Source organism: Anopheles gambiae, chromosome 2 (assembly GCF_943734735.2).
Source record: "Anopheles gambiae chromosome 2, idAnoGambNW_F1_1, whole genome shotgun sequence".
Lineage (NCBI taxonomy): Eukaryota > Metazoa > Arthropoda > Insecta > Diptera > Culicidae > Anopheles > Anopheles gambiae.
Window position 1 is genome coordinate 41630229 of NC_064601.1, and position 141590 is coordinate 41771818.

General features: G+C 43.9%; 11 protein-coding genes across 19 annotated transcripts; 5 read left to right on the forward strand and 6 right to left on the reverse strand.

Moving 5' to 3' along the window:
* Positions 1-15861: 15861 nt before the first annotated feature.
* Positions 15862-23539, reverse strand: LOC1271448 (cyclin-G-associated kinase). Its single transcript, XM_310244.8, has 5 exons — positions 23084-23539; positions 22267-22640; positions 19081-22164; positions 18833-18994; positions 15862-18736 (listed from the first exon to the last, which is right to left on the reverse strand). Exons 1-5 carry the CDS (start codon positions 23214-23216, stop codon positions 18626-18628), a joined length of 3864 nt encoding a protein of 1287 aa, XP_310244.8. The 5' UTR covers positions 23217-23539; the 3' UTR covers positions 15862-18625.
* Positions 23540-26104: 2565 nt separating this feature from the next.
* LOC1271450 (twinfilin) lies at positions 26105-28595 on the forward strand. The gene is made up of 4 exons (XM_310245.8): positions 26105-26351; positions 26503-26580; positions 26676-26787; positions 26855-28595. The coding sequence occupies exons 1-4, from the start codon at positions 26327-26329 to the stop codon at positions 27669-27671; spliced, it is 1032 nt and encodes a 343-aa protein (XP_310245.6). The 5' UTR covers positions 26105-26326; the 3' UTR covers positions 27672-28595.
* A 2966-nt stretch (positions 28596-31561) lies between these two features.
* Positions 31562-33107, forward strand: LOC11175888 (DNA repair protein XRCC3). The gene is made up of 3 exons (XM_061647339.1): positions 31562-31657; positions 31716-32056; positions 32137-33107. The coding sequence occupies exons 1-3, from the start codon at positions 31627-31629 to the stop codon at positions 32575-32577; spliced, it is 813 nt and encodes a 270-aa protein (XP_061503323.1). The 5' UTR covers positions 31562-31626; the 3' UTR covers positions 32578-33107.
* Positions 33108-33894: 787 nt separating this feature from the next.
* On the reverse strand, positions 33895-38629 carry LOC1271449 (regulator of G-protein signaling 7). Its single transcript, XM_310248.8, has 6 exons — positions 37655-38629; positions 36378-37492; positions 36193-36306; positions 35973-36098; positions 35606-35897; positions 33895-34284 (listed from the first exon to the last, which is right to left on the reverse strand). Exons 2-6 carry the CDS (start codon positions 37358-37360, stop codon positions 34225-34227), a joined length of 1575 nt encoding a protein of 524 aa, XP_310248.8. The 5' UTR covers positions 37361-37492; positions 37655-38629; the 3' UTR covers positions 33895-34224.
* A 131-nt stretch (positions 38630-38760) lies between these two features.
* LOC1271452 (ferrochelatase, mitochondrial) lies at positions 38761-40475 on the reverse strand. Its single transcript, XM_310249.5, has 3 exons — positions 40248-40475; positions 40005-40152; positions 38761-39892 (listed from the first exon to the last, which is right to left on the reverse strand). The coding sequence occupies exons 1-3, from the start codon at positions 40291-40293 to the stop codon at positions 38929-38931; spliced, it is 1158 nt and encodes a 385-aa protein (XP_310249.3). The 5' UTR covers positions 40294-40475; the 3' UTR covers positions 38761-38928.
* A 695-nt stretch (positions 40476-41170) lies between these two features.
* On the reverse strand, positions 41171-43724 carry LOC3290887 (annexin B10). The gene is made up of 3 exons (XM_559486.6): positions 43390-43724; positions 42154-43047; positions 41171-42078 (listed from the first exon to the last, which is right to left on the reverse strand). The coding sequence occupies exons 1-3, from the start codon at positions 43405-43407 to the stop codon at positions 42022-42024; spliced, it is 969 nt and encodes a 322-aa protein (XP_559486.5). The 5' UTR covers positions 43408-43724; the 3' UTR covers positions 41171-42021.
* An 888-nt stretch (positions 43725-44612) lies between these two features.
* On the reverse strand, positions 44613-46581 carry LOC1271453 (annexin B10). Its single transcript, XM_310251.7, has 4 exons — positions 46059-46581; positions 45740-45916; positions 44962-45675; positions 44613-44863 (listed from the first exon to the last, which is right to left on the reverse strand). The coding sequence occupies exons 1-4, from the start codon at positions 46074-46076 to the stop codon at positions 44807-44809; spliced, it is 966 nt and encodes a 321-aa protein (XP_310251.2). The 5' UTR covers positions 46077-46581; the 3' UTR covers positions 44613-44806.
* Positions 46582-47107: 526 nt separating this feature from the next.
* LOC1271454 (annexin B10) lies at positions 47108-49237 on the forward strand. The gene is made up of 4 exons (XM_310252.8): positions 47108-47245; positions 47416-47592; positions 47701-48414; positions 48837-49237. The coding sequence occupies exons 1-4, from the start codon at positions 47228-47230 to the stop codon at positions 48891-48893; spliced, it is 966 nt and encodes a 321-aa protein (XP_310252.7). The 5' UTR covers positions 47108-47227; the 3' UTR covers positions 48894-49237.
* LOC1271455 (WD repeat-containing protein 91) lies at positions 49184-50628 on the reverse strand. Its single transcript, XM_310253.8, has 3 exons — positions 50295-50628; positions 50058-50198; positions 49184-49990 (listed from the first exon to the last, which is right to left on the reverse strand). The coding sequence occupies exons 1-3, from the start codon at positions 50536-50538 to the stop codon at positions 49377-49379; spliced, it is 999 nt and encodes a 332-aa protein (XP_310253.6). The 5' UTR covers positions 50539-50628; the 3' UTR covers positions 49184-49376.
* An 11163-nt stretch (positions 50629-61791) lies between these two features.
* Positions 61792-79361, forward strand: LOC1271457 (extended synaptotagmin-2). 4 transcript variants are annotated; one of them, XM_061649504.1, is made up of 12 exons: positions 61793-61961; positions 62173-62336; positions 62664-63075; positions 68382-68423; positions 68525-68665; positions 68784-69194; positions 69760-69930; positions 73122-73219; positions 75787-75835; positions 76012-76188; positions 76263-77285; positions 77357-79361. In XM_061649504.1, the coding sequence occupies exons 2-12, from the start codon at positions 62332-62334 to the stop codon at positions 77444-77446; spliced, it is 2619 nt and encodes an 872-aa protein (XP_061505488.1). In that variant the 5' UTR covers positions 61793-61961; positions 62173-62331; the 3' UTR covers positions 77447-79361. The 4 variants fall into 4 exon arrangements, with proteins under 4 accessions (XP_061505489.1, XP_061505488.1, XP_061505487.1 ...); XM_061649505.1 differs by lacking the exon at positions 73122-73219 and adding an exon at positions 74624-74709 and having other exon boundaries at positions 61792-62336; XM_061649503.1 differs by having other exon boundaries at positions 61793-62336.
* Positions 79362-81246: 1885 nt separating this feature from the next.
* LOC1271459 (protein CREBRF homolog) lies at positions 81247-110074 on the forward strand. Of its 6 annotated transcripts, none has more exons than XM_061649509.1 (7): positions 81247-82853; positions 97597-98275; positions 105070-107192; positions 107265-107464; positions 107857-108127; positions 108230-108358; positions 108444-110074. In XM_061649509.1, exons 3-7 carry the CDS (start codon positions 105161-105163, stop codon positions 108545-108547), a joined length of 2736 nt encoding a protein of 911 aa, XP_061505493.1. In that variant the 5' UTR covers positions 81247-82853; positions 97597-98275; positions 105070-105160; the 3' UTR covers positions 108548-110074. The 6 variants fall into 6 exon arrangements, with proteins under 6 accessions (XP_061505493.1, XP_061505491.1, XP_310257.7 ...); XM_061649512.1 differs by lacking the exon at positions 81247-82853 and adding an exon at positions 96365-96486 and having other exon boundaries at positions 107872-108127; XM_061649508.1 differs by lacking the exon at positions 81247-82853 and adding an exon at positions 96366-96486.
* Positions 110075-141590: the final 31516 nt, after the last annotated feature.

Consider the following 141590-nt stretch of genomic DNA (forward strand, 5'->3'; position numbering starts at 1 on the left):
TTTGCGATTGTCGCAAAAACTTCTGCGACTTTTGCGATTGTCGCAAAATGTTTTGCGACTTTTGCGACTTTTGCGATTGTCGCAAAAACTTCTGCGACTTTTGCAATTGTCATAAAAACTTTTGCGACTTTTGCGATTGTCGCAAAAACTTTTGCGACTTTTGCGATTGTCGCAAAAACTTCTGCGACTTTTGCGATTGTCGCAAAAACTTCTGCGACTTTTTCGATTGTCGCAAAAACTTTTGCGATTGTCGCAAAAACTTTTGCGACTTTTGCGATTGTCGCAAAAACTTTTGCGACTTTTGCGACTTTTGCGATTGTCGCAAAAACTTCTGCGACTTTTGCGATTGTCGCAAAAACTTCTGCGACTTTTGCGACTTTTGCGATTGTCGCAAAAAGTTTTGCGACTTTTGCGACTTTTGCGATTGTCGCAAAAACTTCTGCGACTTTTGCGATTGTCGCAAAAGCTTCTGCGACTTTTGCGATTGTCGCAAAAACTTTTGCGACTTTTGCGACTTTTGCGATTGTCGCAAAAACTTTTGCGATTGTCGCAAAAACTTTTGCGACTTTTGCGATTGTCGCACAAACTTCTGCGACTTTTTCGATTGTCGCAAAAACTTTTGCGACTTTTGCGATTGTCGCAAAAACTTCTGCGACTTTTGCGATTGTCGCAAAAACTTCTGCGACTTTTGCGACTTTTGCGACTTTTGCGATTGTCGCAAAAACTTTTGCGACTTTTGCGATTGTCGCAAAAACTTCTGCGACTTTTGCGATTGTCGCAAAAACTTTTGCGACTTTTGCGATTGTCGCAAAAACTTTTGCGACTTTTGCGACTTTTGCGATTGTCGCAAAAACTTTTGCGACTTTTGCGATTGTCGCACAAACTTCTGCGACTTTTTCGATTGTCGCAAAAACTTTTGCGACTTTTGCGATTGTCGCAAAAACTTCTGCGACTTTTGCGATTGTCGCAAAAACTTCTGCGACTTTTGCGACTTTTGCGACTTTTGCGAGTGTCGCAAAAACTTTTGCGACTTTTGCGATTGTCGCAAAAACTTCTGCGACTTTTGCGATTGTCGCAAAATGTTTTGCGACTTTTGCGACTTTTGCGATTGTCGCAAAAACTTCTGCGACTTTTGCAATTGTCATAAAAACTTCTGCGACTTTTGCGATTGTCGCAAAAACTTCTGCGACTTTTGCGATTGTCGCAAAAACTTTTGCGACTTTTGCGATTGTCGCAAAATTTTTGCGACTTTTGCGACTTTTGCGATTGTCGCAAAAACTTTTGCGACTTTTGCGATTGTCGCAAAAACTTTTGCGACTTTTGCGATTGTCGCAAAAACTTATGCGACTTTTGCGATTGTCGCAAAAACTTATGCGACTTTTGCGATTGTCACAAAAACTTATGCGACTTTTGCGATTGTCGCAAAAACTTTTGCGACTTTTGCGACTTTTGCGATTGTCGCAAAAACTTTTGCGACTTTTGCGATTGTCGCAAAAACTTCTGCGACTTTTGCGATTGTCGCAAAAACTTCTGCGACTTTTGCGATTGTCGCAAAAACTTCTGCGACTTTTTCGATTGTCGCAAAAACTTTTGCGATTGTCGCAAAAACTTTTGCGACTTTTGCGATTTTCGCAAAAACTTTTGCGACTTTTGCGATTGTCGCAAAAACTTTTGCGATTGTCGCAAAAACTTTTGCGACTTTTTCGATTGTCGCAAAAACTTTTGCGACTTTTGCGATTGTCGCAAAAACTTTTGCGATTGTCGCAAAAACTTTTGCGACTTTTGCGATTGTCGCAAAAACTTCTGCGACTTTTTCGATTGTCGCAAAAACTTTTGCGACTTTTGCGATTGTCGCAAAAACTTCTGCGACTTTTGCGACTTTTGCGACTTTTGCGATTGTCGCAAAAACTTTTGCGACTTTTGCGATTGTCGCAAAAACTTCTGCGACTTTTGCGATTGTCGCAAAAACTTTTGCGACTTTTGCGACTTTTGCGATTGTCGCAAAAACTTTTGCGATTGTCGCAAAAACTTTTGCGACTTTTGCGATTGTCGCAAAAACTTTTGCGACTTTTGCGATTGTCGCAAAAACTTCTGCGACTTTTGCGATTGTCGCAAAAACTTCTGCGACTTTTGCGATTGTCGCAAAAACTTCTGCGACTTTTTCGATTGTCGCAAAAACTTTTGCGATTGTCGCAAAAACTTCTGCGACTTTTGCGACTTTTGCGACTTTTGCGATTGTCGCAAAAACTTTTGCGACTTTTGCGATTGTCGCAAAAACTTCTGCGACTTTTGCGATTGTCGCAAAAACTTCTGCGACTTTTGCGATTGTCGCAAAAACTTCTGCGACTTTTGCGATTGTCGCAAAAACTTCTGCGACTTTTTCGATTGTCGCAAAAACTTTTGCGATTGTCGCAAAAACTTTTGCGACTTTTGCGATTGTCGCAAAAACTTTTGCGACTTTTGCGATTGTCGCAAAAACTTTTGCGACTTTTGCGATTGTCGCAAAAACTTTTGCGATTGTCGCAAAAACTTTTGCGACTTTTTCGATTGTCGCAAAAACTTTTGCGACTTTTGCGATTGTCGCAAAAACTTATGCGACTTTTGCGATTGTCGCAAAAACTTCTGCGACTTTTGCGATTGTCGCAAAAACTTTTGCGACTTTTGCGACTTTTGCGATTGTCGCAAAAACTTTTGCGACTTTTGCGATTGTCGCAAAAACTTCTGCGACTTTTGCGATTGTCGCAAAATGTTTTGCGACTTTTGCGACTTTTGCGATTGTCGCAAAAACTTCTGCGACTTTTGCAATTGTCATAAAAACTTTTGCGACTTTTGCGATTGTCGCAAAAACTTCTGCGACTTTTGCGATTGTCGCAAAAACTTCTGCGACTTTTGCGATTGTCGCAAAAACTTCTGCGACTTTTGCGACTTTTGCGACTTTTGCGATTGTCGCAAAAACTTTTGCGACTTTTGCGATTGTCGCAAAAACTTCTGCGACTTTTGCGATTGTCGCAAAAACTTTTGCGACTTTTGCGACTTTTGCGACTTTTGCGATTGTTGCAAAAACTTCTGCGACTTTTGCGATTGTCGCAAAAACTTCTGCGACTTTTGCGACTTTTGCGATTGTCGCAAAAACTTTTGCGACTTTTGCGACTTTTGCGATTGTCGCAAAAACTTCTGCGACTTTTGCGATTGTCGCAAAAACTTATGCGACTTTTGCGATTGTCGCAAAAACTTATGCGACTTTTGCGACTTTTGCGATTGTCGCAAAAACTTTTGCGACTTTTGCGATTGTCGCAAAAACTTCTGCGACTTTTGCGATTGTCGCAAAAACTTCTGCGACTTTTGCGACTTTTGCGATTGTCGCAAAATTTTTGCAAGTTTTGCGACTTTTGCGATTGTCGCAAAAACTTTTGCGACTTTTGCGATTGTCGCAAAAACTTTTGCGACTTTTGCGATTGTCGCAAAAACTTTTGCGACTTTTGCGATTGTCGCAAAAACTTTTGCGACTTTTGCGACTTGTGCGACTTTTGCGATTGTCGCAAAAACTTCTGCGACTTTCGCGATTGTCGCAAAAACTTCTGCGACTTTTGCGACTTTTGCGATTGTCGCAAAAACTTTTGCGACTTTTGCGACTTTTGCGATTGTCGCAAAAACTTCTGCGACTTTTGCGATTGTCGCAAAAACTTTTGCGACTTTTGCGATTGTCGCAAAAACTTATGCGACTTTTGCGATTGTCGCAAAAGCTTCTGCGACTTCTGCGATTGTCGCAACAACTTTTGCGACTTTTGCGACTTTTGCGATTGTCGCAAAAACTTTTGCGACTTTTGCGATTGTCGCAAAAACTTCTGCGACTTTTGCGATTGTCGCACAAACTTTTGCGACTTTTGTGATTGTCACAAAAACTTCTGTGACTTTTGCGATTGTCGCAAAAACTTTTGCGACTTTTGCGATTGTCGCAAAAAATTTTGCGATTGTCGCAAAAACTTTTGCGACTTTTGCGATTGTCGCAAAATGTTTTGCGACTTTGGCGATTGTCGCAAAAACTTTTGCGACTTTTGCGATTGTCGCAAAAAGTTTTGCGACTTTTGCGACTTTTGCGATTGTCGCAAAAACTTTTGCGACTTTTGCGATTGTCGCAAAAACTTTTGCGACTTTTGCGATTGTCGCAAAAACTTTTGCGACTTTTGCGATTGTCGCAAAAACTTTTGCGACTTTTGCGATTGTCGCAAAAACTTTTGCGATTGTCGCAAAAACTTTTGCGACTTTTGCGATTGTCGCAAAAACTTCTGCGACTTTTTCGATTGTCGCAAAAACTTTTGCGACTTTTGCGATTGTCGCAAAAACTTCTGCGACTTTTGCGATTGTCGCAAAAACTTTTGCGACTTTTGCGATTGTCGCAAAAACTTCTGCGACTTTTGCGACTTTTGCGACTTTTGCGATTGTCGCAAAAACTTTTGCGACTTTTGCGACTTGTGCGACTTTTGCGATTGTCGCAAAAACTTCTGCGACTTTTGCGATTGTCGCAAAAACTTCTGCGACTTTTGCGACTTTTGCGATTGTCGCAAAAACTTTTGCGACTTTTGCGACTTTTGCGATTGTCGCAAAAACTTCTGCGACTTTTGCGATTGTCGCAAAAACTTTTGCGACTTTTGCGATTGTCGCAAAAACTTATGCGACTTTTGCGACTTCTGCGATTGTCGCAAAAACTTTTGCGACTTTTGCGACTTTTGCGATTGTCGCAAAAACTTTTGCGATTGTCGCAAAAACTTTTGCGACTTTTGCGATTGTCGCAAAAACTTCTGCGACTTTTTCGATTGTCGCAAAAACTTTTGCGACTTTTGCGATTGTCGCAAAAACTTTTGCGACTTTTGCGATTGTCGCAAAAACTTTTGCCACTTTTGCGACTTTTGCGACTTTTGCGATTGTCGCAAAAACTTTTGCGACTTTTGCGATTGTCGCAAAAACTTCTGCGACTTTTGCGATTGTCGCAAAATGTTTCGCGACTTTTGCGACTTTTGCGATTGTCGCAAAAACTTCTGCGACTTTTGCAATTGTCATAAAAACTTCTGCGACTTTTGCGATTGTCGCAAAAACTTCTGCGACTTTTGCGATTGTCGCAAAAACTTTTGCGACTTTTGCGATTGTCGCAAAAACTTTTGCGATTGTCGCAAAAACTTTTGCGATTGTCGCAAAAACTTTTGCGACTTTTTCGATTGTCGCAAAAACTTTTGCGACTTTTGCGATTGTCGCAAAAACTTATGCGACTTTTGCGATTGTCGCAAAAACTTCTGCGACTTTTGCGATTGTCGCAAAAACTTTTGCGACTTTTGCGACTTTTGCGATTGTCGCAAAAACTTTTGCGACTTTTGCGATTGTCGCAAAAACTTCTGCGACTTTTGCGATTGTCGCAAAATGTTTTGCGACTTTTGCGACTTTTGCGATTGTCGCAAAAACTTCTGCGACTTTTGCAATTGTCATAAAAACTTTTGCGACTTTTGCGATTGTCGCAAAAACTTCTGCGACTTTTGCGATTGTCGCAAAAACTTCTGCGACTTTTGCGATTGTCGCAAAAACTTCTGCGACTTTTGCGACTTTTGCGACTTTTGCGATTGTCGCAAAAACTTTTGCGACTTTTGCGATTGTCGCAAAAACTTCTGCGACTTTTGCGATTGTCGCAAAAACTTTTGCGACTTTTGCGACTTTTGCGACTTTTGCGATTGTTGCAAAAACTTCTGCGACTTTTGCGATTGTCGCAAAAACTTCTGCGACTTTTGCGACTTTTGCGATTGTCGCAAAAACTTTTGCGACTTTTGCGACTTTTGCGATTGTCGCAAAAACTTCTGCGACTTTTGCGATTGTCGCAAAAACTTATGCGACTTTTGCGATTGTCGCAAAAACTTATGCGACTTTTGCGACTTTTGCGATTGTCGCAAAAACTTTTGCGACTTTTGCGATTGTCGCAAAAACTTCTGCGACTTTTGCGATTGTCGCAAAAACTTCTGCGACTTTTGCGACTTTTGCGATTGTCGCAAAATTTTTGCAAGTTTTGCGACTTTTGCGATTGTCGCAAAAACTTTTGCGACTTTTGCGATTGTCGCAAAAACTTTTGCGACTTTTGCGATTGTCGCAAAAACTTTTGCGACTTTTGCGACTTGTGCGACTTTTGCGATTGTCGCAAAAACTTCTGCGACTTTTGCGATTGTCGCAAAAACTTCTGCGACTTTTGCGACTTTTGCGATTGTCGCAAAAACTTTTGCGACTTTTGCGACTTTTGCGATTGTCGCAAAAACTTCTGCGACTTTTGCGATTGTCGCAAAAACTTTTGCGACTTTTGCGATTGTCGCAAAAACTTATGCGACTTTTGCGATTGTCGCAAAAGCTTCTGCGACTTCTGCGATTGTCGCAAAAACTTTTGCGACTTTTGCGACTTTTGCGATTGTCGCAAAAACTTTTGCGACTTTTGCGATTGTCGCAAAAACTTCTGCGACTTTTGCGATTGTCGCACAAACTTTTGCGACTTTTGTGATTGTCACAAAAACTTCTGTGACTTTTGCGATTGTCGCAAAAACTTTTGCGACTTTTGCGATTGTCGCAAAAAATTTTGCGATTGTCGCAAAAACTTTTGCGACTTTTGCGATTGTCGCAAAATGTTTTGCGACTTTGGCGATTGTCGCAAAAACTTTTGCGACTTTTGCGATTGTCGCAAAAAGTTTTGCGACTTTTGCGACTTTTGGGATTGTCGCAAAAACTTTTGCGACTTTTGCGATTGTCGCAAAAACTTTTGCGACTTTTGCGATTGTCGCAAAAACTTTTGCGACTTTTGCGATTGTCGCAAAAACTTTTGCGACTTTTGCGATTGTCGCAAAAACTTTTGCGATTGTCGCAAAAACTTTTGCGACTTTTGCGATTGTCGCAAAAACTTCTGCGACTTTTTCGATTGTCGCAAAAACTTTTGCGACTTTTGCGATTGTCGCAAAAACTTCTGCGACTTTTGCGATTGTCGCAAAAACTTTTGCGACTTTTGCGATTGTCGCAAAAACTTCTGCGACTTTTGCGACTTTTGCGATTGTCGCAAAAACTTTTGCGACTTTTGCGACTTGTGCGACTTTTGCGATTGTCGCAAAAACTTCTGCGACTTTTGCGATTGTCGCAAAAACTTCTGCGACTTTTGCGACTTTTGCGATTGTCGCAAAAACTTTTGCGACTTTTGCGACTTTTGCGATTGTCGCAAAAACTTCTGCGACTTTTGCGATTGTCGCAAAAACTTTTGCGACTTTTGCGATTGTCGCAAAAACTTATGCGACTTTTGCGACTTCTGCGATTGTCGCAAAAACTTTTGCGACTTTTGCGACTTTTGCGATTGTCGCAAAAACTTTTGCGATTGTCGCAAAAACTTTTGCGACTTTTGCGATTGTCGCAAAAACTTCTGCGACTTTTTCGATTGTCGCAAAAACTTTTGCGACTTTTGCGATTGTCGCAAAAACTTTTGCGACTTTTGCGATTGTCGCAAAAACTTTTGCCACTTTTGCGACTTTTGCGACTTTTGCGATTGTCGCAAAAACTTTTGCGACTTTTGCGATTGTCGCAAAAACTTCTGCGACTTTTGCGATTGTCGCAAAATGTTTCGCGACTTTTGCGACTTTTGCGATTGTCGCAAAAACTTCTGCGACTTTTGCAATTGTCATAAAAACTTCTGCGACTTTTGCGATTGTCGCAAAAACTTCTGCGACTTTTGCGATTGTCGCAAAAACTTTTGCGACTTTTGCGATTGTCGCAAAAACTTTTTCGACTTTTGCGACTTTTGCGATTGTCGCAAAAACTTTTGCGACTTTTGCGATTGTCGCAAAAACTTCTGCGACTTTTGCGATTGTCGCACAAACTTTTGCGACTTTTGCGATTGTCACAAAAACTTCTGTGACTTTTGCGATTGTCGCAAAAACTTTTGCGACTTTTGCGATTGTCGCAAAAACTTTTGCGATTGTCGCAAAAACTTTTGCGACTTTTGCGACTTTTGCGATTGTCGCAAAAACTTTTGCGACTTTTGCGATTGTCGCAAAAACTTTTGCGACTTTTGCGACTTTTGCGATTGTCGCAAAAACTTTTGCGACTTTTGCGATTGTCGCAAAAACTTTTGCGACTTTTGCGATTGTCGCAAAAACTTTTGCGACTTTTGCGATTGTCGCAAAAACTTTTGCGACTTTTGCGATTGTCGCAAAAACTTCTGCGACTTTTTCGATTGTCGCAAAAACTTTTGCGACTTTTGCGATTGTCGCAAAAACTTCTGCGACTTTTGCGATTGTCGCAAAAACTTTTGCGACTTTTGCGATTGTCGCAAAAACTTCTGCGACTTTTGCGACTTTTGCGACTTTTGCGATTGTCGCAAAAACTTATGCGACTTTTGCGATTGTCGCAAAAGCTTCTGCGACTTCTGCGATTGTCGCAAAAACTTTTGCGACTTTTGCGACTTTTGCGATTGTCGCAAAAGCGTCTGCGACTTCTGCGATTGTCGCAAAAACTTTTGCGACTTTTGCGATTGTCGCAAAAACTTTTGCGACTTTTGCGATTGTCGCAAAAACTTTTGCGATTGTCGCAAAAACTTTTGCGACTTTTGCGACTTTTGCGATTGTCGCAAAAACTTTTGCGACTTTTGCGATTGTCGCAAAAACTTTTGCGACTTTTGCGACTTTTGCGATTGTCGCAAAAACTTTTGCGACTTTTGCGATTGTCGCAAAAACTTTTGCGACTTTTGCGATTGTCGCAAAAACTTTTGCGACTTTTGCGATTGTCGCAAAAACTTCTGCGACTTTTTCGATTGTCGCAAAAACTTTTGCGACTTTTGCGATTGTCGCAAAAACTTTTGCGACTTTTGCGATTGTCGCAAAAACTTCTGCGACTTTTGCGATTGTCGCAAAAACTTTTGCGACTTTTGCGACTTTTGCGACTTTTGCGACTTTTGCGATTGTCGCAAAAACTTCTGCGACTTTTGCGATTGTCGCAAAAACTTCTGCGACCTTTGCGACTTTTGCAATTGTCGCAAAAACTTTTGCGACTTTTGCGACTTTTGCGATTGTCGCAAAAACTTCTGCGACTTTTGCGATTGTCGCAAAAACTTTTGCGACTTTTGCGATTGTCGCAAAAACTTCTGCGACTTTTGCGATTGTCGCAAAAGCGTCTGCGACTTCTGCGATTGTCGCAAAAACTTTTGCGACTTTTGCGATTGTCGCAAAAACTTTTGCGATTGTCGCAAAAACTTTTGCGACTTTTGCGATTGTCGCAAAAACTTCTGCGACTTTTTCGATTGTCGCAAAAACTTTTGCGATTGTCGCAAAAACTTTTGCGACTTTTGCGATTGTCGCAAAAACTTTTGCGACTTTTGCGATTGTCGCAAAAACTTCTGCGACTTTTGCGACTTTTGCGACTTTTGCGATTATCGCAAAAACTTTTGCGACTTTTGCGATTGTCGCAAAAACTTTTGCGACTTTTGCGACTTTTGCGATTGTCGCAAAAACTTCTGCGACTTTTGCGATTGTCGCAAAAACTTCTGCGACTTTTGCGACTTTTGCGATTGTCGCAAAAACTTTTGCGACTTTTGCGACTTTTGCGATTGTCGCAAAAACTTCTGCGACTTTTGCGATTGTCGCAAAAACTTTTGCGACTTTTGCGATTGTCGCAAAAACTTATGCGACTTTTGCGATTGTCGCAAAAACTTCTGCGACTTCTGCGATTGTCGCAAAAACTTTTGCGACTTTTGCGACTTTTGCGATTGTCGCAAAAACTTTTGCGATTGTCGCAAAAACTTTTGCGACTTTTGCGATTGTCGCAAAAACTTCTGCGACTTTTTCGATTGTCGCAAAAACTTTTGCGACTTTTGCGATTGTCGCAAAAACTTCTGCGACTTTTGCGATTGTCGCAAAAACTTCTGCGACTTTTACGACTTTTGCGACTTTTGCGATTGTCGCAAAAACTTTTGCGACTTTTGCGATTGTCGCAAAAACTTCTGCGACTTTTGCGATTGTCGCAAAATGTTTTGCGACTTTTGCGACTTTTGCGATTGTCGCAAAAACTTCTGCGACTTTTGCAATTGTCATAAAAACTTCTGCGACTTTTGCGATTGTCGCAAAAACTTCTGCGACTTTTGCGATTGTCGCAAAAACTTTTGCGACTTTTGCGATTGTCGCAAAAACTTATGCGACTTTTGCGACTTTTGCGATTGTCGCAAAAACTTTTGCGACTTTTGCGATTGTCGCAAAAACTTTTGCGACTTTTGCGATTGTCGCACAAACTTTTGCGACTTTTGCGATTGTCACAAAAACTTCTGTGACTTTTGCGATTGTCGCAAAAACTTTTGCGACTTTTGCGATTGTCGCAAAAACTTTTGCGACTTTTGCGATAGTCGCAAAATGTTTTGCGACTTTTGCGATTGTCGCAAAAACTTTTGCGACTTTTGCGATTGTCGCAAAAACTTTTGCGACTTTTGCGACTTTTGCGATTGTCGCAAAAACTTTTGCGACTTTTGCGATTGTCGCAAAAACTTTTGCGACTTTTGCGATTGTCGCAAAAACTTTTGCGATTGTCGCAAAAACTTTTGCGACTTTTGCGATTGTCGCAAAAACTTTTGCGACTTTTTCGATTGTCGCAAAAACTTTTGCAACTTTTGCGATTGTCGCAAAAACTTCTGCGACTTTTGCGATTGTCGCAAAAACTTTTGCGACTTTTGCGATTGTCGCAAAAACTTCTGCGACTTTTGCGACTTTTGCGACTTTTGCGATTGTCGCAAAAACTTATGCGACTTTTGCGATTGTCGCAAAAGCTTCTGCGACTTCTGCGATTGTCGCAAAAACTTTTGCGACTTTTGCGACTTTTGCGATTGTCGCAAAAACTTTTGCGATTGTCGCAAAATTTTTTGCGACTTTTGCGATTGTCGCAAAAACTTCTGCGACTTTTTATATTGTCGCAAAAACTTTTGCGACTTTTGCGACTTTTGCGATTGTCGCAAAAACTTCTGCGACTTTTGCGATTGTCGCAAAAACTTCTGCGACTTTTGCGATTGTCGCAAAAACTTCTGCGACTTTTGCGACTTTTGCGACTTTTGCGATTGTCGCAAAAACTGTGGCGACTTTTGCGATTGTCGCAAAAACTTCTGCGACTTTTGCGATTGTCGCAAAATGTTTTGCGACTTTTGCGACTTTTGCGATTGTCGCAAAAACTTCTGCGACTTTTGCAATTGTCATAAAAACTTCTGCGACTTTTGCGATTGTCGCAAAAACTTCTGCGACTTTTGCGATTGTCGCAAAAACTTTTGCGACTTTTGCGATTGTCGCAAAATGTTTTGCGACTTTTGCGATTGTCGCAAAAACTTTTGCGACTTTTGCGATTGTCGCACAAACTTTTGCGACTTTTGCGATTGTCACAAAAACTTCTGTGACTTTTGCGATTGTCGCAAAAACTTTTGCGACTTTTGCGATTGTCGCAAAAACTTTTGCGACTTTTGCGATTGTCGCAAAATGTTTTGCGACTTTTGCGATTGTCGCAAAAACTTTTGCGACTTTTGCGATTGTCGCAAAAAGTTTTGCGACTTTTGCGACTTTTGCGATTGTCGCAAAAACTTATGCGACTTTTGCGACTTTTGCGATTGTCGCAAAAACTTTTGCGACTTTTGCGATTGTCGCAAAAACTTTTGCGACTTTTGCGATTGTCGCAAAAACTTTTGCGACTTTTGCGATTGTCGCAAAATGTTTTGCGACTTTTGCGATTGTCGCAAAAACTTTTGCGACTTTTGCGATTGTCGCAAAAAGTTTTGCGACTTTTGCGACTTTTGCGATTGTCGCAAAAACTTTTGCGACTTTTGCGATTGTCGCAAAAACTTTTGCGACTTTTGCGATTGTCGCAAAAACTTTTGCGACTTTTGCGATTGTCGCAAAAACTTTTGCGACTTTTGCGATTGTCGCAAAAACTTCTGCGACTTTTGCGTGTCGCAAAATGTTTTGCGACTTTTGCGTGTCGCAAAATGTTTTGCGACTTTTGCGACTTTTGCGATTGTCGCAAAATGTTTTGCGACTTTTGCGATTGTCGCAAAAACTTCTGCGACTTTTGCGATTGTCGCAAAAACTTTTGCGACTTTTGCGATTGTCGCAAAAACTTTTGCGACTTTTGCGACTTTTGCGATTGTCGCAAAAACTTTTGCGACTTTTGCGATTGTCGCAAAAACTTTTGCGACTTTTGCGATTGTCGCAAAAACTTTTGCGACTTTTGCGATTGTCGCAAAATGTTTTGCAACTTTTGCGATTGTCGCAAAAACTTTTGCGACTTTTGCGATTGTCGCAAAAAGTTTTGCGACTTTTGCGACTTTTGCGATTGTCGCACAAACTTTTGCGACTTTTGCGATTGTCACAAAAACTTCTGTGACTTTTGCGATTGTCGCAAAAACTTTTGCGACTTTTGCGATTGTCGCAAAAACTTTTGCGACTTTTGCGATTGTCGCAAAATGTTTTGCGACTTTTGCGATTGTCGCAAAAACTTTTGCGACTTTTGCGATTGTCGCAAAAAGTTTTGCGACTTTTGCGACTTTTGCGATTGTCGCAAAAACTTTTGCGACTTTTGCGATTGTCGCAAAAACTTTTGCGACTTTTGCGATTGTCGCAAAAACTTTTGCGACTTTTGCGATTGTCGCAAAAACTTTTGCGACTTTTGCGATTGTCGCAAAAACTTCTGCGACTTTTGCGTGTCGCAAAATGTTTTGCGACTTTTGCGTGTCGCAAAATGTTTTGCGACTTTTGCGACTTTTGCGATTGTCGCAAAATGTTTTGCGACTTTTGCGATTGTCGCAAAAACTTCTGCGACTTTTGCGATTGTCGCAAAAACTTTTGCGACTTTTGCGATTGTCGCAAAAACTTTTGCGACTTTTGCGACTTTTGCGATTGTCGCAAAAACTTTTGCGACTTTTGCGATTGTCGCAAAAACTTTTGCGACTTTTGCGATTGTCGCACAAACTTTTGCGACTTTTGCGATTGTCACAAAAACTTCTGTGACTTTTGCGATTGTCGCAAAAACTTTTGCGACTTTTGCGATTGTCGCAAAAACTTTTGCTTCTTTTGCGATTGTCGCAAAAACTTCTGCGACTTTTGCGATTGTCGCAAAATGTTTTGCGACTTTTGCGACTTTTGCGATTGTCGCAAAAACTTTTGCTTCTTTTGCGATTGTCGCAAAAACTTCTGCGACTTTTGCGATTGTCGCAAAAACTTCTGCGATTGTCGCAAAAACTTCTGCGATTGTCGCCAAAACCTCTGCGATTGTCGGAAAAAGTTCTGCGATTGTCGCAAAACCTCTGCGATTGTCGGAAAAAGTTCTGCGATTGTCGCAAACACTTCTGCGATTGTCGCAAAAACCTCTGCGATTGTCAGAAAAAGTTCTGCGATTGTCGCAAACATTTCTGCGATTGTCGCAAACATTTCTGCGATTGTCGCAAAAACTTCTGCGATTGTCGCAAAAACCTCTGCGATTGTCGGAAAAACCTTTGCGATTGTCGGAAAAAGTTCTGCGATTGTCGCAAAAACTTCTGCGATTGTCGCCAAAACCTCTGCGATTGTCGCAAAAACTTCTGCGATTGTCGCAAAAACTTCTGCGATTGTCGCAAACATTTCTGCGATTGTCGCAAACCCTTCTGCGATTGTTGCAAAAACTTCTGCGATTGTCGCAAAAACTTCTGCGATTGTCGCAAAAACATCTGCGATTGTCGGAAAAACCTCTGCGATTGTCGGAAAAAGTTCTGCGATTGTCGCAAAAACTTCTGCGATTGTCGCTAAAAATTCTGCGATTGTCACAAAAACTTCTGCGATTGTCGCAAACATTTCTGCGATTGTCGCAAACATTTCTGCGATTGTCGCAAAAACTTCTGCGATTGTCGCAAAAACCTCTGCGATTGTCGCAAACACTTCTGCGATTGTCGCAAAAACTTCTGCGATTGTCGCAAAAACTTCTGCGATTGTCGCAAAAACTTCTGCGATTGTCGGAAAAAGTTCTGCGATTGTCGCAAAAACTTCTGCGATTGTCGCAAAAACTTCTGCGATTGTCGCAAACATTTCTGCGATTGTCGCAAACATTTCTGCGATTGTCGCAAAAACTTCTGCGATTGTCGCAAAAAGTTCTACGATTGTCGGAAAAAGTTCTGCGATCGTCGCAAAAATTCTGCGATTGTCGCAAAAAGTTCTACGATTGTCGGAAAAAGTTCTGCGATCGTCGCAAAAATTCTGCGATTGTCGTGAAAAGTTCAGCGATTGTCGGAAAAAGTTCTGCGATCGTCGCAAAAATTCTGCGATTGTCGTGAAAAGTTCAGCGATTGTCGGAAAAAGTTCTGCGATCGTCGCAAAAATTCTGCGATTGTCGCGAAAAGTTCAGCGATTGTCGCAAAAACTTTTGCGATTGTCGCAAAATTGTTTCCAATTTTTGGCGACACTTTCTATCTCTCTAACCGCAAAATTCACAAACCCGCGACATTCTCGATTGCCTCTGATTTTGTTCTAAAACTTAGATGTTGTTTTAGAACAAAGAGCTCGCAGAAAATTTGTCGCGGTACAAAAGTTGGTCGTCTAGAAGCAGTGTAGAAGCAGTATAGCAAAAGATTAGACCCCCCCCCCCCCCCCCCTCCACACCACTTCATGTAACAAATTGTAACGTTTGACGACACCCCCTTTTCCGCTTATCAGTGTTACGCCATTTATGGATGACGCCTTAACCGTTAAAATTCAAAATCATATTTTGAAGCTACGCCAAAAAGGATAAGCTGAACTATTGATCTGCAATGAGTAAAGTGTAAGTGAATCATAACCGCGCGGCTACACGAGGTGAAATATACAGCGAAATGAACTATTTGACAGGCGAAATATCTGACGGATAAAGCATCACAGCAACCAGCTGATGTGCAATGTAAACAAATAACGTGCACAAAATCGTAATTAAATCCATTAAATAACTTCAATATCGAGTACTTCGTCAATTTTCAGTCAACAGTTCATAATTTCTTCTAATTAGGGAATGTTCTGCTTAAGAATATATTATTTTTAATAGAATTTCGAAAGCGGATGTTGTGTCTCCCCCAAACCTTTAGCTGTACCTGTCAGATATTTCACCTGTCAAATAGTTCATTTCGCTGTATATTTCACCTCATGTAGCCGCGCGGTAAGATTCCCACAGATTACATACAATTTGCGAATGCCTTGCGATTTATGATTATAATCCGTATGCGACGAGTAGTTTTCTAGATATAACTATGAACCTGTGAGAAACTCATGGCAGACAGTTAGTTCAGTTTAACTGTTGGTTTTATTAGTTAATAGTAAAATACTAGACATTAGAGTCTCTATGTAAATTACGTTCGGATAGAGTGGTCACGGTGTGATATTTATTACGCACAGTGTTGGGTGCAAATTGAAAGCTCTGGGATTGTATCATGATTTGTCGGAATATCAGCAAATGTTAAATTATCAACAAAAGATCAACAGAAAAAACGGGCGTAACTACATTGAGCTTACGGAACTACAATGAGCTTGTAGCATCACATTAAACGTAAGGAGCTACATTGCACATTTGGAGTTACATTGAGCCTTCAATTTTCATTTCTAATTGAGCAGGCGAGGACGCCTTTTCAAGACGAACACTACTTTACGCGACACTGCTTGCATCTAACGATCGTATAGCTGTTTTTTGAAGGAACATTCCACAAAAGCAGTTAATCAATAAGAGGAAAATAATTTGAATGATTACACCACCGTAGCACAAATTGCAGAAAAGATCGTTTACCGTTTGCCGTTGAAAAGATCGTCCTTCACAAAACGCTAAATTAATCACACACACATGACGCACACGTTATGTTCATCATTCAACGCTATGTATTTACGTAATATATAAGGGTTTTTTTCTGATAGATTGTGTATACGAGTACAAGTGGAAGGTGTAATAATTTTTCATGCGTTCGCGCATCCTACTTTGCGTGTAACAGTAGATTTGTATAGCTGGAAATATGTCTCTTTCTCCACTCTTCCTCCCATACAGCCACCACGTTCATCTTTCTTTTACAATCAAACAAGAGTAAACAGTATTCATTAATCTATGGAACGTTACAGGTTTTACATTAGAATGTACCACACTCCTCTTCCTCCTCATAGTCCTCCTACTGCACACTAAAGTAAGCCTGCAAATTGCAAATAAATAATGTTCTATCGTGTGAGGAGAGCAAAGAAAACTGAAATTATTCATCACCTAGCACGGGAACAGCACATATCCATCGACGAGCAAAGCATTCGATTGCTCTATTACCCTACACTAATTACCCTTTAGGTAGGGCTTTACTCCCTTCTGTCACGTGTGACTTCTGTCCCTCGATCAACCTTCGCGTTTCGTTATTGCTTTGCAACTTTCTACAGCGAACCTTTCCCTTCCTGTCCCTACGATTTCATTGTCTCACATCCTTATGCTTTCACAGCAGCTGGCTGCACACAGCAATCGCATAGTTGTACACACACACACACATTCTGCGATTGTTCCCTTTTCCCGGTATTTACCAATCAAAATAATGCACATATATAATCATTGCAATAATCTCTATCCCACACGCATGTTGAAACGATGTCGTTTGTAAGGATTCGATCACCTTACACTCTACTCTGCCCAGCACGGGATTCCGGAAGGCGGCAGGGTTTGCGGCCAAAGCTAAACATCACAGTTCCGTTCAACCCCTCGCCTAACACGTAACACACCGCGTTGCGATAAAGCGATCATAGTCTTGTTTATCCTGTTGAGTATAACGGATTTACGACACAAATCGTTCCACCCCCTGTCGCTTCGTCGTTCGTCGGCTTGAGCAATATTTGTTACAATATTCACATTCCGGCTTACATCATCAGTACCTCTCTCTCTTGCTCTCACCTTCTCTTTTTCTCACGCCTGCGTCATCCTTGTGAAAAACTAACAAAAGCTTTGAAACTAAGAAAGCTACACCTAACGTAACTTACCTTTAGAGCGTTATGATAACATTTGCAGTTGAAATCATCAATCTAGTAATAGCATCTGTTTTCCGCGGATCAAATAACTTTCTACTCTGTCCACTGCTGCTTTACGGCGTAAAAAGCATATATAACTTCCATTATTCAACAACTGTACCGGTTCACGTGGATCCTCCATAAAGTGTCTTCTACAACTGCCCCCTCCACATTGCCGCCGACTGCCACACACCCACACACATCCCACCCAACACATTCTTTTGTCGAGCGATCATTACATATCCTACACAATATACATATTTATCTGAGCGAATTTGCATTACATTTCACATTATCTACCACCGCATATAAGAGGGAATAAGTTACTGGCTTACGCACATACACACAGTAATGAACAATCAACAACGTGGGCAAGCAGCAGCAGCAGCTGCAGTATGCGGTTTTGCTAAAATTTTCCTGTTTTAAATTACAATACGCTTACTTAGTTCTGTTCTGCTTTCTGGACCTTTTTGTTTTGTTAAGTGTTGTTTTGTTAAGTGCTAATGGATTAACATTCATCTTATGCTGGTTAAATATAGGTTTGTTTGCGTGCCATACGTAACGTTTCGTGTCTCATAATTGGTAGCATGTTTTCACCCTAAAGTTTGTATTTTAGTGTTAATTGATCTATTGTGATATATACCATTCCGAGCATACGTTTAATGCGGAATTCTGCTGGTTTATCTTTGTTTTTTTTTCTGTTCTTCTTTTTCTTATCATTGAAAGCGACTGTCACTAAAGCTTCACATACTGAGCCGTTGATGGAACATTCAAGTTTATTCTTCTTAAAATCAGTACTTTTTGAAGAAGGTACTTTAAGTGAAAGAAAAAGCAAGGTTATTGTTTGTATTTTTAACGACATACAGCAAACAAAATTAGGAAATTTTCAGAATCACTGAATGATTGGTCTCAAAATTGCTGCTTATCGTTGCTTATCCAACTGGATAACATTTCAATACTCAGCATCCATTGTTAAAGTGGAATGCATTGGAATAAAATATAATTTCTGGTTCGCTGCATGTGCACGAGAATTTTCCCATACCAGCGCTAACGGAACGAACGGACAACCTGTACGGGTTTGCCCTCAACAGTACGATCAGCGAAACCCTGAAACGGTGTGATGTTTTAAAGTGCACTTTCGATAAAAGTAAAACACAAAAGTAGGGGACAAATTATCACATTAGCATCAATCAACCGTTGCCAGTTCAGTTCTTTGCCACGCCTTGGCCCGGGCTCTTTAATCTAGTGCTGTGACAGTGTTCGGAAATGTCTGCCATTTACGTGGATTCCTTCTACAGTTGGAAGATGTATACTATTTCTACTAGGAAAAGGAACACACACACACTGATAGTTCGATGCATTAAAACTCTCCTAATTGTTTAACGTAAAACGGGAGAAGAAAGTGATGTTTCGAAAATGCTTGCCGCGGTTGTAAAGCGAACCCACACGCAAAAGAAAACTTACTTCGACTCGCATTGGCCGAATCTGTACGGTTTTCTCTGGGACAAAGCAACTGTAATATGCTAACAAACCATCACCTACCGATCTGGGTTGGCATCAGCAGCAGTAATAACGCACGCAACAGTGTGTTCTTAATTGGCGAACAGATTTTGCTGGGTGGCATCGCTTTCGAACTCGGTCCACGCGTTGTTCAGCTCCATGAATATCATCTTAGCCATACTCTCGTTCTCCGTACCGGTGTGCTGAAAAGGACAAAGCGTTGCGATTGCAATTGTACTCCTTGTGTTACGGAAGGTCAGGCGGAAGCCAGCTTTGGACAAATGGCGCATTCGACCTACCTTGTCGGGGTGTACAGCGAGACACGCCTTGCGGTAAATTTTCTTCACGTCCGCTGCCGACACCAGCTGATGCATTTCACACTTTGTCCACTTAGCGCCGGGCCACAGCACGGTATGCACGGTGCACAGTAGCGCGCGGATGTTGTTCTTCTTACCTTCGGTCTAAAAGAGTGGCAGAAAGGGAAGGAGATGCACATACCGACTCAATAACAATAAGCACAATTAGATCAATGCGGTTTACTACTCACCCATTCCATCAGCTTCACCCGCTCGGGATCCATCTCCCGCACCAACTCCTCCTTGCGCATATCGTTCATCGTTCGCGGCCCCTGGTTTTTGGTGCTGCCGAACGAATAGCCCTGCTGGCCAAGAATGTCACCGAATATGTCACCCGATCGACCACCGCCAACACCAGCCCCTGGTGCGTCCTTCGCACTGCCGTTGCTTCCATTCTTCGGTGGTTCGAAATGCGATCGGCTGTAGTCGGGGCGCGACTGCGCTTGGCTGGGATCGTTCGGGCTGCGCATTTGATGGTTGGGTGTTGAGGGTGCCCTCGGCGAGGGGTTTGCCGTGCTCGCCCCGCTGAACTGGTGCGTCGGGCTGGAGAACTGCGTCGAGCGTGGGCTCGGCGTCGTTCCCGGTTTGCCACCCCAACCGGCAGCGCTCGCACCGGCGCTAATGCCGCCGCCCAAACCGGCCGCCAGGTTGCCAATATCCGCGAACGGATCTTTCGACGCAGCGGTGGCCGCTGGAGCGGGTTGCGAGGGTGCGCCCGATGGAGCGGCACTGTTGTAGATGGATTGTGGCGCGACCCCGGCGAACGCATCGAAGCCAAAGCTGTTGTTCGCATTGCTTGCCGAAGCATCGGACTGGCCGGCACCGTTGGTGAAGGGAGCAGCACCACTGGCCGGTTGGGCCACCCCACCGAAGTGGTCAAAGTTTAGATTCAGCCCGCTTAAATCACTGCTGGACTTGGTGGTGGGAAGCGTGCTGCCCGTTGGCGCTCCCGCATCATCCAGCGTTCCGAATATGTCATCCAGTACGGCTGAGGAGGTCGGCGTACTTCTGACACCGGAGCCAGCGAATGCTCCGCCTTTCACGACCGGGGGCGACAGTCCTCCTAGCAAATCGTACGTTTCTTCAATCTTCGGAACCGGGGCTGGCGACTCTTCCGGTGCCGGTCGTCCTTGACTAGATTTGTTTAGGTTCAAAAGGTCAGCCTCACGTTCCTCGGCCGCTGCCACGACGGGTGGAGTACCGGACGATCCCCTGCGCGGTATGTCGTCGCCTAGCACTCGATGCATCGGTTGCGGCGATGGTGGTGCCGGTCGTGGAGGAGGTGGCTTTTGTGGTGCGGTGGATTCGCCTGCAGTTGCCCTCGCTGAGCTGCTCGGTTTGGTGACGAAATTGTCAACGTTCTCCTCATACTCCAGCTGGGACGCGAACAGCGTACGGGGATCGCGCGATGCCTTAGGCGTTCGCCACGGCGGCTGCGTAGCCGGCGGCCGTTCCGAGTCGCCCACGAAAACGCTGAGCGCGACGCTGAACTTCTGCGGCACGTGCTCCAGATCCGGCACCTCGTCCAGCTCGGCCCGATCGTAGTTGATCAGCGTTTCCTCCTCGGGTATGAAGCCGGTGTGGAACTGCAGCTGGCATATCTTCAGACCCTGCGGCCGGCCCATCCCACCGAGGGCGTTGCGTGCATGATAAAGGCTGATCGTAACGTCGCCACAGACCGTCACGTTCATCGCGAGCGCAATCTTACCCTCGGAGGTGTGGTACAGCCGCATCCGCTCGTAATCCTGCAGCGTGCAGAAGACGGTCCGGTCGGCCGTGGCCACCTCGACGTACATCCGGCAGCCATCGCGCGCTTTGGTCATGCGCGGCACGGGCGTGACGGCAAGCGACACCAGCGTGACCGGCTTGTAGTGCGGCAGATGCGGCACCGAGCGCACGATGTCGCCGAGATAGTAGAGGTAGCGCAGCTCCGACGGTCGCATATTCGGTGGCGTTCGCTTGATGGCAAACATTTGCATTGCATCCTCCGGCTCCGTCACCAGCGAGGCGTACACGAGCAACGCGCACACTACCGTTGCGGCCAGCGCACGGCCACCGTCCGGGCTCTGCACGATGACGACCGTTTTCGGATCCGCGCTCAGGAACCCGTAAATGTCCTCCACCAGCGAGTACAGCCCGGTCAGTACCGGCGCCTTACCACCTTGCTGCGGAGCAGGCGCGTAGATAAACCCTGCATCCACCGTGCGGACTGGCGGCGGCAGTCGGGGACAGCCGTTACGCCCGACGAGATTGTACACGCTCAGCTTCGTCGGCTGGTAGCGACTGTCCAGGAACAGCTTCACGTCGTCGATGTTGTTCGTGCGGTACGCCGACTCGATGCCCTCCGACGGGCAGGGCATCACGAGGATGCGCTGCGTAATGTAGCTCATGTCCAGATCCGTGCGCACGATGCTCTGCTGCACCGTTTGCATCACCTTCGAGGAGGTGTCTTTAAGATTTTTCAGAAAGCTTCCCGCCCCGCCCTTGATGGAGGAGAACAGCCCACCGCCTCCGGTCGCCGGTGGGGCCGCCGGCTGGCTAAACTGTTGCGCCGGAGGCGTGGGATAGGGCGACGGTACGGAGTGCAGCGGTGGCGCGTTCGCGTGCCCCATGCGCACCGGATCCGGTGGCCGCTGGGGGTACTTGTTCCGGAGGCTGCCGTCGCTCGACACCGGCACCGGGCCGCCGGGCGGGCACACGGGTCTGGGCGGTGCCGGCCGGTCCGGTACCAGCCCACCGTTCGGTCGGCTGTGGCTCGGGCTCGGTGCCGGCGTCATTCCCGTCGGCGGAGAGTTGAGCGGTTTGCCCAGCAGGCCGAGCGGTGCCTTCAGGGGCCACCCCTTCGTCTCGGCAATGGCCGCCAGCCGCTCCAGCACCGTGGCCGTATCGAAGCGCTGGTTCGGATCGACCTGCAAGCAACCGCGAATCACGTCGCTGAAGCACGCGTACCGCGCATCGTTCGCGGGAATGGTATAGTTAGCGTTGATGATGCGCAGCTTGGCCGAGTCCTCGAACGGGTGCTTGCGGTAGCAGAGACAGTACAGAATGCAGCCGAGCGCCCACACGTCCATCTTGATGCCGATCGGATAGTTGGCCCAGGTGTCGAGCTGCTCCGGCGCACGGTACATCGGGGTCGTGCAGCGCGTGAGCGCATCCTCGAGCGTGTCGCGCTGTTGCGCGTTCCACGTTACGTCCGGCGCGTAGCTGTCGGTCGAGGCGGACCCAAAGTCGCACAGTTTCAGCAGCCCATCACTTCCGATGAGAAAGTTTTCAATCTAAAAGGGTCAAAAGTGTACAGAATTGTGAGGCGTTAGATAAGTTATAAGTTATAGGTTATTGAATTTAAAAAAAAAAAAGCGGCAAGGTTTCCTACCAACCTTTATGTCCCGATGGTTGATCGGTTTCGGCTGGCTGTGCAGATGGGCGACGGCTTTGGTCGCCTGATAGAACACCCGCAGCACCGTCTCCGGGGCCAGGTCCTGCTCGAGACAGTCGTACAGCGAGCCACCCTTGCACAGTTCCGACACGAGCAGATACTCCGCCCGTCGCTGCGAGTTCGCGCTTTGCGTCCGGTCGATGAAGGTGGCCGCAACGAACTTTACCACATTCGGGTGGCCGGACACCTGCTTGTGGAAGTTGATCTCGCGTATGATGTTGTTGCACTCCTCCTTGTCCGTGCCGAGCAGACGCTTCAGCGCGTACTCCGTGTTGGACTGCACATCCTGCGCCACGTACACGTACGCAAAGCCACCTACGGTCGCAGTAAAAGATACGCAGGAATTAGATAATCACGGGTAGCAAGACTCTGGTGCGATTCGTTCGTTCGCGCCACCGCCCCCTCCTTTATTTTCCCCCAGCCTGTGTTGCTCCAACGTCCTGGCGTGACCTTTGGATGGAGGAGCAGGACGAGAAACGATCCATTCGACACCTACAGCCGCCCACACGCCACAGTGTCCTTTTGGGTTGCGCTTGACATTTGCTGCGCGCTGGACAAAGGACGGCATCGGACGGCCGAGGGAGTGAGTGGGGGAGTGTAATTCGATACACTCGAAAGCTGATTCCGAGATGAGTAACAGCTGCTGCTTCTGCTGCTGGAGCCTGCATTGCCACCCCGCACTATCACTGTTCGTCGTTATCCAGCAGCGATAACGATAAACGCGCCCTGTAAGCCACTTTACGCAGCGAAACACTAACCTTCCGCTATAACGCGCTTGATACGCAGCTTCACGTTCGCCACCTCCACCGTCTGGCCGACGAAATCGTTGTCCAGCCCGTTCGCAGGTGTCGCATTGAAGTAGTTTATGGCCGATTTCAGGAATTCGCTCATCTTGCCCACTTGCACAACGGCCCCGTTCTTATTTATCAGCGCTGGTGCCCTCGGTTACCCTGTTCCGCAGCTTCCGCTGCAGTCGTTCTGCTTCCGCTGCGTGAGTGTGTTCGTTCTCACTGGCTAGATCCTAATCGCGAAACACCCCCTTTCATAGAACGAACGGGATTCTTGTTTCTTTCTTCCCGATAATCACACAACGACGACGACGACGACGACCAGTGCCTCGAAAAGTCATCACCCACTTGCGCTTGTATTGTGTTGCGGCGCTCGTGCATTGGTGTGCGTGCACGTACTGTCAAATGCCGTTTTCACCACAAGCTGTCCCGCACAACATGGGGAGGGTGTTTGACGTTCGAATATTGCTGCATCTCGCTCATTTTCTCTACCCTTCCTTACTCCCTTTATCCAAATCCTTACATAAACAAACTTGGTGGTTGACTAAATTTAATGTGCGCAATTTTGTTCAATTATTTGCATCGGAGTCGATGACAGTTTAGTATTAATGTAATTAAATTGATGGATAAGGAATAGGAAAGCTGCGCAACGCATAGGACCTCAATTCAAAGAGGCACACGTCAGGAAAAAATCAGCGTCAGGAAAAGATCTGGGGATGAAACCAGATAACACATCCGGCGGCTGGTAAGTTTGTTACAAAATGCATGATCTTAAGCATTATTTAACAAGGTGTGGTATTTTTCATCTTGCAGGTAATCATTTTGCCACAAATGCATGGTGCTGTAGCGGGTACTTTGCAAGACGTAGATATGTTGTAATCATTACACAGTGCTACAGTGTATGCTTATCCTGATGTATTAATTTGCTATTTTTAGGCCGCCACTTAAGGCCACCGTAAACATCGGTGTATGCATCACACACCCTCATGCACCTGAATACATATCGACGGATAATTGAATACATCGATAATACAATTCAATGAAGAACTGAAGTATACGCGCCAATATGCTCCGCCTACAGTACAGTAAGCCTTCAGGATATGAAGTATAAATAATTATAAAGATGTGTGTACTTGTAAAATAGGTGCAAGAGCTGGCCTAAACTCGATGCACCAATCATTCGGGTCAACACGAACACTTTGATAGCGACTCTGACAGCATCCACGGAATCGATTCGTTTCCGAATGGCACGCACCCGTCACCACGTCCAGAGTGTTTGATACGCGGAAACTCGCAGTGAGCTCGGTAGTTGAATCAAGTGGGCGATACAGTCAGAGGTGGAAGGAGGCATCCATATTACCAAGCAAACTGGTGTACGGTTGACACAGCTATTGGCCATGTCAACACGGCGTGTTCAGCGGTGAATGGGCCATTCAAGAGGAGAAAACAAAGTTAAAAAATTGTCTATTATCTCTAGTCTTGATCCTTTTCTATGTTATTGTGCTTGTAAATTAAATAGAATATTTTAAAATAAATCATAAAATTTAAAAAAAATAACCCAAGTGCCACAAATCCACTAAACGACCACTAAACGGCTTCTAAACGACTCAAGCACTCTACCTAAACGGAATATAGAAAGACTTCGTTTAGCAGACAGCAAACGACTCATGCATTCTAAAAATAGCAAAAAAGCTGGTGGCGCTCTCTGTTGGTGGGATACCCCAACCAGTTGAGCTTCATCGCTTGGAGGAGAGCTTTCTCATTTCTTCTGTACTGTTGTATGGTTTCGCATTGAAGTTATGCATCGCTAGAACTAGAACGGCGATACAATTGTTTAAATACTAAACTCCAATGGAAACCACCAGCACTGAAGCAAGTGAGATTTGAGTAATGGTCGTTGGTGTTGATACCCACGTATCTGACCACACGACCATTTATATAGATTTTTGCTCGGAAAGTTAGAAGGCTATATAGGCTATATGATAAGATGAAACTTGCCGAAACACATTAAAGATAAGAAAAGAAGAAAAGGATAGCAATATAATAATCAGTTTTAATACGCCATCTAATGATCAAACCAATGAAGCTGTGGAGCTTTTATTTTTTTTCTATGGATATTCAATTTTCCAGTCGTTTAAGCTTAATCTGTGGCGCTTGGGAACTTCCTTAAAGTCTGTGTCACTTGCGGAAAATGATGGATTTAGGAAAAAAAAATGTGTAGTTTTTGCCTGTACGGCTCGGAAAATGGTGTGCCCGTCGGACATTGATATCATGGCAATGTTGCTTGTTGTCTTGAAAGAGCAAAAATAATAACAGGTCAAAGTGGGAAAATCTTCCGGAAGCTTGGTACGGAAAAAAAATCCGGAACCTATTATATGTATTGAAATATCACATATTACTTTCATATAAGCAGTGGAGTATGATGATCATGCATGAAACATGTGTTTTTTTACTTATTTAAGTTCCACGTATACCTACGCTTGTTTGATATAGCTTCGTAACCATCAAAGGGCAAGGCACGCGAATGGCATCGTCAAAACTAGCATGAAATAAGTACATTAATAAAAGCGCCTTTTAAAATTCAATACCTCCTTTACGCGATTTCCTCAACGTCAAGATCACCCACAAATGAAGAATGTTCATAAAAAGCCACCAGCGGATTAGCTGATACGAAGGCGGAACATGTATGAGCAAGTGAGACGGCGGAGCGCAGATGGTAATATGGCACACACATGAAATGTAGGACCACGTGGGGTCAATGAGGGGGGAAGAGGTGTTGGAGTGTATTTTTTTTGCCATTTAATTTTGCCCACCAACACAATCGCACACCAGCGCGAACTTTTTGGCGGCCATCTTGAACCCTCAAAAACCCTCACAACGACTTACAAAAACAATCGCCAGCGAGGGAAAATCACCCCGATTTCGAGCATTGGTGAGCACACGAAAACCGGGTTTTGGCCTGCGGGCGATACAATTTCGTACGATCACTTTGACAACTGTCGGAAAGGAGGGGGGCGGACTTTGACAGCTGATTTTGATGTAATCGTCACAAGTGAAATTCATTGCTCGGGCAAAAAAGAAAATTGTGATCTCTCGCCAGACAAACTTGCCCACTTTCTGTTTGTGTTTTGTTCCTAGCCCTAGCCCTAACCCAGACTGCTTCATTGTTAAAAGTGCTTCTATCCCTCGAGCTCAGTGCATCCGAATAGTAGTATGTCGCACCAAACTGGCATCAAGGGTAAGTATTCCCCCTTTGGACGGAAAATGAATCAATCATCGTCGCCGCCCCAAACCGGGGGATGCATCATCTCCCCTTTGTACCCCCGACAACGCGGAAACCGCACCAGCTAGGACAATGGTTAATCACTCTTTTTCCTTTACCCCCACAGCAAACGCCGAGCTTCTGAAGTTCTTTGGCAAATGCAAAGATGGAAAGACCCGGGTTCTGAAAGTTTCTATTGAAAATGGTAAGAATGCGACCCACTTTTACGCTTTTTTCTGGTGACAAAAAATTTAATCTATGATGTATATTTGTTTGTTTATTTTTTTCCCCCTGCTTCAGAGGAGCTAAGACTGGTAAGCCACAGTGATGTGAAGCGAGACTGGGAGAAAGACTACGATACGTTGGTGAGACCGCTGATCGAGGAGAGCACGCCGTGCTACATTCTTTACAGGTAATCGGCACTGGTGACCATCAAAGCAAGCAAACATTCCCCAAATCCTTGTTCGTTAAACCCGTAGATTGGACTACAAAATCCCCACCGGGTACGCATGGCTGCTGATGAGCTGGGTGCCAGAATCGGCCACCGTGCGACAGAAAATGCTGTACGCTTCGACGAAGGCGACGCTCAAGCTGGAGTTCGGCTCGGGCCACATCAAGGAGGAGCTGAACGCGACGTCCAAGGAGGAGACGACGCTGCAGGGCTACCAGAAGCACAAGGTGGACTTTAACACGCCCGCTCCGCTGACCAGCCGGGAGGAGGAGCTGGCCGAGCTGCGCAAAACCGAGGTGAAGACAGATTTCGGCATCGACACCAAGCAGCAGACGCTCGGCGGCATCAACTGCCCGATCGCGGACGCGGTCGCCCAAGCGCTGCACGATATGCGCCGCGGCGGCTACAACTATCTGCAGTTTCGCATTGATCTCGAGGAGGAAAAAATACACCTGGTGAAGGCGGACAACATCGAGCTGACCGGGCTGCCGGCCCAAATACCGACCGACCACGCCCGCTACCATCTGTACATCTTCAAGCACCACCACGAGGGCAACTATCTCGAGAGCGTGGTGTTCGTGTACTCGATGCCCGGGTACAGCTGCTCGATCCGCGAGCGCATGATGTACTCCAGCTGCAAGGGCCCGTTTTCGGCGACGATCGAAAAGCACGGCATACAGGTGGCCAAAAAGCTCGAGATCGATAATGGTGCCGAGCTGACCGAGGAGTTCCTGCACGAGGAGCTGCATCCGCGCAAGCTGAACCTTCGACCACAGTTCTCCAAACCGAAGGGACCGCCTAGCCGCGGTGCTAAAAGACTGACCAAACCACAGGCTGTTGAGTAAGGCGGAGGTGGCGGAGGTTGCGTGGAAGTGGACTATGATGCCGATGCTAACGGTCCATTGACAAAGCCGCGACCACACACTTTGTGAGCGCCAACTTCCACGCTACCACCCCATACCATTGCGCAGGTGCTAGTAGCTAGGATCATCCGACCTGCCGACGCACCCCCACCTTTTCATCGCATTTCGCATCGCATTGTGGCAATACACTATTATGTGTGTTTTTGTTTTTTTTGTGTTGTCTGTGTAGAAAATAACTTATTGAACCCCATTTTACGTAGTTCAAAAATGTGCAAAAATAACAACGAACCAAGAGTACCGATCGCGACACCCCCTACAAAAAGGAGACGAACGCAATGAAGCCGAAACCGAACCGATTTTCCGACGGGACGACCGTTACACTACAACCGTTGTACAGTATCAAAAGTATTATAAAGTTCAGGCGCAAGAGGCAAGCAAATGTTTGGGATGGGAATTAAACAAGGCAAGTGAAAATTACGAAAATGTCTCCCTCGAATTTCTCGTTACAAAACAAATACCAAATGAACGGCGTGTATCGACTGCTGGGTGGGGTAGCGTCCAAGAAACAAGCCGCTAAGCCGCGATAAGTATACGGGCATACCGTCGTTAAACGTGCAGCCATGGCTTACAGGGAAGGCATCATCATACTCATCATGGGTTAAAATTGTACGATTAGGTTCGATAGCTCCCTAGCGAGCGCTTTGACGGTTTGAATGTCCGCGTTAGTATTTTGGAAAAAACTGCATCGTATCGTATCGTAGAATGGCTATAAATTATGAGTTGTAAGGCGTGCTTTTACCACAAGCAACTACTTATTCTGCCGTTTGCAAATGCCAGCTCAAAACTATCCAATCAAAACCCTTCATTAACAATCGAACTGAATAAAATATTATATTTTTCAAGAAACGATGGTATTTTTGCTTGTGATTTTTATCGTAAAGAATGAACTTTGTAAAAATTAAATTTACCCCGTGAATTTTCTAATGTTATTACGGAAATTAAGCCAAGAAAAGGTTCTGGTAGATCATCCTACAAACAACCCCGCGAACGATCGTTACCATGGCAATGTAAAAATTGTATGTTTTGCTTTTTAAGAAACGTTGACCTTGAACCAGTCCAGAAGAACGCAGACAAACAAACAAACTGTTGATCTCTGGAGTAGTGATGTGCTTTTTGAAGCGCACCCACGACTCCGATCCGACTCCGGCTATTGTTAGTCCGATTACGAGTCCGACAAAATGGGAACTGTTGTGGACAGACCGCTGCCTCATCCTGAGGGCTCGCCGTTGACAGCAGGGCTGTCATCCGGTGACGTCCTCAGTGAGGATCGCGGCGCGAGAGAGATCAGTCGTCCTCTCCCCGCATTGCGTGTGTGTGTGCGTTTCTATTTATATACGTGTTTATTGTATTATCCATACCAAAGAGTAGAATAAATCACATATTCTGTTTGTGCCGTACAACCATCTACGTCTCATTTGTGCGGACACAACAGTGGCGACGAGGATGGGATCCTCCTCGCGTAGGGGGGGATCCTACAACGAACTGACGCAGCACCGAGACCACCATCGCGGTTCCACCATCGCGCAACCGCCATCGCGCAGGATGGGCACGCTCGGGCTTGCGCGAAGCCCCAAAGAGGATCCTCTCTCCGCTGCAGCACTATACCGGACAAAGCGAGGGGACATTCCGCTTTGGACCGTCGTCACACGGCATCACCGCCGCCCGCTGCAGCGTCATCGGACACACACTGGTGCAGCATCGGCGTCGCGGCACCACAGCCGCCCTTCTGCACCAGCATCATCGCAGAGCCCGATAAGGCACAGTGCTGAGGCATTTCGGCTGCCCCCTGTGGACCTTCATCGCCGGCGCTCCAGCTGCACAGGTGCGTCTCGACGGCGACACCACTGTCGCCCCTGTGCAGCACCATCACATGTGTCCCGAGTGCACAGTCGTCGTGCGCGGCATCACGGTCGCCCGCTGTGCACTCGCATCGTCATCATCATCACCATCATCCTGCGCGCCCTGCACAGCAGTTCACCGGCAGCGATATCACGGTCGCCCCTGTGCAGCGGTTCCGGCTGAGCGGTCCAAGCGCGCGCGGCACCACGGTCGCCCCCTGCTCAGCTGCACATTGACGCCCCAACGGCAGCAGCATCCGGAGAGCTGCCTCATCAGGATCATCGGCGTCCGGTGCAACGGCTTACGACAACAGCATTATGCTGCAGTTGCACCAACAACAACAACAACACCAACACCAACAACAACAACAACACCACAGCGGCTGCAACGGAACGAGCGAGCGCAGCACATCGGCTGCCCCCTGTTGCAGCCCGCAACGCTCATCCCATTCGAGCGTTAGACACGGAGGCCGGTCATCACTCTCCCCCGTTTTACACAGCGCCACTTGAGCCGTACGCTTGCCACGCCGGTTTTAATTACATTAAAACCGCTGCGTCGGCTTAAGCCGTACCGGCCTAATTAAAACGGGGAGATGTTGTGGACAGACCGCTGCCTCATCCTGAGGGCTCGCCGTTGATAGCAGGGCTGTCATCCGGTGACGTCCTCAGTGAGGATCGCGGCGCGAGAGAGATCAGTCGTCCTCTCCCCGCATTGCGTGTGTGTGTGCGTTTCTATTTATATACGTGTTTATTGTATTATCCATACCAAAGAGTAGAATAAATCACATATTCTGTTTGTGCCGTACAACCATCTACGTCTCATTTGTGCGGACACAACAGGAACCACTAGTTCTACCCGAAGTCGCAGTTGTCCGAAGTCGTCCAGAGTCACCCGGAGTCGGAGTCGTCCGGAGTCCACACGAATAGGAGTTGATCGGAGTCAACAGGAGCCGTCCGGTGCAATGTGCTTGAGATCAGGAATTTAATTTCGTTGTTGTTTTTGTCTTTCATTTTGCACGTTCGCTTGATATACAAGTCTTTGTTGCAAAGGCCGAATCCGGACCATTCCGCAAGACTCCGAACGACTCCGAACGACTCGAGATGCATTCAATTCCCAACGACTCCAACCGATTCCGAACGACTCCGAACCACTCCGAAAAACTCCGAACGACTCCAGACGACTCGGGATGCCTTCGATTTCCAACGACTCTAGACGACTCCAGACGACTCGAGATGCATTCAATTCCCAACGACTCCAACCGATTCCGAACGACTCCGAACCACTCCGAAAAACTCCGAACGACTCCAGACGACTCGGGATGCCTTCGATTTCCAACGACTCTAGACGACTCCAGACGACTCCAGACGACTCCGGACGACTCCGGACGACTCCAGACGACTCCGGACGACTCCGGACGACTCCGGACGACTCCGGACGACTCCGGACGACTCCGAACGACTCCGGACGACTCCAAACGACTCCGAACGACTCCTAACCTCTCTGAACGACTCCGGACGACTCCGAACGACTCCGAATGACTCCGAACGACTCCGAATGACTCCGAACGACTCCGAACGACTCCGAACGACTCCGAACGACTCCGAACGACTCCGAACGACTCCGGGTGACTCGGGATGTCTTCGATTCCCAAAAGACTCCGAACGACTCCGCACGACTCCGGACGACTCCGGACGACTCCGAACGACTCCGAACGACTCCGAACGACTCCGAACGACTCCGAACGACTACAAACGACTCCAAACCTCTCCGAACAACTCCGAACGACTTTGAACGACTCCGAACGACTCCGGACGACTCCAAACAACTCCGGATAATGCTAGGCGGACCTACCTTCCGGAGTCGGTTCCGAAATTATCGGAGTCGGATCGGAGTCGACTCCGGATTTTTGCCAATTTTACCCATCACTACTCTGAATAATCTAGGTGTCAAAGGAAATGCCAGCAGACGTGTTGCCAGAAACAAAAATGGCGCGAAAAGTGTAGAACGTGTTTATGTTGTGTTGCTCGTCCCGCAAACGATGGAATCGGAATTTGAAGGCTTTTCCAGTGGTAAGGCAGCACCGTTTTATCACGAAAACAACGGATTGAAACCCTACCGTACTTACAGGCAGTGAAATATTGACCAAACATGCCGATCGGTGGCGTAAGGTGAGCTTCGGTGTACCGGTTTTCGATCGGCTTACGGGTGGCGGTATCGGTGCCCGGGGAATCTTCGAGCTGGCGGGTGATCCGGGATCGGGCAAAACACAGATCGCACTAAAGCTAGCACTGACGGCCCAGCGCACCGTGCCGAACTCCTGCGTGGTGTACATCTGCACCGAGCATAGGTTTCCTTCGCGCAGGCTGCTACAGATGGAGGCAGAATACAAACGCCAGCAGAGTGGGGATGATGCCGTCCGGGACCATAACTTTGTGGACCACATACTGGTGGAGCACGTATGGTGTGTGGTATGTTCGGCAACCCATATCTTCGTTGTGCGTTATGTGTGCGACCGTTTTCAATTCATCTCGCCTTCTTCCTTTTCCAGCCTACCCTGATGGCCTGTTTGTTCGATCGCCTGCCCAAGCTGCTGGAAAGCACAAAAATCAGTGTGCTCATCATCGATTCCATCGCGAGCCCATTCGTGGAGGAAAGGGACTACATTTCGCGGGCGGAAACCTTCCGCTCGATAGTGCACCGGTTGCACCAGCTGCAGGAGCGGCACAACTTTGCCATCTGCGTAACGAACCAGGTCCGTTCGGTGATCGACTCTTCAACGCTGGACGACCAGCGGAACGTACCGGCGCTGGGGCTCGCCTGGAGTACGCTGGTGCACACGCGCTTGCAGCTTTCCCGCACCACGCTAAGCTCGAACGATCGACGCTGCACGGTTGTGTTTGGACCATCGGCCCCAACGACGCATGGCTTCTATCAGATCGACGAGTCGGGACCGGTGGATACCGAAGCCCTTCGAGTATCAATGAACTGAGTAAGAAACAACACCCACACATGTTTTGCAGCTTTTCTATTGCACACCTCTCACTAGTGGTGTTCCAGCTTTATTATTGTTCATAGGAGATAGATGTCGTGATCGGGCCCATCCGTGCCGAATATACCTAATATCAGTAGAGTATGAGCGATCGCGCGAGTTCACCTCTTTTTTTTTGCGGGAATGGTGAGATCTTTTCTGCCATACACACACACATACACCAATTACAATCAATTTTCTTCGACCAAATACGATAAAAAGTAGAGAGTATATAGGTTTGATTGTTAACAGTACAGTACATAAACAGTGTTCGTTTAGTAAATGCGCCTAAACCAGTTTCCTCCTAAACAGATTCCTAAATAGCGATAACATTCACCTTTGGCAAATATGTTTAGAGAGTTTTACAATCCGTGTAAGCATCAGAGCACAATGGACAACTGTGTGTGTGTGCGTTTTGTGTTGCGGTTGGTTTTGCTAACGTTTGTTTCTTTTTTTTCTCTTAATAATTTAAACATTTTTTCCTAAACTAAGCACATGTTTCTACCGATGGTTGAGTCTTTTTTTTTTTAATCTTGATCTTCCGCTTAAAATGCTGCTCCCATGCGCGCTAATCATAATTCAACTAGTCTCTAGTCTCTGTAATCGTATGTTTTAAAACATTTCTCACTAGTTTTTGTTTGTCTTTCTTGTTTACGAACCGGTGGTGGGTAATGTCGTTTTTAAAACGTTGATATTTCATTTCTTCAACAACACGTTAGAGTAATAGTAGTGGTAATTTAGTAGATAGCAGTTTAGTAGTTAGTGGTTAGCGTTAGTAATTGGGTGTAATTATAGCAATAGTGTTGTTTTTTTTTCTTTTTCGTAAAAAGGTAACTCAATTACCAATCATGCACAGGGGGCGGGTGGCAGAAGGCTTCCGCTTCCGCTGCTAGTGAAATTAGATTGTCTTAGTAGTACCATTACACAGCAGGATAGACGACACACGGGTTGTTTACTGTGGAAACATTTTAGTAGTTTTTTTTCTTCTTGTCTGTTTCGCTACTATTACGACTAACGCTATTTACACATCACATTATGTAGAATACCCGATAGACATTTTTTCCTTTTTTATTTCTTTTGCGTCTACTGTTCCGTGAGCAGATGCGTAACAATCCGCAGCAGAAACACAACAGGCTGACGACTACTGCTATTTTGCTTTTCTCCTCCGTGCTTGCTAACGCTTGCGCAAGCAAATTATTCTATTGGAAAGCAATTACTTTGTTTAATGCTTCGCTACTATTTCAGCTACCACGGTAAAAACCAATTCGTGGAGTAATATTGTTCCTAAAAAGCACTAACATGATGGTTTGCAGAAAACCCCAAAATCATAATTTATTAAATTTGCCACTATAGTGGATATATTTATGCGTAGCGGGCTCCTGGGCGAACGCCGGGGATGGTTTGCTGTGGGAGGAAAATGGTCTGGTTTTATCGTCAAACTATCATGCTACACAGAAACAACACCGCACGGATGCCGCCGGAAAAGTATGCATCTTCCCGGTCGATGTGTGAACCGTGAATATGTTGTGTTTATCTCATAAAAGCGTTTTAGAAACGCGCAATACAAAACAAAAAAACAAAATCGGAACCGTTAAAAGCAGGCAAAAGTTAATTTATCACAGGCGTATCTTTTCGTCCGGAAAATATTCGAAGTCCCTTGACGGATGTCTGAAAAATGACGGGACATTTGTTAGAAGGAGCAACATCGGTAGTGTGGTGTGTGCGGTGGCAGTAGTGAGCAGTTGGAAGAAGAGAAATGCGTAATTAAAATGGGGATAACATTATTTTTTATGAAATGTACAATGCAATGCTATCGGCTCGTCGAGCGCATGCTTTCTTTTCTTTGCTCAACGTGTTCCTTATTGTTGATGCAGCACAATGTAGCACAATTTGCATTCTATACTATTGATGAGAGATTTGCGCGTACTAGAATACACACTACAGCGAACTAGCGATTGAATAATGACACAAACAATATACACAAGACTTGCTACTGATCAGCAGCTTCGCCCTGCTACGGAACATACAATAAAAGAACAAAACGGAACGATGCAATTTATGTTTGGCACGATTAACTACACGATATACTACCATGTTCTACTATTGGAAGCTTTTCTTCAATTTCGAACCGTGTTGATGCTCGTCTGATGGAAAAAAGGAACTTCAATCCGATTGTTTACGATCACTTGTTTTGTTACCGCTAGCCAATGAGGGTTTAAATTTGCGTCTTCCTTTTACTAACCAACCCCACATCGAAGCTTGTCAGAAATGTAGAAAAGCTCTATAAGAGTACGACTATATAAATTCAATACAGAGCGCAGCCGGGCGCTGCTGCCTCCATTTTGTATATATATTTTTTAATTTTCACACTATTTTACACCCAAAACACAGAAACATTTGGCTTTAACAAACTTTTGTACACTGCCCTGCTGTGACTCCATGCGCAGCTGATAAGCTCTCAGAGTGAACATGATTTTGCGATGAATGTGATAATGTGATGCTGAAATTCAAAACTGCTATTCTATTTCAAATCTAGAAGCAACGAAAGTATCTCTTCAAACGATAGCGCAAAACGAACGAAGGCGTTGTAATGTTACGATTAAACGGCGAATGTCAACTGTTCAACTGTTCATATCAACAATTACAGAAAAAACGGGCAAGCACAGCATCTATTCTATCTATAGAAAAGCAGCATTACAAAAATCAGTATAAACTACAAATCGGGCGCACAGTGTTCCCATTGTTTTTTTTTTTTTGTTAGATAACGAGAACAGCATAAGTAAAACCATACGACACGAGGCGGCACTTGCGGAAGATGGCGCCAACGATGATGCGGATAATGTAGTGTTGCCAAACAACACTACATCATCCTTGCTCCCGTTGACGCCACCGCCACCGCCGCCGCCGCCACCCGTCAGCTAATGCTAGTTGTGTCTAAGCTAGTCTAGTAATTCAACTTTACGCCAAAGAGGTTAGGAATTGACTTTACCTTCTTCTTTGAGCCGTTCAGACAGTCTTTGTACATATCGGAACGCAGGAAGCGAGAGTAGGAGTCACTCTTCATCAGATAAAACACGTGGTCGGCCGCTACATCGAAGCACCAGCGGCTCGGCTGGGCCGCCCCCTCCTTCACGACGTCGCGGGCCAGCTCGAGCGATTTCGAGTCGATGTTGACCGGGCAGGCAGCGTCCGGCGCGAGGTACTCGTTCCAGATTGCCTGGGCGGCCTCCTTGATCTGGGACTGGGGCAGCGCCTTCATGTCCTGTATCGCTTCCCAGAATCTACAAAGAAATCAACAAAAACAAAAAAGCCATGTGAGCTCTAGTACTGGAATGGCTTAGTGCTTTGACTATTACTTCAAATTTTCACCACTAAATTCTTTGTCCAAAAACTTGGTAAACTGCTCGCGTCCGATCGGATCGTTCAGTAGTTCCCGCAAGCTAAAGCCCCACCGTTTGACGCGCTTCATCGGAATGTCCTTGCTGAAAGTACACAGATAGCGTGGTGGTGGTGATGGTGGTTAGTGGACCTCTCCATGTATCGCCAGCTCCAGTAAGCAGGCCCTGGAATACGTACCCCAGTTTCTCCGCGTCCCAAAATTCGGTATTATCCGTCTGCCATGGATTGGGATGGTCGGGCGCGGATAGAAAGTAGTCAAACTCGCTATACTGCTCATAGTACGAGATGTACCTGTGGAAAGGGAAAAAAAGTGTATCAGCACCAAACCCTCTGCCCACCACCAGACCACGGCATTTACGTACGATTCGGCCACCTTGGAGACTTTGATTGTGCGACGGTCGAGCTTCTGCTTGAGCAGGGCGATCGTTTTGGCCATCGTTTCCGCCGGATTGCTGTGGGCGGCGGTACCGGCCGACCCCGACCCGAGCGACGAGGCGCCTTTCCGGTACGCCTTCTTAATGTCCATCTCGGTCGTGTTGACGCAGCCGGGCATCGGCCGGTGCACGTCCCAGAACGCGCGCTCCTGCGAGTCCAGCACCTTGCGCTCGAGCTTGTCGCGCTTCTTGTCCACCTTGCTCTGCGCCTCGGCCTGCATGAAGATGAATTCCCACTTGCGGGAGAACATCTTCTGCAGCTTGGCCAGATTTTCCGCCTCGTAGTCGGCGAGCTCGAGCCGCGTCTTGTTCTGCATCGTGCGCTTGCAGAGATAGATGGCGTAGTCGGTGTTTTCCGGCTCCCAGAAGTTGGACGGCCAGAAGTAGGGCGTCTGGAAGCGGTAGAACGTGCCATCGTTGCGCACCGTCAGCTGATGGTCGTCGATCGGGAAGAGATAGCCGTGGGACGCGAGCAGGTGCGCCAGGTGCAGCGCCTCGCTAATGTCGTCCACCGTCAGGTTCGCCATGATCCACTGGATCAGATCGGCCCCGGTAAACACGGACGGCACCTTGCTCATGAACGCCTTGACCGTGCGCACCGACACGCCGCTGCCCTCGGTTTGCATCCGCTCCACGATGGCTTCCATCTTTTTGTACACGAGTATGTTGGGCGCATCCTGGCCGGGGGGAAGGATCTGCTGCACCATATGGCTGCTGCTGTTGGCCATCGTGCCCGGGCTGAAGCTTACTACCGTGTTGCACGGGCCGGCCGCGGTGCTCCCTGCCGCACTGGACGATTTGGCCGCTGGAAGATGGCCGGAGGTGGTGCTGCCACTGCCACCGGAGCAGCCGGAGTACATGTTTTTCGCAAGTTTTTCCTTCTCTATGTCGACGCTTTTCTTCGTGACCATCCTTCGGCTACCTGGGCGCAACCTGGGCTGAGTGACTGGAGACGGCTATTCTAGTGTTGTGGTGCGGGAGAGGTGTGCTCGTAGAGGATGGCGCTGCTTCCCTACGTCGCTCGTACGATAATTGCGTGTAGCCTAAGTTGATGGAGTAGAACAACCCAACAACAACAACAAAAAAGCAAATTACAGTTCCTTCTTAAACGATTGTACAGTAGAACAGTTCACACAACACGAAACCATCACTCCACACCCAAAATTTTCGCCCAAACAACCTTGATGCGCATCAATCCTACGAACCTGGTACACCACACCACCACCACTATCACCTTTGCGTTGTTGCTGCGTAATGCTCCCTTTGGCAGGCAGGAACGAACCGATTCCCCCGCGCGCGCGTTTGTGTTTATGTGGGGTGCCTTTTTGCCCCGTTCTAGCAGTACAACCGGGTATCGTGCGGGTCAGTTCCGCGTAAACGATGGCCAGCCGAACAGTGCACCAGCATGGCTGTAACCCATTTTATTCGACGCCAGTTCGTGCGTATCACCACGCAATCCGCCAGCAAGGACCAAGCCCTCCACACCTACCCTAGGACGACAACGGGTGAACTGTGGCCCGTGGTTGGAGTGCAAAAATGAAAATGGCAATTTTCGTACGGCTTGCTCTCTCCGTAGCCTGCTCTCTTCTCACTCTTTCTGCTCTTTGTGAGCAAGGACATGGTCGTCCAAGCAACATCGTTCGGTACGAGGATTTGAGATATCGTCCTTTTTTGAGTGGAATTTTCCACCAAAAACGTGAGCGAGAGCACATTTTCCGCGAGAATTCGAAAGCAATGAGAGAAAGAGAGTGTAAAAAAATGAACAGGATACTACCGAATGTCATGGCATACTTTCCTCGGGCGAATGCAGCGTGTGCGCTCATTTGCTGATAGCAACACGTTTCGCATGTTTTCTCTTTCTATCTCTCTCTCTCCCTCTCTCAACGAGGCTAATGAAATGAAATCTAATAAGTATTATTAATGTGCTAAAATTGGATGGAAGAAATTGGAAGGAATCTCCAGCAACCATAACATTAGGCCTTCCTGCCTCTTCTCGAGGAACAGCCACATCCGTGCGTGATTTGTGTGAGAGAATTTTTTTAAATTTAAACAACTCATTTGTGTTGCCATTAATATTGAAGGGTTTTGGATTAAACCACTTTGGGATCGTTAAAACCGCTCGATGCACTTCAGCTCAGCATTCCCCCAGAACAAGCTGGCGTAGCGACAGCTAAAATGAATCATTAATCTGGTGTTGCAATAGCCACTTTATCGGCCCCGTTCGCAACCGACGATTGACGGATCTTCAATCCATGCTGCTTTACGTGATATGATACAGGTCTTCTTTCAAAACAGCCTTTGCAGCATGAGATAAGACACACACACACACAGACACACAAACAACAGTGTGTTTCGTTCGGCAGTGTGAGAAGAGATTTCTTACGTTTTTTTTGTGTATACGTTGCATGCTATAATTGCAGACCTTCATGCACCCATTATCAATAACCAAAAAAAAAAAGAAAAACAAATGCTTGCTAAATTAATTGCACAACTGGTTGAACCACTGCTTGCTCACGGAGCACTTCTGATTAACACAGGCCGGACAGCGGAGCAGGAACTTGGGCCCGACGGTCGAACCGTTGGCGAGATGGTGCCGCACCACATCCGTCAGCGCCTCGATGAACAGCGGGTGGTCGTTCGGAGCCGCCGCCCGGCCAATCTTCTCCGCGCCGACCTCGTGCGCCAGCTCCTCGCAGTACTCGATGTCCAGCTCGTGCAGCGTTTCGATGTGCTCGTTCACGAACGCGATCGGCACGAGGATGAAATTTTTCTTGCCCTGCTTCACGTACCCCTTGATCGCGTCGTCGGTGAACGGTTCCAGCCAGGGCAGGGGGCCCACCTTCGACTGCCACACCAGACAGTACGGCTGCGACCAGCCGAGCTCCTGCATGACGTTCTGCACGGTCGCGCCGACCTCGGACGGGTACGCATCGCCCCGGCTGACCGCCCGCAGCGGCAGCGAGTGGGCCGAGAACAGCAGCACCACGTCCTTGCGCTTCTCGGCGGGGAACTTGTCCAGCTCCTTGCGTATGTTGTCGGCGAACGTTTTCGCCAGCAGCGGGTGCGTGCCCCACCGGTCGATCACGCTCCAGCGGGCCTGCGCCAGCCCGTTCAGCGGGTTCTCCTTGAAGTGGGTGTAGATGGCATTGAAGCTCGAGCCGGACGTGGCACAGCTGTACTGCGGGTACTGGGAAAACAGGACCACCCGCTCGGGCTGGTCACGCTCCACCTCGCGGAAGGTGTCCTCCGTGAGCGGGTTCACGTACCGGAACGCAACGTAGTGTTTGTGCGGTGCCGTCTCGGGCGATAGCTTGTCCAGCTGCTTGCACATCAGCTCGCCCTGCACGTTCGTCCACTTTAGAATCGGCGAACCGCCCCCGATTTCGCTGTACTTTTTCTGCACCTCCGGCGTGCGACGTTTCGCTATCCAGGGACCGAGTTTGCTGGAAGTGAAACAACAATCGCGATCGAATGGGGGTAAGCATCGAGAACGTTCCGTTTTGCTTTTCGTTCGTGCTCCGTTTTGAGAAGGCTGGCACGTGCACTATTCGTTACCTTTGCACCGGCAGCTGAATCATATCGCGATCGGTCATGATGCGGTGCAGGTAGTCGTGCACCTGGTCCGTATTTTGGGGCCCTCCCATGTTGAGCATAACCACGGCCGTGCGTGGTTTGGTGGTGACGGTGCGGAATTGCTGCAGGCCTATGCCGCGGGGAAGAAAGCAAAACAAACACAAATGTGAGAAATGTTCTCTTTTTTGTGAAACGATGACAAAACAGTTCTATACCAACTCTTACCATGGTTGGCTGTACCGGATGAAAACAGCTTCAGCAGCGAATGCATATTGGTGTTGGGGAATTAGATACTTTCACTTAACAAATTACAGCTCTCCGGGAGCGACGTAACTTGCCCGTTTCGTTTCGTCTTGTAGAGAAAAAAAAGACAACACACGCACGATATCGCATTCACCAACCAGCCGGTGGCACAGCGTGCTACCTCTTCCGTCATGCGCAATGACAGATTGCACAACAATTTAAATTCGCTGTGTTTTGATAAGTGTTTGTTTGCAGGGTTGCTTACCTTATTTCGAGACCATTGCACCATTTCTCAACCAATTATGATATCTTGTCGTGTTTGATGCTTTGATTTTAATATTGTTCTGTCTCAGGTGTTCGAGAATGGATTCCAGTTTATCGATATAAAAGCTTTAGGATTTAAAATATTTATTCAATCGATATGTACACAGGTGCTAAGCAAACACACGCTCGCAAGCGAGCTGCCGATGTCGCTCTACGCGAGAAGTCATTTTCCAACGGGAACCACACTGGAAGCTGGTTCCCACGACAACCGGTGCACATCGCGAACGGAACATCCTCATACGGTGTCGTATTCATCGGATGGACCGTCCGGTATGTCGGCTGCATACCATACTGACGGGACAATCATGATCACGTCAGGAGATTGACAACATGACCAGCAGGCGGAGAACCAAGCAACACCGAAACATCAATTCCAGCAATTTAGTCTAAGTTTCGCATCCGCATACCAAATATCCCTTTTTTCCAAACTCATTCGGGAGCTTCGTAAACGTAATTCAATATAAAGAAAACAGTGAGATGCATGCTATGGAAATGTTTTTACCTCACTATTGGTCCATGTGGCTAAGAAATGCTCTTGTTACATGAGTGATGTTACGAAAACAAGAATTCAACTACTGATACCCGTTTTCACAGCACATAATACCGTGGTCAAAATATGTTTTTATTAATAAATACCAAATACAGTCGGAACTCAGTAATTGAACGCTTTTTAGTTGGCTGACAGTACAACCACCGACGAAGATCTAGTACAAAGGACGCGTTTTTAAATAAAACTCATTTTAATCAGAATATTATTCTATACTTCTGAGAATAAAATCAGGAATTTATATTTAAGAAAGCCAACTAAAAAGCTTGAATAACTAAACACAGTCAGAATTGAATAATTGAACGCTTTTCAGTTGAAATGCGTTTTAGGTGATTCGATAGTTCGCCGTCAATTCAACTAAAAAGCACGCGTTGGTATGGAAAGCCCGATTTTAGTAAAATACGCGAAAATATCTGGAAACATTTCCATAATTTTTCGTATGGAAAAACGTACCAACAAAAAAGCACAAATTTAATAGTTGGCATATCATCGAAGTTCTTCAACCACTGAATTCAGACTGTATTTGTCAGACAATTAAAGTTCAATTAGTGAGTTCAAGTTTTACAATACCTACACATTATAATACGCTTTTCATTGTCATGTAAGAAAGAATGTATGTGAGTGTGTGTATTATCGTAAAATAATACATTGGCACTTAAGTGTTCCTATTCCATGATCATCTGCATGGTGATCGTTCTTCGCTCTGTTCTGGTTCTGGTTTTGCAAAGCATTGTAAAAGTAGTCAAAATAGATTGGATGCGCTTCGTAAAGTCACTACTGAGGATTCTGGTGTAAACTTACGCTAACATTAAAATGGCTCAACATGAAACATTAAAATAGAGATAACGATTATGATTATGCGTTGTTGTTCCGTTCGAGGTTTGATTATGCACCTCCAATCAGCGCACACAGCACACGCTTGTAGTCGCCGGATGTTTCGCTCTGTGGGAAATACGAAAAGAAGAATCGTCATTTATTAATTTTGCTTTCTACCATTAGGTCAACTTTAACCATTACCTTGACCGCACTGAGCAGCGTCTTGTTGTACATTTGCTCGAACTCGTCCTTAATGTTCTGCAGATCGATCTCCGCCCGGGTGACGATGATGCGGATCAGCGTTTTGTCGTCCGTGCCGAGACCGTCCATTGCTTTGAACAGCTTCTTGGCAAAGAAGTGGGGCGCCATCTGAACACACTCGACGATCGCGCTGAGGGCGTCGTAGAAATCGCCGCTGATCTCCGCCTTCAGTGCCTGCTCGATCGTACGCCCGGTAAGCTTCTTGTACTCCTCGAACACCAGCTCCAGCTGGGAGAAGGATGCGTGGGCCAGAATCTTGTAAAACACCGACTCATCCGTGCCGAGCTTGGCCTCGCCCGCATCGTACAGCTGCTTCGCCTGCTCGACGGCCAGATCGGGATCGGCCGGCTCCGACGGGTCCTGGCGCGTGCCGGTAATAATCAGGGTTAGCAGCCGCCGGAAGCTGCCGGACGTTTCCGTGCACACGTGCTCGGCCAGCGGTCGATCGTACATCGTCTCGTACGTGCGGGCAATCTCGTGCATCTGATCGTTGTCCTGCGAGCACAGTATCTCGATCAGCGCCTTCTCGTCCGTCCCGATGCCGTCCATCGCTTTGTACAGCTGCTTGCACAGGTAGTTGACCGGCGGTGTCATCAGACCTACGATGACATCCTCGAATTTGCCGCTCAGCTCGGACTTCAGGTCCTTCACGAGGTCCCGGCCCAGCTCGTTCTTGAAGGCGGCCTCTATCTGCTGCCGCTGATAGTTGCTCCGGGCGCACAGTATGTCGATGATGGCCTGCTCGTCCGTACCGAAGCCCTTCATCGCTTTGCGAAGGGCGGCAGCATCCTCCGATGGGTTGAAGTTTTCCGCCGGAACTACGGTGGGCTTGGGCTGTAATTAGGTTGACATCGTAATTTGCGTTAGAATCGTTCAACAGCGCATCGTGATACACATCGGTAGCCATAGCAAGCTGTGTCAAGGTTATGTGAGGCATGTCATATGATCTCTGATCGACACACCATCATGGCTTCACAATTTTTTTGTACTCCAATATATGCACAAGCGTTTGATCGAGTACGTTCCACAGCATTACACCGGCAAACACCAAACACACACTCATACATCATTACGTTTTATGCCTCAACAAATGCATTAACAACACTTTTGTTAGCATCTGCTTCGAGGGGTTTTAGTTGTATTCCACAATGTGCTAAAAATAGATATCACACTCACCACATAATACCACGACATTGCTGATAGGAGAGAAAACTTTACTGACGATAGGAAAGCAGCAGCACAGGGAACGTCCCAAAACCTCACTACAGGTGAATGTGAATCACTTAAATGCCCCACACGCGATCGGTTTTACTAGATCGTGCGGAAAAAACAAGACACGTCACAAGATCACAGCCACTTATTAATGCGAATCACGAACCCACGGATGGGAGTTGTTGCGACCCTGAGAATGACGATACGCGCGGTTCCGTTGCGTATGGAAGAGTGTACGATTGTCCGCGCTCGAGAGGGTTTACAGTTCATTTTATGCTTTGATGTCGTTTGAGCCTTCGCTCACAAATCGGTTAGCATCTCGTCGGCGGGGTCTTGTCGGGGTTTGAGAGAACGCGAGCGCGATTTTACGATCACAAGCAGTTAGAGAGAGCGAGAGAGAGAACCACGGAGAGCGACGCCGTATGGCCGATGGCATAGTGCCAATATTAATATCTAATGGTTCTTATTGCGAATAACAAGATGAGTCATGCGAAACCAAACAGTAACGTTCTAATACATTTCTAATATTAATCCACGTTACACAATGATTACTAAAATTATAATAAAATATATATTTGAACGATCATTACATTATTTACAGCTTTTGTATTCAGAATGTTCAAAACTGTAAAACTGTTGTCATTCCTTGCAACTCAATTTGTTTTGGCGCCTTTCTAATGGTTGCACTTAGGCTAAAGAAATTGTCATTAAAATTCCATTTCTCTACAACACCCCCCTTCACCCTCCGGAACCACATTAGGCGCCCCAATAAATGTATTGAACGGTCGTAGTTTCCGTTTCGCGTTAACCCATGTTGATAGGAGGTGCTAGTGGGATTTGTTTCGTTGGTGGAACAGCGTGATGTCTTACTAACATGACGACACACTATTGATTTTTTTCATCACTTCTTCGCTTTCACCCTCACACTCTTTCTCTTCATCAAAACATGTAAAGGAAAACATTACTAGCATACGTCTGGTTACAACACGAAACATGCGACCAGGCGGCGCCCATATCGTCTGCTAACGGAAAACGAGACGAAAATGTTGCACCGTGCAGATGCTATCGGACCACGCCCAAACATAATTTATTGTGGACTAATCTTTGTGGGTTGTGTTGTGTTTAATTATCGTCACAGTTTACCAAAAAAAAAGGAAGTAAATAATGCCAAAGTACATTAGAAATGATTTTGTTTGCGATAGAGTGTGATTAAAATCTTTATTGATAAACAAGAAATTTGACACACATTCTCCCCAAAACCCGGGTGAGGGGGTGGTATTATAATAAAAAGGCATGCTTTCGTGTACGCGCTGTTCAGAATACTTGATTAGAAACAATTCATCGTGGAGAAGATGCTCGGCCTGTGCTCGGCGGCTCGTGCTTAAGCATTTCCGATCAGAGCACAGAGCGCCCGTTTGTAGTCGCCGGATGTTTCGCTCTGTTTGGAAAGGGGAGAGTGAGATGATTGACACCATTTGAGATGTGAGACGGGGACAGGCTGACTCGCAGAAGCTCGGATCACACAAAACAACTTACCCGCACGGCACTGACTAGCGTCTTGTTGTACATCTGCTCGAACTCATCCTTAATGTTCTGCAGATCGATCTCCGACCGCGACACAATGATCCGGATCAGCGTTGCGTCGTCTGTACCCACGCCATCCATCGCTTTGTGCAGCCGCTTGGCAAAGAAGTGCGGTGCCATCTGGACGCACTCCACGATCGCGCTGAGCGCATCATAAAGCTCACCGCTCAGTTCCGCCTTCAGTGCCTGCTCGATCGTACGGCCGGACAAACTTTTGTACTCCTCGAACACAATCTCGAGCTGGTCGAAGGAGGCGTGCGCCAGTATTTTGTAGAACACTTCCTCGTCCGTGCCGAGCTTGCCCTCGCCCGCATCGTACAGCTGCTTCGCCTGCTCGACGGCCAGCTCCGGATCGACCGTGCCCTGAGGATCGCGCGATCCAACGATGATCATGGTCAGCAGCCGGCGGAAGCTGCCGGACGTTTCGCTGCACAGATGCTCGGCCAGGGGCCGGCTGTACATCTCCTCGTAGCAGTCGACGATCGCCCGTATCTGATCGTTCGTCTGCGGGCAGATGATTTCGATCAGCGACTTTTCGTCGGTCCCGATACCGTCCATCGCTTTGTGCAGCTGCTTGCACAGGTACGCTTCCGGGCGCAGCATCAGCCCCAGGATGACGTCCTCGAACTTGCCGCCCAGCTCCGACTTCAGATCGTCGATCAAATCCTAACAAATGGAGGGGAGTTATAAATAGATTTTAGTTGTTTGTTACCGATCACCGAACACTTACCCTGCCCAATTCACGCTTGAAAGCTTCCGCTATCTCCTGCCGCTGACCGTTCGAACGGGCACAGAGAATGTCGATGATGGCCTGCTCGTCCGTGCCGAAACCTTTCATCGCCTTCCGGAGTGCATTGGCGTCGGCCGATGCATCGAAGTCTTCCGCCGGCACAACGGTCGGGTGGGGCTGTGGAGGAGCATTGTGGGTCAAGCAGACACAACACATTGTTTTTAGTAACAACACATTTGACTCAATGAATTTGCTTGGGAGGTGGAATGCACGAAAAGATATGTTTTTTTTTCGCAGCTTCTTTACACCTGCTACTCACCGTATAGTACCACGACATGTTGGTTTAGGACAAACAGACAATTTAACACAATTAGCTCGTCGACGGCCGCAACGGAACTGGATGCGGCAAAGCCACTAGGCAACACAGCACCACCGAAAGTAGAAGTCGAATCGAAATCACACCCCACAAGCGGCCGGTCCGTTTAGCGTCAATGGGCACGGTCCAAAACGGCGACGCGTGCGAAAAGATGAAAACAATTAGCAAGAATAAATAAACGCGTACGTTGAAATCGTAGCGACGCAATACACAGCAATGCTGGAGAATCTAAACCGCAAGAACCTGTTCGTGTCGAGCGTAGCAGCGTCTTCGCTGTATTCGCGGTACGATGGTATGCGTATTCTGACAAGCGCGGTAAACACGTGCCGCACACATGTTGACGTGCATGAACTCCATGTGTTTGTGGGGTTTTTTTTTAATTCTTTTTTGACCTAATTTTGCAAAGAGGTGTTAAAAAAGTGTTAGCGAGCATTGCAAATACATTATTTGTGGAATAGACAACAAAACAGGGAAATGTATACCGACATCAGAAACGAGCATAACATCGTGTTTACATCCTGTGCTGTGTGCAAACTTCGCTTATGCAGTGAACGATCAGGTTCACCCGAAACTGCGTATGATTTGTTTCCAAGAAAACAATGCAAAACCTGTCGTTCGCGTTTGTGCTTTCGCTGTTTGTGAACAATTTAAGTCACTCTCCATCGCGTTGCTCCGCCTTCCCGCAATTATGCTCCGATATGTGGCGTGTGCACGAATCAATACATCCATCGTTATCAGGTGGAACACGATATGCGGTCAAAATGCTGCCAATCATCAAACAAAACCTCTCTCCGATAACGCATTCGACCAGTTGACGGCGTTGGCTACGTGGAAACCTACCTTCAGCCGATGAACTTCAACCACGGCAAAAGAAGAGGAAGAAAACGCATTGCGTTGGAGGTGGTAGAAGGCCCGGCCAACTACGACGATCCGCGGTCCGTTACGATGTTTCCCATTCATTCCGCTTCATTCGTACGGTGGTGCTGACAAGGTGTTGGCTGCGTGTAGCTATTTTTTGCGCCCAAATTCCCCTCTCAACTTTATCACAGCAATCTCGATCGTATTTTGTGTCTTTTGCTGTTGTTTGGGCGAGAATCAACTGCTGCAACAAAATGTCCTGGTATTATACGGTAAGTGGGAAAAAATCCGCCTTTTCCCTCCCAAAAATGTTTGTGCACGCGCCAGTATCGATCGATTTTCCCGTTGCTTGGCTGACGTGTTCGTATGTGTGTGTCCTTGTGTGTGACACTGTATGTAATTGTAATTCCGTTTTTTTTACAACTCCCAAACACCCCTCCAGCCTGTTCCGACGGTCGTTCCGGCGGAGGATTTTGACGCTTCCGCGGACGCTAATGCGCTGCGGGGCGCGATGAAGGGCTTCGGGACGGACGAGCAGGCCATCATCGACATTCTTTGCGCTCGCAGCAACGCCCAGCGCCAGCAAATCATGGAGCAGTACAGCAGCGAGCTGGGACGGGTAAGCAGCGGCGGTGATGACTCATCCCGCTAGAAAGAGAGGGAGAGAGAGAGGCAGAGTGATTATATGATTGCGCGTGGAATGTTGTTGTTGTTGTTGTTGTTGTAGGATTTAATTGACGATTTGAAGTCGGAGCTCGGCGGCAAGTTCGAGGACGTCATCGTTGGGCTGATGATGCCACCGGAGAAGTATCTGTGCAAGCAGCTGAACAAAGCGATGAAGGGCATGGGCACGGACGAGGACACGCTGATCGAGGTGCTGGCCCCGCAGACGAACGAGGAGGTGAAGAAGATCGTCGATTGCTACGAGGAGATGTACGGCCGGCCGCTGGCCGAGCATCTGTGCAGCGAGACGGACGGTAGCTTCCGCCGGCTGCTGACCATGATCATTGTCGGTGCCCGTGACGCGCAGGGCACGGTCGATGCGGACCTGGCCGTCGAGCAGGCGAAGCAGCTGTACGATGCGGGCGAGGGCAAGCTCGGCACGGACGAGGAAGTGTTCTACAAGATACTGGCGCACGCCTCCTTCGACCAGCTGGAGATTGTGTTCGAGGAGTACAAGAAGCTTTCCGGCCAAACGATCGAGCAGGCGATGAAGAGCGAGCTGAGCGGTGAGCTGTACGAGGCGCTCAGCGCGATCGTGGAGTGCGTCCAGATGGCACCGCACTTCTTTGCCAAGCGGCTGCACAAAGCGATGGATGGGGCGGGCACGGATGATGAGAAGCTGATCCGGATCATTGTGTCGCGGTCGGAGATCGATCTGCAGAACGTGAAGGATGAGTTCGAGCAGATGTACAACAAGACGCTGCTGAGCGCCGTGCGGGTAAGTGAGCAAGCGTTTGCGCCTTTAATTGGTCCCCGTAGTTTGTAAAGCCTTATAGCTTGATTGTAACGATCATTGACACTGCGTGTATGTATGTTTTTCGTTCTTTCCCTGTATGTTTACCTCCGGCAACGGTGTCGTCCGGCTCTGTTGGATACGGGTAACACCGAAATGAATGCATCCAATCAGGAGGTAATCATAGATATGCTACTCCTTGCTTTGTACTAAACAGAAACGTTTCATCATCGATCCAATGAAATGTCGATGCTGACCCGTTTCATAAGCTATCTAAAATCTTTTCATCATCTAACATGGCTCTATCCTCTGTTTTTGATGCACAATTTTCTGGCACAAAATGTTCTTCCCCGTTGCGTCGATTGTACACAACATAAACTAAGCGAACTTCTCTTTCAACATTTCAGAACGAATGTTCCGGCGACTACAAGCGTGCTCTCTGCGCACTGATCGGCGGTGCCTAAACACCTGTAACACGAAAGGCAAATGTTTTTGAATCTCATACATACAACACAAAACATAATTTTGAAACGAGCCAACGATATTTATGTACCGCACTACTACGCGAACGTTTGCGAGCAAAACGGAAAGCTGGGAAGGGCTTTCGCTATTTACTATGGTAGAAGTTCCAGGAACTTCCTTGAGCATGGTGGCCTTTTGCGTGAGCGATTAGCCTGGCGCATTCTTCAATGTTGCAGCCTTACTACGTTCGGTTTGCCTTACGCTAATTCAGTATGCTAAATAACAGACAGTATTTTAATGCACGAACACGATTGGGAAATAAAGCATTTAATGTGACTACTGTAAACCGTGCCCGGAGGGGGTGTGTGTGTGTGTGTAAAGCTTATTCCGGCTACATGAGAAAATGGTGGTTGAAGGTGATACAGCTGTTCGGCGAATGTATGCTCCACGGAATGTTTGCTTGGAAGTGCTGCCCCGCCGCTCGCTTAGCTGTGGATCCAATTGCCCCGGCTGCCGACACTCCCGGAGCGTTTTTTGTTGCGCTCCAGGGCTGCTTCCCGCCGCCCGAGCACCGGGCTGCCGCCGGACCCGATGTTCCGGATCAACGACTTCAAGCCACGGGCCTGGCTTTCGGCCGCACTGCCGAGGCTGTTCGATTCCTGCGCGATGATGTAGAAATCGTCCACGATGTGGGTCGGCGGTGGAATGCCAAACGGTTGCAGATCGTTCAGCGAAAGCATGCTGGAGGAGGGTCGCGTCGAGTAGCGGATTCGGCCGTCCGCCGTAAGCCTCTGGTCGGCACCGGCCGACCCACCGCTCAGCCGCGAATGGTGCCCGGAACCGGGGCCAGCAGACTGCAGCTGTGTGTACTGTTGCTGCTGGATGGTGGCCAGCTTGCTGCGCAACAGACTATTCTCTTCCTGCAGCTTTTTTATGAGACATCCTTCGGATTCAGCCTTTGCTATAATCGGTTGCGGCATGCACTGGTAGATGGTGGACAGGAAGTTGTGCAGCGAGATGAGCAACGTGTCCTGCCACTGTTTCGTGAAGCAAACGGCAAACGCTGCATGCTCCTCGGGGTTTTTGCAAAACGGGAAAACTGAAAATAAAGCACGACAAATTGAGCGGGCACGTGTTGAGGAAATTCTTTTTCACCTGCCACTTACAAAACCACTCCTTCCATTCGCTCTGACTGACGAGCTCGGGTGAAAGTTTCGTGAAAAATTCCGTAATTTTATCCGTTTTGTTCGAGGTGTACGCCACGATGAGGTAGAACTTTAGCACAGACTGTTCTAGCTTATTTACCGCTGAAAAAAAAAATAATACAACATAATTACCATCACACAGTTACGCCACAACGCCCCCAACGGGTACACTAACGGTACATTACCGTTTTCACTTACCGGTGGCGAAATGGTGCTCCAAATTACGAAACAAATGATTGTTCAAATGGGCCCACAGTTCACGCAATCCGCCCAAATCGTGATTGTGTATCAGCAGCTGTATCTGTTCGATCACTTTGTCCACGCGAAAGCTTTTGTCCTTGTCGCTTTTCAGCTCATTGTCGAACGCTTTCAGCGTGTTGGAAAACCCCCGGAACAGAATATATTCACGTATCAGCCCGTCGACGTACTGGATGTGGGCCATTGTTGCGTTTTCGGGTGGACGAAGGCAAATATCGTGAGGAAAGCAGAGTTCGATGATTGTTGTGTTGTTATTGCTGATTATGCGCAAGGTGAATAGATGCGCCCCGCGAGAAAGGTGTGCCTTTGACAGCGATGATGTTGGGTCACCGTCCCAAGCAGCAAATTTCTTTTATCATGATGATGATAATGGTGATGGTTCATGATTCTCAATAGTTGTCGCATGCAGATACGAAAGTTCTTTGTTCTTTGTGTTGTACATAATTTAAGATATGGTAATTTAAGATATGGTTAATATGACGAATAAACTGAGTTATGATTTGGAGGTGGAAGCTCTCTACCTAAATGGAATACAGCAATTATCCGCAGTACGCGATACTCGATATACGCGAATTCGCAGTACGCGAATCCTCTAAATTTGACAGCTCCATGTGTTTTTTGCAAATATTTTAAATTTTTGAAATATTTTATGCTCTTTTTGAATTTCCTTAATGTTCTTTATGCATTTTGCATTAAATTTGTGCAAAAGATACCTATTTTATAACAAAAAACTTTAATGCAAAACTCTGTGGCGATATTTTTCAACCCTCGAACCGGTAGTGTAAACTATTTTTCCATAGGAATCCGCTATACGCGAAAACTCGAGATACGCTATTGCGCTCGGTCCCGTACGATAGCGTATATCGGATAATGACTGTATAGAAAGACTTCGTTTAGAAGACGGTGAATGACTGATGCATTCTGAAAATAGCAAAAAAAAAAGTTGGTGGCGACATCTGTTGGTGGGATACCTAACAAGTGGGGAGCTTTCCTCGCTTTGAGAGCTTTATCCTTCCATCTGTACTGTTATATGGTTTCGCATTGAAGTTATGCATAGCTAGAACTAGAACGGCGATACGATTGTTGAAATAATAAACTCCAATGTGAACCATTCGTCGATTTGAATAACAGTCGATGGTGTTGATACCCATGTATCTGACCACACGACCATAAATATAGATTTTTGCTCAGAAAGTTAGAAGGCTATATAGGTCATGATAAGATGAAACTTTTCGAAACACATTGCAAGAAAAGGACAGAAATATAATGAAGAGTTGTAATACGCCATCTAATGAGCAAAACAGTGAAGCTATGGAGCTTTGGTTTTTTTTTTTCTATGGATATTCGATTTTCCAGTCGTTTAAGCTTAATCTGTGGCGCTTGGGTTGTTTGGTGTAATGGATAATGTAAAGCTCTGCAATATTATTTCACAAATTGCATACTTTCAGGTAGGAATGTTTCTTTTTGTATGGACCATTTTAGAAGGAACTGTTGTGTCATACAATTTGCATACATGCCGGCGTAAATTCAAGCAGAGTACCTAGCTTGAATTTGATGCACGACGAAAAACGATTTTAAATTAAAGGAATAATTTGTTTATGTTTATGACCCTTTAAAAGCGCCAAAACTCTTAAAATATTCATGTTCGGTCGTTTCCCAAGTGCCACAAATCCACTAAACGACCACTAAACGGCTTCTAAACGACTCAAGTTCTATACCTAAACGGAATATAGAAAGACTTCGTTTAGCAGACGGCAAACGACTCATACATTCTAAAAATAGCGAAAAAGCTGGTGGCGCTCTCTGTTGGTGGGATACCCCAACCAGTTGAGCTTCATCGCTTGGAGGAGAGCTTTCTCATTTCCTCTGTACTGTTGTATGGTTTCGCATTGAAGTTATGCATCGCTAGAACTAGAACGGCGATACGATTGCTTAAATACTTAACTCCAACGGAAACCACCAGCACTGAAGCAAGTAAGATTTGAGAAATGGTCGTTGGTGTTGATACCCACGTATCTGACCACACGACCATTCATATAGATTTTTGCTCAGAAAGTTAGAAGGCTATATAGGTCATGATAAGATGAAACTTGTCGAAACACATTGCAAGAAAAGGATAGCAATATAATGATGAGTTGTAATACGCCATCTATTGATCAAACCAATGAAGCTGTGTGGAGCTTTCATTTTTTTACTATGGATATTCAATTTTCCAGTCGTTTAAGCTTAATCTGTGGCACTTGGGTTGTTTGTTTTAGTAACTATTAACAAGTTCACACAAAACAGCTCAAAGATATTTCTTTACGACGTTTACGTGATGACAACGAAAATTTTTATCAAACAGGAAATGCGCATTCGAGAGACACATTAAGCCCGTAAATATGAATACTCTTGTATGCGAGACACTTGATTTAATTTCAACTTTATACGAATTAATTACAGATTGTGATGCAATCATCCACTAAACTAATAACAATACAATGCTGCAATCTGTCGCTATGCTATATTGAGAGAATTTTACAAAGAAATATATTATTTAAATTCTATCAAAATCAAAATTAAAAAGATTTGCAAAAAAACTAAAAAATACATATGTAATAAAATTTCCCCCAAATGTTATGTTATGATTTTCGAATAAGCACCATTTAGAAAGGAACCTAAAATGGTGCCGTTTTGTGCCCGGCCCGGCCCATTGTGCCAATCGCTAGAGCTAGCACCCGAGCGCCCTCGTGACTTCGGCCAGCATACCGCATTCGCGAGCGAAACACGTTTTCGTCCGGACGTGCGTGAGCAGTGCGTTCACCGTGAAGGTCGTGCCTAGGGGTTTGTAACAACATTTCATCCCCAGGTAAGTGGGGACCAGTCCAGTCAAATCGGAAGCCTTTCCACTCTCAACAGCTTCAGGCTAATCATACCGACAGCTAGCAAAAGTGGAGAGGAAAGTGTCCTTCTATTAGAATCATTAGCTGGTAGCAGCCATTCGGGTTCCCTGTGACGGGAGCTGTTGAGTTTGTGTTCGAGATTACGCCACTTTACGAATCATCCGGATTAATCTCAAGTGTGTGTACGGTGCGGGTACGTTTGAGTGTGTCAAATGTTTATTTGCTAAGTATATTAGCAACAGCAGCAGTAGTGCGTAGGTATGCAAAAGGCAACAACGTGAAGAGTGAGTGAGTGTTTGCTAGAGCAACGCTGCCCCAAAACAAGTGCTGTTGTGTAGAAGGGTAAATAGGTCGTAGTGCAAAAGTATGTCATTCTCAGTGTGAAGTCAGACCAGCGCGGGCTCAAGTGTGAGAGCGTGCACAGGTCCAGCAGTGCATATGGTTTGACAGGTGCAACCCGGAACGGATTCCCCGGGTGAACTGGCACGTGCGATCTATCAGCAGTCGACAAGTCAAAGCTACCGAGAGCGTCCAACAGCTAGCGAAGGTAAGCTAATGCATCATTTGTCCAGCAATAAGTGTCACGCTGTGCAAGGGGAAGTGCTGGCGCTTATCAGTATCGCTCCTCGTTATTTCTAGCATGGTCTGTGAAGGGTAGCAGAACAGCGGGTCAAGGGCAGATCTGATAGTGGGTACGGTTTTGGGGTGTTGATAAAGCAATAGGACACGTTTCATCTAATGAAATTGTCTCGTTAGCGGAGGTTTAGTTGTTTAGGATAGAAATTCAATTACTAGGAAGAAGCAATTAGCTCAACTTTTCATCGGTTATACCATTTGTGCCCGCAAAATGAAGTAGGTATCTGTAAAAGTGTGAAATGGAACTATTCTTCTCACGTTTGATAGTAAATCAAATATTAATGATGCAAGGATCGATTTTTAGATGTTCCTTTCTTTGCATTCTGCGGTGACCATCGAGCTCTACTAATGGTTTTTATCAACAAACACCCATTAAATGTAAAAGCTGTTCGTAATACAATTATCTCAAACATTTGATAAGAGTGAAATTAAGGTTTCTTAGTCACTTGCTGATAAGTTCATATTTTTGAGATTGCAAGCAAGATTAGAAGACTGAAACGATACATTAATCATGCTAGAAGATGTATCGTCAAACACAGCACAAAATAGAAATTTGATATAAAATTGAAGTATTTTTAATTATAAAACGCAACTGTTATAACGCGTAGCAAGTAAGAGTGATATGAAGAGTGAGTAATAAGCGTTTTATAGATTAGGAGCATTAACTGTTTAATGAATTTGAATTGAAAATAATATTAAAAAATGTTATCGCAAAGCGCAATAAATTAAGCGTAAATATTACGTACCTTCCGTGAGAATTGTTAATTGTGTTTATGGTTAGAGCAACAATACGACCACGAGAAAACGATGCAGAGTGTTTTTGTTTCTAGCGGAAATAACTAAGTTTCATTTCAAGGTGATTTGTAAGAAGGAAATACTAAATTGGCGTTCCACTGCAGTAAATATGGTTGATTTATGATATAAAAAACGAAATTGGTTGTCAATTTTCAAGGTAGCATGACAAAATTGAATTTTGTGCTAAAATATTTTTTTTATTGTTGTACTTTTGTGTCTATTCTCCTTGGATATATGTCAGTACTACCCGTTTGACACTCAGTCAACAACCCACAAGTAGCTTTAATTAAATGCTTCAAATCGTGTACATCGACAAAACCACCCAAATTAGCTTCACTCTTGTGGTGAAACGCGTAGGCATGTCCTAACTTGCGTTGGGAGAGTTTTGCTCACAGTCACTACACAAATACTTTGTGTTCACGAGAAAATTAATTATGCTTTAGCTGGACTGCTCGGCTGCAGTTTCCTCGGCATGGACGGTGTGGATGGTGAGCGATTGGTCCACGTGGACGATGGCCCACACTGAGACCGGGGAAATCAGTAGGATAATGCAGTAGTGGGTTGAGTATGTTTAATTTTTGCTTAAAAGGCCTTTTCAATTCTTGAAAGATGTCATTTTCGGGCAGAAATTGTTAGTGGGTGGTAAATAAGCCAATATGCGAAAAACAGATGAAATGTGCTAGAGTGTAGTTATGAAATAGAGTAGATTTAAAAACATCCTTCAAAAACGTATGTGAAGTAAAAGTAAACTAGTTTCATCGTCTATGTTATAAAAAAGACAAATGTATAATTATAATATTTAGACTACATTTTTGAATTATTTTAGATACGTTATTGAAATACAGTATAAAAAAACTGTGATAAGATATACCTATAACATAAAGGCAATTGATTTTCGCTTTAATTTGCTTTAATAGTGTTATATCGCACTGGGCGGAAATACCGCCTAATATTATGCTAGAGATCCGTCACGCTTGACCTTTGATGTCCAGTTGTACATTGTTATAGATAGAGCAGAATCTATCCAGTCCACTGTTGAAGGTCTGACCATATTCCTGCGTGAAAGGTTGCTCTGTACCGTATATTGAATCTCACGGGAGCCACAAGCCACACTGACAGGTGATAAGTGTTGTCCAATTTGTCTGATGTCTTGTTAGAATCATCGTTAGGACGATAGCTTTATCTACATGCTGTTAAAATTGGCATGATAAATCATTTCGGCAGCGTAACTGGCGACCTATTTATACAGTTATGAATGTACGGTCATTAAGAATACGTACAAAGTAGATAAAAAGAGTAATAATAGTATACTTGTTTTGTCATGTGTAATGCCTAATTAAAGACACTTGGTATTGTCAATCAATTCATTTTGTATATTTGTATGCAAAGATCTCCTTGTTGAAATAACGATTTCTACTGAAATGTCTATCTTTGAAATCTGGAATGGTTTATTTATTTTGCTGATCATTTGTAAAATCTTCCATGCTGAAGAAAGTATCACAATTTCGAAGAAACACGTCAAATTAAAATTTGTTCGTCAGATGTTATGATTTTTAGCAGGAAGAGCAGATGTTGTTGAATGAGCTATCATCATTATGATTGCTAGAATGTTTTCAGTAGAAACACGACAAAAGGATATTAGATGGTATATTGTGTGCAATGTTTATCAAGGTTGACGTACGCTGTCGTCCTGGCAAGGAACGAACTACAGTGCTACTGCCTGCCGGAAATTGTATTGTCCATCTGAGCGAATTTTCAAGCGTTCGGTAAATGAGTGATACTCCAGAACAGAACCTTGGTTTCTGAAAAGCACCTTAACTGAATGTGTCTTGGAGGACGGAAATTGCTACGCCGGGAACCTGTTTGCGCGTTCGCAAGCACGTGGACTCGTGGACGCCACGGACAAATGCTAACCCTCGGGGCTAGGTCCATCACAACACTGTCAACCGATACGACCGGTTTTATTTTGTTGTGTATGTATTGTATGTTTTGCTTGCGTTTACAAATACAACGCGATTTTATTGGAAGAAAAGAGGGGGAAAAACAATATGCTCAATGTTTTCCTTGGCAATACTTAATAACAACATAAGCATTGTTTACAAAGATATGCTTTTTCTGCCTGTACTTTTCAGGTGAGTAATTTATTCATCAGTTTGAAGCATGAGTATCCGATCACCCATTACCTTAGGAAACATATGCTCGAAGTTTTTTCGCAGATGAATGATGATTTTATCCTCCAATCACTCTCTCGCACTTTTCACTACTGTTGTTGGAATTCTTTGGGGAAATTAACTATGTTGTTTCTCTAATTTAATCAACATTACATGTACCCAATTTTAAACGCATGTACGCATTTAAACGGCTCTTACAACGACAAGTGAAGCCCCCGACTTATGATGACATCATCCGCCATTCGATGCACTTGCCCATTCCCACCCTATTCGTTGAATCGGTTACTGGAGTGCTGCAACAACAAAAAAACATACTCAAATTGTTACAGCAAAGGGATCACACGAACACAATCACAAAACTCAGCTCCAGCTGGCAGCGATAGATTGCTCCCCAGAGAGTGAAAGAGAGAGGCGCTCGGACATGCAAAGGTTGAGGCGTATTTTTTGCCCCAAAGTAACGATCGTGCTTGGTGTGCTACTTGCCTCTTGCGATCTGCCAGAATCTCAAGGCGCACCACAAGAAGGTTGCGTACAGGAGATGACATAACACTGGCAAGTCGCAAAACAATCGATACAACTCGACGATCCGGTATCCGAAAAGACCGGTACGCTCTTTTGGTAAGAAGGGCATGAAGTTGTTGAATGTGTTTGTGTGCAGATTGGTGGGTTTGCTCTGCACCAGGAAAGAGCTTGGTAACTCCACTGACAATAAAATGGGCTGACATTGGTACGAAATGTGAGTTTGAGTCCCCACAGAGTTTGCCGTTCAGTTAGTTGGTGGCACGAGACGGAAAAAGTGTGGCAGTGCGTCGCTGCGGTCACGAGATTGTGATTCGATATTCGTTTGTTTCGAGCAAGAAGTAAAACATTTAAACTGTTTATAGCGGTTGAGAACGCAAACAAGCGGCTTCTTGGGCGGGGACAGGTGGTCATCTAATTTATATTTTTACGTTTGAGATGGTTCCTGAAAGTTTAATGCGCTTCGACCACGACGACAAGCTGTTGTTCGGTGTTTTTGGTTGTCCGTTCTGGATTATAAGCATAGAAGTGTGTGCTGCCTTTCGTAGCTTGTATAACATACCGAAAGAATTCGCTTCAGCAATCCACCGGCGCTTGTGTGTAGTGTGTGAAATTCGAGGTGCCAGGAAATGAAGGTTTTTTTTAATGAAAAAAGTTGACGACGACAATTCGTTCAGAATGTGTGTATAAATGTGAGTGTAATTCTGTGGTTAAGCTTTGGCCCCAAATTTGGTGTTACTCACGACACGGCACAGAGCGACACAGTGGACCCACTGAACTGAGCGCCACTAACGAAGGTCAAACGAAGAAACCATAAATGTCTGTGATTGGAAGTAAAGATTGAAGTTGAGGAAGTAAAATGTACGACGGTGTGATATCATCGTGCCCCTATGCAGACATCGTGCGAGTTGATTAATAAAGAATGTCATCATCACCGTAGCAAACCTTGTATGAGATTGGCATAATGGAAGGAAGGAACGAGCCTAGGGGACTTTATGAAACCTTGGTATCGTATGCATTCATTGATTACATATTGATGGCTGACAGACTTTGCAATACTGCATCTACCACGTATTCACATTAATGAAGAATACAACGATCGTTTAGATCTCGCAAGAAAAAAGTTCGGCTTAAATACAATGTAATTGATTGTTACTCTAAAATAATATGATTCAGTCGCTGATAGCATGTACGTGACGCACTGAAGTGGCCACAAACATTTCCCCAAAAAAGAAGTCCATTTATAGAACGCTAAATTAATTATTGACATTTATCCGCAACGTGGCCAAACATTCATTTTGGGTTACTGTTTATAAGCCCGTATAATTAATCGTTTAGTCTAATGGCACAAACAACCACATTTACCTGGCAGAGCGAAGGTCACGCTATGGCTGCCGATAAACATGTATGATGTGGTTTTATTTCTGGCTCTTTTCTGGCTAACATTTATTAAGTATTTCAAAACCCTTTTCCTCCATTGGATTCCTGTAATAGTTGAAACATTTTCCACAATTGCACAATTGTTTTTCGCCTTTTCGCTCGCTTTCTACAATCACAATCATGAGCAAAGAATAATCAATAGCGAGGACGGCAAATGTCGCCAACGAACTGTGCGTTCCATGTTCGATGGAAAATCGATTTCGTTCCCAGACCAGACAACCTGCCCGGCGCCATCTAGACAGTGTGTTCCAGATAGTCGACCAAGCTGTAGAGATATGGGGAAAATTGTCTGCTGCATACGTTTATTTTTTTTGTCAAGGAAAATGAAGTGGTGGTTGGGTGATGTGGCAAGAGATGATGGTGAAGTACTTGGGCGAAGTTAAACAGATTAATGTCAACCGGTAAGGTAAAAGAGACTTACATAAGTGTTTGATAAGACCAATATTGTGAGTGCCTCAGATTGTTGGCAGTATTTCGGTTGATGAAGTGCTTGATGAAAGATTCCTAGGTGTTATGTTATGTTTAAAAGAGAATTGTACAAAAGCAAGATTTTGCTATTTGCTGTGATTTGAGTGAGATTGATGATTTGAACCTTTCTGTTGAAAATTCGATTATGTATAAATAAGACAATATATTGTAATTGAGAAGAAATAGATTTCTTAAAAATGGAAATGAGAGAAGCAATTGATGCTAACGTGCTACGCCAATTGCATACATTTAGGCGAATTTTAATTAAAGTCAAGAACAATGAACCACTAAGTCGATTAGAATATTTTTTTATACAGTGATTAAATTTAGGAACGCGTCTGCTTTGACTTATTTTACTAATTATAGAGATTATAGGGAATATATAGACTTTTTGAATACTCTATTGGCCATTTTACCCAGATATCGCGAACGATCCCGTGGACAGCCCAAATAAACAAGTTTATCAGTTAAAATGTGGCTCCCAGGAAAATCTTTTCTGGCTAACACAAAATACCAATTACAACATAACCAATAACAAAATAACAATTACATTTATGGATAAAAGTGTTTTGCTAATACATTTTTAATGTGAATTTCTTAAGATACTTGTTGTCAAAATTTGTAAGGCATATATAATTCTTCTTCTTTTGGCACAACAACCGCTGCCGGTCAAGGCCTGCCAGTACCCACTAGTAAAGTGGGCTTGGCTGTCAGTGACTTATTGTTACCATAGGAGGATAGTCAGTCTTACGTATGGGGAGACGGTCTTTTCGGGGCTTGAACCCTGACGGGCGTGTTGTTAAGTCGTTCGAGTTGACGACTGTACCACCAGACGGACTAAGGCATAATAAAGGCATATATAATATTCCCTTAAAAATGGAGCATAGAGAATCAAATGGTTGTTGCTATATGACTTCTGGATAGCAGTGCGATCAATAGATTTTAGAATTGTTCTTCAGGTGTTGCACTATACTGCTACTCAGCTACTGCTACGAAGAAAATCAATCTGAAATTGATGACTAAGGCCAGGCAAGAACTATGAGCGTGTTCAACGCATATATTTTAATTTACTATAGCTCACATGTATCAGCCATAGGACACACTGCTAGACTGCCTATCTCGATCTAAAATGTTTGAAGAATTTACCTGTTTTTGTAGTCTTACTAGTATCGTCTTTTGAACTAGGTTTCATCCATCCATTAATACCACTTTTTCAGTTTGCTTGCAATAAGCTTAAACGCTTATTTGTCTTGTGCAATTCATGGCTCCCCAAGCTTTGAACAATTAATCATGCGCGGCTGTAAAATCGAGTCGAGCACGTTTGTACCACGATTGAAATCTTAAGCGTTGAGTGTCCAAAGGAATCACCCACTTCCGTCACCACCTAATAGCGCTAATTACGCTCGGTGATATTTTGTGTCTGGGGAAAGGTGACATACCAATACTCACTCGGTGGCACGGGAAGCTGCTCCCTTGTTTACCCACACTAGGTTATCTCTCAAACTGTTCATAACTGCACGTATGATGTTCACGAGGATGGAGACCGGGGAATGGGTTTCCGAACCAATAGGCGTACCAAGGGAAGAAATTCTGGTCATAGTTTATTTTTAGCGAACGCGATCAGCGTAACTGCAGCGATGTGGCTGGTGTTCGTTATAGACCTTGTGCCGATACATCAGCGATCAGCGAATCCGTTGAGTGAGGTTGGTTTTTAGTATGAGAACAGATTGATTGGGTAGGATCGTATCTATCAGTTGAAAATGTTTCTCGATGCTCTTATTGGTTGGAGTTCGACACAATCGATCGTAATGCGCTCGAAAACAGCATTGGCAGCAAATTATTTAACATTACACCCATCCACACCATACGCTATCATCCGTAACGATGATACCACTTCCGTTGCTTGGTTCTGGCGTTAACCTCTTTGTGACAAAGATGAATCAATATATTAAAATATGTTTTTTTTATGTAAAAAACAAAACCATTACTAGTATGAACAATATAGAAAACTTATTTACTTACTATATAACGTAAAATTGTGTATTTTTTTGGAATTATTTCCAGTCATTCAGTGAAACAATATTACTAAATTAATGAAAGATAGTCAATGAATAAGTGACCTCGCATAGGCAGTAATACCAATTTAAATAAATAAATAAATAAAAGGGCGTCCCTTCCATTGACTCCATCTCTTCAAGGGTTAAGATGATCGTCCACCGTAATAAACACATGTTCTTTCCACCCGATTTCTTCGGGTGCACGATCAGCTCAAAAGTGGGAAGCTCGAGGTTGTACCGTTCGAGCGTATTTGCAAGTATGTGTGTCGTAGCATACGCGCACCGGCCCTGGTGAAGTCATCCGCGTCGCGGACGTTGTTTTCATTCCGCAGCCCTGTGCGAACTCTGGCGCAGCTCGCTGCGCGATATCATTCACAACGCGCAATACTGTGCGCAAACGATCAACGTGGTACGTGGAGCGCACACAAACGCGCCACATCAATAGGGTTCGTTGGTGTATGTTATACGCTCATTTGCCGCGATCTTTACTGTCGGTAGGTCGGTCTAACATCCACATCAGTTCTGACCCGACCAGTGCGTTCCCGACCAGTGTGGTTCACGTTCGCGTAGAAGGTGGTCAACGGTTTTTACGTCGAGGTTATCGCAAAAAAAAACGGTACCAAAATTCGAGGGGCCGTGGTAAATTTTGTTGTGTCTCACCATTATTAGTATTCAGTGACGGGAGACGTTCTACTTTTTGAGCGTATCCGGTTTGACCGAATCCAGTTTCGGAGAATCATATCCGTGATTCTATGTTCAAGAACGCTGAAGCTGTGCGTTGAAGGACATTTAGTGTGGCAGACTTTATGTTGCTGACCGTTTGTGTGTTTGCTTTGCATTTTGGTTCTAGAATAGCATCTTGATCTAAAATAAACATTGTGATCTTCGGTGCCGTGGAGTGTGGATGGAAAACAGTGCCAAAAAAGTGTATTTCGAGTAAAAGGTTTGGTTTGGCGGAGAGTCTGGAGACGATCAACAGCGCTCAGTTGTGTAGCGTAGCAGCATCAAAATGAGGTTGGTTCGATACGAAGTGAAATAGAATGAAACATATTGAATAAATGAGAAAATAAATAATCGAATATTAATATGTAAAATAACAATCAATTCCTCTTAAATAGGGGAATAGTTTCTCTACACTATTTTCTCTAAAAAAAAGTCAGTAAATTAGATCATCGTTCATACTGAAAAACAACGCTGTGACTGAAGAAAAGATGTAAATTTAATTATCAGCACGTTCTTCCATGTGTGACATTCTCCGGCTATGATGTCAACCCACTGCAGCTTCCACTGCTTACGCTAATATTCATCTGTTTCCCTCATATTTTTTTTCCTACCAAACAGTGACTCACTCACCGACCAGCATCAATCACCGGACTCACCTTCCAGCAGTGAGGTCGACAGTTTGCTGCAGCCACCGTCCAGCGAAGCCAGCGAGATGGCGGGCGCAAGCAAAGAGCTAAGCCCGGAAATGCAATCAGCACCGCCGGAGTCCTCCGAGGTGGCAAAAACGAAGGACGACAGCATCATGACGCTGCTGTACTCGTTCGCGAAGAAGGTGGTGACGGTCGGTATCATCTACTTCGTCGGCTACATGGGCTGGTCGGTGGCGTGGCTCATCACGCCCGTCATCCTGTCGGTGGCACGCGAATCCTGGCGCAAAACCAACGACACACGACGCAGCGTAGCGAAGGCGTCCGCTCTCGCTAACGATAAGGAAGTCATCCTGGCCCGGCTGCACGATCTGCCGGCTTGGGTAAGTGTACGATCGTAAAGTGTGGGAGGGGGGGGGGGGGGGGGGTGAGGGGGGGGGTGGTCAGGGCACTGGAGGGTCGTGATTAGTTTCTAGAAGTGTGCATTACAGTGCGGGATAAAGATTAGGATAATATTTTCGTTATCCCTCCCAACGCTACAGAGTCGCATCACAACGGCCTCACCTATGGGATTATATTTTCTTTATAACTCAGAGACTGTCCGGTAGGATGTATGATAGTAACTCAGGGAACAATCATGATAAATCTAGTCAACATACACGCCTTCCAAACAACACAACTGCTTGACACGCAAACGCTTGCAGGTGACGGGCTTTGCTTGAATGAAGCTCAGAAAATCCGGACAAGTGTTTGTATCCAGCAGTAGGTAGATATGAATCACACTCGCCGTGATATCATGAATGCGTGATGTTTAATCCATCATTAATGAGCAATGTTTGAGTGGGAATGACAGTGTACTACGTGGACAACCTTTTGGTAATTTAATTTTTGATGAATTTGATGAATTGAAATTTGAAATTGGTTAAATATTTTTATAATGAAATCTTTGCATGACAGTTTGCATTTGCTATTCTGTTTTGCAAAGCGGTTTGCATACGTTACGGCGCATAGTTTGGATTCTTAATAACTGTTTTTGAACATTTAAATTCAATATAAAATAGACAGTTTCCAAAAAATGTTTTCATTTTTGATGTATAATATTTAATTATCACTCGAAACTATTGTTGAAAAGCATTAAAGACGAAATGGGTTTTTTGTCACTTTGACGTCGCAGCAATACAGAAAAAAAGAAGAAATACAAAATGGGTCACCATGAACCGTTGTACCGGTGAGCTCATTAATAATAAAATGGTACATTTCAGTAATGGCATCGTAAACCTACGGGCAAAGGGCGAAACCTCATACAGAGGTGTAGCTAAAACATTCATGCCCACCATCGGGGGATGCCGGAATTAACAATGGCCGTAGAAGTGTCTACGTTGCACCCGGCTGCAATTTTTACACTGTGCTGTCACCAAAAAAAAAAATGCATTGAAATAAGCTATTTTGTACACCGAGCGTCATATGATTAATTTGTACTCACACCTAGGTTCCTTGGTGTATGGGGGCCAACGTACCTTATTTTCGTCATAACAAACATAACAAAACTATAGGCGCCCCCGGGTTCTCGTTCTTGTGTCAGGGTTTATTTTTGAACACAAGATCATTACCGGCGGGTAAGTGCTCTTACCGAGTGAAAATGTTTTGTTTGACAACAATTCCCATTTACCACGGTACTTCGTGACTGGTGGCGTGCGGCTGCATGATCTTTCCACCCAAAGCCAGGCCGTTTGGGATGAGCTGAACCTGCCACCGGCACGATGGTAGGGTTACAGGTTAAACTCGCTGAATCTTTAATGCGCATAAACTTGTCGCTTTCTTGCATAAAAAGGGTTGCGGTGGGCGAAGTCTTAATTATCAAAAACCCTAAAGTACGTCAACAAACACATTGAAGGTGAAGAACACGCTTGAATGGGATTTTTCTTCTCTTCTTCTTCTGTTTCAAGGCTTTTGAGACGAAACTTGCACTCTGAACCCAATGACCTAAAGCAAAGATTGTATGCGGAACAATTACTCCGATGTGTGTAATTTTCGCTGAGCTCGAACAAAGCCAACCTGCATAATACATGCGGTGTTTGTATTAGTGATGGGCGGGTCGACCCGAATTTACCGGGTTGGAGCCATCCGTAAGCGACGTCGTACGGGTCATCTCCAAAGGTACAAGTAGGTTCAGTAGGTGCAACGATTTTAGCAGATTTTAAAGTATAAAGTATAAGCGACTCCGACCCGTTGGTGCAGCGAGTTCGGGACGGGTCAAAGTAGGTTCATAACCCACCTACTGATCATTCGAGTCGACCTGAACTAGTTGCACCCACGGGTCGAATTTGATTCCGACTCTGACCTAGTACACCCGCTGCACCCACGGATCGGAATCGATTCCGACAGGCTCGCACCAGACTAAGGGGCAGGTCATAAAAATAATTGTATATCCCATCACTAGTTTTCATTGTTTACCACCATTATCTAATACGGGTGGCAGTTGGATTTGCTTATTAATAATATTGAGCGGAGATGAAACGTTCTCTACAAGACATTGGAAAACAAAATCTGAACTGTGTATGTTTTTAAATTGTATTTTATTGAAAGTACGGTTTACTTACTACTGATACAATAATTTACAATAATATACATTAATTTTATAATAAACTTAAACAAGAAAGTTAGACAACACTTAGACAAGATAAACCCTTCGACGAACATTGAGAACGCCTGAAGGTATGCAAATGGCATAAAACTCGTATTTTTTTAATTTATTCTGAAGCAATTTAGCTTAATAAGAAGTTATAGCTAGCATGTAATGTTGTCATTAACAACACAAGTTGTAAGAAAATATTTCAAACCGGTTTACGAATAGGATTTAATGTCGGCTGTTGAAAGTTGGCCGTATCAATTGTACTAAAAAATGATATTACTAATTAAATAACTTATTCTAACTAATGCAAGACTTCTATTGCTTAAATCTAATGCTGCCAATTTCATAACCATGTTTCTCAGCATTAGTTCCATGCTTAGTTTTTATTTTTCCACCACATACATACATGAATATATAATGCTGTGGAATATGGCATCGAAAGCAAATTGCACCATTTTTACCGGCGGGCAAACGGGACAAGCGCATAATATCATATCGTGGAAAGTTATCAAATTCTGCTAGCGGAGCGAAACATGCACGATCACATATTATTTTCATCTCTACCAGCATTTTTCTCAGCATCTCATTTAAGATAAAGCCGCCTGAAAATGGATTCCTGCTCAATTGTAACCTAACCCAATATAATCTTTACTGCAAGCGCTTCGGTTTGCATGTTTATTTTTACACGTATATCGCTTCACTGTCTTTGTAACAAGTTCGTTAGACATTGCGTACTGTACCATTTTTATCTTTTTACACTTCACTGAAGTATTCTTGCTCAGTCATGTACAGGTACTCATCACCTTGCAGATAATACACCGCACATGTACTTTTCAACGGCCATCAGGCACCTATGTGGTGGATGGAATGATGCTTCAATATATGCAAAGTATGTTCAATTTTCGGCTTATGCCGTGCGTACCGCTGTACGATGTTTACACGGCGGATTTTTTTGCCGGATACCCGGTAGCCATGCACGTGCACTTGTACCCAGTCACTATCGATCAGCGGCCGTTAGGGTGCCGGGTCTGCCGGGACGATTTACATGATATGAATCCCACGTGCGATGCTAAACGATATCGGTGTTATGCTGCAAAGAAAAGCCTACACCGACCCCGCGGCACCCAAGTGGATTGTTATTTCAACGGGCTTAAAGCCGCTGTTGGTGATGGTGGTTGTGATGGGTTAATGTACAGCCCAACATGTCGAAGTACTCGGTTGAGGTGACTGTTTGCTTTGCGGGGCGTAAAAAGCAGGGCAACACACACTAACACTGGTAATCGTTTTCCACTCCAATGGCGCTGGTAAGTGGTGTTATCCTGCCTTCGTGAATTCAACCACCGGCCTGTGGACCATTTCGGACCGTTTCGGTATTAAGTGAGTTGCAGGTACACATGACGGTGGCCGTGTCATGTTGCCAGCTCGTGGTGCTACCATAGCACTACATACAACATCAAAGGATGTCGCTAGAGGCACGTAGGTGGCGTATACTAATTGCAACCGGAAAGCTTTTTTCCGCAAGGTTACCTCCAACGGTAGAGATAGTGCCGGTTTCGTGCTGCTAGAAAAGTGCAATTGCGGCACTATTATTTATCTTCTACATCAAGAATTATCGGACAACGTTCATTACGGTTTGAGGTAAAGGAACTTGTTCTCGGGGTTGAGTTTAATTGAATCCAGCCATGATAGTATCAACGATGGTATATGCCTGGTAGCATATGGGTCAAGTGAAATTAAGCTAGCTAACACAAGGTTATGAAAAAAGTTAAGGTCGTTGACTTATGCGACAGGATATTTTGGTTCATGTTAGTTTTAAATTGATGTTTTAGGTAATACAACTATTTCACGTCTATAAGTTATTATACAATGTAATATTGTAGGTTATGTGTTTCGCAAGTCATATTTATTTTACAAGACTACAGATAGTGGAGAATAATTATTGATCATGAACTTATGGTACTTATGAACTTATGATAGGTGATGACAACGAAAATGTTGCGTTGTGATTACTGTATTTATTACCATAGTTCATCATTATATAGTTTTACTTTTAGTTTTTTTAATTGCAATACCTCAAGTTTTTTTAAAGATATATTAAAGAAAAAGTATGGAGTCCTCGCTCCAGACAATCAAAGTCATAAGTCAGGGTTGAATAAACGAATATAAGATGATTTATATTGAATGATCATTCCTTGTCTGGGTGATCTAGAGAATCATCAGAGAAGAAATTAGAAGTTAGAAGGGAATTAGTTTCTTTAAAATGTGTCTTATTTTCTTACTTACTTTACTGGCGCTACTACCGCCTTGTGGCCCAGGCCTGCTTTAAAAGAGTTGTAGTGTTGTATCCTTGCACGCAACTCAATTTCCTTTGACTTTTGACCCGAGATGATTTATATCTTGACCGACTTTGGTGGAATTCTAAAGAGTTTAATGCATGTTGCAAAATGTTGTCATGCCGGGAAACTTACGTAAAAGTTCTAGACTGTAAAACCAGCTATCGAATGCTTCGATATGCTAAAAACAGTAAATACTCAGCTCACATGTTTCGCATGTATTTTTAAGCTATTATTAATTAATAGATGTTTTTTGGACGTCATGAAATGGAAGTACATTTATCTTTATAAACCATTATTGTCTACTCTCTTAAAAATATTGTTAATTTTTTCAACCTTGTGGGAAGATGATACACATCTAAATTTCAAGTTTACATGTTTATTCTGATATTTTTTTATTATTCTTTTATTTTTTTTTTGTCTGAGGGGTTTTAGTTTTTCCCTCTTCAATTTTCAAAACACGAATATAGTGAAGCATTTAAACACAGTAAAGCCAGCAAATTTACTAAATAATTAGACAATAAAATGTTAATTTAGTGTAAAGTTGTATCTTGCGTACAGTATTCCATTATAGACAAATAAATCTTCAACTTGTACCCACTACTACATGATTATTTTAACCAATAAATGCTACAAAATTTGTTATATACTCACAATTCTAAGATAATTTTCCACATGTTTGTATTTTTATAACCTTTTTAATGCCCTTCTCCATTCCCACCAGGTATTCTTTCCCGACGTTGAACGTTGCGAATGGCTTAACAGGGTAAGTGTTGTAACGGAGATTGATGGTAGATGGTCTCAACATCGATGGGGAAAATGTAATCTGATTTTTCTTCCATGTAATCTCCCCACGGCCATGTACAGATCCTGAAACAAGTCTGGCCCAATGCAAACTTTTACGCGAAAAATCTCATCAAGGAATCGATCGAACCCAACATCCAGCAGGCGATGGCTGGCTACAAGCTGAACGGATTCAAATTTGACCGAATGATTCTGGGAACGATTGTAAGCATTTGCATCTGTTATGTGTCTTTTTTGTTGTCTTCACTCAAAACAAACAAACAAAAAACGCTCAAACGTTGAATCTTGCTTTATTCATGAATACTTTCTGAAATTATATCAGCCACCACGCATCGGCGGCGTCAAGGTGTACGACAAGAACGTGTCTCGCAATGAAATCATCATGGATCTGGACCTGTTCTATGCGGGCGACTGCGATATCAGCTTCGCGCTCAGCGGGCTGCGGGGTGGCATCAAGGACTTCCAGATTCACGGCACGGTGCGCGTAATAATGAAGCCACTCATTTCCCAGATGCCGCTCATCGGCGGGCTGCAGATATTCTTCCTCAACAATCCCAACATTGACTTTAACCTGGTCGGCGTGGTGGATCTGCTCGATATGCCCGGGCTGAGTGACATACTGCGAAAGATTATCGTGGAGCAGGTGGCCGCCATCATGGTCCTGCCGAACAAGCTGCCTATCGTGCTGAGCGATGGGGTGCCGGCACTGTCGTTGAAGATGCCCGAACCCGAGGTAAGTTTTTCGTGTGCTCGTGGACTTGTGCAAGTAATCAGCATCATCGGGTCATCGCTGAAAGCGAGGGATGTTTTATGCTGCTTATTAGCCGGATGATGAATCGGGCAATTTCACGAGTGTCGGTCGATTTGGGGCGGCCAAACCGTTGGCGTTGCGGTGATTTTATTGCGTAGATAAATTTGACTCCTGTGTAAAAAGGGACCTTTTTTCGTTATTTTTGTTTACATTTACATCGTTTTGCTTTGTGAAATATTCCTTGATGTTTGTATCTCTTTTATTGTTGGATTGAATGTTTAGACAAATCTGATTTATTATTTTTGTATTTTGTGTTTTTTTTTGTGTAAGTGTAATTTATCATTACATTCTTATCGTATTTTAAGTATGTTTATTGAAACATGCCACTCATTAAATGGAAAATCTCATCAATCATACCATCGAAAGTATGCTCTCGCCATACAAACATTTTATTCCACAGTGAAAGCACAAGGTGTTTGTAAATAAAATCATTAATTACATTTCTCGTCCCTTTTCTGCACGATCTGCGGCTATCGTCCTACCACAGGGCGTACTTAGGATTCATGTCGTCGAGGCGAAGGACCTCATGAAAAAGGACATCAGCGTGCTCGGCAAGGGCAAATCGGACCCGTACGCCATCATTTCCGTCGGTGCACAGCAGTTCCGCACGCAAACCATCGACAACACAGTCAACCCCAAGTGGGACTACTGGTGCGAGGTAAGTGGCCACAGCGACCAAATAACGACAACGAAATTTGCGTGCCTGGGGTTGTTTGTTAGTAGATTTTTTTCCGAAAAAGAGACACGAAAAAGCAACGAAAATAGAGGATGTGTTACGTTTGCCAAAGGAAGGCGAACCGCTACTGGAAACGCTGGACGTGATACTCCTCGGCGTTAAAGTGTATTCTACCACAAATCTTCGACGACCTTTTATTCGCGTTATCGGTTTCGCCAGCATATTTTAGCAGTTATTACACAGTTATGTATGCCAAATCAGTGCTGGCCCACATAAAACCCTGTGGATCAGGATACAGTGACGCGACAGGTGTCCATCGGGTGGCCACTCAAATGGATGTCATGGGGCTGTCTGTTCGTCCACCAACTTTCAGCGGCAACGCAAATCCAATCAACACGCCAATCTGTCTCCTTTCTCTACCCGGTTTCGAGATTGTTTGTTTTTGGTTTAAGCTGTACAGTGCACGTAATGTGTTCTAGTTGTTTTGGTTTTGAGAAGGTGCGTCTTATCCACCTGAGGATATGAATGTTTATTTGCATGAATCACTGTATGAATGTTACTGAACTTAACCCACTGGTAAACGTCTTTACACTGTGATATGAGCATTTGATGTTTACTCTTTACTCTCATTAACTCTTAGATGAAGTTGTGGAGCGTTTGCATGATGATGTGATGTGAAGTGTGTTTTTATGCGTCTGTAAATATAAAATACCCCGTTAACAAGCTAGCAAGTAACTGTTGAAGGTATATTTGCCATGAGATTTGCATAAGTTTAGGCGTTTGAGGTACGTAATGCGTATGATTTATCATCCTTGGTTAACATTGACGTGATACGCCTGATTACGCCTAAAGATATGCCATGTTAATGACAAACATACCTTAGTAGCACCTAGCACAAGATTATGTGTCTTCCCTTCCTTGGGCTATTTGTAGGACAATTGACTATAATATGATTTCTGAAATAGATTGTTTGCCTTTTACTGAAGGACGCAGATGAAATACCAAAATATAAGTTGTGAAAAAAAACAAAATAATGGAGTTGCAATCTATAAAATTGTATATACATTTCTTAGCTCAGTTTTATTACTAGCACAGTAGTTAGGCTATCCATCGCCAAACACACAAGTACGCTAGAACTCATCTTACAGGAATGTTTTGCATATGCTAGCGCAGGATGATGCATTTGTAGAGTAGAGCACGACACAGATTTTCATTTACTCAGCCCGCAACGCTGCTCGCTTACGAGCGGAATGATTTACGTTTATTTTGTTTTGGTCTACCGGTTGATATATAAAACAGGTGTTAAATATACTTTATACTATATTTCCGGACTACAACACTCCACCTCACATGGCGTAGAGGTATGCACGGTATTGTATTAGCAAAAGCTGCGCTAAAATGCTGCCAAACCCGTACGCTGCAGCTATCATGCTTCCATCGGGTATGGGACTGAGCTGTAACAGTATTATAGCTTGTGCTTATCGCAAACGCTCCCGACCGACGCCATAGCCGACAGGACAGGTGATGGACGGTTCATGTATGTTTGTCTTTTTTGCTCGCTCCTCGTCAGAACATACTGGTTACGTTTTGTGCGACATTTTGCCGTTACTTTGTGACAAGGGAATGGAAAATAAGTAGAAAAAATGACCCAAATACCTCCAACAATTCATGTCAAAGCAAAAAGTGACATGTTTTTTTTGCATCCCTTGTGTATCGTGAAGGATCTTGCCTTGCTGCTGGTCAGTGTTCATTAAATTTCATAATGCCAAAGTTTACAGTACTGGTACGACGTATATATTATAGACGTACCGTGAAATCTTGCGTGAACTTTGTTCCGTTTCGCTCGTTGGACACTCAATAAATCATTATTAGGATTCGTTTAACAAAATTAGAAACCACTTTGGGAAACTTGGCACAGTAATTGGGCTGGAATTCTTGCAAAATCGCTCACAAAGTTCTGAACATAAGCGCGGAACAACAATCAAACCTCCTTTACATAGTCACATGATACTCGTAAACTCTTGTAACCCTCAACACTACTGCGACCTACACACTTCCCCATACCTACAGGCCTTTATCCACGCGGAAAGTGGTCAAACACTTCAGGTCGTGATCAACGATGAGGACGCCGGCGAAGATGAACTGTTGGGAAGGTGAGCCAATTCGTTGTTTATTGTTATTTTACACTCCGTTCTTATGATTTAGTTTATTTTCCCGATTTTCCCCACCCTCTCCATGGTTTTGGTGATTTTGTTTAACAAATTTACCAACGTTTATTTTTCGAACGTACTGTTTTGTCTTTGGTTTTCGTATTGGTATTGGTAACTTCCCAAATGGTGTATGCGTTAGGCCTTGAATTGTTTGGTAAATAATTTTCTTTACTAACATCACTCTTCATTTAATTTTTTAAATGCCATTACATTGCTTGTTTTCTTTAGTTAGTATGTTTTTCTCTTCTATTAAAGTTGTTTGAATAATTTGTATGAGTTTAATGTTCTGTGTGTATGTTTTTAGTAATCCCAGTAATCAGTATCATGCTCATTATTCCCTAACCCAATGAACATGTTGCCATTCTTCTATTGCTTTTGTATGTTGTTTAATATGTTTAACTTTTCTGTTAATCCGTTTCGTTCGTTTCCGTTAGTGTTTTATAAGTAAATGAAATGGCCAACCCAAGTAAGGAATGCGCCTTGTCCATCGCCTTGCTAGTGCCGTTATCGTGTAGCTGTTCCCGTTTTTTTTTGTTTGGTACCTAATGTTTGGCTCCGTTGTTCAGTTGAAAACCTTTTCCTTCTTTTACGTGCTTTTGGGTATAAGTGCAGACGCTGTTGATCGTTGTTATTGATGTTGTTAATGTTGTTCGTGGTAAATGTTCGTTCGTTCGGTTGTTCGTACGTGCTGCTGATTATTCACTGCGGTATTGCTTCGTTTTTGCGCATTTTGCAACAACTGTATCATCGTGGATAGCGTGTGTAAAACAAAGCCTCATTGGCAGATGAACGGAAGATTTAATCAACGTGAACAATAGTTCATTATGTTGAATACCAATGGGTGGCATAATTCTGGAGTCACTCAATATCGAAGGGGGCGAAACAATGTCCCTGGGGTTGAAGGTTAACTACGAGAGCGCGCGAGAATGGAGCACCGACACTAATCCGAGTCTAATTTTCTAGGCTGAAGTCAATGCCATTCTTAGGCAAGAGATTGAACTCAACCTGTGGGATTACGATCCAGGCTTTCCCGGGGTACAGAACGACGATTTCCTTGGCAGGTGGTGATGAGTTTCCATTTTCTTTTCCTGTAGTTTTCGCTTATGTTTTCGTTTGTTATGTTTTTTGTTTTACGTTTTCATTCACAGTTTGTTTACATATTTATATTTTCTTGTTCCTGTTATATAGTTTGTTACTTTCTCCTGTATCTGTGCGCGATATCATATGTTCGCGGTTTTCGTTTTCTTGCGTTTGTGTTCTATACATGTTTTGTGCGTGACCAGGGGATCATCCGGTTTTGATCCATACACACACTCCCGCTCGCTCTCTCTCTTTCTCTACTCCTCTGTAACATTAAGCGTTTGTTGAGTGCTTGGTTTGTCATTTCGCTCGTGCCAACATGCGTCTACCGTCGTCATCAATCTAACGTACTGTACAGGTGTGAACTGCTAGGCAAATTAATTACAAATACATGAAGACGTCAGCTCCGACCACCGACTGCGTTCGCCACGCGTTACAGCTTACATTGAATGTATATTATTGCCATAGTTGGAGACGTTTCATCATCACCTCTGTTAGCTTTCTCAGCTTCCATCATTGCCATTAGCTGATCGATGGGTGTGATGCACCAACGGAGTTTGCTGTAAATAAACAAGCACCACACAGACTGTGTTGTATGTACTCACCATTCCTTTATCGATTAGTGTTGTTCTCCCGGCACTACCAAACTGCATTTCATATGATGAACGAATGCAGAATATAAACATTTTCTCCTTGTCTGGGCTTTTTTTGACACACATACACACGAAAGAAAGCTTTTTTCACACTCCTGAGTGCACAAATTAGGGTTGCCCCGCGGCAGACGGTGGCAGCAGAAAGTCGTGATTAGCATATAGTCGACCTAGTACCGTCCCGATGTACTTAGCTGGCAAACCATTAGCGGATACTAATCGATTCGATATCCTGTTTACCACTAACACAGCACTAACAAAATATTGTTCTTTCTTCTTTCTCGTTCTTCTCTGTCTATTTTTCCCATGTTTTGCGCTTTCCTCGTTCACATCACTGTGTTCGTGCGTCGTTTGTATTGTGCGCGTGTTACCCCGTGATCTGTGCCTGGCTGGCAATGCGGCGAGCGTGGTTAATTGTTTCCACAAACACGACTGAATTCCTTTTCCAATTGGCACAAAAACCATAACTAACCCAACTAACCGCTGCCGACTCACGGGCAATGATATACGCTATCATGCGCCGTCTTTTCGCCATAACGGCCTGCGGCATTCTCTCTTTAACTACCACCACTCCACTATTTTCTATTACATCCGATTTCCGCTTCGACTCCATCTGATCGACGACCTAACCGACTCATCGCAACATCACCATATCAACATCATCGCTAACAAAAACACACACCAAAAAAACCCCGACCGAAACCGACGACAATCCGCGCGTTGACGACGAGACAGGCGTGTGTTGACGTTACGCATCAAACGTTGATTGGCATAAAGTTGTTCGACTGGGATCGAACCGGTGACCACGACCCACTAGGAAGGTTCGCAAATCAAATCAAACACATTTTGCAGGCAGTACAATCATTTCTTGTATTTGGCTAGCGCCATACATATTTGTATATGTATATCTATCAACATATCTCCTATCCTTTTGCTCTATCTCTGTTTTGCTAGTCTAATCTACACCATTGTACTCCATCTTTTTTAAACTCTCTAACCCGGCTCCACGCTCTGCTCATCATCTTACGATCGTTATTTTGCTCCGTCCGTTCTATATCATTGCTTGGGCTTTTGCTCGCTTCTGTTTTGGGTTTTCATTTAGTGCCTGTTGTCTTCTATGTTTCAATGTTTAAAATTGATGTAATATTTCTTTCACTATCTTATTCGCATATTGGCAAGTAAAGTTGTAACGAAAAATATGCAATTCTTTTCATTCGATGTTCCCTTTGTAGCTCTTTTATTGAAATTTCTTTCACTTAATCTGATGTTTGTCATATTTTTACATTAATAAAGATTTTTTGGCGTTACCTATTTAACTGTTTATGTATTTTTTTCATTCTAGTTTACAGTTAACGAAAATGATCATTGTTTAACATTGTATTGAGTCTTGTAGTAAACATTGAAGTTATTGGTCATGTTTTCTTTATTTAGTTTAGAAGTTTGTTAGGTTTTGTTTCCATTCCTCAGGGGTGCCATTTTTGATAAAGATTACTTTTGTGTTTTGGCAATGTTTTTGCCTATCTATTCCCTTTCTCTCTCTCTATCTTCAGCAACATAAGGGAGATTGGTAACAGTTTGGGTATTGATTGCACGTACTTTTTGATTTTTGATGGTTTGTTTAACTGCTGGTGCTGGTGTTCTAATACTAATATATTTTAAAAGTACCCGTTTTTTGTTCGCTATTTTCTACCTTTTTTCAATAATGCATATGATAAACCGTTTGTTTTTACCACTAACTCATGAAAACCAATCATGTACTACATTTTGCATGGTTATTGCTTAACCTTTCCTTTTTTACATTTTCCCACTGAATGCGTTTGAAACGAGAATAGTGAATAATTTTATTTTTTTCTATCGTCTTCTCTGCAATGGTTCGTATTCGGTCTACGCTTAAACAGAGCAACGGTGGAAATCAGCAGCGTTACCAAGAACGGTGAAATCGATACGGTGAGTAAGAGCTACAGGTGGCAGGGGTGTCAAACTTTTCAGTGCTCGCAGAGCGGTTGAATTTGTGTAGAAATTAACATTAACTTTCAGTGTTAAAAGTATCCCCAGATTCGAACTGTGTTATATGAGCTAAATGACATTTTTCTTATTCTTATACCTTCTTAATCCCCTTACAGTGGCTGACGCTGGAACAGGCAAAGCATGGGTTGGTGCATCTACGCATGACTTGGTTCAAACTGAGCTCCGAAAAGTCTGACCTGAAGCAAGCACTGGAAGAAACGCAACATCTGCGTGTGACCTCTATGAGCACCGCACTGCTGACCGTTTTCATCGATTCGGCCAAGAACCTGCCGGTAAGTTTGTCGTGGCGCTTATCGTTCGGTCGTAGTTGACAGGATTCTAACTGGTTCGTTTTATCCCCGCACAGCAAGCACGCCAACAGTCACAACCGGACCCGTACCTGGTGCTTTCGGTGGGCAAAAAGAACGAGCAAACCTCGGTACAGATGCGCACGGATGCGCCGGTCTGGGAGCAGGGCTTTACCTTCCTGGTGGGCAACCCGGACAACGACACGCTGCAGCTGAAGGTGATCGACCAGAAGACGGGCAACACCATCGGCACACTGACGTACATCCTGAGCGCACTGATGGAGAAGAAAAATCTCGAGATCATGTCACAACCGTTCCAGCTGCAAAAGTCCGGCCCAGAGACGAAGATCATTATGTCGCTGTCGCTGCGCATCCTGAAGCGCCACCGGGAGCAGGAGCCAGCGGTCACCACGCCGGACAAGGGGCCGGCGTCCGAGGCGGACAGTGTGCTGTCACGCACCAGCTCCATCCGCACCTCGGCGTCCCACGGTTCGCAGTCCGGTACGCTGCAGCAGCAACCGTCGACCGGGGACTCGAACGCAGCGGAAGCGGCCGCCCTGTCTCACCAGGGTAGCGTCCGGAAGCAGGACTCGCGCAAGTCGACCACCTCCGCCATCATGGAGCAGATGTCGATCCAGGAGGAACCGTTCGTCGTTTCGACGCTGAACACGGTCATGATGGCAACGCCACCGCGCAGCCCGAATCTGAGCGACGGCGGCACGGAGCTGCTGCGTCGCAGCCCCAGCACCACGTCCTCCTCCGGCTCGGCTGGCCTCGGACGCATCCAGCTGACGGTGGCGTACAGTGTGCAGCGCCAGCGGCTGCTAGTGATCGTGCACAAGATCAACAATATTCCGCTGAAAGATCCCAACAACATTCCGGACCCGTACGTGAAGCTTTACCTGCTGCCGGGCCGGTCGAAGGAATCGAAGCGCAAGACGAACGTGGTAAAGGACAACTGCGATCCCGTGTTTGACACCACGTTCGAGTACATCATCTCGAACGCGGAGCTGGTCAATTCGGAGCTGGAGGTGACGGTGTGCACACAGAAAGGGTTCTTCGGCAGTCCCGTCATCGGAATGGTAGGCAGTTTAGATGCAAAAATCGCACAGACGTGTGTGTGTTTGATGATTTGTTTCCTCTTGTTTTTCAGCAAAAACTCTCCCTAAGTGATCCGGACATTTCGAGCGGACAGGGCATCAAGGCGTGGTACGATCTGCTGCCGGAGTCCAAGTTTGAGTAAATCGTCCTGCCAGCCCGATCAGCATAATGCGCATTAATTTTAGCAAACAGTGTAAGAATTGTGATGCAGCTTAGCGGCAGGCCTAATGATTAGATAAGGAGAAGCTTGTTAAACAAACACACACACACATACACAACGAGCATTTTATTGGGCACAAGCATTCAACGGCTAGCGTTTGTAATTAAAGTGCACCCAGTGGGCAACTATGAGCCAGAGAGCTGACACAATATAGGTGGCGAGCTATTTTATATAAGCAAATGACGATCAAAAGCGATAACTATGCGGTGATGATGTTGAAGCAGCAGAGATATAGTTGTGGCGTGTATTTTTTTATGCTTGATTAATGTTATTTTGATATCTATGTATGGTGCAAGCTACTCCGCTCTGCTTCTGGAAGAAAGTTGTGAAAATGGAATTCAAGAGCAAGTGATCTTTTGGAGCTTTTCATCGATTCTAACAGCAACAAAATGGAATTTCGGTTCAGTTGTGGCTAATTGTAAGCCCAGACTAGACCAGTACTCAGAAGTGAACACAAATACAGCAACTACTATTCGATCAAAATATGTTTTATTTTTTCGTAATCGCGCTTGGAGCATCACACCAAGCTGTGAAACTAGCAAGAATCCTGTTGGTACACCTTTGCATGTTCTTGTTTTGTGAATCATACTAGTGAAGTGCATCAGTAGAACGTTACATGTAACATCAGTGGTAGAGGATGGGTTTATTCAAGCCTAATCATGCGGAGAATGTGTAGAGCTAATGTTTTTGCAGTAAAATTTTGCTAAATAATGAATGTTACTCTGTACCACCAAACACACCCAGTCAACCTCTATAGCTTAGCGGTAGACAGCAGTAGTAGCTCTAATAGTAAGCTCCGTTTGAAAAACAGAATTCTCTCCCTTACGTCCAGAGGGTCGGCATTCTGTCCGGTAAATTGAACGAAAGTTGTCTCCAAAATGTGTCAATTATTAGCCCACACTCCTCGTGCAAGAGGTGATGGGTCGCGTAGTGGAAAGAAGTAGATACTATTTATTCAAGGGCGGTGGCGCACGAGTCGGCACCGCCTATTTGCTAAGCGGATGGGGCGTTGTGTTGTACGATCACCTGGAACGGAACTGGAAGTCTCTGAGGCTGAGGCTGAGGCTGTGTCGTTTGCTTCAACGATTGGGCTTCAGGTACCAAACACGTATCCAGTGTGTGTGTGTAAATAGGCCTTTGCTGCAGTACACAGTCCACGGTTTTTTAGCGGTATGCACATGCACATGCACAATCAATACGTCCAACCATTACTTCACTGTGTGTTTGACGCACGGACGGCAAAAAATGAAAGCGGGTGTTGAAACCCACCCCAGTGCAAATATACATCCAAACAAACAACACACACACACACACCTAAAGCACACTTGGTAAAGCAAACATCTAAATCAGTAAGAATATACACAGAGCTTATAGATTTATAGCGCGGCTGAGCTTACTCTGCTCCTCTGAACGAAACTTCCCACTAAACAGTCATGTATTTTCGCACCATATTTCTACAGCTTGTCATGTAAGCATTTTGCGCTTCGGTAATTTCGGAAAATCAAATACAGAACAATCGCAAACGTCCATTTAAGTAGATTCACAAAACGAGTGAGAAAGGGAGCCTTTTTACAGTGCGACAGGAAGGAAACAAAGCTCTACAGTTCGACCCGATCTAACATCCCCTTTGCACGTAAATTAATCGACATCGACTGCACGTTGCTTGTATTTGCACACACACGAACAAACGCTAAGGAGTTTTGAAGAACTTTAAATCACTTTTTTGAATAATGATCGATTCAATGTACTCTCAGTAATTCAACGACGGCGTGATAGTTCAATAAGATGTAAACCGCTTTCATGAAAAGATAATAAAGCCTTTTACTTGTATAGTGTACATCCCGCTCCATCGCATGCTGGAGGGACAGTTTGGGTTTATTTTTTTTTCAAACAAATAATAAAAATGGCTTCTAAAATAGTGTTGTTTACTTTGAAGTGTATATCATACGTTCTACATCAAACCAGCAAATCGAGATTCGGGTGAGTTTATTGACCGTAGGTTCGGTTGGATATGCTAAACTTGGTTTTAAACCTAAGCTCGGCGTGTTCGGTCGCTAGTGGGCTTTTGTTTTTGTGCGACCTTAAACGGTGACAAAATATTCAAATGCATTAATTTGTATTCATCGCAGCGACTCGAAGAAACCCAAAGGTGTAGAAGAGGGTTTGGCAATGTTTTTTATGGCCATTGGGGCTATAACCAACCACAAGAAACCTCTAAACGTATGAAAGAGCAGGAAAAAGTATTTAATAACAGAATTCTTTAAATACGAAACATGAAATGATTTTTATTTAAAAATGTTAACATTTACTTCAAAACCATTTGAACGCTGAACCATGCGTTTCCATGCCAAACGCAATGCGCTAACGCATGGAAATGCTTTACAGTGTAGCCAGCGTGCACTAACACTAACCCGGCCACACAGCTGCCGAGTGCAGGGCTAAACAAAGAACCACGCTGTGTGCCGCACCGAAAGAAAGCACCCCACCAAAACCATGTGCTCAAGAAAGGGAACCTAAGCGCGAGGGCTGGTGTGGTGAGAAGGGGATTGATTTATTTGCAGCATAAGTATGCCGCCAGCATAGTCGCGCTTGGCGTTAGGGCGAAGGTTCGGCGCTATCTCGTAGGTGACATGCGCGCCCGTCCGCCTTACCCGTAAGCGTTTGCAGCGACCCAGTGGCATGGTGAGTCGATCGATTTTATGCTCTTCCCCTCTCCATCGCTGGCGGATCATGTTGGGGGGCTTTGTTTGTAAACATGCGGCCTGCCAAACGCACGGTCACACATTTGGATGCCACGTGGGGACGAACGGTGGAAACCTTTATGGGATAGAAATATTTGGTTGAAATGACATTTTAGGAAGCTTAACATTTAATGGGGAGAATAAAAAGTAGCAATTGTTGAAAAATAGTTTACACCATTTGGCAAAAAAAAGAATCCGTCATTTGGCAGCCCAATTTTCCGGGCTTCCAGCTTGTCACGAAGTTTTGTTTTTGTTTACATGCGCTGGCGCTTTATTTCGAGAATGTTTTTACACACGCCGTAGCGTTGGAGCACGATTTGCGTATGTGTGTGTGTACGAGTGCGTCTGCGCCCTGCGTTTGTTTTATGTAAAAGGGTGGCTTTTGTTTTGTGTGTTTCGCTTGCACAAGGGTTGGCGAGAGAAGAGCCCCTCACTCTCTCCTTCTCTCTTACTACCCTTTCCCCTGTGCCAATCGTTCTATCTTTCTGTTTATTAAATCTAATTCAATACATAAAGCTTGTGTTCGCGCTCGTTGGTTTGGATGTGTGAGTGGCTCTATTTATTCGCACCATCCAAGAACAACCCCTGCCACTTCCGACCCCATTCCAACCTTCCACGCACAACAAACCCTGCAACACAAACACCTCATTCGGCTAGTGGAATTTGTGCTCCCTTTCTCTTTTTCCCCGTCTGCGCTCTCGCTCTCGATTTCATTTCAGCCCTCTCGGCTCTGATCTTTTTCTCTCCCTTTTATTCTTACCCTTCAAATCGATTGCAATGAGGTATGTGCGAAAGCGCTAAATTGTATACACGGCACTTCTCTCTCGCCTTCGCACATTGGCGATCGGGAACGCGCGCACGCTCTTTCTCGCTTTCTCTTTCGCAAGGCAATAGCTGGGCAGGGGGTGCAAGAGACGGTGCTAGAGGGTTGTAGTGGTAGATTGAAATCCCTACGTACACACACACACACGGACAGTGCGTGACGCGCTACGGGAACGTACGGGTGTGTGAGTGTGTTGCGCTCGAACGATGATAATTCTCACACAGAGTGAGCGTTTCGCTTGCTCGTTCGTCCTGCTCGATTCAATTCAAAACAATCAAACAAGCAGTGCGGACGCACCGCAAAGCGGTCGCAGCCGAAAGTGATAACATTGAACAGTGAGACATACGGTCCGTGTACGCAAACAAAAAAGAAACATTTTTGCACTAACTCCGAAGACACCGCGTGTGACGTACGGGTTATCAGTTTTTTTTGCTTTCTGGTGGTGATGTAAAGTTGCTGTAAAAGTGACACACTTTGTTGTGCTTTGTTCCGTATTGTAGATTTTTGCGACAGCCACCGAGCAGGCTAAATTGTGATTCCTATTGTTTTTGTTGTCGTTGTGCATTGAACATAGAAAAAAACTGATTAAAGTGTGTTCAAATTTGAATCAAAAACAATTTTAACAGAACACAACCACAAGGAACCAGCAAAAGGTGTAGAGAGAGAAAAAAAGGCGAAAGTCCTGGCCTAAAAGTGCTGTATACAAACGTGTTTGTGGGTGCATATCGGTGTATGTGTGTGTGTATTGCACAGCTGATATACAAACGATTATTATGTAAGAAGCGAACTCTCTAAAGCAAGGCCAAAGTAATTGCTCTTCAATTGATTGCACTTCTATTGTGTTTCGCAGTCCGCATAAAGTACAATATCGTTTTCGAGTTAAAACTGTTGACAGTTTCCACGAAAGAGTCTCTCGGTCGCACTGAAAATTGAGCTACATCCCGAGTAAACAGGTTAGCTGGTGGACAGGAGAGGAGCGAAGGAGACAGGAGAGGTGCGAAGGAAAGGGCGCACGCAACAGGGTGGTTTGTTGACACGAAAAGGAGAGAAATCGCTGTCCGTCGTCGATCGATACACGCGCGCCCGCGAGAGAGAGAGAGAGAGAGAGAGCGAGAGCGTGCGCGCACGAGAACGCGTACCAGCGTGCGCTGCTTTCAGCCCGCCACCCGTCGCTTCGTTCCGTCGTAGTGTGCGAGGCGTGCGTGTGCGCTTGTATCTGCATGCGTGCAAGGGTGTGTGTGTGTGTCAGTAGGTAGCGGAATAGAAAAAGCAACACAGCCGCCGCCATATTGGTGCCGTTGTGTGTGGGGAGCAGAATCAAAACAAAGGAAAATCATCTGATCAGAGCGAGCGAACGCAAAACGCGCAAACACAGAGCGACACGGGCACAACACACATCGAAAGGCGAGATCGTTGTTCACGTCATCGGGCAGAAGTCGAACATTGTTGTTAGTAGACGGCAGTAGCTGTGTTTCTGTGTTCTGTGGTGCGAAAAGAACATCAAATTCGGTTGGCGAATTCTTCCCGAACCTTTACGCGGATCCGGCATTTTGTGTGCGGCACAGAAAGTGGGTGACGGCAACCTCGCACCCTTGCACCCCTCACAGGGTGGGTTAGGAAATAAAAAAATGATATAATTCAGCCTGAGTGAGTCGTTCACATTTTGCAGTTCATATACAGTCCGTCGTAGCGGCTGTGTCAGTGTTTCTTCAAGAAACGGGCAATTTCAACCGAGAAGCGTCCGACAGACAAACCACGGGACAAGGTAAGTGCACACATATGGTGACGTACATTTGCTGATGTAATTAGAGCTGTATTTACTTTACACATCGCCTACACACTGTACTGCCTTGTTTGTGTGTGCGAACAGAGACGGGTGGCAGTAGTAAATGATAAATTAGTCTGTGGTTAGAAATGTTTTTGACCGATTAAAAGATAAAATTGATCTAAACTAACACACATTTTAATAGTTTGCCTTTGGTTAGGATTGGACGAAAATAATTGTGTTTGTTTAGAACACACGCTAATCTGATCCAATTAGGTAGAGTTGGGCATGACTCATCCGTTGGATGACTAAATTGAATGATTTCTGTCGACCAAAGCACAGACGCCAAAGTACAGCATCCAGGGTGTAGGAAAGGGGAAAGGGAAGGGGTAGATGTAATGCCAACTGCTGTGTTATTAAACACATCGCCTCCCCCCAGTAGGCTGAGCTTGTTGTAACGACGACGAAAACACCTCCAGCAAAATCCGCACAAGCCTGCCACCCCCCCCCCCCCCCTCCGGTTCCTTGTTGTTCTTGTTGTTGCTCCGTCTCGCTTCCATTTCGGGCCGACCGGTGTGTCTCGTTCCATCGTGTGCGCCATCATGGTCCCATAGTCTCCCAAACGAAACGACCCACACGCCGCCACCGCCGTTTCGCGATGGTGGAAGCTTCATTTTCCAAAACCCAAAGGTGTTTCCTTTTCGCGACACAAATACACGCGCCACCATCAGTACGGGCACGCGCAGAACAGATTGTGATGATGATGATGATGATGACGACGGGGTGTGTTGTGTTGTTTGTTGACATTTTTCCGGTGCTGTGTCGTTTGTGTGTAGCTGGGGCTTCGTCTAAAATATTGATCGACCACCGTTGCGCAATACGCGCGTGTGAGCGCGGGCAGAAGGGAAGGATACGCACCGGGATATGATTTTCTTGCGCACCAACACACACAGACGCAAATTGTAAAGAAATATGGAGGAGTTTGTTTTGGCAGTGCGTGCTGCCGGAAGCGGAAGCAGCAAGGGAGGGTAAGGGGTGAATTGCGTACCCGGCTGGAGGGGACAGGGGGGGGGGGGGGTATTCGTTTCGAAACAAGCTGTATGTAATGTCCTTGTGCTGTTGCAAGGGTGGAAAGGGAAAGTCTTTGGAAAATGCACGAGGGGGCAAATGTGTGGCAGTAGGTTGCGCTTACACGCGCATTCATCCCTTGCGTCTTTACCGCTTGCACCACACCCCACACCTCCCCGGGTTGCTGCCGCCTTTCCTGTGTGGCTTCCTGTGTTGGTTGCTGCCTTGTGCTGGCAGCGGTTGCCAAGCGGGGAAATATCGGGCACCGAATGGTGATGAGAGGAGGGTTCGCTCTTTTTTCGGGCACGTGTTTTCGGGACGTAAACTTGCGTGCCGTGGTAAAATTCCGCACCAGACGCGCGCTCGGTGTGTGTAATGGAGCGAGCGAGTTGCTAACGATGTTGCCAAACAAATGTCCAAACCGCTCTCGGTCTGTTGTGTAGCGAATGCTAATTCCGATCGATGTTTCGCATCCCACGTCATGTTTTGGAGGGGGCAGTAATGCGTTTCCGATGCTAATACGGTTCGATTGCCGAATTTTGAGAGGGGAGCCCTTATACCAAACTCCTTATCAATCGTAACAAGGGCCACTATTCGTGTGTCCTTCCATTGGTGTATGAAGTTCTTGGAATTCGCTGGAAAATCGTTCGGTACCCGCCGGGCCGTCCGAGGTCATCCAATCGAGGTGAGCTGAGCCTAGGTAATTCGCGGAATTATCCCTGCTAGGCTTGGTGAGGTGTAGTAGATGAGGGAGTGTTTGCTGAATTGTTCGTGACAGACCCATTGCTGTTTAGTTTCTCGTTTGAGCTGTGTACATAGCTCTTCCCCAATGTAAATGTGTATTAGTCGTCGGCTTTCTATGAAACCAAAACAAACCTAGTGCGCCGACTCAACAACGTTGTTATGGGTGTCGGTTATTAGAAAGATGTTCCCCAGGCGACGGATTTGAACATGAAGGTAAGGTTTGGTTTTAGGTGGTTTAGGTTTACATTGATTCTTGAACATCGTGCATGAAGAAGATATAGAAAGATTTATTGGATTTTATCAACAAGTTAATGCGATAGATACGTTTGAAAAAACTTTCTTGAAAATTGTCTACAAACATTTCAGTTTGTTCATTGAAGAATGAAGCATTGTGAGTTGCGTATTCGCGACTTCAGCCGTGCCTCAAACGTGGCAGTCCAACGTCTCGTGTACCTCGTGGCAGGGGTCTTATCACAAACATACACACACACTCTCTCTCTCTCCTTCGCTGTCCATGCCAAATACCGCCGTGTAGTAAGAAGGGAACGAATAAAATCGTAAGCAGAGAGCGCCGCAGCACCAACCCTGGGAACCATGAATGAAGCGGCCTGTGAAATTATGGCACTGCACAGTTCCATTATCAGCGTAGCCAGACGACGCCAACGACGACGGGAGCATTTGATAATCGGCGCAACGTTGCTCCTGCCGTAGAAAGGAAGACACTGTTAGGTGCCTGCGGTCTGAGGGGAATGGGAGAATGGGGGAAGCTTGTGCAAATATATGATGATGATGACGATGGGAAAGTAGGCAACGTTTGATAACCGCTTGCAGGCTGTCGTGCGTCTGGACTCTTGAACTGTGCTTATGGCTAGGATGAGAGCAAAAAAAAAAGGAGTTCAAGCGAGAAAGTTTTGACGTGATCAAAACGTGTGCCTGGTGGATCTGAGATTGTTTTAGTTGCCATTATGAGCAGATAGGGCTAGGTGGAGTGATTGTATGATCGCATCAGTATGATTAGCTGGCAATAGTTGGTGTCTGGATGGAGTTTAAGGCGATAAGCGAGCTAAAATGTGTATAAAATGTATGCAAACTGTTGCAGATTCCCTGATTCAGTGCTACTGATCATGAATTCAATCTGGGATTGAGGAGTGATGTGTTTTATATTGTTTAAAGTACATTGAACATATTGTATATGCAAGTATTATGTCATCATGTCATAAGCAAGTTGCTTTTATCGTCAACAAACATGCAAATATCTGTTGGAATCTGATGGAATATACCTCAGGCGTATCTAATTTAGTCGGTAAACAAACTGGAATACAGCACACACCAACGTCAAGTGAAGAGAACGCTGCTATAGAGAGGAATGCAATGACTGAATGATGAAAAAGTAAAAACACCTTTCCATCTGGATTCTTCCGCTCTACAATTACGTTCGCTTCTTCCCATTCCAGCCTGGGTGATGGTGTTACGATGAGGTTGCAAAATTGCGAAAGTTTCTCCCATGGCATCCCTTGTGTGTGTATGTGTAGCCAAGAATAAACCTTTCCCAGTTCGCAAAATGAAGTCTTACCGGCTTCGACTCTTCTTGTGCTTCATTCGCTACCACATTGTTTCTTTGGGTGAAGTTTGCCTCCTTATACTTCAAATGTTTATTTCATCAGTATGAGAAGATGTGCTGGTACCGTCGATCTACACAGAACACTCATCATCTTTATCATGGTGTGTAATGCATTTGATCAATTCCACAAATAGATCAACGCTGCAAATTTGATTGTGTTACTGTTTACGACAATTGTCTTAAATCAATAATTAATAAACGAATTAAGGAATGTTTTAAACTTTCCAAAATCATCCCACCGCCTATTATAGTAAAACGTGTATCTCTGTATGATCTTTTTTTATTACCTTCTCCGGTAATACATAATGCATGATACATAAATAAATAAGGGCCTCACAGGACATCCCATCCATTGAGTGAAAGTAGCAATAACAGAACCACCTTTAGTGGCACTTAAAACCAGAAGAATGGCTATTCCATCCCATTCCTGGGTTGTGTTTGTGGTGCCTTGAAGAAGAAGAATAAGGGGGAAAGTATTCCAGTTTTCGTGCGGAGCGCGTCCGACCTGTTAGAACACCTTTCCCTACAGTAGCGTGGTTGATTGTCGATTGCTTTCTTCCACTTGCAAATGGCAGCAAGGAAGAGGGGATAACCTGCAAAAGGGATGATAGAAGGGGGCAATGTACAAAAAAATCGAACCGCTCCGCGCTTCCCCCTGTCAGGGCATTCGGGTCAAAGGCAACGAAAGTGCTGGAATGGTGATAGAAAAACGAGGTTAAAACCCATTTGCATTGTCCTGAGACAAGTTTTGAGCCACTTTTCACGCACACTGGTGAGGCGGAATCTTTTGTCTTGTTGTCCTGCCGCGCGCGCATTGTGGCAATTAGGGTACATGTACCTATAGTGGTGGTAGTACCAATAGTGGTGCTATTGCTCTAAAATGCGGTTCATAGGGCAAATTAAAAGTATTTAAGTTATTTAAGTTAGTGTGAAATGTTCTTTAGCCTTTTACAAAGGGTTTAAAAGTTAAATGGGGCCATTCCGTTACTTAGTGACCGAAAAATCCATTATTTTGTGAAATGTGTCAACATTTTTCCAAAATCCTTAGGATTTCATAACGAAACTCATTTTTCTGTTAACGTTCTAAATGATCACATACCCACGCAATTACTAGTTTTTCAACATGACTGTTATGGAATGTTATTGTTTTACTAAAATTATTTGCATTTTGACCATATTTATGCATTTTTAAGTGTTTTTTACCATAGTGCCATTATAGGTACACAAAACAGGCATGTTCCTATAGTGGTTATAGTTATAAAATCAATAAATACAGGTCATTTTAGATTTTTTCGAGGAAATTTTGGACATGTCGTACTGTTTTCACTAAAATAAGCAACAGAAATGAGTTTTATTTAAGTAATTTACCAAAAACAGGCCAAAATTCGCTTATCTGGCTGAATGAAAAATTGACTTCAAATCAAGCACACTCTTCCGGGTGTTGGTTGATGACAGGTGTGATGCAGTACTTTAGTGAATAGTTTCATCAATCAAATTTATACATTTTTTTACGATCAAATTGCGCAAGAAACCAATATTATGGCAGTAATCGTTGCTATTCACACGAAAACATCTTCAAAACTAAGTTATATTGATATTATACACTGTTTTGAGGCATCCTTGTTTACCACCACTATAGGAACACAATACGACGACTATAGGAACCATACCACCATTATAGGTACAACGAAGCAATCACAAAAATATGTATTTTTTCGTAAATTTGATGTGTTTCATGGTAAAAATGGTTGCGATTGCGAAGATAAAACATCTTCCAAATGCTATGTGTTAATATATTCAGAAATTGTCCTTCCTGACACTTTAAATCCATTAAAACACATCGGTACCTCTACAAATTGCACCACTATTGGTACATTTACCCTATAGTGTGTATGTGCGCCGGTGTGTACAACCGAGTGTAGCAGTAGCCCTTCGCAAGTTCCTCTTTGCTCGCGATTTGTCGAACCCTTCGGAGGTAAAAAGAAGCAGCGGTATATTTGCACGGCGCTAGGGTGATTCCCTGTGGTTCCTGTGCGTGCGTGTCCCGAATATTGCATAATGAGAATTCAGCTTCTTTCGCTTTTTTTTTATTGGGTGCTTTGTTGCTACCCAACAGGTTTGCCTTTCGTGTTGTTTTTTGCTGCTAGAGTTTGTGTTAGTAAATAAGATCCCCTTGTGGTGGAATTTTTCCTGGAGGTTTACGGTCCGATGCACGGGCTTACACACTCCCCTCGGTAGTGATGCGATCCTAAGCCATTCGCGATGAATGGTGCAAATTTGCTAGGATATGCTTAGCCAGGGAGTTTCTTGATTCGTTCCCCGTGATATAGCTTTGAAAAGGAGAAAACAAAGAAATTCGGTGCCTGTCTATATTCGGTGTGATTGTTAAGGAGGGAAGAGAAGAGCCTCGTTTCGGATGAGTAGAGGGTTCGTCGTTTGCGTTAAAAATATCAAATTTTCTACATTTTTTTGAACGTTTGAGGGGAGAAAGTTTGTAGTGATTCTTACGCATTGAAAGCATTGCATAGAATCTACATGAATTCCTACAAAGATTTTATAAAAAGTGTATTTTTTCCCAGTACAGAAAGCCATCACAAGCTCTTGCTATAATGGTGTTTGATTCAATCGAGTCCTAGCAATGGGGCTCTAGCGTTTTCCCCCTTTGCGTACAGCGCACATCTGTACATCTTGTCCGTAAGATTCATACCTTCTTTCATCCCCCTAGGATTGCTCTATTGATTGTTCTGTAGCTCGCGTGCCCTAGCGACCCTTTGCATTTTCTTGAACGCTCGAGGGATGGTTCCCTTCGAGAATTTCCTTTGCGTGCGAAAGGACAACGAACTCTAGCGGCAAGTACACTCCCGTCTGCTAAAGGCATCTTGACACACCCGGGAGGGCTCCTGCGCGAAGAGCAGTTTTTGATGCGGCTTGTGTTTTGCAAGAGGGGAGAACATCAATCGCTTCTGAGAGGGTGAGCGTGGAAAATCAAGTAAAGTTCCCTACTGTTTGTTATATTGCTTAGGGGTAAATGAGATTGATTCATGATGTAGGGAGCCGCAACATGTATCGCTCGGCTATAAAATAGGTCAGATTATTTAGAGTTTTTTGTTTAAATATTGAAATAGCTTAAATGCCGATACCGGACGAGTAAAATCTAGGACATCGGGGGGGATTTTTTTGATGAAATATATTGATGACACAGCAATCGTCGTGTGACATTTATGAAATGAACACATTTAGCAATGCTGCGTTCGTTTTAATATCAAATAATCAATCGCTTTGATATCTTTAACGACTTCCAGGAAATTTAATGTAACATGGAATCTACCACAGCAAATAAATCACAATGGTGTTTGATTGCATTCCCTACTGCGTAGCTTGCTTTTTGCTGGCTGGATAGTTTGCAAATTTATTTTTATTCCTGCTTAAATCATCATAATGTCTCTCCGATCATTCACCACCAGACAGCTTGGAGACATTCGGGGCAACGAATTGACTAATGGACAATTGGAACTTGAGTACCTTTAAGAACCAAAACTGCTATGCATGTGTGTGTGTTTTGCGAATTGAAACATGAGCCATCGTTTTCAGCTAGAGTGAAACAAACTTCCCATGGTTTTTAGTTAGTTCTTATTTTCGATTCAACAGAAGCAAACAAATTAGAGTAATAATAAATATTGGACCGGCCACCCTGGTTGGGTCTTGTTACGAAATCGCGTGAACACACCGCCGCCATTGGTCAAGTGCATGCAAAACGGTTCGACGATGTTATTGACCCAGTTTGCACCTGAAACCGGGCCTGCGACGGGGCTAATGTAATGTTCTACGCTTTTTATTCTACCAAACCACCACCACCATCTGCGGGACAAGCGTGCGCGGAGGCATTGGTTTCACATTTCGCAAACGAATCGCAAACGAACGCTGGGTAGTAGTGGTTTGATTTGTTACCTATTTGATAGCGTTACTACCACTGCTACTACTACTGCTGTTGCCATTTTATTACAAAACAGTCGAAAGGTAAGGGGGTGACTACGATGTGTCAATGCACTAACGTCCCCTACGTCCAGGAGGTGAAACGACGTTCGTCGCAGAGCGCTCGCACCTAGGAATGTTAGCATGGAACAGCTTCGTTGCAGTACCCACCACCAGATGGCGCCAGTGGGTTTGTTTTGATTCGAGGGTTGATTTTCGAGCAGAAAACTCTCGAAAAATCGCGTTCGTCCTGTTTCTTCGTCTTAAAAACGAGAGAGGGAGGAGAGCGTGATACTGCTAACGAGAGAGAGAGAACGAATGGGTATGTTTTGTTGTGCGTATCCTTATGCTGTTATTCGTGTTGTTTCATCGTTCCTCGAGGGAAGCGGAGTTTGGGGGTTCAGCTGGTGTTTGGGGAGGGTTGTGCGCGTTTCATTCATAAAACGCGCACCGTACGCCTACGCGCGAGGCGGGCAGAGAATGGACGCCCTTTTGCAGCGGCGTGCGTCACAACCGATAAACCGTCACAACAAGAAACATTCCCTCAGCGAGGGACCAAAAATCAATAAGCATTCCAAGCAGGGACAGGCAAGCAGCACTCCCAAGGACGGATCCTGCTTTATGGGAAGAAGAATGGGTCGCGCGTGGGCTAGCAAATGCGTATGGAAGTGGTGGGCATCCTTATGTTTATGTAGGCGTATTTCCTAGATGTTCGTAGGATGTAGGCTGAGGACGATACAAAGCTTCCTTGCTGGGGAGGCATGCGTTGTAATGATTGCTGATGTAATGGAATGTGAAGAGGCGATCATCTTTACCGTTGTGTTATTGGAGCAGGAAAACTGATAGGACCAAACGGGACTAATGCTCTGCTTTGCATAAGACTGTTTGCTACCGTTACGGTAATCAAATCTGGCCACTAAGACGTGCGAAGGGTGTGTGAGTGTCATATTTAGGTGTTTACAAATCATTTACGCCTAATTAAATGTGTAGCGTGTTTATTGGTATGGAAGCGACAAGAGAAAGAGAATGTTGTTATTCACACTGATGAAATGAGTAATATTATGTTTTGAACGTTTTGAATTATTTTTTTTGCACTAAAAATTGTTCCATATAAGTTACAGGGTTTGCAGGAGTACTCATAGCTGTGGTCCACTTGATTGATTCCTTCTTATAGGAAATGAACTTAATGTAATGGGAATTGGACTCTATATCATCCTTGTTGGACAACTCCAATAGGAATTTCCAAGGAACCTGTCCAAAAAGGGTGCCAAAAGCGTCCAATTTCCATCATTTGAAGTTCACTTCCCGTACGGAAACAGATAAGGAAGTGTCCCACAACTGTGTAATATTTACTGTAAAAAATTAAATAAGTTTCCATTCGAACGTTTCCATTATGTCGATTATCGATTAATGTAGGCATAATTATTCCATTTTCCTTTATCATCAATTAAGCATTCTAGCTTAATCAATCTTGGCTTGGCCCGATTGCGTAAGACACACGGACCCGTTGCGGGGGAGTGGGTTGTTGTTATTGGACCACCGAGCTCAGCATTTGCGTGATAATTTTCTATTAAGTCCCACGATGCGTAATACATTTCGATAACAAACTCTCTAACCCCTTGTGCAATAAGCGACGGTGTAGTAGGTGTGTCTCGGGACAAGTGAGAGAGTGAGAGAGGAGAGACGCATTTCCATCGGGAGAAGTTTATGATGGTGTTCGGGTTGGAAAAAAGGAATCCTTGCGGTTCGTTACGCATTTCGTTTCCCTGTTGACACCAACGTAAAGGTCACATTAGGTGTGGAGGAGGAGGCGTTATTTTTAGCAATCGAAATTGCATCGACGAAGCCCTCCATTGAATTGGATTCAGTATTGATTGAAGACATTTACTAAGAAGTGAGCCATATTTCTATTTCCGTGTGCAGCAGCGGTTAAGATAGGTATGATGTTCTTCACCGTCAACAAAAGAAAGGTAATATGCGCGTTTCCGCGGCAGTGTTGGGATCGTTATTTTGTCGTTTCTGACGCAACACAGTACGACCAACATCAAAACCTCGAGGGCTGTGTTGGTTGTTTTTGAATGTTGTTTTTGTGAATGAATAAGCTCACTGGCGAGAATGGACACTTGCGATTAGTGTGCCCGGGTAAGTCAGCAAGAAGAACGCATGAGACCCCGGAAAGGTTTTGTTTTTGTTTGGCATTGCGCGATTGCGATCTTGTATTTAGGTATGTTTTGTTGCGTTATTTTGCTGTTGTCACATGGTAAAATTTCTGTCTAGTGTAACCTTGACTAACAAAAACTGCACTATGGGAACGGTTAAATGTGTCCGTCCGGCCGAACGCCGCTTATTGGCATCGAAAGCAGCGCCGGTTATCGTTCTTCCGGTGTCATAAAGCGGTAAACGCTGTGAAGCGTAGGATCGCCGACGTGTTCGATGTGCGCGGCATGTGTCCCGGATTTATGTGCTGTGTTCGGAAAAGCACGCAAATGTCGTAAAAATAGGCGCGGGGGTGAGGGACGACGGTGTACGTGATTTAGCATGAGTTATGGGAACACACTTACTTGCCAATTCTACCGTGCCTTGGAGCACACTTTGCTGACAATGTAACGGGTGTGTAGTTCCATTGGCGGGTGAGACAGAGCTGCGTGAGAAAGAAAATGTGGAGGAAAGTGAACTTTGGATCCCGATTGCATCGATTGCATGAGCCACTTACCGGAGTAAAATTAGCTCAAATTTGTTGCTGCTTTTACTGTAGCAGAAGCAGCCCGGGGAGCTTTCGGCGATCGATTGATCGATTAAAATGCCCCCACCCCATTACAAGTAGGCAAAAGATATAAAACTGTTTATATGCGTAGCAAGGAAATGTTTCTTTCCTGTCATTTTTCGTTCCTTCGTTCGTTCCTGTTCCTTTCCATTCCCCCAGCGGGACACCGGAGTTGGACGGAGCATTCCATTCCAATTGGATTCGTTTGAGCGTGGTCACTCACGCGCAGCCCTCCCATGTCGGGCACTCATTCAATTGAAAGTTTCCATCCCGGTCAGGCAAGAACCGCGGCGAACCTGTTTACTTTTACCCGCGAGTGTTCGCGTCGAATGCCTAGGGGGTCCACGGTGCTGCAAGGGGTGTGCTATTGGTGGCGGTGGTTGGCCGGTTGTTTTGTGTTGTTGTTTTGATGCGTTCGCGTCACGCCACATTCTACCAAGCCTCCAAGAATGATTTGCTGTTGTTGTTGTTGCTTTCCGTTGGACGCGCGCCACACGCTTGCTCCGTTTTCAATTGGTCACAGTGTCTTACATTTACCTTCCCCCTTTTACATACACACACCCCTTTTGCTGCGGGTGGAGGGCGGTCAGATCATTCTCGCAAGCCGAAGGGAGAAGTAAAGTCCACGTCCACGTAACGACACCTACATGAGATAAAACAGCCGGCGGCCGGACACGCACACACAGCCATGCTTCAGCACACTCACACATACACCAGTTTTGATCAAAACAAGCGTCGCGAGCTGCTTAAATCGAGTGCGCGATAAAAACAACCCCCTGCTTTGAGTGGGTGAGGGGTGAAAAAGGGGTTAAGATGGACAGTGCGCAGGGTAGTTTGATGACGTCACGTGTGGGCCCTACAAACACAATTGAAAATTAAAAAAAAAAAACGAGTCGGTTCGCTGGTGGAGATCTGGAATGGATGGATCTGGATGTTGTTTTTTGTGCCATTGGAAATGTACGCCTCTTCTGGGCTTTCGAGCGCTCGCGATCCACTTAAATGTGTTGCCAAACTGCAAATTATTCCGGGTTTTCCCCTTTGGATGATGGTTTGTGTGTGAGTCACACAGCTTGCGGGGCTGGGTGTATTTGTGCAGGAATGTAGCGAATTAAGCAGATCAACACACAGCAATAAACGCGCTGGATGGAAAACGATAAGAAGCGGTAATGCATTCCACCTCTCCTGGTTGCTCCGTTCGATGATGGGAATGGGGAGTAGTGGACCCGACGAGGAAAGGTGTGTTGTTGTTTACCGAGTTTTGTTTCTTGTTGTTACCCTTTGTTTCTTGCTCCTTTTTTGCTGCCTTTTTGTGCGCGTTGTTTTTGTTGCTCGCCTGGAGATTAGATGGAAAAGTTTATTTCTAAGCGTAAACAAGCTTTCGATGAGTGTTTGTCAAAATGAAAGGATTTTTAAAGTTGCTGGAATGCCTCACGAGTAAGGATTAGTAAACAGTGTCACAACCATTTAGAAATGTTGTATGGTTTCGTTTTGTTTTGTCTGGATGACTTGCCAAAAACAAAATGAGTTGAAATTTCACGAAAAAAGTACTGTGAGCAAAGAGTTATTAAGAAGACATTGAGAGTACATTAAGAATATTCGGAGCTGGCATATAAAAGCGTTCTAATCATACGCAAACGTTAGTGTACAGAAAATATTTAGTCCTTGCCATTGAAACAACAATTAATTGAATTTCGACAATTATTTACAATCAGTGGTGCATCGCAAAATCGTTCTATTTTCATTTTTTTTAATGCATAGTTATAATACTTTTCTTACATGGTACAAAAAACAATTTGAACATTTTATATCTTTTGTTTATGAAATGCATGTCGAGCACACAACGATGCAGCATTTGTTTAAAAAAAATAGCTGCAAACAACTGAGGTTCAAAACTTCAGGCTTTTTTAGTGTGTGATTTTGTATAGAATGTAGACATTCAATCAGCCATTAAATGTCAAAATCCATGTAAAAGAAACTAGCTGGAATCGTATAACCACTTCTCATTACTTTAGACTACAGCAAAAATATACTTCCTAACTTATAAATGTCTGTATTTACATAAAACAATACATAAGACATGATTGATTCAAGATTCCTATGCCCTATGCCAATGTTGGCAAGCCGAAAGTAAAATAATCAAATTGTAAGTCACTGTAACGTTATTGCAACTAAACAGAAGAAAAAAAACAATGAGGCTGTTGTGGGCAGATAGTGAGAAAAAGGATGATCTATAAATAAACAACGTTCCAGACACCATTATTTTTTGCATTTGCACTCCCGATCCCGTATCACCAATATGTCACACCACGTCGTTTGGATGGGACGGCCTGGGCCTGGTCATGATGAAATAAGAAACTGATATTGCACTATCAATCGTAACAATGTCAACTTCGACAGCAACACACACTGTAATGGAGGGAGAACCATCATCATCATCATCATCAACAACAACAACAGTAAAACAGGAAAAAAATGGCAAACCGGTGACGAACTTAATGGATTTGTTTACAGGATTTGAGTTTCGCGTGCGCCCTGAGCTTTGGTACAACAAAACAAGCTCCTCATCTACATCAGACACTGGTGACGGGTGTGTATGTGTGTGTTTGTGCGTTTATTTTCCTTCGATAGTGTTGGTAACGATGATGTGTGTAATCTTGCATCAATCTTCCAATGCCGGTGGCAGAATGGAGCACCAAACAATCACACACATACGGGCAGGAATCCATGTACGTTAGCTAACGCACACCACCGCAACCTGCGCGTGTCGATCGAAGTTGAATTTGCTGAATGAATAAGTAATAAGATGTGAAACGAAATCGAATGTTGGGCGAGCGGCAGGCTAGAATATGGATGGTGGGTAAATAATTCGAAGCAACCCCCCCCCCCCCCCCAATCGTGTGGCTCGAAAGATCAAGGGGCAAGAGGAGGAGAGAATGTACGATTCGCGATCGCAGAAAGGGATATTTTCATCCCTCTTTTGAATGTGTCCTATCTGTACAGCCTTCACATTGAAACGCCGATCGTGCGTTGTGTTTTGCTGCTGATGCTGATCGCGAGCGTGCCGAAACAAGAGAAAGAGAGAGAGAGAGAGAGAGCGCGAAACGAAAATACGTTTGTGATCGGATGGAGGCGCACGGTGCCGGGTGGAAAGCAGCAGTCATGCTGCCCGTCGCTGTTCGTCGTCGCACTCCCGCTGTGTTATGTTGCGCGCTCTTCCCGCCCAGCAGCACCACACAGGCAAACAACAAAAACAGTCAGAAAAAAACCTGCTCCACACAGCAGGTGGATGCGCGTATTTGTAGGTTCGGACGCGGTCAGCCGATGCTGCTGGCGACAACCAAAACACACGACCACAGCAACAAAACCCCCGCACAAGTTCAGTCAGTCAGTCGGTCGGTCGGGCAGTCGGGTCCCGCGAGCCTGCTAGTTCGTTACTGACGGTGATAAACAAAGGTTCGCAGCAGGTTTGTGCTCTTCCGCGTGCGCCGTACGCGTCACAGCTCCTCTTCCCTCGGGTGCTAGAAAGGGAAAAGTTTTGTTTGAACTTGAAAGGAAAAGCAATGGCGCCTATGCGCGCGGTGTGGTGGTGTTGATGCGTGCTGATAATTTCGTCTATTAATCTAATTTGTGCAACACACTCTCACACCTCGCGTTGTACGTGCGGTGAACACTGAATGATTTAATATATTAATTCAATCAAACGCTGCGCGCCGAGTGTGTGGAAGTGTTCTTGTGCATTGGGCGATCGGTTTCGTGCGGTGTGTTGAGTGTTTGTGTTGGTGTTGTCCAGGTGGAAGTGGAAATAGAAAACGTGGACGGACACGTGCGCGCAACCACCTTATCATCATCATCATCATCATCGTTCCTCGAGCAGGGCGAGTCCGATTGGGGTGTGATGCGAAGGGCCGGTCGGGGTTGGAAGTTCAATTTGCCGTGCTTGAAGTAAATTTGCCAACGTAGCCAAAGCAAACACATACACTGGCAACAGCGATGAACCAAGACATGAACGCTTTTACGGTCGAACGAAAACAGCACAACCGCGCGCGTTTGTTGTGACTTGTGGAGATCGTTCGTCAGTCACTTAATCGCCTAGCCCCGCCGAAAGGAAGTAACGCACACACAAACGGTCAAGCGTGAGGTGTTCCGTCTTCATCATCTTTATTTTCTGTGTGGTGCGCGATTTTTTAGGGGTGGGATGTGTGATAGTGTCGTGATAATAGTAGCTGTTGCTGCTGTTGTTTGTGGCGTTTTTTTTGCCTCATTTCCATCGATCGATAATTTCGTTACCCTTCGGGCGCTTGGTGCCGCCTCCTGGAAAACAAGATGGAAGTGCGACGAGTTTATTAGATTGGGCACAGTATTATTTGCAGCTTTCTTCACTGTTCGTTGTTTACCAGGCAACAAGTAAGCGAGACGAACGTGAAGAAGGATAATTGCCGATTTGTATGATGTGATTACGGTGTTACGATTTTCATTGTAACGTTTCATTATAGGCATTGCATTTTATCTGTTTTACCAAATAGTTCATTTTTGATGTAATTAAAACTAATGTTTTAATCATTTTCTTTTTATAGCACAGACAACACAGAAAACTAACTGAAAACAAGTAAACAACTAAACATTTATAGAAAAAAAAACTTGAATAACCGTAAAATTAGAAAGGAATACAAAAAAAGCCAAACGCAGCAGCATAAAGCAGTGATCGAGTGTAACATAAAAAAAACCCATTCAAACTCACAAATACACCCATCCAGTTGTACGGGTGCCGGTTTTTTGGCTGTTTTATCTTATCAAGCGTTTCATGGTCGATCGCCTGGTGCCATTTTTGGGGCGAACGCTGTGTGCGTGTGTTGTGAGTGAATAAAAGTGAACGGAATTATTAGACGGCTTTGCACGGGAGTTCGAGAGTGGTGTTTTTTGGGGGCTATTTTTTTTTTCTCAACTCAGTCAAAAGTGATCAAAACAATTGCAGCCGGGGGAGAAAAACCAGGCGTTGCAAAGATTCGCGAACGAAAGAAGCGAAACTTGCGCGCGAAATGTGAACATGCGAAACGGGAGCGAAACTGAACAGCGCGTGAAGCAACCGTGAGACTTTGTTTGATTGGTGGAGTGGATTGGGGAGATTATTTCGTGCATCTGTCGTGTGGTCCGCAGTATATGTAAAAATTCAGCAGCCCGGGAGCTGTAGCGGCAGAGAAGAAGGAATCGGAAAGGAAAGTCAGACACACACATACACATACATCTCACCCGGAAGTAAGTTTTTGTTCGCATTTTAGCTTCTTGCTGGGGATAGAATGTAACCGATCCTCTAATGTAGCAAATAATGGGTGGACGAGAGCTATTTAACAGATGTTCAACAACTGCGGCAAGCCGGACTGCTGGTGGTTTTCGGTGTGTTTTGCCATGCTACGGCAATTGTTTGTTGTTTGGGTATGAATGATTCGTATGGTGGATGAAAAAGAGTGCCAAATATTGAATTTGATAGTCAATGGACGTATGTTATTTTATTAATAGCATGTGAGGTTTATGTAAAGCTCATTTTTAGGCACAGTAAATGAATGCATAAATGTGAAGAGGTTTTGAAAATATTTTCAACTTCAGTAGAGGCTATTAAATTAAAACTGCACAATAAATCCTTTACATTTTTTGTATGATGTTTAACGTTACTTAAAAAGGGTTATCTCATGAGACTGTGAAACAAGCCTCATTCTATATCCACATATTCAGGCAGTTCGCGAGATACACGGTTAATAGGGACCGAAAATGGCTGTAAAATACCGCGTGAGTCGAATTTCCGTGTAAGTTGCTAGCAAAATAGTAAGGGGTAATTATGGCCGCTTTATTAATAATTTGATATGATTCTTACTGGTTTAAACCTGTTGAAATGGTTTTTAACATTCGATCAAAAGAGAAATTATTTGGCATTTTACAATTGATGTGTCAAATAAGTACCATTTTGAGCAATTGAGCATTTTTGGAGCATTATTGATCTACTCAGTTAGAAATCTAACATTTTAGGCTAGCGTTTGTCAAACGTTCTACATCAGCCGATTGGTATATTCCTTACCCTATCGTCTGATATGCTCCGCCATATGTATTTGAGCTTGGCAGCATATATTTAACAAAAATCATTATTTAGAAATATATATTTTTTTATTTTATTGTGTTAAATGAAATGTATGATGATATTTTCAAACATCGTTTTATCCTTTTTTTGTCCGTCTTGACAAAAAAAAACGAGCTACGACCGAAAAATCAATAATACATGAACATCGTTTACAGCATTGTTTTACCGATTTAGGCGTAGCTACAATTAAAGTTTGTTTGTAAAGCTATAAAAAAGTTGTTTTAAAATCGTAAATAAATTAACGATATTTTTTTGTCATAAAAGTAGAGGAAGGAATGCGAAGAAGCAGAATTCACTTCCCTTTTATCTGACAATCGTCTTTAAAAACGTGTCATTTTATGCTCGAATGACCCATTCGGCCCTCCCCTAATAAAAACGGCAACGAAACGATCGCGGAACTGTTTTGTGAGTTTTGTTCTTAATTGCCCATAATGATTATGCTTCTCGCGGTATCCTGCTTGCCGCTCAGCTCGGCAAAATTTGCTTCACTGTCCTGAGCCTGGCTGTGGCGGGAGAAGAACCATAAGCGTGTGAAAATCTCCCGCCGCATGATCAGTGTTAGCACTCTCCTCTCGCTTTGTTTTGGTCAACGAATCGAACGGGATGAAGGGTGGTGGTGGTGGTGCTGCCTCTGCAATGGGAAGGAAACGAAAACGAGATAAGCATACTACCCTTAGGCAGCCAAAAGTGTTTGCCAAGATGAACGATGCGGGGCCCCGTTGGCTATTTTTTTGTTCGCCTCTGAAAGTTTTATTTTTATTTCGTAAACAAACTTTGCAACACGCGGTGCGCGGTTTTGGGTGGCGGTGGCGCGGTGGTTTGCTTGCGGCACGCATACAAACGAACGAACCCGCTCAAATACATACACACTCACAGACCATTAGGTGTGAAGCGAGAGGGGAGGATTTGGACTGGCTGGCCAGTACTTTGAGCCGTCGAGGCGGTTGGATTCTACCCTCGGCCGGCGGCCGTTTGAGGCGGCAGGTTGGTCTCGCGCGCACTGCTGTGTTAATAAACTTTGACAAGGTCGATTTGATTTTACCCACTATGTGTGTGTGTGTGGAGAAGAGCCATTTGGATGGTAGTGGTGTGGGATCTTCGGGGGCCGTTTAAACCGAGCTCGTAGTAGTATTCCGCTCGTACAGCCAGATTCGATCGTGGAGAGCAATGTTCATGCCAAGCAGAGGCACTAATTTTGGCGAAAACGTCCCACCATCCCCACGAATGTGGGTTGTGAATCGTTTCTAATTCTAATTTAAATCACTATTATTGTATGGCGCCTCTCCCCCAAATGAGTTGCGATCGGACTGCACTGTCTTGGGCTGTCCAAGCTTTACGAGGAGCTTTTTTTCTTTCTCCTTCAGCTCCCCATTCAGCCCACGCTTAGCTCAGCTGATGGGTGGTTGTACATCGTTTGCACGACCGATTAGAGACAGATTGTTGAACCCTTTATTGGCTGATCGCGCGCTACGATCGGTGGAATGTGGAGGTCGATCGGGGTGGGTTTTTGTGTTGTGTGCGTTAGCACTGTCATAAACATTCGACACGATCTAAAAATAGCTCAAGAAAGAAAACAAAACAAAAAAAAAGATGGAAAAGGAAACACATTATACCGAAAACCAGAAATGAAGGAGAGGATAAAGCAAAATGCCGAAAATAAATGGGCAATTTATACGCAGCTCCACCACTGCCAGCATTCGTATTTGATCGTTGCTTGCTTTTTGTGTGTGGTGTGTGTGTGTGTGTTGTGCTATAAGCTTACCGTTTACTTTTTTTCGGAGGAGCTAAGGGGGGATTCGAGGATCTTGCCGGACGATGGTTAGATCCAGACCAACCTTTCCATGTAATAATGCGGTTGAATATGTGTGTGTGTGTGATTTTTCTGTATAACATTCTGAATGTTTAAGATCGGCATTCTAATGTTCTCATGGCCACTGTAAGCGCTGTTGTCCTCGCGGAATTAAAAATAACCCTTTTGGTAGGTTTAGGATCCATTCTGAGCAGCTTCTTATGCTTCTTATGTTCAGAAGTTCTTCGCAAACTAATGTCCAATCCGCTATCGGAGCTTTCTAGAACACTGACCAATTGACCTCTGCAAGTACACGAAAGGTGTCGAAATATCGGTACAACACCGCATGGCGATAAGTGCTATGATATGATTGTTTGTGATTTCGCGAGCTTCCGAAATCGTGGCTGGAGTCTTCGTCTCTCTCGCTCCACCCGCACTCGTTACGATCGTATCGTACCCTCGATTCGGCGATGATAACGAGTGTGCAGTACATAATAGTAAGCCATACACAGGGCGTACAAGAGGGGTGTACAACGAAGGGTAGTTTTGGTTTGTGTACATGAAGCGGTAAGTAACTTCTCCTTCACACACAGCAAACAAACGCAAGAACACACTTGTCTATACTTGATAAACCGACGAGGATGGGGGTTGGTAGTGAAGGGATGTTGCGCCATCTCGCCCAATGTCGACAACACACACACACAAACACACCCGACGTCACGAGTTGCCGGTAGCTTCCATACCCCTATTCCCCAGTCCCATTGGGAAGGGATTAATGTGTAAAAGTGAACAACACACCACCACAGCGCGCACTCCTCTTCAACCGACCGAGCCAACAGCGAATGTGTAGCACTTTGTTGTAGTGCGGAATGTGATCTTGTGGTGTGGCCGAGGGGGAAGAAGGTCCTAACCTAACCGTCCGTCACGTTAGTAGATAAAGTTTCACGCTGCTAGTAAATGGTGGTGCTCTTTAAAATCGCCATATCGCGTTGGTGGGTGGAATTTCCACGCAAAATATTCTTTATCTCTCTCCCCTTTTGGTTTTTTGTTGTTAAATTAAATATAGAAATAAACCTCTCACGAGTGTTGGTGTGTGTGTGTCTGTCGCTCTCTCTCTCACTCTGTGCATGTTATCGGGGTAATTGTTTTCGTTTCGCGGTGTTACTCTTAACTAATCTCGCACAATCAAAAACAAGCCCCCTTTTGCGCCGTTTGACCCACTTCAGGGTGGCGTTGGGGACGATTTTGTTTGCACGCCAGACACATAACCGTCTGGTGTGGTGGTCAGGCCGCTGTCCGGGCAGGCCGTTCTGTGTGGGTGTGTATGCAAGCAAGGGAGAAGGGAAATTAATATTTGTAAAACAACAATGACACACATCGATGACGGTATGTTGAGGACCGGACCCCAGGGGATGTGTTGCCTGCATCTAGCATGGAGTGGAGTGTGGTGTGGAGTAGAGGAAAATAATGCAGGCTGTATTGATGGTCGTGTGTGTGTGTGTATGTGTGATTTCCTATCATTGTTTACCGTGTCTGATGAACCACTTCAGACTAATCTGTTTCGAGTTGTTTATCAATTTGTCTTTTAGATTATGTCTTTATTGAACGGAAAGCTATATAAACAAACAAACGTTTTAACTAAAAATATCCTTAGTTTTAGTAGTTTGATGTGACTTAGGCCTTTTTTTGTAGAAATTATCATACCGCTTTGCTTGATCGCAGTTTTTTTTTATGGAAATCAATTAAAAAATTTCCATCGTGTTTGCTTCATATGCATGTTCACCACTAAAACAAAACAATACCTCCTAGTGTCGGCCCTACCAAAACAAGTTCTCACTTCCGGTTCAAACTGTGAAGCAGCTGGATGGAGAGAAAAAAGCGCCAAAACACAACAAACGATACTTCTGCTTTACTGACCGATGGGGGGGGGGGGGAAGGAAAAAGGCCAACTCTTTCCAGCACCAATTGAAACCGAAAACGAAACGGCTCCCCCCCCCCCCACGTTCACCAAACGTTATAGCTGCTCCATCAAACCTCCACCACTACCAAAGCCAAATCATCATCGCTTGGTCGAAGCACACACAAAGACACACATGCACAAACCACGCGTAAAGTTGTTGCAACGCGTGGCTACACGTGCCTGCAACTACAGCTGCCTTTTGGTTCCGCTCTTCAGGCCGGCAGGGCAGGGAAAACCTTGAACTTAACCGACCATGATGCCTTGGACGGTGAAGCGATCATGCTGGAATGGATGTGTTGGAACGGCAGAACCATGCCATGTGTGTGTGTGTGTGCGCCACCGTGGCCAAGAGATCGGGGAACGCGGGGTAAAGTACCACCCGAACGCGGTGGAAATGGTAGAACATTATTTTGGTGGTTTGGCGTTTTTCGTTCGCATGTTCTTTGTACTGTTACGGGTATAATTTCGTTTATGTGTGTGTTTTATGGCTGTGATGCATTACAATTTTGTGAGTGAGTAAAAAATGGCGAAAACGTTAGTGACGAGCTATTTCTCATTTATTTACCATAATTTATCAAAATTGTGTTCTTAATATCGTTTCCTTTTATCTCTATTTTTTGTGTAACGCAAACGAACTGATTTAAATTATTTTATTGGGAATGATATAATCACAAGCAATAAGTTGAATTTGATTAGAGGCGTGCTCTATTATCAAACATTTTGCAACAAAAAGATATTATGCGTGAACACTGCCGTCGATCTGCCTCGTGACGTCCTCTAGATTTGTAATCAAGTTTGTATCTGTGGCGCGTGCATACATTAAAGAAACGTGCCGCATATTTAAATTGCATTCAAAACACACGCACACAGTTGTATTTGTGTGTTTAAGTGCAAGGCAATAGCAATCATCGGGGGACTACTGGGCAGGTCAAAATAAAAAAGAAAAACCTTTACTGCAAGGTGGTGAAAATAAAACGGCGGGGTTTGTTATTTTGAAACCGTACACTACTACTAATCACGGTGAAGAGCAACCAAGAGACAGACAGAGTCGTTACACCACGAAAGCATTGCCAGTGAGCGGGCGAAACGAAGTTCCCGGTCGGCCAGACGATCGTGGGATAGAATGACGCGAAAAAACTATGTGTTTACATTGCACGTAGCGAGAAAAGGTCATCAAAAACTAACCAAAACAACCCGGACGGTGTGGACGGGGGTTCGGTGGTGTGATGATGAGGATCTTCTCGGCCACGGACATGATTGGCGAGAAGCTGGTGAGGATTATTTTTAGAATTCCGTAACTAGGACACACCACTAGAGATTTAGGGGAGGGAACGCGAAAGGGCGAGAGCGAGAGCGTTTGTTTTCAAATCGGCGTTCACGTTTGTTCGGCTGCCATAATAACACCGTCTTAGTTAGGTGTCCCGTGGTGAGAAGTAGGGAAGCTGGTTAGCAAAGTGGGCGTGCAAAAGTGTTTGAAACGTATAAATAAACATATCGAAACGTTTGATGAAATCGATGGAAGTCCGCTTTGATATTACATTATGTGTATGCATACGATCACTGCAGTCCTTGCTCGAGATGGCGATCGAGATGTTTTGTGTTTTGCAGTTTTCATTGGTTTATTAACGCATGATCTTAATCTGTATATGCAAACTGATCTTTGCGGTCGAGAATCATTCAAATCATAAGGTCACACTTTTTTGGAAAACGGCCACCTTACATTTCTGTCAGTGTCTGGTGCAATATGCATCCTGGCATTCGAAGTGTGTAATGCCGGAGAAATACTGTATTTACGTTGCGGAAGTATAGAAACAACCGTGCGCTATTCTGGTGCCGGGTAGGGCAGGAGAGCTCTTCCCTTTCTGCCGTAGCGATCCCCGGGCAGTACTCGGCGGTTATGTCAGCTGACGCGTGTTAAACTTTCGCTTTCGGATTGGTATTTTTAGCGATCGAAAGTAGCAGTGACGATATGTTTCTTTTTTTTTGCAACATATTCTCCGCGCCGCCAGCATTAGTATGTGCTGTTGGATCGTGAATGTTATGGGTGGCAAGGGAGTAGTGTGGGAGAGATTAATTTATTTCTACCTCGATACGGTACTTTGTCGTTTTTCGTTAACATAGAATCGTTGTAACGGACTAACCTTTTCTTCCTTTTTCTTTTCTTTTTGCAGATAGAAAGCATCCCTTTACGACACAAGGATTAGCCTTCGGGCAGCATCCAGCAAACCGAGCGTGGTTGGTTTGGCGCGTACAGGAGTCTGGATGATGAGTAGCTTCGGCGGCTTGCAGAGCGGAGGCGGCCTAAACTTCACCACCGGTATCGGTAGCGTTGACGGAAGCGTTTCGATCGTCAAGCAGGAACCCACGGTATACACGGCTTCGTCCGCGGACGGCGGAACGAACGCAGGCAACAACAGTAGTTGCAACACGATCAACAACAACAACAACAACAACAACAGCCACAATCAGCAACACCATTTCCAGCAGAACACCTTCATGATGGACGCACTGAGCAGCAATCCGATGCTGACGACGGCATCGATGCCGATACCGTCCCGGAGCGCCAACCATCAGCGCGTGATGCAGTCGGATCTGGACTTTGGTAACGAGATGGACCACCAGTTCCGCAGCTCTGGCCAGCTGCTGCACGATGTCGGCGTGATGGCGGCCGGCAACGGCGGCAGCTTCCAGACGGGCAGCCTGCCCACACAGATGGACGGCATGTTTCACAGCGGCTGGGACAACCTGATCCTGACCGCGGACGGTATCGATCTCGGGCCGATGAATGCGGCCGGCCTGCAGATGATGGACACGTGGAACAATTTAATTTCCCCGTCCTCGACGGTGTCGTCGGCGACGCAGCTGGACGAGTCGGGCATACAGCAGGTGATGGTCGGCGACGGTACCGCGATCGTGCTGGGCGGTGGTGGCGTCGGTGGCCTCGGCGCCGGACAGCAGCTGATGGAAGAGTTTGAGGTGTACCCGCTGGAAGATTTCAATGACGGGCTGCTGTGCAATGATTTGAACACGATCGACGGGCTGTTTCACGACGATATAACGCTGCTCAGCCAGCCGCTGAGCCAGCAGTCGCCGAACCTGAGCGGTGACAGTGCCATCATCCTGTCGCCCAGCCTGCCCCAGCAGATTCTGGGCCGTTCGTCGAACCTTACGTCCGGCGGGCTGACCATCTTGGCGAGCGGCGAGAACACGGTCGGCAGCGTGGGCAGTAACAGCGTGTCGTCGGGCTTCGGACCGGCCACGGCCGCCAGTGGCATGCAGCTGCTCACGAACGACCCGATGGTGGCGGCCAACTACATCAGCAACACCAACAGCAACAGCAGCTTGCTGTACGATGAGCAGACACGCATCTCCTCGTCGCCGTTCGAGCTGTACACGAAGCAGGAACCGGGCAGTGCGGTCCAGTCCCCGCTCGCCTTCTCGCCCAGCAGCCACGGTTCCAGCCCGTCCATTTCCGAGGGTGGCCACCTGATGGTACCGCAGGCCGGCAGCTCAGCGGCGAAGAATTTGCTGCAGCAGCAGCTGCAGAGCTCGTTCAACAACAACAACACGATGTACAACGGTGCCTCGAGTACGATAAGCGCCGGCAAGCTGATCAAGAGCGGCGGTGCGACGTCCCCGGGCAATAATAACAGCGACACGGCGAAGAACCAAAACCTGGGCGGTAGTAGCCCGGGCCTTGATGCTGGTGCACACCAGCAGCAGCCGCAGCAGCAGATGCCACTGCGCGCTTCGCGGCGTGGCTTCAACTTTAGCCGGAACAGCGGCAACGTGGGTCAGGTGCAGCATAACCCGAAGTATTCCACCCTGCAGCAGCTGCTGATGAGCAACACGTCCGATCGGCTGGGCAGCGGCGGCAATCTGGTGCTGGGACAGTCGGTTCCCGCCGGTAGCGGTTCCGCCGGGTTGCTGTCCGGTGCCGCGCTCAGCCCCGGCGGTAGCGGCGGCAGTTACTCCGGCCGGCGTCTGTTGCAGGCCCAGCTGGCGGCGGGAACGACGAGCGCGGCCGTTTCGGTCGGCTCGAATGCCGGCACGTCCGGTACGGCAATGTCGCGCTTGTCCTCGTCCGCACCGACACACATTTCCGGCTTTGAGCAGATTTGGCAACGGCGCGAGCCGCGCCCACATCTCCTGTCGACCGGTAGTTTGGCCGAGGCCGGCTCAACCTCTTCGCTGAGCACCGGAAGCATCCTTAGCCCGGAGGCGCCCGATTTTTCACACGACGAAGGCTACTCAGACGATAGCGATCACTATGAGGATTACTCCAGCGGCGAAGGTATGTTTGTGCTTGATGTTTGTGAGCGTTGAGCGTTGTTTCTTACCGCATTTCCCTCTTCTGTTGCTACAGATTCGGATAGCGAGGATACGGGCAAGGTTTCGTCCAGTGCCGGCAGCAAGGCAAAGCGCTACTTCTGGCAGTACAATGTGCAGGCGAAGGGACCGAAGGGACAGCGTTTGGTCATCAAAACGCAGGTGGAGGATCCGCACGTGCTGAACGCGGTTACCGATCCCGTATTCAGCCCGAACTGCTCCGTTCGAGGCATTAAGGTTGGTGTAAAAAGCAGGCTGCAGGCACTCTGCAATTGCCCGACATTTTGACTCTTATCTTATGACCCGAGCGTGCCGCTGCAATCGTTGCATTTCAGTGTGGATTGCATTGCAAGAAAATAAGCTTTGCCTTTTATATAGTATACCCGTCCAAATTAAGAAGAAAAGCCGTATAAATTTTAAAATTCAACAAAATTTCATCAAAAAGTGAACTAACCGTTTTGGATTCTTTCTCTTCTTCTTCTTCTTCTTCTCTTTTTTCTTTCTCTTACAAAATACGAAACGCCTCCTCTTTACATTCCATTCCAACCTTCGACACACTCTGGTGGCGATTATTATGTGCGCACACATCGGTACGGGAATCGCTCGAACGTACGGTTAATGTTCTTAAGAATCTTCGTTTACAGCACAGCGGCAAGGCGCGGAAGGGTGACGGCAACGATCTGACGCCGAATCCTCGCAAGCTGCACAACATCGGCAAGGAGCTGGACAAGCTCGGCCGCGTCATCAACGACATGAAGCCCGTTAGCGAGCTGCCGTTCAATGCGCGCCCGAAGACGCGCAAGGAAAAGAACAAGCTGGCGTCGCGGGCCTGCAGGCTGAAGAAGAAGGCACAGCACGAAGCGAACAAGATCAAGCTGTACGGGCTGGAGACGGAACACAGTGCGTATACGCGAACAATTGTAGCAAACAAACTTGTATATTATTATGTGCTTGATGAATTGTATGAGGTTGTAACGAATCTGGTTTTGCTTCTCTCAACAGAGCGTCTCATGAACGGAATATTGCATCTGAAACAGATCCTGGTGACGAAGTGCAGCAATGCGGGAACGGCCAGTGAGAACCCAGAAGAGTACAAACAGCAACTAGACACGTTGGTGCAAACGTCATCCAGTAAGTGTTTGAACTGCTGAGGGTGGGATTAGCACCGACATCGCTTAACGTACTTTCTTTACCTCTATCCTTTTTTGTATAACAGAAATAAAAATTGCTGGCAATTCTACTGAGTTTGTGAACAAAATGCTCGAGAATGTGCGGACGGGTAACAACACCAGCATAGATACGGTGCTGGAGCACTTCTAGATCGGTCCGGAAGCTTCCTGTTGTGTTGTGCGCTTGTTATGAACGATACAGCAACGTGTGTGTGCGTGCCGAGAGGAGGAGGAGGAGTCGCGAAGTCGAATGGTGATGGTTTTGCGCGTCATTTTCTCTCCACTCTGGAGGGAAAGTCGAACCAGCACCAAATCACCAATGACGAATCAATGAGACTGTAAGATAAAAAAAAAAGAAAGCAACCAATTACCTTCGTTTTGTTTAAAACTACATAATATTTTCTAATGAGCGTGCATTGTATGAATAATGCATAAAACGGCACATGATGCACATAGTGCGGCGAGGAATAAGTGATATTTGCCATTGCGCTGTTGGCAGACGCCGGCAGCAGTGGTGCAAAAGCAATCACTCCGGATGGCGCAGTGAATGAGAAATTACTACCACCTAAGAGAAGATCGTTGCAGAAGAAGGAGAAGCATTTGTACGGGGAGTGCACTTTCCATGCAAAGTGCAATCCAGAACACGTGACAGAGCGAGATAGAAGAGCAAGAGGGAGAGAGAGATAAAGCGAGGGAGGAATGCTGAAACATATGTTGGTCATTATATGATATTTGAACAAGCATTAGCGAGTAAGAACACATTTCTTTACATGCATATACATATACGTAGATACACTGTAAGGTACCGGATAAGGATTATTCAAACCTGTTTTTGTTTGTCAGTACAACTTGTTACATTATATATATACGGATATATTTTTTATACGAAGTTGATCACTAAAAGAAAACAAGCACCAAGTACTAATTTGGATTTATTGCCTCCACTTTTCTTCTTCTGTTTGTTGCAAACTCATCGAGCAAGCGCCTTGTAGTGCGTTCTCTCGATTGGAAAGTGGTGGTCGTGATCTTCTCCAGTTAAACACTTTACCTCTACAACGAAATCAAAACCACACTGGTTTCTTTTGTATAAAACCCCAATCTCTGATCAAATCAACTTCACAGAAATCACCTCTATTATGTGTACAGCAGATTACAAATATTGGTAACCGGTATGACCAACTATCCCTAAACCAAAACCACACGGACTGAGATGAGTGCCGCGTCAAACGCGACCATATACTTATCATACTTTGTGCCACACAAACTACACGCGCGCGTACATATACATGCAGTTACACATCCATCCAGCGTGACCAATAGGGTTAACAGGAACAAAAAAAAAAACACAAACGAATGAAATGAAGCTCAGGAACAAAGTGCGTGTGTATTGGGGTTGGATTGAACAATTGCAGTTTTTTATTTCTTACAAACGTGCTTACTTTAGAACCATTTTTGTTATTTTTTTTTCAAATTCAATGTGAAAACGAGTTGTGTCGGAGCAATGGAAACTGTATGTTTGAGATACAGGATAATTTACACATAAGGATCATTTTAACATTCAAACTTTTTCTCTTTAAAAATGAAGGATGGGAATTATTTTGTGTGCCGTAGGTGTGGATATTGAACGAGACGAATGAAATGCTTGAAGAAAGCAAACAAAAAAAAACAAAAAAAGAAATGAAGAGATTGCATATGCGTACACTGACCGACGTGAATGTGAATGAAAATTACCTTTAACGTATAAAAACGATAACCATTGATAATTGATAACGTATGTACCTAATTACCCTGGCGTAAAAAAAACAAAACACACAAACAGACATTATATAGATATGTATACACATATAATCTTTTTACATTTTCTCAACTATTGTGTGCGATTAATCCTTGTAGGATGGGTTTACGAGAAAGATAAGGAACAGAATGGAAATAGATAGAGTGATAGGATAGATACTGCGGGTGTCAGCGGTTTGTTTTTTTGTTTTGCGGAAGAACACGATGGAAGAATACAGCCGCCCCTGGCCTCTGGAGTAGTAGTAGTTCTGTAAGTGCTATAGTATGTAACGAATACTTTTTTGTCTGTACCCCTGTTTTTTTACTAGATATTTGACATACTACTCAGCTCACTGGTGTCGCATGTGTTACAGGAATCTTGTCGCATTAGTTGTGTGAAGTGCGTTCCGAGATGTTCGAAATCGATCGTTACTTTCTCGCCCCAATTCCTCCTTTTTCATAATCGTAGTTGTTTAAGCAAGACAGCGCATAGTACAGGCAGCGCCCTCTAGCGATGGGAGATGAAGCAGTGTTAAGGATAGCTTTTCTGCGTTGCATTACACAGCCGGTACGAAAATTCAGTGATCATTTCCGTTTTCCAAGTGTTTTTATTTTCCTTCTTCCTGGTTGTGTAGTGAGCGGATAGTTTAGCGAGGCTTTGTTCAGGAATATGGGAGATCGAGCGTGATCGAGCGAGAGAGGGAAAGAGCTTAGAAGTGTACCTTAAGCAGCAGCATCAGACTAATACTGTTGAATGTTCTGGTTATTTTAGGCACTAGTACCCGGGAAAAGAAGAACGGTTTGCCCCCGTGCAGTCCCCCCGGGGCTAGGGATATCGAAAAGTGTGACCAAAGTGCTTGTTTGGAAAAGAAAACGGCCTGGCGCTAGGAATGATTTTCGAAATGAGGATGGTTTAATACTACAACGCTTTAATATCGGTTCAAAGGCGAACAGTCGGTCCCTCAGATGGTTCTGCAAATAAGCGACATTATTCTGGTACTTGGTTGGGCACAACACATACAGCTTTAACCCCCACACGCACCCATTGATTGCAGCAGTTGTAAACGAAGAATTGTGATAATATTTTCTGTTTTGCTGCAAATTGTCTGTTGTATACAGAAACTTGCAAGCTGCCATACTGCATTTATTTGAATTCCAGCGTCGAAGCGTGCGTTTTTGTATGTCCTGTGTGTATGTGTAACATGAACACGCAGAACACGTAATGAACACAGTGGTAAAGACAACGTTTATGTTTTTAAATTGATTTTTGTTCGTTTTTCCTTCTGTATCTTTTTTTGGAAAATAAAGGGCACCCCGATGCACTTCCGTGGTTGATTTTTGTGTGCAGCATGCAACCCCGAGAAATCTGTCCTGCAGCAGCAACGTACAACAAACCTACAAACAATCTGTGATTTTCGTTAATGTTATAGTGAGCGTTTTTGTAGTGTCAGCTTCTATTTTTACTACGATAGGAAGGTTTTGTGCTGTTTTTGGGCTAGGAACAGCGTGCAGTTATGTCTTTTTGTTTGTCCGTATTTCCAATTTAGTTGTTTTGCGTTCCGTTTGTTTCTGGTTTGCTGCAGATTACATTAAGCAATAATAATTATTTGCGATGCATCTTACCGTTTCCAAACTCTCTTTCTCTGAGTTATTGTGTTGGGATCAGACAAGCGGACTGACACGAAAAGGTTGAATAAGGCACGCAAATAGTAGAACTAGCGCAGTCAGCGTATGCTCAGGTTTGTTGACTAATGGCATAGTATGGCACTTGCTTCCGATGTTTCTTTTCCAACGTAGCATTAAGCATGATGGAGCTGGATTGAATTCGTCTTATTACTTACCTCTGTTTGTTGAATTTATTGATATTGGCTATATTTTACCCTACACAGCTCTGCTGCAAGATTTACTTTACAATACCAGAGTAGAATGTAAGTTTTTTTATATCTTGACGAATTGATTGGAAAGTTAGGATTTTCAAATAATCGCGTGTGCTATTGTTTAAAATTCAAAACGGCAACGGCATGGAATTATAGTTGCATCTAAATTGTATAAACTAGAATTTAACAAATTGATTTATTCTTACAAGCGTGAAAACACTCAATTTGAAGATCGTGCCCAGTGTGTGGTAGAAGATATGTAAGGCAATTTGGTTTTCATCCACTATCAATCATTTCCCGCGGTGTTTATCAAACATATGGTCTGCAAAATAATGCGTTATTATGTTGCTTTAAATTGAGGCAGTCTCTACCCAGATAACAAAAAAAAAACAATTCGAAAATTAAAAAAAATCGCAACAATATCCTATACACTATTGATTATTACAAAAGTTTCTCTTTTTGAACATGAATAACTCTATTATCAACATCCCTCGTGTTGTACTTGTTTTACTTAAACTTAATCTTACTACAGTTAGCTTTTTTCGCAAATTAAAACGGAGGATTAAATTTAGTGCGAAAAATCAAACGCAAGTCTAATGTTCCTATCCCAAATTATGTCTAGGAAGCAGAAAAGGAATTTGCAGCGAGACACTTATCGAAATGAATGATTGGCAAACCAAATACAGGTTAACATCGTAAACACATCATAAAAAACCATTAATTCTACAATTCTCCTCTCGCAATCAAATGATGAACACAATGATAATAACCAAGCTGAAACAGGCCTCTAGCCTCTTGCCCCCCCCCCCCCCTCCTTCGCTCGTTTACACAGCCCAAGTGGATCGAAACAAATTGTACAAACATAATACAACAACGCGTTACAGCGTCAAAGCGTGTGTCAACTAAGGACTACTTTAGTGATCATCATCTACAAAAATGTGTGAAGCAGTAATTAGGATGAATGTTCTTTTTTTCTACGTTTTTTTCCTTCTTCTACCGGTACCTGGCTACAGTTCGTTGCAAAAAGCAGTGCAGCCCGCAGTGCTGGTCTGCAATGCCAGTTTGCAGTTCCTTTCGTACAGAACGCATAGAATGTACAAATATATTTCTTTCATCCTCACAAGCTTTGAAATTGCTTCACCGGGTGGTGTGGTTTACTGCTCTGGTACAAATATTAGGATGGACACAATTGGATAAAGGAAAAATCTGGTCGATTTACACTACCTCAGCACGATGACGAATGTATCGTAGAAGAGAAGAGAAGAGATAACACCCAACACTAACCGAAGCAAATACGGAAAACAGAAAAGGGAAAACCACACAAGCAGAAGCTTGTATACAAAGGAAAATGTATATTTTCATGAATACAAAACTTTATACACGCGCGCCCACACATATTGAACTCCGTTTAACGAAGCCTTTCATCATCCCGTCAACGGTTGTGTAAAGAGCGGTAGTCTGTTGTGCAGTTGCCGAAGGTAACGCTTTAGGATGTAGGATAACACGCATGTGATTATTACAATGAGATTGCCATAAACTGCATGAAGCAACAAGAAACACTAAAAACCATGTACGTACTCTACGAATCAAAGAGTTGAAACAACTGCTCCCCTTTAGAAAGTGCTGTTTTGTTTGCGCTCTTCCTCCACACTCTCTTTCTCTCTCTACAAGAATCCAAATCATAAAACCCATCTGTAATAGAAAAGCGTTTTAAACGCTTAGCTGCTTGAAACTTTACTTAGTGAGAGGCTGCTAAACAAAAAAAAAAAGAAGAAACAATACACTGAAATACAAAACGAAGAAAAATTCGCGGAAAATAACAAAGCCAAACTAAAAACGAAGGTAACGATAACAAGTGAACTACATTCTGGTGGGAGCGTGTGAGAAGCATGTACTAAAATAGGGCCATGTTTGCTAAGTACAATGGAGTGTATATTTTTATAAACATTTTCAATTGACATATGAATAAACACACTCAGCAGCAACATATGAAAAGAAAAGGAACGAAATGAAATAAAAATAAAATGACTTGAAGCAGCTTGACGGTAGATTACTGATTCATCTGAAGTGTAGGGTGTTTGATTTATCTAACTTGGTTATGATTTTTAAAAGCAAATCTTAGGGCCACTTCGACACGCGTGTACGAAAGCAGGAAGAAACAGATCCCTTTTTGGATGCAATAGGCTTGATGCTATTTTGCTCCGTTGGAAGAATGGAGAGGCATTTTAAATTTTGTAAAATGGGGTACCGTAACAGTTCAAATCGCAAGCTTTTTGAATGAGTTCTTGCGTTATTGGTTTCCTAGACACGAACGAAGATAGCGAACCACTTCGTAGCAGGTCTGCAATGTAATGAGACGAGCAAAGATGCAAGGACGAGCAAATATGTGTAACAAGGGTCGAAAACTACCAATTGTAATAGCTGTGCTTACGTTGGATTAAACACAATAAAACTTTCATCTGAGATACTGTAATGGATAATAAAGGAACTAAAAGTGTATGTACAAATGAAATGTATTCTTTTTTTATACTAATTTTGAGAAATCTTGGACCGGATTGAATAAACGGAGTTGTGTAGCAATATTTACCTGGTGCGAAGTTTTGTTTTGTAATTTTACCCTTGTGTTTTTAACGAAATTTTAAAGAAATGAAAAAGTAAGGAAATTTTTTTACTCTGATTCTATTTTTATCTACTAAGTTTTCAGTGAAACCCCTCATAACGAGTATAACGAGCAAATCTAAATGATCTACATATACCCCTCTTAACGAGTAAAATCTCGTATAACGAGCAATTTCATTTGGATCAATGGATCTACCTGCTCATGAAGGCGAGAATTTCGATACTAAGAACTTATCACTTGATTACTGTTGGCACTTAGAGGTGTCCCGTAAGGTTGTGATGCATATATTCCATATATACATACCCTTTTCTTAGCCTGTAACAAATTACTTCATTTTTCATACTAATGAAAAAAAACCTCGGGCCTTAGGATTTTTTCGCATTACGAGTGAGTCATTGGAAAGGAATAACCTCGTTATGAGGGGCTCCACTGTATTTGCCATAAGGATACATTAATTATGGAAAGGATTATTTTGCAACGAAATGTCCTTGCTGGGTTTATGCTTACTGCAAGGCATACAACGCGGTATAACAGAATGGTAGTACATTTAGCGAGCTATAATATGTGTTTGAAAAGATAAATTCAGATACAAATTTCATCCGATAAAATAAATTCTCGTATTGTTCTTCGCAAACTTAAAGTTCGCATAGAAAAAAATACTCATTTACGTTAAAATTATATTCAATTTTAAGGTTGTAAGGTTTTAAGGACATTCTACCATAATTCCTTTTCTCTGGCAAAGTGTTATACCATGTGCGAAAAAGTTATAACAGAATGCATTGTCCTGATCGAAAAAATATCCTTAAAGTATTGGATGCTACCATAATGTCTAAAATGGTCCTTTTACGGTCCTTGGAAAGGCTTGTGTAGAGATGATGCCTAAAATTAGCAGTCTGTGTTGAATTTAAATCTGTTTTTTTCTTTAAATAATTTTAAGGGCATAACACGACGGCTGGTTTACTGACGACGACAACCAGTCTTACAAGTCTTACACTCAAAATCATGGTATATCTCCATTAAAATTCATATAACACTAGGTCGCAATCACCGCATCACCTAATTATTGTAGTTGTGTGGTATCGCGATAAGTCTACAGGCAAATGTGTGTATTTAAACTATTTTATTGCTCTTAGTCAAGGTTGTTGCAACCTTGAAAGTTAAGCCCTATTGTTCCACTTTAACCTAATTAGCTATCAAGAGTGGCATGAACAAGCATCGGCTGCTGAAACCAGTCACACTGTACACCGCCAACGGCAATTAATTAGTTTTATGGTGCTGATCCGCAATGATCCGCAACATTATGCGACCAGAAGAAGAAGATGGGAACGTCCACAAACACTAATGCACAGTTTGTCCTGACACCATGCTGCGATTGGTGCATGTGCGTATCTGCCGGGAAGGTGAACGTCGTGTCTGGCGTCTAAGAGGGTTGGGTGGCCATAGCAAAGGTCGAACGGTTCGCCGAACATTAATCAATTATCTGCCAAACAGTGCACAACTATGTTACCCGCATGCCATAGTGAACATATAAAAAGAGATGCGAATCTAGGACTCTTATTCTCGTCCGATCTTTCTGTTTGTACCAAAGAGAACAAAATTGGAATCATAAAAAGCGGCGTATAGGACGAAGCGATACGAAGAATTTGCTGAAGGCTTGAAAGAATTTGTTGCACTTTTTGCATTCTTAGGTAAGATTAGAAACACTGATATGATGCTGATTGGCATAACTGTATGTTATGCTCTGAGTTTTGTTTGTTATAGGTTTTTTTCTTAACGTTCAATAGGAAAGAAATCCAAAAAACGAAATTCAAAGGTCCTTTTGCAATTCTATGCAGCTCAGATTGCAGGCGATCTAAAAAAAAAACACAAACACACAACCTTCAGATGTTCTTCTTATGTTGGATATTTCTAAATCTACACATTGATCTTGCAAAATGTTTGCAGATCGAAAAACAAAATTTATAAAATATTTCAACCAATGATATCATTTTTATGATAAATGCAACAGATTCAGATTAATGCAACATAATGTTTAAACTTATGAAAATACTCAATGTTACCAGATAACACATTCTGGAGTATTTTTGTCAGGAACAAATATCAGGTTTTTTTTCTGAAAACTCTAGCTGTAACAAAAAAGTCAAAAATACAGAAACAGAAACAAATAAAATGAGAAGATCATTACAAATAAAAACTGGAACAAAAATAATGATAATAATACCAATAGAAATATTTAAAAAATGAAAACATATTCAATGAATAGAATCATTGACAAAAATGACAAATAAATAAATAAAACAAGACACAAAATCCTGCATAATGTTTTATGTAATTATACATCTCTTGAGCGGTCCCGTGTCCAACTCGAACGACTCAATAACATGCCCGTCATGGGTTCAAGCCCAGAATGGACCGTCCCCCCGTAGCAAGGATTGACTATCCGGCTACGTGGTAATGAATTAAGTCTCGAAAGCCTGTATAGACCGGCATGTCCGCGTAGGACGTTACGCTAAATAGAAGAAGAAGACCATCTTTTTACACGCACACCTGTTGATATTTAAAAAAACTACAGATTACTGAAAAATGATGAAAAATTAACTGAAAAAGGCTGCATTTAACCTTTTCCTAATTTAGAAATAAAGCTAATTTCATTAGATGACAGTTTTGTGTCAAATAACTGGAAAAGATCGCTACTACGATCATACCACTAAACGACACTGAGCTTCCTAGTGTTCGTTTCTTAGGATCGCTTTTACAATCTTTTCGGCTAAATTTATGAAACCCACCAACCATTACTTTTCACCACCACCCAGAGATTGTGTGACTTTGGACAGCTTTACTACCGTTCATATCCTTAGGGCTGGCTCCTGGTTTACTCCTTTCTCCTGCGTCTACCACAACCGTTGCACTTCTAGCCTTCGTCCACCTGCAATTTGTTTGTTTTCGCGAGCGCGTTGCTGTGTGTGGGTTTCAGTTCCGCTGCGCGACCGGAAGAAAGTGGTACGAGAAGGAGCCCAACTCTCGCTCGACTTGCTGCTTCCGCATTTTCCACACCGTTCCACATCGATTGAACAGCTGGTTTGCGCTGGTAGCATCCGGTTGGAGCGGGAAGGAAGGCAAACGTTGAGTTTCTTCGCTCACTCTGGAAGTCATGTCATCTTTACCGTCGCTTAACCGCGCTGGTACGGTGCGAAACGGTAAGTTTTCTGTTGCGAAACTCTCCACCATTGCCGCGTTTTCGCCACCACAACGCGCAAGTTTACGCCACCAAAAGTGCATACCCGTGGCAACGTCTCCCTGCACTGCGAAGCAATCGGGCAGTGTTTGAAGCTTCCATCGTTTTAAGTTACGGTTTTCCCGACACCTCGGTGGCTGTGGACCACACTGAACAGGGCTTTGAGGAAAATACAACAAAGCGAACAAATCACACAGAGACACAGAGAGAGAGAGAGAGAGAGAGAGAGAGAGAGAGAGAGAAAGAGAACGAACGAGAAACAAGCGTGGATAAGCGTCACTGTAAATGGGTCCCGGTCAGTAGCAGCAGTGCAAATCGAATCGCAGCACAATCCGGCAGCCCCAAAAACTGGTACCGGGGGGGAGGAGGGCACAGGAAGGAAGGTGGCAAAATCCGCCAATGCAATGCAAAATATGGTGTCGGATTTTAATGGATTTGTTTGTTCTGGAGCGGAAATGAAAATTGCTATTCCTGTTCGCGTTCCCCGGCGAGGTGGGAAGAGAGGTGAGCAAGGCGAGTGGCGAACGAACACGACGATGGCGCACTTAAACCTGAACGCCCTACAAAAATCCGGCTGATGTTTCGGTTCCCTCGGTGCAGATGGCAGGTGCATTTGCCGGGTTTGTACGCAAGGTGTGCATTAGTCCCGGGGCCGCCGAACGTGACGCTGCATAAGCCCGGGGAAGGAAAATGGTGAAACAAAAATGGCCCTAAAACGGACAGCAAACGGACGGCAAAGCTGTGGCAAAGCGGGCAGAGTAGAAGAAGAAAAACATAAATCTGTACTCGACGCTGGAGCTGAAGGGAAACACAAGCACACACACACCCACACAGGGGAGGTCGGAAAAGCTGGTCATACACAGCTGGACGGAGCTGAATGTTGGGCAGTGCCGGAGGTGATGTTTATGGAAGGAGGGGGCACTGGCCATCGGGAAAAGCGGAACCACGCGCACACCTTATCTACCGCGATACCGATCTTCGTACGTACGTGATCACCAAGCCGATAAGCATCGAGGACGGCAAATTGGAAAGCCTTCGCCAGTGCTGGTGGGTGTGCTGGAAATGAAAAGGAATTAGGACGAACGAGCGGGAGAGAGAGAGAGAAAAACCCGACACACACACACAAACTTTTAAAAATACACGGATTAGAGTACAGCCGGGACACAGGGAAAAAGCAGACGGACTTAATTAACCAAATGGCTTCGGGATACCGTACGAAAGGGAGACTGTCCTCACAAAACGAACTGTTTTGGCGTATTTGTATCGGGAGTTTCGTTTGTTCCTTGCGCTGTCATACGACGTGGACGTGGTACTACAAATGGAACACATATTTGCTGTGTGGTCCGTACCGCACAGACACACTTACACACGCAGGGCACGAATCTGGTGGTAAAGCCCTCTACGGCACCCGTCCGGAGCATTATTTACATTGATTGAAAATGTCGTGAGAAGATGGGTGAGTGTATTTCCTGTGTGTGCTTGGTTCTGTTTAAAAAGGTCAAGGCATATGCGGCTTAATGGAAAAGCGTCGTGGCATGTCGCTTTATTTGAGAGAATTGGTTTTAAAAAGTGATCAAATAATGTGGGATGTTTTAAAATATTTGGTAAAATCCTATTCTGTTCATATCATTTTATACATACTGAATATTTTTCCGGAATTTTGTTTTAGATATTTACTTCTGTGTCTCTAATATGGTTCGGAAAATCTGAATAACTATCAATAAGTGATCATGGGCAAAAAATGTATGTATTATTATAAACATAACGAAGTGTAGTAAGCTTTATAAATGATTCTCCGCAGATGAAATAAAATGTGAAATAACTGAATTGTTAAATTAATAAATAAATAACTTTATTAAATCATGCGAACAAAGGTTTTCTAAAACGAACGAGGAAAATCCTAGAATAATAAGTAAGATTTTGTATTTCGTATTGTATTTTGTATATAAAAAAATGAATGCAAATGGATATCCAATATGATTTACCAGATTGTTAAAAACATCGTCTCAATGTTATAACAATGCTAAATTAAATTATTAAAGATTCCAACATTTTTAAAATTGGAATTGGAAAATAGGATTAAATAAAAACATGTGAAATACATGGTTTATAATTCCCTTTGAAGAAATTCGTTCCTCATATTTTGTATTTTTATTTACTAGTTGAATTGGCCAGATTACAGGGCTGTGCAACAAAATTACTAAGGTCCTCTTTACTCTACAGAGTGCGTCGAAATTAATCAGAGTACGTCGAATTCGAACCCAATTGAAATGAGGTATTTACACCGTTTTCAAGCCCAAGTAAGCAATGTTAAGGTACTTTTGAACATTAATATCCAGTTACGATTGAACAATGTTCAGAAAGGTATCAGAATTTCAATTGGCCATAAAAATGTTTACTTATAGTTGAATAATGTTCAAAAGCACCTTAACATTGTTTACTTGGGCTAGAAAATGGTGTATGACGACCCCTTAAAAGACTTAAAACCAAAACCGAACCTATACTGGTCCTGACACCAATACATCACCTATTCTGGTTCAAAACGGCACATGACCGAATGTCGGTCTTGAACTTGATACTAAACCTATATCAGTCCAGGAATCGATCATGAACCCATACTGGTTCTGGAACCAATACTGATCATACCGGTCCATGAACTGAACGCATGTTTGCCTTGGAACAAATTAAGATTTCATTATGATCTTGGATCTGTTCATTAACTCATATTGACCCTGGCACTGATTATGAACCCATACCTATCCTGGAACCGATCATAAACCTGTAGCTACCCTGGAACCTATCATAAACACATACCTGTGCTCGAACTCATCATGAACCTGTCCTGGAACCTATCATGAATCCATACCGGTCCTGGAACCTATCATGAACCCATACTGGTCTTGGAGCCAATCTTGAACTCATACTGGTCCTGGAATCGACCATGAACCCATAACGGCCTTGGAACCTTTCATCAGAACCTATCAACTTATACCTGTCCTGAAACCTATTATGAAGCCATACCTTTCCTGGAACGGCTCATGGACTCATACCTGCCCTGGATTCTGACATGTACTCATACTAGTGCGGTCCTAGAGCTGATACTGAATCCATGCCGGACTTGGAACTGATTCTGAACCCATACCGGTCCTGGAATCTGTCATGAACTTATACTGATCCAGAAATAGCTCCCGATTTCATATTTTTTAGGAACAGTAGCTGGAACTGTTCCGGATTCGGAGTTGAAACGCTATTGAGACCTGGTCAGTGTCTGGAACTGATACAATTCTTGTTCCAATCAACAAACTACACCCAGTATAAAACGTGCAGCGTAGGAAAGATCGTAGGAATTGAGCGTAGGAATTAGCGTAAGATTTGGCGTTTGAATTGGCGTACGAATTAGCGTAGGAATTAGCGTAGGGATTAGCGTAGGAATTGACGTAGGAATTAGCGTAGGAAATAGCGTAGGACATTTAGTAGAATTTTTATAGTGATTACTTTAAATTATTTTATTATGTGTTCGCTGAGGAATCCACTCAGGTGCTATTAAGTCCAATTTTCTTATATGAATTGACTCATGTTCATGGTTCACTTTAGGCGTGCGTGTCTCGAATCTATTAAGACTTTAAACTTTTTTTATACATTAATTCATATTAAAAACATTTTTCAGAATTGTTAAATTTAAAAGGTAAAACCAAATTTTAACACGATCAACATCACGTTGATAATTGCAGTTGATATTATGCACAGCAAACTTTAACTAGCCGTCTAAGACATTTAGGTCGATGTTTCTGAAGAGCTTCTGCCTGCTTTACGTCACGCTTAGCAATGAATAAAACTGTATTGTCAGCGAATCAATTGATTTCACAAGCCCGCAACATTTTTTCATGTCGTTAATGTACAAAATTAACAAAATCGGCCTCAAGACACTTCCCCGCGGAACTTCAAGTGTGTTTTCCAGTGGATCTGATACGCTATTCATAAAGGATGTCGTTTGTGTTCTTCCCTCAAGATAATTATCTTGAGCGAACCATTGTGCTTCAACTCCTTCGATGCCGTTTTTTTTAAAGATTCCAGTAATAAAGGTTAAAGATTAAGTTAAAAATGCACGTTTATGCAAAGCACTCTAAAAATACTGCCAAAATTTCGTGGTTTTGCTCTACAAAACTTTTCCATTTTGTTTAGAGTAGAGTAGAAGTCGTTTCACAGGAATGACCCTCTCTTGATTCAGATTGCTCAGGATGTAATACATCATATGTACTAATGTGATTTTGAACTACTCACTCTAATGTGTTTTCGAAAGTGTGAAGAATGTTGTTGGGACCAAATTCTTCTGCATTAATCACCAAAGCATGCACCAGCCACTTTTGAAATCGTAATAACTTTAGACCTTAGGAAACACACCATTGACTAATGATTCCTTTGTTATGGATACTAATTCAAATTAAACTTTAAAAGTTTAACTTTAACTTTAGTTTAAGTACTGTTTACAGTAATTGTTTCACTATTGGTAAATAAAATCGTATTCGGATTATTCTTCCTAGATCTTAAATAGTTCTTAGATTACTTTCACATTGGTAGGGCAGTGTATAGCAAAAAGATAGAAACTAATGAAGCTATTCAATCACACTCAAAAAAAAAAAAAGAGCAATCATACTCCACACTGCATCCATCAACGGGAAGAAAGAAAAATCAACTGATGCATTCGTTTTTTACTAGCCTGTTTTTTCCTACATCATCAGCATCGGTCTCAGCCGTCGGACGATGTGCTGAGCTGTGAATAGAAAAGCAAACATTTTGCTTCTGTAATCAATTGACCTCGGACCGTACGGACAAATCCCGACCCGCTCCATTGTAAGCTTGCAATGTGACAATCAACGGATGCACAACGAAGCGTTCGCTTTCGTTCGCTTACGTTTAACAAACAGATCAACAGACTTGTGGAGAGTTTCATGCGCTAAGGGTTATGCATTGAAACCGTCTATCCTGATCCATGTGTTGACGGATTATTCAAAAGTTCAGTAATGGCAGTTGGGCTAAAACGATACGAAACCTGGTGACAGACCGCGTTTTGGTCAGATTGAACCTAAAAAAACGATAGCAAGGGACTGTTCACACATGAAGATTGTGCTTCAAACGACCACTTTTCCCAAGAAGCAGCCCCAACTGTGGAAGTGCTTTTTTTCTTGGAACGCCTCTGGTCTTCTGTCCCACACTCAGGACGACCATAATGGTATCTTACGTGCCTGATGTACGACCACTGCAGGACAGATCTGTCACCTTGTGAAAACAACGCACGAGCCAGACCATCGCTCGCATGCGATTACAGGTACAGGGAGCATCCGGCGGCTTTTGTTCCATCTCGTCAGGCTCGAGCAGCTCGAGCTGCTTGAACTCATGCTTTTATTGGCACTAAATTGGGCGCAGAAGTGATTGCAGCTTTTTCAAGCCGGTTTTATTCCCACAGAAGTATTCAGAACTCCGAAACGATAGAAGGTGTGGGGCAGACTTTTAGCGCAACTGCACTTATTAGGGCCAATAAATAAAAGCTTCACTGCCCATCCCACCAGCAGACGTTCATCTCACACAAAAAAAGCATTTCTGTATGCTCGGTTCGAAGCAAAGTAAGAGTGCAGAAACAAAACACTGGGTGGGACTAATTTTGCAACGCAAATAAATTCACACTTTGTACGATCGGTCTCGGGAAGAAAATTCTCGCAACTCGCTCTCTAAAGGTCGATGGAAAACGCGCCAAGATGGAAGAGAATGTGTAAACCTGCTCACACTTCTCGTGCTCGTCCCATCCTCCTTGTACCTCGAATCGTCCGAGCGCTCTCAACTGCGAATCGAGCAAATGTGTCCTTCGGGAAAAATAATATGTTTGTTTATACCGGCACCCGGGAGGTGGGACGGGAACGAAAGCATATTTGCCACATATATGCACCATCACCACCAGCACCATCCCGAGTAGCGAAGCACATGGAAATTTTTCTTCTTCCCCTTGGTTGTTCCACTTGGTTTATTGTGAGCCGTTTGTTTTTCCCTCCCGAATGGATGGTCGCCTCGGCTAATGTTGTTCATCGAGCATAACTTGCCCGAATGCTTTACTGCATCCGTGGGAGCAACCAACACACACGTGCAAACGCAAACCCCCGTTTCGCAAACAGGAGCAAGGGCGTGAAGCTAATGCTGTGCTTTTATGTGTATGCGTGGGTATGTGTCGGTAGCGGCGAGTGGTGCTGACGCTCCGTTGGCTGGCCACTAACGCTACAGTGGGTACGCTTAATGTGATAGCTTTAATATCACATTCCTTGGCTGTGGCGAGGAATAGAGGTTTTGGGACGATTGTTTTTCACGCTTCGCCGGTTGACAAATTATGGCTGGGGGAGAATAGATTTACGACCTAGCTGGGCGAGTCGACTGCACCGGTGGTAATTGCACTAGCAATGGGGCAGGTTAGCAGCCAAAGCCACCGGCAGATATTTATGAGTATTGGAGGCCTATTAAACCTACCACGCAGTACCACGGTGTACATGTGTTTAAATTACCAACGATCCTTTAGTTGAGCGATAATCTATTAGCTCTATAAAAATAAGTTAGGAGCTTACGGAAAGGGGTGTTGCATTGGGCGGCCCTCGCGCAAGGTTTTAACATTTGAAACATTTAACTACACGCGTTGCTTTGTGAAACCCCAATTACAAGCACTCCACGATATACGCCATGCTGGATATACGCGATATTCTAAATTTGACTGTTATTTGAGCAAATTGTACTGATTTGACACATCAATGGTCAACTGCAAAATGATATCCTTTTGATGTCTTTGAATGTAAAAAACCATTTGAAAAGGTACAGTTGGAATAAGATGAAATAACTAAATTAGCGGCTTAAATCAGTGGTCTCTAACCTGTTGTCCGTGGCGTTAACAGACGTGGTCTTCGAAGGATTCTTTTTTAAAGAGAAGCTTATTATTATACATATCGTGCATTTTTGTCCCCACTTTCAAGATTAAATTTTCAACAGGCATGTCTAGAAAAAAAAATTTAAGACATATTTTTGATCAAAAACATTTAATTAAGTTTTAAAAATGTGTGCCTTCAAGGATGTGGGCCGCGGCAAATGTATTTTCAAAGCCAAGTGGACCGCGATCCTAAAAAGGTTGGGGAGCACTGGCTTAAATCTATCACTTGAAGCAAAATTATACAAATTTAGCAATAATTTGTATTGTACTTAATAGTAACACGGTAGTCCAATGTCATTAAAAGAACTTTTATCAACGTCGTAAAATATGCCTAATGGAACTTATCTACAGTGAAACATCCCTTATTAATTATTGAATGGTGCTATGAATTTCCTCTATGAACAGAAATCTACAACAGAAACAGAAACAATTCTGCCTGCAGGTTTATCAATGGGGCCCTTCGCGATGCGACATAAGTATATTCATATATATTCATATTCATATTCATATTTATTTGTATACCTTTTGGTTACACAAATACTTAAATAATACTTATTACCTATGTTCCTAACCTAACAAAAATTAACACAAATTATCAAAAATTTGAGAAAAAATTTTTTTTAGAAAATTAGAATCTAAAATTTAAAAATTAAAAATTAAGGCAGCACGGGATTATGGAGGGTTCTGATGCGGGATCGGAAAGAAGATAAGGGAAGGTTGAAATCAAACATAGAATATACACAGTTAAATCGACGAATTGCACGAAGAAGGGGGTCATTACGGCCCACTGCAGTTCGGCGGGAAGGGATCACTAGGGGAGGGCGGTTTCGAAGAACACGGTTAGGGGCGTAGAAAGGGATAGAAGAAAGAAGGGAAGGAGAATCAATATTACCAAGGAGTAATGCGGCAATAAAGGTGGATTGGGCATGGGAACGGCGGTTTTCCAATAGTTCCAGGCCAAGCTGCCGACACCTGCCCTCGTAAGGAGGTATGGGGGAGGACAATCTACCCAGGATTTTACATATAGCAAACCTGGTGAACGATCGCTGCACCCGCTCGATACGTTCCACGTGGGTTCGAGCTGTAGGAGACCAGACTACTGAGCAGTACTCCAAAATCGATCTGACCAGAGAGCAGAACAGAGTCTTGAGGCACATAGAGTCGGAGAAATCGCACGCAATTTTCTTTAGGAGACCCAATGTTTTCCGCGCCTGATTGACAACTGAGTCAATGTGGTGGCTGAAGGTGAGGCCTCTGTCAAGCAAGACACCGAGGTCTTTTACGACACAAACACGATTGACTTGTACAGAATTTAGGACGTACGAGTAAGTGATTGGAGACTGCGAACGACTAAACGAAATGACGTTACACTTATCAGGACATAATGTGAGGGATTTACTAGAACACCAAGACGAAAAACGATCAAGAATATTTTGTAGGGAAATGCAATCACTAGGAGACGAAACTGGGAGAAAGATTTTGAGGTCGTCTGCGTAGCAGAGGAAACACTCAGGAGGGAGGGTGGTACGGCCATCATTAATAAAAATTATGAAGAGCAAAGGACTTAGAACACTACCTTGCGGTACGCCTGCACTACATGAAAAGGGAGTCGAAAACATATCATTAAATTTAACACTATAGGAACGATCACATAGAATAGAACGTAACCAAGATACAAAAAGATTATTGACGTCAAGTTGTGAAATTTTATTTAGAAGTAAGGAATGAGGGATACGATCAAATGCAGATTTGAAGTCAGTATAAATAGTATCAACTTGTTTTACTGACTCTAACTGGGATGATACGAAAGAGGTGAAGGACATAAGGTTAGTTGCTGTAGAACGGTTAGGAAAAAAGCCATGTTGCTGAGGGATAATAGTAGAAGAGGTGAGTTTAAACACATAGGTATGGATAATATGCTCAAATACCTTGGTTATTGCGCATTGTATTGAGATGCCACGGTAATTGGAAATGACAGACGGGTTACCTTTTTTGTGAATGGGAACTAGCCATGCTCGCTTCCACAATAAAGGGAATGAAGACGAGGACAAAGATAGGTTAAACAATTTTACCAATAGAGGGACGAATACAAAAGGTGACTTTTTTAAAACCGAGGTTGGTATTTTATAACCAAATTTGAACATCACTTTTTGACAGGATGGGTGAAAACTTTTGTTCAAACAAGCTTTCTGGAGGCTTGTCGAATACACAAAACACTTATAAAATATTAATTCAGAAGCGATAAAAATCAGCCTTCTAAATCCATACACCTTAAGATAAGCCCATCTGTATATTATACCCACTTAGATAGCTACTCGAAAACTGCTGTACAATGCAAACAGCTGACAGGCTGAAATTTCAGCCTACGACCTTAAAACGGAAAGGGCCCCAATTACAGAATAGTCAGTTCTATTACCCGTAGCAGTTCTGCTATGCTTTTTAGATCTCCCATTTCTACTCATCGTCAACATACTATCATTATTTGTTTTCTTATTTATTTATTCATTTATTTATTTATTAAACTCCCCCTCCCCCTCAATCCCCTTGGAACACACTTCGATTCAATGCGTAATCCTTACACCGTAAAGTGCTGCCGATAAAAATATCGTAGCAGATCCCTCACCGTTATCAAAGATATCTCACGTGATGTCAGTGAAAGTAAAGCCCTTGAAAACAAACGCTGCTACAGTGCGCCCCAATGGGGATTCCCATTACAGTGAGGATTAAAGAACGCAAGTAATTAATGATACTGTTAACACGCTTACAGAAATACATTTAACCGTCAGCGATGCCGACAAAGCACCAACGCCAGATTTCGTCGGAGCTGGCGCTTATCCCGTTGCCGTCGTGCGGGCTTCGGTGCTGATATTATTTACATTTTCCCATGCCCACATTCCCACGCTTAATCCATCGATTGTGTCAATCGTTAATTTACTAATGTACGGTTCCGGCAACAGCTGAAATTATAATCCCCTGCGAACGCAGCGAATGCAGCCAAAGCAGTAGTGCGTACTGTTTGAGCAGAGCAAAAAGCGTAAAGCGTAAAGCGAATTTAATTTCAGGCACTGGAAGCCTTTTTTCCAATTTCAATCCGATGTAAATTGGCAAAGAAAATGGAAAATAAACTGGAATGCCGCGGAAAAGCGTTCAGAGGTAGGCAGAAGAAGAAGAAGAAAAAAAACGCTGCCCCGGTTAAAGCAAACCGAACGTTTGATTCCATTACAACGCCTTCCGGTCGGGATGCAGACGGTGCTGCGTCATTATACTGGTACACGGTGTATTTTTCCAATCGCTTGGAATGTGGCTCAGTGCGTGCTTCTTCCGCATCCACTCGCACTCGCTCGCCACCTCAACGAGTTGATTCGTTTGTTTGTGTTGCATTTGCACCGTTTGCTTGCACTTCCGCCTGCCGAACATCGGACAAAGCTAACTGGCTTGTAATTGAGTTCCCGCTTTACCGCATCGGTCTGACGCCCGGCACTATCCGGGCACATTTGTAGCCAGTCCGGCAGTCGGTCTTTTTAGTACCTTGCGGTTAGCTGAGAATGATGGCAAGCAGTTACGGTGGCTGTTTGGCAGTGTGGTTGAAATCTGATCCACGATTGTAAAGTTTTCGTACCTTCGTTTGAAAAGTGTTTTCTTTTTTTTCGTTTTTTTTGCAATCTGTTTGGAGTTTGGTTTTCGGTAGAATTTTGAACCAAAAAAAAAACCTCCGTGGAGCATTGTTCCATTCCACCACGAACTAGCAAAATGTTAGATGGAAGGATGGAGCTTGTCTAGCGTCCGGCAGGCCGGCCGGACAAGATACCCGGCGGGGAATGTAGATTGAATGGATAGAGTTGCCGGAGGCCAATCAACAGTCGACCATCAACGGTTTGAACATAAGCTTGGACAAGGGGTGGGTCAGGGCCACTCGCCAGATGAAAGTGGCATACCGTGGGTACGGAGTAACCGTGTTGGATGGTTTACATGCGAGAGTTGTTTACACGTTGCCTAAAGCGAGCACATGGGTTTCGGTGAATGATCGTGCTGTTCCGATGTAATACAGCTGATACCTTTGACGTTTTCTGGTCTAGTTGGCAATTGTCTATTTGTTGTAAAGCGTAATTTATTAACAAAGACTACATGTGCACATTCTGCAACGAAAGGAGCAATATTTCATTTTTATTACTGCGAGACATCGACGCTAGATTTGAAAATTTGTATAAATGAGCTCTATTAATTACCATGTAGTGACAAAGTTACAAAGTTCCAGGTTACGCTCCAACAGCACAATAAAGCTGTGTACTGTGGTCGAAGTTAATCAATTGTATTGTTCCATTCCATTGTATCAACATTAATTCCAGATTGAAAGTATGATCGATATGCTTTTAAATTTAAATAAACAAGGTTTTTATTAGTTTGAATACTGAAAAGATGGCTCCATCCTTCTTGCTCTTATGCAAGCGTATCATCATTTTATTTGCAAATATAAATATTCAATAATATAACAAGCAATAGGTTAATTTTAGACAAAGTATAACACATACGGCAATGTGTGGAGAACAAAACAAAATTAAACTAGTAATGTCCATCAACTGTATTTAATAAACAATTTGAATTTTGTTGTTTGAAACATCTCGAAAACTGCATAAGAAATGTATTCACGCTTAGAAAGTTTTGCTGCTTTTGGCTTAGTTTACTTTCAACACTTTGCTGGATTAAGCTTTTATTAAACATTCATAACCATAAAACAAAAAATGTGAAATCTGTATCATACTTCCCAAGCACCATTCATTCACCACGGCAACGGATTAAGGTGCAAACTGTTGCTACTGACGATTGTTGGAAATAATGCTTTCGTTACAATGGAAATGCTACACAATAGAGCACGATAGCTTGTGAAATGACTTTGTCGGAGTGAAAGGTAAGCATTTACATAGTTGAACTGCATAGTAGGCGATTAGTAGAGAAGTTTTTTCAAGAAAGGCAAAGCACATTTGAAAAGGCATAGAGTTTATGTGGTATGTGGACGAAAGCAGAAGTATTGTTGCTTCCCATTGTTTCCCATGAAACTTTACGATGTAGTCGTACAACAAAAGCTAATTCACGGCAGTTAATATGTTAAACTTTGTTCTGTTCAGAATAATCGTAAGAAACACAACGATTATATTTCTCTTCGATTTTTTTGGAGACTTCATTTTCTGTTTTATTTTTATACATTGTATTGTATATTATGTACAGCACATTCATTATCCTTCTATCATAAAGTAATGCATTATATTGTAAGCCATACAAATAGAACCATTATTTTCTCTTCAATCTCGTTGTAGTGAATGTGAGAAAATCATATTGATAATACATATGGCCTGAGCACTTGGACTGTTATTTTGAGGCTTATGATGACCGCTCATGGAGAAATATGTGTTTTCAGTGTTGTTTACTCGAAACTAAAATATTGTTGAGCTCACAAATGCATGTAACTAGACTACTATATCAACTATGTTCATGAAAGTGCTCTGAGATTTTTTTTAGGGATTGTAACGGATGATATTTTTGCTTTGAAGTTATTTTTGAATAAAGTATTACTGTTATCTTACAACGGTGTAACGTGTGCTAACATTGGTACGTTCTGAGGTACATTGGTACATTGGTACACAAACCTGCTGCAACATGGTCTATTCAAGGGCGTGATCCGATCACTTACCCAGTGGTAATGTCACGCAAATAAAATTGTGCAAAGAATCTAGCTGGACATTCGTATAAAAATACGCAAACTTTGTAGTAGCATCGTAGATACGGCACATACTACAGCAACCAAGTTCAGTCGACGACTTTACAATTTAATCACGTACCAACGTTGTCGGAGCGAACTGTTTAAATGGTACTTTTTTGTATGTAGTTTCGTGGTGCGACTGCAGAAGACGAAGTTGGAAGCCATTAAAGCAAAGGTGCAGTGAGCACACATACAAAAAAAAAAGTTACCACGAAACGAGTTTTAGTCTGCCAGCCCACCCCTGGGAGGGAGGACGGTGTACTGGATGTTCAGGTTCACTAGTTGCCCCTGGGGGGGACGACGACTCTTTTTCTCAGCGCGGCCTGTCCCGTGCCTGTGGGGCTTTCCAAACTACTCCCTTATTTAAAAGACAACAGCCATTTCGCGTAGTCAGAAAAGTTGGATAAAAGTTTTTTTTACACTTAATGGGACATACATCTCACATCTCGAAGTAAACTCTACCCAGGTAGCACACACACATGCAGAGGTGCGAATGAGATTTTCGTGCAAATTTTTATGTGCCGTACGTGAACAGGATCGTCCGATCGCCCTGCTAGTAGCCCTGAGGGAAGGGTACACATGTAGCACTTAAAGATTTAAAAGGAAATTTAAAACAGTACCTGTGTGCGCCGCCCTTGCATGCGACTCGTGTATCTGTGCCTGTGTTTGTGGTTCCAGTCTGCGGGAAATGCTTTACCGTTTGGTAGAGCGATTCGCCGTATGTGACATTTTACCATCAATATGGGTGTATCAGATCAAAGCGAGCGGTCACTAATTATTTATAGACACAGGTTGGTGTTGCAGGTTGTATGTTTAATAAATTCTATCGGATGGATCGTCGGACGGATGGGGAAGCTGGGTTCTTACTCGCCGGCAGCCAGCCCAAGGTAGGACTGGCACGGAAGCCTTTCAGGATGGAGCGCATAAATATGCCATTCGCAGGTGGTGAAAGAGTTCTGTTTAATGGTGAGGCATGAGAGGATGAAAAAGCAATGTTATCGTGGTAAAAGCAATCTATCCCGTTCGATTCGATGGATCAGTATCGAGTATGTCAAGGTATTAAGATTTATTGGTGACTAGAGTTCATACATTTTAATTAACTATATGCTAAAATATTACACACTTTAGTATCATATTGTTCATGTTAGTTGTTGTATACATAGATAAACGAAGCAGTTATGGCAGTAAGACTGATTAGTTCTACAAAGTTTCAAATAGCAAAAGGTAGAAATTGAACCAGCATTTATTAACATTTGATTCGTTATAACAAACATGTGTTACTCACAATGTATTACATTAAAATACCGTTGTTATAATACTTAAAATACCTTATTTTTCATAATTAGTTTCCTATGACTATTCTTGTGCATACATTTGAAGTAAGCAGCACAAGTGGTAGCAACATCATGCCGGCAAACACGTCGTGTGTGGCAAACATTCACATTAGTTCGGCATTACAATGCACCAGCCATTGTAGCAACCGTCCTCGAGCACGTTTCGGAAAATGCAATTTGGAAGCCATCGGTAAGCTTGCCGCCATTACCACGAAACGTACGCCCATCCCGCGAACCAAGCGCGTTTGTCATTTTATGACATAAATTAGCAGCAAATTGTCGGTGGAAAAATTCACCACAGCCCGATTGGGGAAGGGTGTGCGACGGTCGGCACGGAGCCGTGCAGCACAGAACACGTGAGCCGTGGCGTTGTGACCACGGTGCAGTCAAACGATGAACACGATGAGGTTGGAAATTATTGCACCGACAAAATTGATCACCATCGTACGTGTTATTTCCACCGCAAAATGATTTGTGTCAGATGGAGATGCACACGTGCGCCTGTGCCATCACGTGTGACGAGTTCACGTTCGTGTGGAGGTGCCATGGCGGCGCCATCCAAAGGACGCCTGGGAAGCGGGACGGGACAGGATGTGCTGGAAAAATGGGTTTATTTTTAAAACGGAGCGGGCAGATTGAGGTGGGGTTTTGCGTTAATTTTAGTATGCAGAGCTTTTGTGCAGTCGGGCACGAGTTCGGGTCAGGAACGTGAGTTTGCTGACAGGGCCCCCACCAAAACTGTACACAAGCGAGTGTAAGAATAAAACAAATAAACACTCCCAATGCTGCGGCCCGACGAATGTGTGCGGTCATCTATCAACGAAAAACAATAACCACTGCATTAGTGGCCATTAGCTGCACCTTTGCCCGACCCTTAGTGCACGTAGTTGTCGCTGTCGATACGTCCCACTTTCACGCGCAGCGTGCCGCACGGCTGCATATGTTTTCCCGTACGACGCAGGAGTGCAAGCGAGTGTGCAGAATGGCCTCGCTGCTGTTCCTCGGAGCTACGCTAGCCTTCCAGCCCAGTCCGTCGAGTTTGTTGGTTTTGTGGTCCGAACCTGTGGCAACCTGGGGGCAATATGAAGCAACTGTTGCTTTGTTCGGTCACCCACGACCGTACCGGGGTTCGGCTAGCAGCAGTCATTTTTAGCCAAAAGCAGATTGCGCGGAAGTTTATTCGGAATTGCTTGCTATACGCTTTTATTCTTCACAGTGCTTGACGATTAGTTAAGGGGTTGTCTAACTTGGCGACATGTGTTTGACAACTTTGACAATTGAAGTAATTTTCAGTTCAAAGTTTTTCAAAAAACATGTTGGTATTCGCTTTTCATTGAAGTGTCATTTATATTTTAAGTAATTTTATAAATGTACTTACACTCTGTCCCTATAAGTATAATGGATTCATTTTTTTTAATTACGTTTATTTGGTATATTGTATTTTTTCACAATGTTTCCAGATTTTTTTTCAATCAATTTAGGCTTTGAAATGAAATTTAGTTAAAAGAATACTTGTGTGTAGATTCATATACCTTCACATATGTGAAACTAGACATAGTCCTTCTATCTATTTAATCTATTTAGTGAAAAATATTAAATAAAACTACCTCGTTAAGTTTATGCAACAGTAAAGCTAAAAGCCTACAATGTGCGTATTGAAATGTAAAATTTACCGGCAGCATGAAGATAAGCATTCGTCATACATAATTTTTTAAAAAATATGGTATGATAATCAAGCTAAGGTACTCAAGAGCCTTAGAATTACTTTTCGACATTTAGATGAAAGTCTGGTAAGATTGTGGTAGCGTACCAGAAAGCGTAGCGTCATGATTTTTATTCTGTCTCTGTGCACTGTTTCCAGCATATGGTGACGCTGAGCTTAGCAACGGTAAGCAGCGACTTTCTGGCTTCCGGTAATTCTACATGCTGCCAAGTGCATATCCCACTCGGTTACTGTTTCACATTCCCGTTGAGAAGCGCGGGATTTCATTCCACTCATACAACCGTGGTGATGGCATGAAAAGGCTAAAAAAAAACGCGTACCTGAAGTTATACTGCCCCTGTTGGCCTTTGTTCGTTTCAGAGTCACCGTAAATCACACATCGAAACAGGCGTGATGTGTCGCGTTCGACAAAACACTAGAAGCGCTTGAGTTGCTCTGTCGAGGTGCGCACGACGAAGCACGACAACCGCCAATACCGTACGCCAGCTGCTAAATTGCATCAACCAGTTAGAAAGGAAGTGCTGTTGTTGCGCTGGTCAGCGGGCCATGGATAAAAACGACGATATGAGAGCAAACACACGTGCGGCAAGCATCATACCACACTGACCCCTTCAAAGGGCTTCGAGCGAAATGTTCTGCCAGGTAAAACCGGACCATATACAATTGACCGAATCATGGTTAAACAACGGTCGGTCGGTTCGGTCGCCGCTCGGGGGGTTGGCAGAGTGGGTAGTAACGTCGGACGGGTAGTGCATTTAAATGGTCGCCAAAAATGTGGCACCAAACCAAAGTGCACCTGTTGGGCTTGACGGCGTGGGACAGGAAATGGTTCCACGAGCTTGGCAATATAAGTTACGGATAACCTCACCATTGCATTAGCATTGCACATGGTAGGGTCGTGCTAAAAAAAGCAGAAATGTATGGTTTCGATATGGTCCAATGCTATCGTCACCTTTTGACGGCTTTTCCCTGGAACAGCACAGGTGAAACAAACGTAGCACGGTACGATGAATCATAATAGCACTCACTGCAACCAATCTGGCCATATTAAAACTGGGTTCCAGCTTTTTGTTTAAAATAAATCCTCCCCTCTGTCTAACAGTTTCGTGTGAGAGCAGCTCAGACCTCACACATGTTGAGCGTAGAAAGGACTCTCCAACGGAGAGATGAGACGCGATCAGTAGTGGGCGAAGGAGATATTGTGCTGCGCGTGATGAACACACAGTGGCAGCGCACAAAAGACAGAGAACACGGAAAAAACGATACCATTAACGCCTGCGAAACTGCTGCCCCAAACCGGTGGGCGGAATGGGTGGACAGTTATGCGTTCTTTCTTCTTGTTTTCTTTTTCGCCAACGATTTGGATCTGACGTACGAAATATATTCCGCTGAGAACGGACATTTTCGGCCATTTGTGGCACGGTTTCGTCGTGTTTCGGTGTTGGCACTTTCCGGCGACTGTGGACGGTTGGGAGGGTGCAAATTAGGTGATAAACTGATGAAGGTCTATTAAGGGATGAGGATGCCGGTGCGGCCGTTTCTAAGCACGGTCGGTCGTGCACGCCGGACTGCCGATATCGGGTATGGGTAAGTAAGGAAAAGTGCTGACTCAATTAAAGACCGATTTTCAGACGTGTGGGTATTACGGCAGGTATCGCATCGTATGAGATAATGCTGGGACTCTTTGTTAGCTTACTGGATGCAAGAGTGTGTGTGTTTCTGATGGCCGATGGTGAAGGTGTAAAATAAAAGGTGAAAAAGGATGAATGAATGAATCGATATTAGATTTGTTGCATATTATTTTCATGAAATCTTAGCACATGCTGAATATACCTTATTTAAAGCTACATTTTTTAAATATTTATCTTAATATATGTTTTTTTTTCTATTTAGGAGGAACGGTCCAAAAAGGCCGTATTACTTAGATTATATTTTATTATATCTATCATTACACAATAAAATGAAAACACTGTCGGCATTGGATTGCTTTCAGTTAATCAAATAAGAAAAACTGTAATTCAAATTAAACGAATATTATCTAAACATATATCAAACAAAATTCCAGAAAGAGAAGTGTTAATTATAAACAATAAGAGCTATTATTAATGATAATTATTTATGTCTTTATTGCCGAAGGCTTATTTTTGCAGGCTTATTTTTGGAATAAAAAAACATTTTAAAAAATATGTTATTTTCTATCACTAACGATAACGCACAATACAAGCAACAATTCCGTACTGCTGTCATACAATTGATATTTCGAGTATGCTCTCCTACATTTGGTCCAATTCTGGGAAGCTTCCGATCATAATCGATTGTCTCGCCACTGGTCATAAAGCCAGAATCAATATATATTTTCCCACTGGAATCGATTAGCAGCACCAGCAGCATTGGACGTTTGTTGCCACCGTTCGGTGAACTACCCACCCGTTGAGCTTTCAATGCTGTGATTTGGATTGCTGGGACCTACGAGAAGGTGTTGAAGGGTGAAATGAGCTGGGCGTGTTTTGGATTGCTTACGGGAAAAATACTAATTGGGTTAGAAGTTTGGAGCTGGATATTAATCCGGTTATGGGTAATTAATGAGGCATTTATTACAGCTTCGATCTTAAGGGAAGCCTTAAGCCTAGCAGGCTCGCAGTTAATTATTAGGTGGGATTAATGTTTGATTTTTTCTAACCTTAAAGCTTAATAAAATGCCCATTTAATGATGGTTTTAATCCATTTGGTATCAAAATAAAAATTTCTCTTCTGTGTTCTTTGAATAACGCATGAGTTCTATCTGCTGCACATTTCTACCTATCTCGCCAGGTGTATTTCTATTCGCTAGCAAGATTACGACCATTTAATGTCGGGCTCGAACTTTCGTGGTAGATCGTTTTATGACGCCGAGCCAAAACTGGGTGAAGAAGAGGAAAAAAAAAGACAAACTACGAAGCACACCACAGTCGATTGACCTGGAAGGCATCATCTGGCGCGAGGGGGAGAAGATGATAAATTATCCTTCCAGCCGGAGGTACAGAACTATCATCAATTTATTTATTGATTATATCTTCCTCTGGGGGAAATTGATTGAGTGCCATCCGGACCGTGGTGGTGCAGCCTGTGTCGGGTAGTAGGAAGCGAGAAAAGCCCTGTTGCCCGAGCAATGGCATCCGATGCCCAGGGCCGGCCTGAACGATCGTCACAAGTGTTGAGCTGATAAGTGGCGAGCAGTGCATTGGAAATGGTATTACCGGAAATCCAGCCAGAATCTCAAGCCATTAGCCAATGATGCACTAGTGTGGTGAAAATATCAATAGCGTTCGTGGGTCGGAAGGAGAGGCGGGGAAGGTTCGTATTGGTGAAGGAAGGGGAGGGTAATTTTGGGAGAATTTATGATGGGCAATTTTACAGCAGGGCATCAAAACGCTACGATAGAGCGAACGACACATCGAATGAAACGTAAAAATGGACTGTGGTGCTGTGTTGTCATTCGTCTTTCGAGGGCCGATGCTTACCGAATTGGGGTCAAATGCATGCGATGGGAATAGTTGCAGCTTGGGTAAATTGATGCACAGTTATGGGAGTGCATTAATGGAGCATTCCGTGGAGCATTCCGCCATTCATCGCAAAGGCTCTTATAAGCAATGTTGGGTTTAAGCAATGATTTAGTTTAAGTTTTATCTAATGGATATTGCAGAAATTGGTTTTAGCTTATCAATTTTATATTAGTTTTAGTAGTATACATATACTAATTTTGGAAACAAATATAATAGGTTTCGAGTTGTTGGAAACACCAGCTCTAAAATATAAAAAAACTATTGTAATTTTTTCCTAATTAACAATGAGAACATGAGCATTACACAATTGTTCATGGTATACAGCGCTACAGCGCTCCGCGTAGCGTTACGTGAAGCTCAGTTTATTACGCATCATTTGGCATTTGCATTTAATATATCAGCGTTTAACAAGTGAATGTTAAGTGGAAATCGTAAATCGATATCACAAAAAAGATGCAAAAAGTCGTTGAAATCTGAATAAAACAAAAAACGAAAACAGTCGAATCTACATGAAGCATACAAAAAGCATACACACACACACGTGCAATGCAGAAAATCACTGAAAATCAATCACACGCTGATGCACACAGCCCAGCATGCTGTCGTTTTTCTGACATTTACCCAGCTGCAATGTTATTACGCTCAAACGTGGCGCCAGTTGCATACCGCCGTGTGTCCACAAACTTGTGGCAGTAAAACCGGTCAAACGAATAAGGACCTTCACCCTAGGACGTATTGAAAAATGCAGGGCAAAAGGGCATGCAAAAAGTGTGTTTGAGTCGGTTTTTTTTGTTTGGCAAAGACAAAAGTACACTTTCATTGCAATTGGTCAGAGAAGGAGGTTGAAATGGGGAGCAAACCAACAAAAAAAATGTATAGAGCTGCACGATTGCACCAATAATATGCGACCCGCTCGCATCATAACGCTTGACAGTGCGTAAAGATCGTCAAGTGGCGGGGGTTAAGGGTGCAAGTGAAAATAAATTTGAGTGCGCTTTCGACCGAGCTGCCACATGTTCAATCGCTTGCGAATGTATTCAATTATCTGTAGCACACTTTATTGACCCGAGATGAAGCGTTGGAACGGAAATTGGGCTCAAGTTTGCCGGCTATATGGAAAGAGTGTCGATGCCTATCGACTGCAAGTAGTGCGAGAAGTGGCAGAACTTGAAACTGGTTAACATAATTGGCGTGCAGTCGGGCATGGGTTGTACTGAAAGCATCAAATAACAATAATCTTTCGCCTAAGTGTGAGTGTAAAAATGAATCACAAAAAATCGTTTATGTTTTATAGCTGGAAATTTCTGTATTTAGGGTAAATGTACCAATAGTGGTGCAATTTGTAGTGGTACCGATGTGTTTTAATGGATTTAAAGTGTTAGGAAGGATAATTTCTGAATATTTTAACACATAGCAATTGGAATATGTTTTATCTACGCAATCACAACCATTTTTATCATGAAATACATCAAATTTACGAAAAAAATACAAATTTTTGTGACTGCTTCGTTGTACCTATAATGGTGGTATGGTTCCTATAGTCGTCGTATTGTGTTCTTATAGTGGTGGTAAACAAAGATGCATCAAAAACGGTGTATAATAACAATGAAACTTAGTTTCGAAGCTGTTTTCGTATGAATAGCAAGGATTACTGCCATAATATAGGTTTCTTGCGTAATTTGATCGTAAAAAATGTATAAATTTGATCAATGAAACTATTGACTAAAGTACTGCATCACACCTGTCATCAACCTACACCCGGAAGAATGTGATTGATTTGAAGTCAAGTTTTCATTCAGCCATATAAGCGAATTTCGGCCTGTTTTTGGTAAATTACCTACATAAAACTCATTTCTGTTGCTTATTTTAGTGAAAACAGTACGACATGTCAAAAATTTCCCCGAAAAAATCTAAAACGACCTTTTTTTATTGATGTTATAACTATAACCACTATAGGAACATGCCTGTTTTGTGTACCTATAATGGCACTATGGTAAAAAAACACTTAAAAATGCATAAATATGGTCAAAAGGCAAATAATTTTAGTAAAACAATAACATTACGTAACAGTTATGTTGAAAAACTAGTAATTGCGTGGTTATGTGGTCGTTTAGAACGTTAACAGAAAAATGAGTATCGTTATGAAATCCTAAGGATTTTAGAAAAATGTTGACACATTTAACAAAATAATGGATTTTTCGGTAACTGAGTAACGGAATGGCCCCATTTAACTTTTAAACCCTTTGTAAAAGGCTGAAGAACATTTCACACTAACTTAAATAACTTAATTACTTGTAATTTGCCGTATGAACCGCATTTTAGTGCAATACCACCACTATTGGTACTACCACCACTATAGGTACATTTACCCTAGGGATTGTAGAATTAGGAAGATAAATTGCTGATTTTGGTCCTGTTTTTGTGCAATATTTATTGTTATTTGATCTCTGATTTTAATGGACAATAGTTTCCGATATCTATCAATTCCTGTAACCAAATTTGTATCATATGTAACCATTACATAAAGAAATACGTCTGTATTTCACATCCGTTTACAAGTAAATAACCATTACATTACGATGGCTTCCATTGATGTAGTTTAATTAATGAAAAATGCAGACAAGCGCCTATTGTACTACCATTCCCTGTTTTTCGAACTATCGTTGGTAGTTCATAGGTTTGCACAAATGCTTTCATTGTACTAGAATTTTCATTAAAAGACTCGTGTACGATGCTGGCCGCGATCCTGGTACGTTAGTTTGGTCCGCGTATTTGCTCTACCTGTTTCAGATTTGCGGGCCTTTCCGGCCTTATGTTTTAACCACGTAATCGGTAGTTTGGCTCGTACCGTTAATGCTTTCACCATCAGATCGATCCGTGACCGTTTCAAACGGTACTTCACATGAGAGTTCTTATGTAGTAGATTTTCAATTATTTCCAATAAAAGATTTACCATGTCACGGACCCATACAGACGGTGCACGAATGGTATCGGCTGGGTATAGGCTAGAATTGATTAAGGATTAGAGAACGAACGTACGAAGACCGGTGTGTGCACACACAGCAGTTGGTTGCACTGTGGAAAAATTGATTTAAGCTGGATTAGGTAAATACGGTTGTATTAGCGTATGGTGAGTGCCACTTCCTGTCAGGTATCGACCGTTTGTTTGAGCAACCGTTGAGAACAGTTTTCACTGTTCACATTGGGTAAAGACTCTCAAACGTTGAGAAATAATTTTGGGCAAAATAATTGTTTTCATGTGACGTATTCTGACGTGTTTCGTGTGAACAGCACCTTAGTTATATGAGTTTAAATGACCTAGTTTTTTGAATGTTCATCAGGATTAGTTATCGACTATGAATAAAAGTTGTTTTCCAGTTCTGGTTTAAGGGCTTGTAATTGTTTTACCATGTACTGATAGTTAGCTCGATATATTTCATTCTATTTCTCGTATCGACGTTCTCATATATAATATGATAGGTGATAATCTAAACTAATTATTCGCATAAGTTGTTTGTTTCGGTTTGATCTACATGTGAATCTATTGCAAACATATGTAGTTAGCTTTTTAAATATTTTATGGAGTGTTTGTGTAGCAAAATCAGTTAATTTTTTTAATATAATTTTATTTATAAGTTTTAAATTATCTTTAACAGCCAATCTGCTATCGCAGTATTTTGAATGAGCTGATGGTGCGATGGCCAGAGAGCGATGAGAGAGAAAATTGTTTAAGTCGTTGATATCTATTTTTGTCACATTGATGTATGCAATCCTCATTCCTGCTTTCTTCTTTCATTCACTCTTCATAGAATCGCCCAGTAACAGATATAACGCGGCGGTTAAAGTGAACATCGTAATCCACCATGCGCCTCCACCAGAGCTTTAGTGTCATAAACCAGCATGAAGCAGAATGGCACATTGTAACATAAAATAATCTTTACTTTCACCGGCTTATAGTGGAAATGCTCAATTGATAAATATCACAACACATACACCGAGAGAAATACATCGTTACGTCTAAAGTGTAAACTACTGGGCTGCTCCATCACGCTTCTGCGTACGTCAGATTACTGTTCTCACTGAAAGATTTTCTCGAGCGTCGCTAGTGCTTTTCAAAGCGTCTAGTGTTCGTTACTTTCACGAGCTTTTAATCCTTGATTTCATGTCAAACGAAATTAATCGTGCTACACTGGGCGCCTCCATCGGTTTGGCAACACGTTCAATTCATTTCATTGTCTGTGCAACAAATTTCCCTAGATTTATGGTGACACACGTGGCAGCTGTAGTGAGCTCGCGCATTGGCTTGGTGCACGTACCTAGCCCCCGCCAACGGTTCTATGAAGGGGTCTCAGTCTGACATTAATGAGCATTTCGAGC

Bases quoted from the DNA above. Each gene is read 5' to 3' on its own strand.
- LOC1271457 (XM_061649503.1), top strand. The intron at 69,195-69,759 runs GTAAGTTTTTCG...GTCCTACCACAG, and splicing joins TGAAGATGCCCGAACCCGAG to GGCGTACTTAGGATTCATGT. The intron at 69,931-73,121 runs GTAAGTGGCCAC...CTAATTTTCTAG, and splicing joins AGTGGGACTACTGGTGCGAG to GCTGAAGTCAATGCCATTCT.
- LOC1271454 (XM_310252.8), top strand. The intron at 47,593-47,700 runs GTAAGCAGCGGC...TTGTTGTTGTAG, and splicing joins ACAGCAGCGAGCTGGGACGG to GATTTAATTGACGATTTGAA. The intron at 48,415-48,836 runs GTAAGTGAGCAA...TCAACATTTCAG, and splicing joins CGCTGCTGAGCGCCGTGCGG to AACGAATGTTCCGGCGACTA.
- LOC1271459 (XM_061649509.1), top strand. From the start codon at position 105,161: ATGATGAGTAGCTTCGGCGGCTTGCAGAGCGGAGGCGGCCTAAACTTC. The intron at 108,128-108,229 runs GTGCGTATACGC...TTCTCTCAACAG, and splicing joins CGGGCTGGAGACGGAACACA to AGCGTCTCATGAACGGAATA. The intron at 108,359-108,443 runs GTAAGTGTTTGA...TTTGTATAACAG, and splicing joins GTTGGTGCAAACGTCATCCA to AAATAAAAATTGCTGGCAAT.
- LOC3290887 (XM_559486.6), bottom strand. The intron at 42,079-42,153 runs GTAATGGTTAAA...TATTTCCCACAG, and splicing joins CGCTGCTCAGTGCGGTCAAG to AGCGAAACATCCGGCGACTA.
- LOC1271449 (XM_310248.8), bottom strand. From the start codon at position 37,360: ATGGTCACGAAGAAAAGCGTCGACATAGAGAAGGAAAAACTTGCGAAA. The intron at 36,307-36,377 runs GTACGTAAATGC...CCCTTTCCACAG, and splicing joins GTCTCCAAGGTGGCCGAATC to GTACATCTCGTACTATGAGC. The intron at 35,898-35,972 runs GTAATAGTCAAA...ATTTCTTTGTAG, and splicing joins TTTAGTGGTGAAAATTTGAA to ATTCTGGGAAGCGATACAGG.
- LOC1271455 (XM_310253.8), bottom strand. From the start codon at position 50,538: ATGGCCCACATCCAGTACGTCGACGGGCTGATACGTGAATATATTCTG. The intron at 50,199-50,294 runs GTAAGTGAAAAC...TTTTTTTTTCAG, and splicing joins GGAGCACCATTTCGCCACCG to CGGTAAATAAGCTAGAACAG. The intron at 49,991-50,057 runs GTAAGTGGCAGG...CTTTATTTTCAG, and splicing joins CGAATGGAAGGAGTGGTTTT to TTTTCCCGTTTTGCAAAAAC.
- LOC1271453 (XM_310251.7), bottom strand. The intron at 45,676-45,739 runs GTAAGTGTTCGG...TCCATTTGTTAG, and splicing joins TCAAGCGTGAATTGGGCAGG to GATTTGATCGACGATCTGAA. The intron at 44,864-44,961 runs GTAAGTTGTTTT...CTTTCCAAACAG, and splicing joins CGCTAGTCAGTGCCGTGCGG to AGCGAAACATCCGGCGACTA.
- LOC11175888 (XM_061647339.1), top strand. From the start codon at position 31,627: ATGGAATCGGAATTTGAAGGCTTTTCCAGTG. The intron at 31,658-31,715 runs GTAAGGCAGCAC...CCGTACTTACAG, and splicing joins ATTTGAAGGCTTTTCCAGTG to GCAGTGAAATATTGACCAAA. The intron at 32,057-32,136 runs GTATGTTCGGCA...TTCCTTTTCCAG, and splicing joins TGGAGCACGTATGGTGTGTG to CCTACCCTGATGGCCTGTTT.
- LOC1271448 (XM_310244.8), bottom strand. From the start codon at position 23,216: ATGAGCGAATTCCTGAAATCGGCCATAAACTACTTCAATGCGACACCT. The intron at 22,641-23,083 runs GTTAGTGTTTCG...CTGCGACCGTAG, and splicing joins CAAGCGCGTTATAGCGGAAG to GTGGCTTTGCGTACGTGTAC. The intron at 18,995-19,080 runs GTGAGTAGTAAA...CCACTCTTTTAG, and splicing joins GGGTGAAGCTGATGGAATGG to ACCGAAGGTAAGAAGAACAA.
- LOC1271452 (XM_310249.5), bottom strand. From the start codon at position 40,293: ATGCATTCGCTGCTGAAGCTGTTTTCATCCGGTACAGCCAACCATG. The intron at 40,153-40,247 runs GTAAGAGTTGGT...CCCGCGGCATAG, and splicing joins ATCCGGTACAGCCAACCATG to GCCTGCAGCAATTCCGCACC. The intron at 39,893-40,004 runs GTAACGAATAGT...TTTCACTTCCAG, and splicing joins ATTCAGCTGCCGGTGCAAAG to CAAACTCGGTCCCTGGATAG.
- LOC1271450 (XM_310245.8), top strand. From the start codon at position 26,327: ATGTCGCACCAAACTGGCATCAAGG. The intron at 26,352-26,502 runs GTAAGTATTCCC...TTACCCCCACAG, and splicing joins GCACCAAACTGGCATCAAGG to CAAACGCCGAGCTTCTGAAG. The intron at 26,788-26,854 runs GTAATCGGCACT...TTAAACCCGTAG, and splicing joins CCGTGCTACATTCTTTACAG to ATTGGACTACAAAATCCCCA.